This window comes from Malus sylvestris, chromosome 7, assembly GCF_916048215.2.
Source record: "Malus sylvestris chromosome 7, drMalSylv7.2, whole genome shotgun sequence".
Taxonomy (NCBI): domain Eukaryota; kingdom Viridiplantae; phylum Streptophyta; class Magnoliopsida; order Rosales; family Rosaceae; genus Malus; species Malus sylvestris.
The window spans coordinates 5,646,734-5,758,514 of NC_062266.1; the positions used below are offsets into that span (position 1 = coordinate 5,646,734).

General features: G+C 38.6%; 7 protein-coding genes, 1 long non-coding RNA gene and 2 pseudogenes across 12 annotated transcripts; 5 read left to right on the top strand and 5 right to left on the bottom strand.

Annotated features, from left to right (window-relative positions):
- The first annotated feature begins 3,804 nt into the window (after positions 1–3,804).
- Positions 3,805–17,015, top strand: LOC126628240 (uncharacterized). Its single transcript, XM_050297852.1, has 13 exons — positions 3,805–4,168; positions 5,642–5,790; positions 6,266–6,357; positions 7,145–7,258; positions 9,453–9,783; positions 9,999–10,178; positions 11,735–11,815; positions 12,118–12,336; positions 12,530–12,672; positions 13,574–13,740; positions 15,643–15,860; positions 16,009–16,101; positions 16,476–17,015. The coding sequence occupies exons 1-13, from the start codon at positions 3,964–3,966 to the stop codon at positions 16,671–16,673; spliced, it is 2,190 nt and encodes a 729-aa protein (XP_050153809.1). The 5' UTR covers positions 3,805–3,963; the 3' UTR covers positions 16,674–17,015.
- A 1,121-nt stretch (positions 17,016–18,136) lies between these two features.
- On the top strand, positions 18,137–19,222 carry LOC126628245 (50S ribosomal protein 5, chloroplastic-like). The gene is made up of 2 exons (XM_050297859.1): positions 18,137–18,304; positions 18,709–19,222. Exons 1-2 carry the CDS (start codon positions 18,193–18,195, stop codon positions 19,065–19,067), a joined length of 471 nt encoding a protein of 156 aa, XP_050153816.1. The 5' UTR covers positions 18,137–18,192; the 3' UTR covers positions 19,068–19,222.
- Positions 19,223–25,355: 6,133 nt separating this feature from the next.
- On the bottom strand, positions 25,356–31,568 carry LOC126628241 (uncharacterized; annotated as a pseudogene).
- A 2,223-nt stretch (positions 31,569–33,791) lies between these two features.
- Positions 33,792–35,521, top strand: LOC126629461 (protein RESTRICTED TEV MOVEMENT 2-like). The gene is made up of 2 exons (XM_050299506.1): positions 33,792–34,056; positions 34,454–35,521. Exons 1-2 carry the CDS (start codon positions 33,879–33,881, stop codon positions 35,410–35,412), a joined length of 1,137 nt encoding a protein of 378 aa, XP_050155463.1. The 5' UTR covers positions 33,792–33,878; the 3' UTR covers positions 35,413–35,521.
- Positions 35,522–50,558: 15,037 nt separating this feature from the next.
- LOC126629460 (inactive protein RESTRICTED TEV MOVEMENT 2-like) lies at positions 50,559–56,862 on the top strand. 4 transcript variants are annotated; one of them, XM_050299502.1, is made up of 3 exons: positions 50,559–50,829; positions 51,228–51,787; positions 56,178–56,862. In XM_050299502.1, exons 1-3 carry the CDS (start codon positions 50,655–50,657, stop codon positions 56,670–56,672), a joined length of 1,230 nt encoding a protein of 409 aa, XP_050155459.1. In that variant the 5' UTR covers positions 50,559–50,654; the 3' UTR covers positions 56,673–56,862. The 4 variants fall into 4 exon arrangements, with proteins under 4 accessions (XP_050155459.1, XP_050155460.1, XP_050155461.1 ...); XM_050299503.1 differs by having other exon boundaries at positions 51,228–51,608; positions 55,999–56,862; XM_050299504.1 differs by having other exon boundaries at positions 51,228–51,449; positions 55,840–56,862.
- A 170-nt stretch (positions 56,863–57,032) lies between these two features.
- On the bottom strand, positions 57,033–61,458 carry LOC126629459 (protein RBL-like). The gene is made up of 6 exons (XM_050299501.1): positions 61,250–61,458; positions 60,984–61,082; positions 59,187–60,274; positions 58,858–59,116; positions 58,207–58,280; positions 57,033–57,572 (listed from the first exon to the last, which is right to left on the bottom strand). Exons 1-5 carry the CDS (start codon positions 61,266–61,268, stop codon positions 58,210–58,212), a joined length of 1,536 nt encoding a protein of 511 aa, XP_050155458.1. The 5' UTR covers positions 61,269–61,458; the 3' UTR covers positions 57,033–57,572; positions 58,207–58,209.
- A 2,414-nt stretch (positions 61,459–63,872) lies between these two features.
- On the top strand, positions 63,873–66,528 carry LOC126627987 (uncharacterized; annotated as a pseudogene).
- Positions 66,529–67,503: 975 nt separating this feature from the next.
- Positions 67,504–69,623, bottom strand: LOC126628262 (transcription factor DIVARICATA). Its single transcript, XM_050297886.1, has 2 exons — positions 69,195–69,623; positions 67,504–68,075 (listed from the first exon to the last, which is right to left on the bottom strand). Exons 1-2 carry the CDS (start codon positions 69,551–69,553, stop codon positions 67,742–67,744), a joined length of 693 nt encoding a protein of 230 aa, XP_050153843.1. The 5' UTR covers positions 69,554–69,623; the 3' UTR covers positions 67,504–67,741.
- Positions 69,624–79,040: 9,417 nt separating this feature from the next.
- LOC126628263 (inactive poly [ADP-ribose] polymerase RCD1-like) lies at positions 79,041–86,838 on the bottom strand. Of its 2 annotated transcripts, none has more exons than XM_050297888.1 (8): positions 86,397–86,838; positions 86,211–86,256; positions 83,232–84,478; positions 82,335–82,576; positions 81,868–81,956; positions 80,659–80,886; positions 80,463–80,558; positions 79,041–79,453 (listed from the first exon to the last, which is right to left on the bottom strand). In XM_050297888.1, exons 3-8 carry the CDS (start codon positions 84,353–84,355, stop codon positions 79,430–79,432), a joined length of 1,803 nt encoding a protein of 600 aa, XP_050153845.1. In that variant the 5' UTR covers positions 84,356–84,478; positions 86,211–86,256; positions 86,397–86,838; the 3' UTR covers positions 79,041–79,429. The 2 variants fall into 2 exon arrangements, with proteins under 2 accessions (XP_050153845.1, XP_050153844.1); XM_050297887.1 differs by having other exon boundaries at positions 83,232–84,482.
- A 1,965-nt stretch (positions 86,839–88,803) lies between these two features.
- On the bottom strand, positions 88,804–93,358 carry LOC126628264 (uncharacterized). The gene is made up of 3 exons (XR_007625333.1): positions 93,125–93,358; positions 92,920–93,044; positions 88,804–88,952 (listed from the first exon to the last, which is right to left on the bottom strand). It is a non-coding gene; the product is annotated as an uncharacterized LOC126628264 (long non-coding RNA).
- Between the last annotated feature and the right edge of the window lie 18,423 nt (positions 93,359–111,781).

Here is a 111,781-nt window from a genome sequence, read left to right on the forward strand (position 1 = left end):
ATTCATGACCCTCAGCAGAAAACAGACGCAGTGCAGTCTATTGTATACGAGTCCGATATGCGCGCAAAGTTTCCTGTTACCGGCTGTTTGGGAATCATAAACCAATTAAATTTCCAGTTGCAAGAAGAAATGAAAGAGCTTTATCATGTTAGAACACATCTCGCCGCAGTTTGCAAGGATCAGTTGTTGCGAGATCATGCAAACCGGCGGATTGAAGACAATCTGCATTTTCAGGATGATGATCCGGACTATCGTAATTTGGTAAATCCAGCAGCTCTTAGGCCGGTTCAAGTTCAGCAGCCCTATAATTTTTTTCCACCGGCGCAAGCTTTTTCTATTCGTGCTGAGCAAGAAACGGATGCTCCGGCACCTCCGAATTATCAATGTTATCATGATCTGGATTCCAATGACAGATATTAATTCCATGTGATAAAGTTCATGAATGTCAAGAAGCCTGCAAAGTCGAATAAATTTGTTTAATTCGTTAAGACCGACCGATGCAGTGCTGATCGTTCAAGATGCGCGCGGCAGCATCATGCTTCGGGCTAGCTAGCTAACAAACAGCTCGATTCCTAACAACCTTGAAGTATCATTTAGAAGAAAATCAACAATTGAACGAAGAGGGTCATCCAACATAATACAGCTCAAGTCCAAAGAAAAACTCAACTTTGCCAAACCATCCACCAATATATTCCTTTCCCTATAAATATGATTTAAATCACATTAATCAAATTGAGAAATCTAAGTGATGACAACCATATAATAATGAAGCCAAGAGATGCAAATCATGCACAACACTTTTGAAAAGTGAACTAAAACAATAGAGTCAGATTTCACAAGTATCCTCCTAACACCCTTATCCAAAGCTATTTTCAAACTCAAAAACAGGCCCCACATCTCACCTTCAAAGACTTCTTTTATTCCCATATTAGCTAAAAATCAATGTAATATCTTAAAAGGTGGTTAAATACATCTCACAACTTTTAAATTAAAAATATATATCTCAACATGCAAGTGGTAGATAGCATTGTGGTTAAAGCTTTTATACTTACTCTAAGTGTCGAATTTGTTCATATTTTTCGGCAGGTAAATACTCAATTTAAGATTTGGCAAGAAGTTGTTACCATAACTGTATAATATTTCATTAGGAAAACTACCAAAAGTGTATAAATTTCAGCAAGTACCTACGGAAGTTGTGTGTATTTTCAGTAGGCTTAAAGCAAAGATTGGGCAACAAATGCAACTATTAAAATTTTCAGCAGGGACCCACTGAAATTAGGGCTGGGCACGGGCCGGGCCGGGCCTGATTTTGAAGGAACCTGGCCCTACCCGTTTTAAAATAAAACAGGCCGGGCCGGGCCGGGTAGAAGGCTTTTGAGTTTGGGAACCGGACTTAACCCGGCCCGTTTCAAACGGGCCGGTTCGGGACGGGTCCACGGGTCCAATTACTTTTTTTTTTTTTAACTCAGTTTTGGAACTGCCCCGATATGCTGAGCAGAAGCAGAAGCAGAACCAACAATTTAGACCCTCATTTGCACTACTCAGAACACAAAAAAACCAATCCTACAAACATTTATGTATACTCCGCACATGTTAACTTCCATGCATGTCCCGAAATAAGCAAACCCATTGAAATCCCAGATCCATAGTTTCAAACAGAACCCATTACTCTTACGCACAAAACTACATCAAATCAATCTCACAAATAATCAAATTGTTCAAATCGGCAAATCGAACCAGAGACGTCATCTTTCCACGAAATCAGAAACCCACATAAATCAAAAACCCTAAATTCCTAAATAAAAAACCCTAATTTCCTAAATCAGAAACCCTAATTTCCTAAATCAGAAACCCTAATTTATAAATTACCTAGGGATGCCACGATGGAGAGTTAGGAGAGGATGCCACGATGGTGATCGTACCTCTCCACCTGGTCCAACCCTTCGCACGCCACCAAGATTGCAGATTTGCTTCCCCAAATAAACCTCCAACGTCACCTTATCCTGCATGTTCGCCGACCCCTCCAGTGAGTCAAACAAGGTCGAGTCGGGCCAGCAGGTTGTGCAACTCGAAGACTGTTGACCGTCATAGGTCTCGTAGAAGTGCATCTGCAGCATGTCAGGAGAAGGAGTGGTCGAGATTGAGGTCTGAGATGGGAGCCTGGGCTTGAGAGAGGTCTGAGAAAGGAAAGAAGATGCTGTGAGGGGAGTCGGGAGTCGGGAGTCGGAGTCGGAGAGATCGAGGGATAGAAGGAGTCGGAGTCGGAGTCGGAGAGATCGAGGGATAGAAAGGGAGTCGGATGAGAGATCGAGGGAGGAGAGATCGAGGAAGGAGTCGGGATAGAAAGAGAAGGTGATGTGAGGGGAGAGACGGAGAGTGGAGTGAATTGGGCCAATTGGGTGGGGGTCTGAGACTCTGAGATGTATCTTTGACATATTAGAGGGGGTAGAGAACGGTCCGGGCCGGGGGCCCGTTTCTCAAATTTTTAAAACCGGCCCGCCCCGTTATTTACCAAGAACCGGCCCGCCCCGCCCCGTTTCATATTTATAATTTTTGGACCCGCCCTGTACCCGCCCCGAACCGCAAGGATCCGCCCCTACCCACGGGTCCAGGACCCGTTTGCCCACCCCTAACTGAAATTTCTAAGAGATTCGGTAGGTATCTACCGAATAATACACCATTTATTTTTCAATAGGCTTTTTAGCTAAAATAGTCCATGAGATTTGCATAACTCCTCACTTTGGTCCCTGAGATTTCAAATCAATAGAAGTGGTTCTTGAAATTATCCACTATCCATCATTTTGGTCATTCCGTTAAAAACTCTGTTAAGTGTCTTGGAGTTCTTACCCGAAAGTTTGGGCAATTTTCAAAGCTTTGTAACTCAATCGTCTCTTTCCCAAATTCGACCCATAATATATCAAAATGAAGATAGGAAAGTGTAGAATAAGATTATACCTATTTGGAAACCCAATGGTTGCCGGAGATGGTCGAAAAATAGCCTCAAAGTTGATTGGTCCGAGGGAAAAATGAAAACTCACCAGAAACTGGGTACACTTTAAACGTTCATAACTTCTTCAATACTCAATGAAATCAAGTGATTAAAAAACAAAAATCATACTTCTCAATGAGACGAAGAGAATGATATATTTTTCAGCAGCTAAATCGCCGTGGTTTGGCCGGAAAATGGCTATCTTGGTTTTGAGGTAACCACTTTTGAGCCGTTTTTCAGCCAAACCACAGCGAGTTAGCCATCAAAAAAGGTATCATTCTCTTCGTCTCGTTGAGAAATATGATTTTCATTTTTGAATCACTTGATTTCGTTAAGTATTGAAGAAGTTATGAACATTTAAAGTTTACCCAGTTTTCGGTGAGTTTTCCAGTTTTCCCTCGAACCAGTCAAGTTTGAGGCTATTTTCCGACCATCACCGGCAAGCATTGGGCTTCCAAATGGGTATAATCTTATTCTACACTTTCCTATCTTCATTTTGATATATTATGGGTCAAATTTGGTTAAGAAACGATTGAGTTACGAAGCTTTGTTTGTTTCATAATAATTTTAAGATCATTTTAATTCCGATCCCTAATCAACCTAATTGTTGGACTGAAACTTTGTTTGTTTAAATATTTTGACCGATGTCCTTAGCATTATTTAACTCATGCATATATGCATTTAATGTTCCACAAATTATGAAATGTAAACAAATTCAAATAATATTTTAAAATATAATCAATAATTAAAAATGAATATATATTTATGTCAAATTTTCAGCAGGTATACAATGAGATTTTGTCATATTTTCTGTAGATATCTGCCGAAGAATATTCAATTTTTCAATATGGACCAACCCAAAAACTGAATGGCGATTTTGTCTGCTTTGCTTGTTTCATAATTTTATCTGCTTCATCTCTCACAAGTCACAAATAAGAAAAAGCGAGAGTGAAGCAGCTCTCTAAAATTCAGCAATGGCGACCACGCCAGCACTGACGCTTCATCTCTCTCGCCTCGCCCGCCACTTCCCTTTCTCTTCTTCTCCTCTCCCGACTCCTTTTCACTTTCCTCGTGCTCGACTCCTTCTCAGGCTGCCTGACCTGCCCTTCCGCCGCACCCGTTCCTTCTCCACCTCCAACTTTTCCCGCCGATTCTCTGTTGCCGCCTCGACCGGCCCAGGTACGACTCCAATGAGTTTGTGCTTCTTTCTCTTTGTCAGTCAGTAATTTTGTCGAACATGTCCCGTGCCTCTCAGTAATTCACATTAATTTGCAAAAATAGTGTACTTTATGCAGTTAACGGTCTCTCTCTGCGTTGGTTGAGCATTATGTGATATGCAATCTCTATTTGTGTAGCAGAATAATCTGCGTCGAGCATCTCCAATGGGCTCCCTGCATGAGCTCCTAACTAAGATTTAGTCAGGATTTGGAAAAATTCGTCTTCAATCACACTCCTATCGTTCTCCTAGGATAGCAAAACCTCTCGGAGCTCATATATCTGGGATTCAAAATGAGCTCCTAAGGGCATTAATCACTACTGTTTTAATAACTTTTATTGGTTAATAGTCATTGTAACTATGTAGAGAGTATGGTTGGAGTAAAATTTCTATGGGAAAGTCCTAAGATGAGAGCATGGGAACATAAGCTTGATCGAGAATTGGATAGGAAAGGTGGAAGAAAAGGTGCCTTCATCCCATATTTGGGAAAATAGAATATCTTGCTAGAGTATATGAGCTTTTCTGCTCCCTTCGCTTACAAAGATGATTTCGTAGGGACAAGTTCTCTCTAAGCCAAAATTTGCTCACAAGCTTTTCAAACTCTCATACACTTTTTCACTCTGCCCTCACTCTTCTCTGAGGCAAATATAACTGCAACGAAACCATCAATGCTTACCAGCTTCGACTGCATAATCTAAGACAAGCTGGTGATGTCATATCAAAATCCCGCATTTACAGTACCTGTAAGCCTTTAAATTAAATTCAACAAACAACCAGTAGGATGCCTTGAACAAATAACATGAGGTGGTTTTGGAACAAATGATCTCCTGAATTTGTATCTGCATGAACAAATAGCATGAGGTGGTCTTTCTTTTGCCTGTTTTTTCTTCTTCTGGCCATGTAGAGGTATTGTATTTGTTTTGTGGACCTACAACTTTTATTTGGGACCCACTCAATTTGGAATATCATTATGGCTCATTTACTAATCCGTAATTGGAATCAGAATCGGAGCAAGGTAATTGAGAAAAAGGTTGAATGGCGTAGAGTCAATCGGAACGAAACCATTCTGTTTACTAAAATGCACTATTCTAAATAAATTATTGTACATGCTATATTGCTATTTAAGAGTAAATAAACCCAAAAAATTTAGAATTCTAATAATTACCCATATATTTTTAATAAAAGTGTCATTATTATTAGTATAGTTATTTTTAATAATAATGATAAATTGAAGAGGAGAGCTAGTCTAGTTGTTACTTAGCCTCTTATTTTTGTTCCAATCTCTTAACCTTAAACAAGTAGCATGAGATGGTCTTTTTTAACATGTGTGGGTTTTACATTGGCCTTGATTTTTTAAGTTTTGGCCTTTACCACTCACAAATTTAGGAATTATAAGTCTGAATACTAAAGGTGAAATTCAATCACTCTATTTACAGGTCTAAGTGATGATGGGATACATGATGAAAGATATGATGTCATTGTGGTCGGAGGAGGACATGCAGGCTGTGAAGCTGCCCTAGCATCTGCTCATTTAGGGGCGAAAACTCTTCTACTCACCCTAAATATTGATAGAATTGCTTGGCAGGTTTAATTCTGCTTTTTCTTGATAACCTCATATTTTTTCTGTTGTATTTAGAAGTTTTGTTGTATTTCTCAAAATTAGATATGTAAAATTAATTTTCATTTTGATTTTAACCTTATAATTCCTCTAAAGGAGCAGGAGAAATTTTTTATCCTTTACTCTAGAAAGTTCAGCAGGTTTTTTTTCTCAGTCTGATTGAAAGTTACCCAATGAGATGTAGTATCTAGAATACATATTGCCAAACACAAAAACTGGGAGTCAGCTTTCCACTAATTTATTCAATTATTCTCAATTCCTCACCTTTAGATTTGATATTGTATTCTCTCTCTCTCTCTCTCTCTCTCTCTCTCTCTCTCTCTCTCTCTCCACACACACAAATAGAGGTGTGATCATGTTACTGCATGCAAAATGGTTTAGGTGTTTAGAATCATGACACAGATCATTTACAGAGCTTCTTAATGAAAAATGTTTGATGCAGCCCTGCAACCCTGCAGTTGGTGGACCAGCAAAGTCTCAACTTGTACACGAAGTGGATGCCCTTGGTGGTCAAATTGGGAAGATTTCTGATCGGTAAAGTAATAAAATCTCCTATATTTGAATGTTCTTTTCTGAGAAGCTTGAGGATATACTTATGGCTTGCTATTGTTTTTGTTTTGGATGATGAAATTTAGAACTGACTTTTCAAGAACTTTGTATGTTTTGGTGCGGGTTTGGGGTATTTACATCGAAGAATTAGAGAGGGTCAAATGACACATGCATTGAGAAGGATTGCATAAAATGCTCGGGTACAAACGTAAAGTGATTGTGTTGTTGTAAGTAATTGTGTATTGCAAGCCCTTAATGTAGAAATGAAAAGACCAAAAAAAATCTGTTTTTTAGGTAACTGGGCCTATAATTTATGAATAAAGAAAAGAATTTTTTTTGAGATGGGATCATGGGAGTATGATCAGAAAAAGCTGTTCATCAGCAGTCTACAAATGGCTTGGAAAGTATTGCCTTTTTATTTTTGGGAAAGCCTTTTGGGATTTTTGTTTTTCTTTGTGGACAAAAAGAAGTTGTTTCAGGTACTGTGCCATTGCGTAAGCTTATTTAACCCTTAAGCTTCGATATACCCTAAATAGGGTCGTTAAATTGACAGAATATATTCTGATAATAGTAAAACATTTTCTTGTTATTTGTAAGGTTACTGCCAATTTTTTCCTGGTCCAGCATGTCAGATAATTTGTAACTCTTTCTGCTTATTCTTTGCTTTTTAAATGTTTTAGTTTTTGTTGGTTTTTACCATTTCATCTTTAAAGTCCCCCACTTTCACCTTCAGTCTTTGCAACTGTTGCTGATTTTCAATTTTTATGCTTAGATGCTATTTACAGAAGCGTGTACTCAATGCCTCAAGGGGCCCTGCTGTTCGGGCATTGCGTGCACAGACTGATAAACGGGAATATGCTATGGAAATGAGAAAAATAGTAGAGAGGCAAGTATTACTTTATTTTTCTTCATGATTCTTTTACTGTCCTTTTTAGTGATAATTGTGGGGTTTGGTTTATTTTCCTCTCTTTTTTTAAACTATTATTTCCACAGACGGTCATGAAATTCATATGTGGCTGATTTTATCCAGTCTTTATACTTTAATAACAAACACTTCACGGTCTGGTTCTTATGGTTTTGCAAATTCTGAATCATGATTGCTTGAATTGGAATATGGTTTTATTTTTTGAACTATTGTACTTTGAAATGTAATAGCTTTTCCCTGTAAATGCATGTTTTAGTATCAAATATATCTGCTTCTTTTTTGTTTTCAGGTTGAATTACGAAAATGTGCTATTATTTTGGCTGTGTGATCAAGCATTAGAAAGTATTTATGATTTAGTGATGCTGTCGTCAGCATTTGCTACAGAGTTACTTGCCCCAGTACTAGCAAAAACACATTTCTATCCTTCTGAGATGTCTTCTTCATTGCAGCCAACTGGTGCAGCCAAACAGTAGAAGCAACTAGATAAAAGTTGTAAAAGCAGCTGAATTGCTTACATTAAATTAACTTTTTTGGTATAAAGTGTATTCTTCAACTTTAGGCTATGGAAACGAATGAAATCCCAAAATGAAAAAGAAGCCATGATCCCAAAATGAAAAACAAGTAATGTGGTAAAAAAAAAAAAAAAAAAAAAAAACTAGATGGAAAATGTTCTAATGAGGACCTAAATTGGGGAGCTACGTTAAGGGCTTGCATCTCAAATGTGAGGTCAGATATAGTTGGCTGATATATGCATAATTACTGTGTGAGTGAGATGCATCTTAACTGTCCGTGTCTGATCTATGGGCTTAGATGGAAGCTTTTGTCTAAATCTATGTTAGATCATCTTTGTATGCATTTGATATATCTTTCATCTAAATCTTTGTTAGATTACCACTGGTTAAATGAGTATGCATCTTTGTATGCATTTGATATGTTTCTATATTTTTATGCATTTGGTATGGACATGACTTAGCTTTGAAAATGATGTAGCTAAGCATAATTCTTGACAGGTTAAAAGTTCAATTTGGTTCGATTTTGATGTTAAATTGTATTAAAAATTTCTGCTCCAATGCATTCCATGTGGCTGACTGAATGATATCATAGCCTAAGCAGCATTCCATATTTCTCATACTGAATTCTTTCATTTATAAAATGAAATAAAACTACACATTTGGACCCGGCATGTTAACATGATATCACTCATTAAGAAAGAAGAGAAATGAATACAACAACAACAAAGCCTTTTCTCACTAAGTGGGGTTGGCTATATGAATCCTAGAACGCATTGTGCTCGATTCTGTGTCATGTCTTCCGTTAGATCCAAGTACTCTTAAGTCTTTTCTTAGAGTCTCTTCCAAATTTTTCCTAGGTCTTCCTCTACCCCTTCGGCCTTGGACCTCTATCCCGTAGTCGCATCTTCTAACCGAAGCATCAGTAGGCCTTCTTTGCACATGTCCAAACCACCGTAACCGATTTTCTCTCATCTTTCCTTCAATTTCGGCTATTCCTACTTTACCTCGGATATCCTCATTCCTAATCTTATCCTTTCTTGTGTGCCCACACATCCAACGAAGCATCCTCATCTCCACTACACCCATTTTATGTACGTGTTGATGCTTCACTGCCCAATATTCCGTGCCATACAACATCGCCGGCCTTATTGCCGTCCTATAAAATTTTCCCTTAAGTTTCAAGTAATGATAATTGAGTTTTCATTTTCTTTTGTGAAGCTTGTAATCCAACCCTTCCTAGAAGGATATATATTCATGTGCTCTTGCAAATATTTAGAGTGTCTTTTTTAATTTATTGTACTGAAAATCACTAATAGGTTTTAATTTCAGATATTAGAGATCCTTGAGTTTAATATATTGAAATCAAGACTTGGAATCACTCTCATACAACTCATGAGTTTGGTTCCAATACAATAAATGGTCAACCATTCGAAAAAGAACTCACCTCCATCAGACTCACTCTACTATCGCATTATAGGAATCAAGCTTACCTGAATCACTGTAGAATGCTTTATTCTCCTTTCTTTTTGAGAAGAAACAGAATTTTATTAAACCAAAATATAGCACAATTATCACTTATTCTCATGTTGCAGATCTATGTTTTTGTGGCTATTTCATATATTTGATCTGCTTTTGTTCTGCAGCACACCAAACCTTTCAATTCGAGAGGCAATGGTGACAGATATCTTATTAGGAAAGAATGACAATGTTGAAGGTGTGCGGACATTCTTTGGGATGAACTTCTACTCTCCTTCAGTTATTCTCACGACAGGCACATTTATGAGTGGTAAAATTTGGGTTGGTAGAACTTCTATGCCTGCAGGAAGAGCTGGCGAATCAGCTTCACTTGGACTCACTGAAAACTTACAGCGCCTTGGATTTGAAACTGATCGGTTAAAGACTGGAACCCCAGCGCGTGTGGACTGTCGCACTGTTGATTTTTCTGGATTGGAACCACAACGTGGTGATGAAGAGGTCCATCTATTTAATCCCATAAGTAGGTTCTGTATATTGGTTGCGTGACACTTGTAATTTTAATTCATGCTTTGCACTCGTCATTCAAGTAGATGTTAAAAGTATTCAATGTCATAACAATAACATTTACCTTTTCTTTTCAGTGATTAATATTTAGAACTATCAGTTTTGTTGCTTTGAGAATTGTGTTCTAAATTTGAATTGATGGTTAACAGGTCGGCTGGTTTAGTTTTGATCTTGATGTCCATATTGAAAGGGAACAAATGTGCTGCTATCTCACACGTACCACAAAGAGCACTCACCAACTAATCAAAGATAACTTGCATGAAACTCCTACTTATGGAGGATGGGTTGAGGCGAAGGGGCCTAGGTATTGCCCTTCAATTGAAGATAAGGTAAGTTGAAATTGACCTAGTATCTGAGAGACTCTTTTTGCAGCACCATATACTATTAGTTTTCTAATTATTTTATATGACGTTGGGCCCTTTAAACTACGATTGCATCACCAAACGAAGTATAGTGTTCTAGTATCATGAAAAACAACATAGTTTTGAGTCTCGACACTTTCGTATCAATTTTGTTGTAATCTGGCTCTATGTGAGGATGTGAGGTCTCACAGTGAGACGTTCCCTTGTATTGTTTTTTTTTATTAATGAATGCATGATTATTATTTAGAGGTCGCACTTGGTGCGATGGCAAGTGCCTTCGCCCATGAGCGGTAGGTCTCGGGTTCGAGACTTGGGAGCAGCCTCTCCATAAATGGGGGTAAGGCTAGCCGACATTCACCTCTCCCAGACCCTGCGTAAAGCGGGAGCCTTGTGCACTGGGTACGACCTTTTTTAATGCATGATTATTATTTAAGAAACAGTCTCTATATGAGACTTACATCCACGGGAAGAAAAGTATGCTTCCTTTTACTATAATTGGAACGAATTTAAAAGACAAGTCTCTATGTGAGACTTACATCCACGGGAAGAAAAGTATGCTTCCTTTTACTATAATTGGAACGAATTTAAAAGATAATATTTCACTATCACACTAGCTAGATCTATAACTCTTAAGGAGAAAGTTAGAAATAAGGAGGTATTCTCCAAATGGTTCTCAAAGCATCCTTTTATAGGCTTAGGAAGTGAGGCCATAAATGAGTGAAATTATTCCTATGATAATGGCAATTGATGACCCTTTGCTATAGTTCCGTATGCAAGTAACATCCCTAATAATTTGCATCCAGATATTGTTATTCTATGGTTGCTCATGGTCTGTCCGTTACCTAAGATAATGGCAATTGATGATCCATTGCTATACTTCCGTATGCAAATAACATCCCTAATCATTTGCATCCAGGTGTCAATATTCTTTGGTTGCTCATGGTCTGTCCATTTTATTGCTAGATAAACAATGCTCCAACTTTCATAAAACACAGTAGTTATATACCTTTTAAATCCCAGATCTAGTCAAACCTCTGAGCCATATTGCCTCCACTGGTTCTGTGGTTGCAAGAATTCTGCCTCAGTGGGGCGACATACTCATATTTATTTAGCACATTGTGTCTGAAGCTGTTAGGACAAGCAAGGCTTGGGATGCACGCTATGGGGCATCCTTTCCATACATGAACATTTATGTATTATCATTATGGTTGCTGTGGAAACTGTTTAGTTTCTTCTTTAAAGGTGGGGAAAACACTATAGATGGAGAGTACCCCCAACACACTATATTAGAAGCATTTACAACAGTGTTACTAAAATACTCCTAAGGGTCTAACAGTAGTAAAATCAAATGAAGGGTGATGAGAAAGTAACAAACGTGCTAAACATGGTTTCCAACAACTGGTAACCCTTCACTTGTTTAATATACCTTGTGGAACATTGATAAAATAACATTCTTCCTATCTTTTTCTTTCCTATCAAGAGAAGCTTCCTGAAGTCATTTTGGCCTTATTTTTTGGCTTTAGATTGTTCGGTTTCAGGATAAAGAGTCTCATCAAATATTTCTTGAACCAGAGGGCCGAGATGTGCCAGAGCTTTATGTGCAGGTATATTAGCATTCACCTTTTGCCTTCTTTGCATAAATGAAAAGGAGAAAAATATAATTAAAATGACTTAACTTAATGGTTAGTGCCCATTTTTTATATCTCTTTTGATACCTTTGATATTGATATATATATATCGTCAATTTGTCTCTGATTGAATGCATATAGATACCCGAATTTTGTCAAGTTTTTAACAGATTAACTATAGCAGATGATACTTAGTATCAATATTTTATAATCTATGTATGGATATGCTTTTTATAAACATCATTTCCCTAAATTTCATCATTTCCTTCTCCACACAGGGATTCTCAACTGGTTTACCAGAGAGACTACAGTTACCACTCTTGAGGACTTTGCCTGGGCTTGAAAATTGTTCAATGCTGAGGCCTGCTTATGCTGTAGAGTATGACTTCTTGCCTGCTTATCAATGTTCTCGGTCTCTTATGACAAAGAAAATCGATGGGCTTTTCTTCTCTGGTCAAATAAATGGAACTACAGGCTATGAGGAGGCTGCAGCACAAGTAATTCTTTAGAGTATCTTTACTCAGTGAAATACAATCTATCTGTAGTTGTTGATGCAATGCTACATCTGAAAGAATAATGCATTAGGCTTTTACTTGTTTAAAAGGAACTTTGTGCCTTTGGGTTGTTATTTCTAAAACAATAATTTATTTGTTCTAATTATTTTTTATTCTTGTTTATGCTTTTCTGAAGGGCATTATTTCTGGTATCAATGCTGCCAGACATTCAGATGGCAAGTCCCTCATTGTTCTTGAGAGGGAAAGCAGTTATATAGGAACATTGATCGATGATCTGGTCACGAAGGACCTTCGAGAGCCTTACCGCATGCTAACCAGGTAATGAGCTCATGATATTATCCCAATATATATAAGATCATTGTTATTTCCAGTCATACCTTTAATTTTTGGAATCAGTAAGTGCTGAGTATTAGTGGGTGGTTGAGGTTGCATGTTTGATGGTTCGGCTTAATCACTTCGCAGTTCACATCATAAATGGTCACGTGAATGTTTTTGAAGATACAAGCAGAACTTGGAAGACTATTTAATTGCGTAATTTTAGATCATTTTAAACAGTCTTTCTAAATTCTAACATTTTCTACATGACTACATCATTGTTTTGGCGAATAGTTGGTTCTTTTTATTACACCAAGAGGTTCAGTAATAAAATTTAAGTGTAACGCTACTCACACCCATAATGGACCATATATTTTTTTCTCTATTGCAACAAATATCTCATTATTTTCTAGACAAACAAGCCAATCGATGTTACTATAACACAGCCAATTGGTGTCATAAAAAGAACCAACTATTCTCCTAAACAATGATGTAGCTATGTAGAAAACTTGAATGCAACACTACTCCCATCCGTAAAGGACCATCTCTTTTTCTCCATTGGGTATCACTGCCCTTGGTAGATCACTGGCCTCCCCATCAATTTTCAAGGTACAATGAGGATGAGCAACTATATGGCAGTAAGACTATGCTCAACTTTTGGAAGTTAAACGGTGGAAGTAGAAGTCATTGTGGCCTTCTAGGCTTCTACACAAAAGAACCTGTGAATGTTGAGGGGCACTGCTACCTCTAGATGCCATGGGCAGAATACCAATCGTAGATGGTTTGATTTATCTGCTTAGCGTCAGTTAATTCTTCATACCATAAAACAAGTTCATAATTCATCTGTAGATTTTCAAGTTGGTTTAACATTCCATAACATCCTATCCTTTATTTTCCAATATAGTCGATCAGAGCACCGGTTACTTCTCCGATCTGATAATGCTGATAGCCGTCTCACACCACTGGGGCGTGAAATTGGGTTAATAGATGATAGACGATGGAAACTCTACCAGGACAAACAAGCTCGAATTTCAGAAGAAAAGAAGCGATTGAAAAGTGTCAGAATTTCAGGTTCTCATCTCTTTATCTAATTCTTCTTATAATTTGTAGCCTCTTTACACTTTTGGCATTGTTGTGTACTGTTGTGTACTTTAGGTTGTTTAACTTGGCATATTTTAGTGAAACCATCAAGCTGAAGTTTTCCCTTCTAGTTTACCAGCATGTTTCAATTGGCCCTGATTTCAACTTGATGGGTTAACCTTGCAATTCCTTTAGTTCCTTTCTACGTCAGCTCAGTTCAAGAATAAGCCTGTGGAAAGTTACTTCTTCAAAAGCAAAAGTATCTCATATCATCTCTTCTCATTTTTCTTCTCTTTATCCTTCATGCTGCTGCAAGATGGGGAGAAGGTGAACAATCAATCGGAGCTCTGATTGCTTACCTTGTCTGTCACCTCTTTCAGCAGACCCCCTAGCTCGGCGACGTGGGGGACTCCTACTACATGGTTTGTATCGCGCTTGACCAAGCCTGAAACTACAAGTAAGCTTCAAGTGAAATTGATACATTACCTTGTGCATCTCCACCAGTTAAAGATACCACCCCTGGATGGAGGAAGAGTACTTCCAGAGAAGATGCCACATCTACCTATGAGACAGATAAGGCAAGTCAAGACGACACCACACTCCGATACTTAGAAGTTTTGTGATTACGAGATCATTCTCCCACAATATTTCCTAATGTCATTTGTACTAAATCATTCACTTGTACTCACTAAATGAGAGCTTGAACCTATGTACTTGTGTAAACCCTTCACAATTAATGAGAACTCTTCTATTCCGTGGACGTAGCCAATCTGGGTGAACCACGTACATCTTGTGTTTGCTTTCCTATCTCTATCCATTTATATACTTATCCACACTAATGACCGGAGCAATCTAGCGAAGATCACAAAAAGCGATCGTTTTCGCTACCTAGGATCTATCTTGCAAGAGAACGGAGAATTAGATGGAGATCTCAACCATAGAATACGAGCTGGATGGAAAGAGTGCATCCGGCGTGTTGTGTGACCGTCGTAGGCCACTGAAGCTCAAGGGAAAATTTTATAGGACGGCAATAAGGCTAGCGATGTTGTATGGCACAGAATGTTGGGTGGTGAAGCATCAACACGTACACAAAATGGGTGTAGCGGAGATGAGGATGCTTCATGGGATGTGTGGGCACACGAGAAAGGATAAGATTGGGAATGAGGATATCCGAGGTAAAGTAGGAGTAGCCGAAATTGTAGGAAATATGAGAGAAAATCGGCTCCGGTGATTTTGAACATGTGCAAAGAAGGCCGACTGACGCTCCGGTTCGAAGATGTGACTACGGGACAGAGGTTCAGGGCCGAAGGGGTAGAGGAAGACCTAGGACAACTTTGGAAGAGACTCTAAGAAAAGACTTAGAGTACTTGGATCTAACGGAGGACATGACACAAAACCGAGCGCAATGGCGTTCTAGGATTCATATAGCCGACCCCACTTAGTGGGAAAAGGCTTTGTTGTTGTTGTAATACCAATATTTGGCTTTTGTTTAATCTTGTTAACAAAAAGAATAAGCATTCATGAAATTTCAAATGGGATCTCAAGTCTAAGTAGCAAGGTAAGCATATAATTCACTCCCTGTTCATGCGAGCATCAGTTGTGCTCTATAACCCACCCTATAGTCTAGTATGGCCAGTGTTTAAAAAACGGGCATTGGGACGCATGTCACACACCTCATAGCTGTACGCTTTGGCTTACACTTTGTTCCTTAGGGTTAAGCTATATGGGCAAAACTGGGCATGGGTTGGTTGATTCAATACCATGTCTTCTTTTTTTCCTCTTGCTTTTTCCTTTTAAGTTGGTTTGAATATTAAAAAAGTCGAATAAACTGAGATCTGTGGGTTTGGAGATATATAACTGGAACTTATAGTTATTATTCTGTGCTTCTTTCAGGAGGGGAATTGGCAGCTGATGTTACTCATCTTTCTAGTCAGCCAGTGAAGGACTTTACAACTTTGGAGAGTCTTCTAAAGAAACCACACATAGAATATAAAGTTCTTGATAAGCATGGTTTTGGGAATGAACTGTTGTCTAGAATAGAAAAAGAATGTGTGGAGATTGACATCAAGTATGCCGGCTTCATTCTGCGCCAACAGAGCCAACTCCAACAAGTAAGGAACTATTATGTATTTCAATAGAACCTTTGCCATTACTTTAAATCATGCAACTCGCTGATTTATTTCCTATTTAGATGCTTAGCAACTTTTAATTTTTATTCATCCATAATCTCATATTGTCCAACTCTTCTTCTGTGTTTAGATGGTCCATCAACAGCACAGATTACTTCCAGAGGACTTGGATTACTATTCAATAACAACTTTATCTCTTGAATCACGCGAGAAGCTCTCCAAGGTGTGCACGATATATAATTTCATTATGTCATAACCTTTTACCAATATGTCCAGAACTCTGATGTGGCAGAAACTAATATGCTTTTCATATTGTCGACAAAATGTCTGTAGTACCAAACTCCTGTTCTCTTTTTTAACCTTTCATCTATATGTCATTTTATATGCATAGACGCCTAAATGTAATGACTTGATGAAAATTGGAAGCATGACACTGATTCTTTCACGTGATAGTAAATCTCTTTTGAAAGTGATAGTTTCCTCTTTTACCAAGCTGTCGCTGTATCATGCATCGTATAGTAATTGTATCATTGTATGCTACTGTTTTTCTGAATATGTTTCATTCAGTTTTAATGAAACAACAAATGATGTTTTCAGGTGAGGCCACAGACCGTTGGTCAAGCCAGTAGAGTTGGTGGGGTGAGCCCTGCCGATATCACTGCTCTCCTCATTATCCTTGAAGCTAATAGGAGGAGAGCACATGAACAGAAGAAGCTCGAACTGCTAAATTCTATCAAGACGGATACAGATCAGCATGTAGATGAATTGCCGTTGACTGGGACACTCAGTTCATGATGTTTCCATGCCTGTCGAAGTTAGCATTTGAGTTGGATTCAAGTGTATTAAGTGAATCCTAAAGTATCAATGTATAGAGAACGCATCATGGTATATCTGTCTGGGCAGATACCCGGGTCGGAATTGCATACGGATAGCTTGTTTTGCAACGGAACTATCTATGAGGATCTGCTGCTATTAGCTCCTGTGTACTCCGGGAACGCTTATCGATCCTCGTCCTAGCATAGTGTTAAATTCATGTCTGCAACAGAAGTGAAGATAGAAGTTAAAAGTACTAGTTGAAGTACAATGTCATTTTTTCAGGCAGCATCTGGTGAAGGAAGAACCCCTTTTCAAGCATTAGTTATTGAGATTTCCTATTCCGTTAAAAAAACAAACCGGATATAATTGAAGTTATGAAGTTGGTACTTGGGTGGTCATTCACATTTGAATTGGATCCCATCCGGATCCACTTTGTGGGATCTTAGGATCTAAGATCCCCACATCTTAATCATTCATCGTGTATCGTACGGTCAGAAATTATTTAACTTTTTTATTTAAAATTAAACACAAATAGTATTTGACGAAAATTGATCACACGATGTACGATGAACTGTTAAGATGTGAGAGTCCTTAGGATCCTCACAAAATGGATCCGGAGATGATCCTCTTCCATTCACATTTGATCAGGATCTCCACCGGGAGATGTAAAATATATAACATTTTTGAGTGACTGAAAAGCTATGCAATGGACAAAATATAAAATATTTATTTTGGCTGGAAAAATGTGATTAAAAATATGGGGTGTGATATCTACACACCTTATTTTACTTCTCACACCCTTCTAATTTTTGGCTGTCGGATCAGATGAATTGAATAAGGTCAACGGATAAAAATTAATAAGGGTGTGAGAGAAGTAATGTGTGGATAGCACATCCCAAAAATATAAAGCTACATCTTTTTTAGGTGGATCCCACCAGGTAGAAAATTCAAGATTTTAAATTTACATTTTTTTTTATTGGAGTAGAATTTATATTTTCATGACAATAGAAAAAAATATAAATTTAAAATTTTAAAGAATGAAGTGAGATTAAAATCGAATTTTAAGAGCGTAGCCAAAGGTAAAGCCTAAACTTAACCGTTATTTACACAGAAACAAAGGAAAACTAATGAAAAGGGTTTGAAAACTTTGAGTTTTAATGATAAGGACAAAATAAAGGGTAAAGTGAATAGTACCAGGATTGACTTTTTAGTGTAAAAATGTGGTTTTTCGTTAAAGTGAACAGTACCAGATGCTTTTCGTTAAAGTTCCCCAGAAACAAAGCCAAAATGGAGCATATATTGAGTTTCACATAGCTGAGCTAAAAATAGGTCAAATAAAAAAACCTGTTGAAGCTCTTTAGAATTTCAAGAATGGACGGATCAGATGGGTATTACCGAAAACTAACGGTCAGGATTATAATCTTCATCGGCTTATCCAAAGGAGCAAAAGCTAGAACATAACCAACCAAAACTCAATCTTGAGAGAGCGAGCACGAAAATGGGTCTTCTTCTCTACTCCAATCCTCTCCCTCTCACCACCGTTTCTTCCCGTTCTTCTTCTTCTTCTTCGCCGTCTCCAACTTCATCACCTACACCTTTCTCTGCAACTAGTAAGCTCTCTCTCTCTCTCTCTCTCCATTTATTTAGTATATCAGCTTTTGCATTTTTCAGTTGTGTATTGTTTAATTTACTTCAAATGCTCGCCTATTTTCTCCAAACCACGCAGCTCAATTGGGTGTTCTTGGTTGATTTCTGCTCGTTCAGGTCTTTTGTCAAACACTTGGCGTGCACGCATTCGTAGCTATGCATTCAGCCTTAACTAATCCAATTTTCACCTGCATTTTCGTTTTTTCTAATAATCCAATGCATAAATGTGCTAAATTTTTCCAAAATGGAAACATACAGTGTGATTCGAGGAGCGTTTTTGTAGTTAATTTGCCTGTTTATCTGCTTTCTTGTTTATTTTTCGGCTCGTATTCGTATGATAATTTTGTTTTGTGTCTCTGGTTTTCAGTTTCATGGATGCACATGAAACCAAATGGTCTGCGTCCGAAATTTTTCAGCGGAGTTCGACTTCGTATGCCCGTTGTGAAAAGGTCAGGTTCAGTAGTTGTTAAGGCCTCCTCTGACATTGATGGAACTGCTGCTGCAAATGACGGTAGTGAGCCCCTTCCAGATAGCAAGGAAGAGGTGGCGGTACCTGTCGACAAGCTTCCCTTGGAGTCAAAGCTGCAAGAGCGCCTAGAGCAGAAGGCGAAGATGCAACTGGCGAAGAAGATAAGGCTCCGTAGGAACCGACTTGTTCGCAAGCGAAAACTGAGAAAGAAAGGCAGATGGCCTCCATCAAAGATGAAGAAGCTAAAGAATGTCTGAGTTTTACCTCAAACTTTCTTGCAGGTTTAGTTCTGACCCTTTTTTGTTTCTGCGGTCTCTCATCGTTTTGTTATTGCAAGATCAAATGTCTCTTCGTATTGACGTAATTTCTTGGTTTGAATCTTGTTGATGTCAATGAAAATAGTATTGCCCAATATGATCTGAACTAGGAATTTATAGATGGCAGAAATGCATTAGCTTTTTCCGCGTCGAAGGATGTGAGAAATGTGGTTGATTTAGGCAATCCTTTCATCTAAAAAAATGTAGAAATTGTCTCAAGTTCTGCTCCAACATTTACATTAAACCAATAATGCAGGGTAGGCTGCTTGGAACCCCTAGAAATGTAGAAATTGTCTCCTAATGTTTTATGAACTCCCATAATGATCTCTCGAACATGATGAATCCGAAAATATTTTTTGCCACTTAAGCATGTGCAGATTGACATTCTGTCACGGTGGATTTGTAAGTATTCCATGACTGTGTCTCTATGTGTAGGCTCTTCAAACATCGACCCTATAGGTTGGAGTTCTATTCGGAGATTTGTTAAACAAAACTCTTTAAAACTTTTTAGGATCATAACCAAACCACCGTAAAACTGCTGAAGTTATCTGAGATTCTAGATGATATGGTTCCTTTATTCTAGGGTTTATTCCTGGACGTGCTAATAACCCTCCTACACTTGAGGGACAAGTTTGTTTGTTTTCTGTTTTGACTTAGTCGATTACCACGATTCTAGGGTTTGTTTATCGTGGGTTGTTATTTCACTTTCTGGTTGATGTAAAGCTATATAATAGCTAGTTGATGTCTTTCAGTTTAATAAGAATTCTCCCGAGTTTATCAGTGCAATATACTTTGTGTTCACAAAAGCTTTACGTTAACCTAGTTCAGTTCCAACATCTGGTATCAGAGCCCTATCACGGGGCCTGACCAAAAATCTGCAAACACAGTTGTGTGCGTAGAGAACAAGAACATGACGTCCGAGAATAGCTTTGTGCAACCTACCATCCCGAGGCTCGATGGGCACTATGATCACTGGAGTATGCTTATGGAAAACTTTCTGCGTTCCAAGGAGTATTGGAATCGGGTGGAAACAGGAATTACTACAGTCGCAGGAGGAGCTGACTCTAGTGATTTGTAGAAGAAGGCATTGGAGGAGCTGAAGTTAAAAGACTTGAAGGCCAAGAACTAACTGTTTCAAGTCATTGATCGTTCAATCCTGGAAACGATCTTGAAGAAGGACACGGCGAAGGACATATGGGATTCCTTAAAGTAGAAGTATCAAGGGACAATGCGTGTGAAACGTGCTCAGTTGCAGGCACTTCGAAAGGAGTTCGAAGTATTGCATATGAAGACTGGAGAAATTGTCAATGATTACTTTGGAAGAACACTCATTATAGCTAATAAGATGAGGGTGGATGGAGAAAGAATGGAAGATGTAGTGATCATTGAGAAAATTTTAAGGTCTATGACTTCAAAATTTGACTATGTTGTTTGTTCGATCGATGAGTCGAATGACTTGGATACTCTATCCATTGATGAACTTCAGAGCAGTCTTCTTGTGCATGAACAAAGGATGAGTCGGCATGTGGTGGATGAACAAGCTCTCCAAGTAACCACTGGAGTCCAACAAGGAGGAAGAAGTGGTGGTCGTGGCTTCTATCGTGGAAGAGGAAGAGGAAGGGGTAGATTTGGGTTCGACAAGTCTATCCTGGAATGCTACAATTGTCACGAGCTAGGGCATTTTCAGTGGGAATGCCCTAAGAAAGCTAAGGACTCTAAGGCTAATTTTGCAGAAACAAAGGAAGAAATGCTGCTAATGGCGCAGGTGGATGTTAAGGAAGCTGAGATGGAGCATGTTTGGTTTCTTGATTCTGGGTGTAGCAACCATATGTGTGGTAGCAATGAAGCATTTATTGAAATAGATGCCAATTTCCGAGAGTCAGTCAAGCTGGGAAACAACTTCAGTCTCAGTGTGCAAGGTAAGGGCAAAGTGCGAATGAATGTGATGGGACCATGCATGTGATTACAAAAGTCTTCTTTGTACCTGAATTAAAGAATAACTTGTTGAGTATCAGTCAACTACAAGAGAGGGGACTTGCAGTGCTAATGCAACATGGCAAGTGTAAGATCTTCCACCCTGAGAAAGGTCTCATACTTGAAACTGATATGACATACAATAGGATGTTTGCCTTGGTTGCTCGCTGCCCAGTAAAGACACAAAGTTGTCTCTCCCTGACAACTATAGATCAAGCAGATCGTTGGCATTGTCAATATGGACATTTAAGTTGGAGCGGACTGAAAGTGCTACAACAAAAGAATATGGTTGAAGGGCTGCCAAAGTTCAAAGCCTCTCAGAAAGTGTGTGAAGGCTGTCTTGTGGGGAAGCAGCATCGTGACTCTTTTCCTAGGGAAAGTGCGTGGAGAGCCTCGAAGATCTTTCAGTTGATACATGCTGACATTTGTGGTCCCATAAACCCAATCTCAAACAGTAAGAAGAGATATCTCATAACTTTTATTGATGATTATAGTAGAAGAACTTGGGTTTATTTTCTGGTGGAGAAATCAGAAGCTTTTGCAGTGTTCAAGATGTATAAAGCCAAAGTGGAGAAGGAAACAGGAGCATTCATAAGAAGTTTGAAGACGGATCGAGAAGGTGAGTTCACATCACATGAATTCACAGATTTTTGCAATGAGAATGGCATTCACAGACAGTTGACAGCTGCCTACACGCCTCAACAAAACGGCATTGCTAAGCGAAAGAATCGAACCATTATGAATATGGTTCGATGTATGTTATTAGAGAAGCATATTCCAAAGACTTTCTGGCTAGAAGCAGTGAATTGGGCAGTTCACATGTTGAATCGAAGTCCAACCCTTGGTGTGAAAAGCAAGACACCTGAGGAAGCATGGAGTGGGCGCAAACCATTGGTGGAGCATTTTAAGGTCTTTGGTTGCATCTCTCATGTGCACATACCTGATAGTAAAAGAGTGAAACTTGATGACAAAAGCATCAAATGCATATTGTTGGGGGTAAGTGAAGAATCCAAAGCTTATAGATTGTTTAACCCCATCTCAAACAAAATTATTATAAGTCGAGATGTGGTATTTGAGGAAGATCAACAATGGATTTGGGATGAAAGTCATGAGGAAGCTATCTTAGTTGATCTTGATGAAGAAACAGTTACAGAAGATGAAGGAAATGAAGAAGAAGATAAAGAAGAATCTGAAGCTCATGAGTCGGATGGTGATAACTCATTCGAATCAGAAGATGTCACAAATGAAGGCAGTGCACCTCAAGAGGGACGAGCTCGAAGGCCACCAATTTGGATGAGAGACTATGACACTGGTGAAGGTCTCTCTGATGAAGAAAGTATGAACCTGACTCATCTAGCCTTGTTTACTAACGGCGATCCCACTATTTATTGTGAAGCCATGAAGAGTGAGAAGTGGAAACAAGCAATGGATCGAGAAATAAAAGCAATAGAGAAGAATAATACATGGGAGTTGATTGACCTACCATCAGGAGGAAAAACTATTGGAGTAAAGTGGGTTTTCAAGATAAAATTGAATGAAAATGGAGAGGTGGACAAGTACAAGGCTCGGCTTGTTGCCAAGGGGTATAGCCAACAATATGGAGTAGATTTTTCTGAAGTGTTCGCACCAGTGGCACGATTGGATACAATTCGAGTGGTTATTTCCCTTGCTGCACAAAGGAGTTGGAAGATCTACCAACTCGATGTCAAATTAGCTTTCTTGCATTGAGAGATTAATGAAGAAGTCTTTGTTGAACAACCACCTGGATATGAACAGAAGGGAAGCGAAGCCAAGGTATATCGTCTCAAGAAGGCGCTATATGGGCTCAAGCAGGCTCCACGAGCATGGTACAGTCGAATAGAGGCGTATTTTATCAAGGAGGGCTTCAGCAAATGTCCCTTTGAGCACACATTGTTTATCAAGACAACCAATGAAGGTAAAATATTAACTGTATGCCTATATGTTGATGATCTTGTTTTCACTGGGAATGATGGAGTGTTGTTTGAGCAATTTAAGAAATCCATGATGATTAAGTTTGATATGACTGATCTCGGACAAATGAGGTACTTTCTTGGCATCGAAGTAATACAGACATCAAATGGTATTTTTATGAGTCAACGTAAGTATGCACATGAAGTGTTAGAAAGGTTTAACATGGGTCAGTGCAACTCAGTGCATAACCCTGCGGTTCCTGGTTTCAAACTCACTCGTGATGAAGGAGGAGCGAGAGTAGATAGCACATTTTATAAGCAGATGGTTGGAAGTCTTATGTACGTAACAGGTACACGACCTGATCTTATGTACATCGTAAGCCTAATCAGCAGGTACATGGAGTATCCTATTGAGACTCATTTGTTGGCAGCCAAAAGGATTTTAAGGTACATAAAGGGCACTGTTGAGTTTGGGGTATTCTACAAGAAGGGAGGAGATGAAGGGCTTATCGGCTATACGAACAGTGACTATGCTGGTGATCAAGATGACAGAAAGAGCACGTCAGGTTATATATTTATGATGAATTCAGGAGCAGTCTCATGTTCCTCGAATAAGCAACCAGTGGTCACTCTTTCCACCATTGAAGCAGAGTTCATTGCTGCAGCTTTAAGTGCGTGTCAAGTAGTGTGGTTAAGAAGGATTTTGAGTAGTTTGAATTTCAGGCAAACTGGTCCGACAATGGTTTATTGTGATAATGTCTCAACCATTAAGCTTTCAAAGAATCCAGTAATGCATGGTCATAGTAAACATATAGATGTAAGGTTTCATTTCCTTCGAGATCTTGTCAAAGATGAGGTAGTGGAGTTGCTGCAGTGTTCTACGCAGGAGCAAATAGCAGACATAATGACGAAGCCGCTGAAACTTGAAGTATTTCAGAAGCTGCGAGATTTAATGGGTGTTTGCAAATGCCCTAGAATAAACTGAATATCAATGGTATTCAGTTTAAGGGAGGATGTTGAAGTTATCCGAGATTCTAGATGATAGGGTTCCTTTATTCTAGGGTTTATTCCTAGACGTGCTAATAACCCTCCTACACTTGAGGGACAAGTTTGTTTGTTTTCTGTTTTGACTTAGTCGATTACCACGATTCTAGGGTTTGTTTATCGTGGGTTGTTATTTCACTTTCTGGTTGATGTAAAGCTATATAATAGCTAGTTGATGTCTTTCAGTTTAATAAGAATTCTCCCGAGTTTATCAGTGCAATATACTTTGTGTTCACAAAAGCTTTACGTTAACCTAGTTCAGTTCCAACAAAAACACCAAACAGCCACCTCGCTATTCTGATTCCGGGGGTTTTCTCCATTTTTCCACTAGAATCAATTTAGAAATATAAACTCGATCCTCCCTCCCGGACTCATGAGGAGGTCGGTCTCTCCTTGTGTTTTTGCAAGGTTTTGCTTCTCCTAGCCATTTCTGCATGTTTTTTTTATCATCCCTTTGGCTTGTTCGGGGTTGTTCTCCAGTTTTATGACTGGATCTTTCTCCCAAGTCATCTAGTGCGAACGCAAGCTTTCAACTAGTGCTAATTTATTGTTTGGTTGTTTTTGTTGCGTTGTGTTTCCATCTTTGCAGGGCAAAACCCTCTCTAAGAGCAGTTTTTCTTCGGTACGCCGTGTAGCATACAGGCATTTTTGTGACCGTCAGATTTCATCCTGCGGTTAAAACTGATTACCTTGTGACATCCTTAGAGTATAGAATATCGTGGGGGTTGGTTATGAATTGGAAGAAAAAAATACAACAAATTCCCCTTTTCACAAAACAAAATAACTCTTATTTTCAACTTCTATGCATACGCCCTTTCTAAAGGGTTACCATTTTTTGAAATAAAAAATGAGGATAACACGTGCAGCCGTCGGATCTTTTTTAATGAAATCGCGCAGCTAGAATCCCAAAAAACTCTTCACGTGGCAACCGTTCAATGGATGGATACTGTACTTCTTAACCACGTAACAAGCGTTTAATAAATGGTGATGCCTCAAAACTAAAACTTTATTGGATATGTGAATCTCTTCAGATCCCTATAGTCTGCACTATGATCCTAACATTCTTTTTCGACCAAGAGTCATACGTACACTATCACCAGAGATAATTATGCACTTTGTATTATATGAGTGCCTCGCTCATCACGTGACCAGATCGAGAGATGAGGGACACTTGTAATTTCCCCTAGCATAGAGGCACCCATGATTGTTTTTTGGTTGTGATTATCATGGATTGAAAGGCCATCATCACCAGCAATTCCAAAGCAAAAACAAAAAAAAATAAATTAAAAATTCAATGTATTAGCCAAAGCTTCTACATGTAATCGTTAAAATGGCTCGACAATGAATGCTTATAAATTTTCTAATTAACTCAAAAGTAGCGACATTGAAGTCAAACCTAATGTCAAATCCAGCAGAGGTTCCTCAAGCTTTTCCCTTCCTTCTTCTACCGTGGTCCATAAGCATAAGCTGTGTCCAAAACTACACCTCTAAACTATAAGCTCAGAATTAGAGCAACCACGACGACAAATATGCATGGCCTTGCAACAGCACCAGCTGAGGTTGACCTGCAGACATCAGATAGCTGTAATAAGTATCGTTCGTTACTAGTAACCAGTTCTTCCTTCTGTTTATATTACACCGGAATTCATGAATGATATAAAACAATAGGTAGTAACAGATATAGACTGAAACCTAGAAGCCACCACCGGCCTCAACTCCCTTGCATTATTTCATTTCTTTTTCTTTACCATTAAGTTTTATTGTATTAAAGACCGACCCACAAATAAACGTGCAAAGATGCTGTCCTATGTTCAAATGCAAGAAATAGCAAGGTGGACTGAAAGCAAACGCCATGAAAGAAATGCAACCGTACATGAGCCAACAATAACCGAATTCCTCTCTCTTCCCAGGAATGCATCAAACAGTAGTGAAAAGCATATAATTCAAATGGAAAAAAAGGGTAGAAGGATCACATAGAGGACTTCATGTGATCCCGTTTATAGCAAACGGGATGATATAGACCATTATTTACCGTATAGGACCCTCATGTTCTGGTGCAAAACAAGGGGAAAACAGTGAAATATATAAGAGGTCCTATATGGTGGAATACAAGGTCCCTACGATGGTCCTATACAGATGTACATGTATGAAATGTTACCTCGCTACAAGCTGCTTGACTGACTCAGTTGCAAGTCCATGCCCTAACGGGAAAAGTGGATCATAGTGTGAATCCCCAACATTCATTGGGAGTTGATCTACAGTTCTGAACCATGTCCTTGCAAGCTTTCCGCTGAATCCATGATCGCCAAAAAGGACATCAGTAATACCTTGGCCTTCAGAGCCTGGCAACCATGCTGCCACCAGAGCATCAATCGAGGAAATGTATGGTTCAATTACGATAGGTCTGCCAGTAATTAAGATAACAATGCACTTGACACTTTCACACACATTGCTGATGACACTAGGGCCAGGTTCCGCCATTGTTAGATTTGTGCTGTCTCCCAAAGTCTCAGCATAAGGGTGCTCACCAACCACAACAATAGCATATGCAAAGTTGTTGGACTTAACAAAATTGCCATCAGGATTTTCTCTGTAGACAACTTCTGTGCTTGAGTCAACTGTTGAGTTTATAGCACCAAGAATCGTAGTCCCTAATCATGAAAACAAAGTCTGTCAAGATCACTGCTCAAGTAGTTTCCTGGAATTAAACATTCTTTAAAAAAAAAAAAAGTGATTGAAATGTATTTGGACATATTCCAGTGCATGAAATAATACTTGAAGAGAAGTTTAGGAAATGTAATCTATTAATATAGCCATGAAAGCAGACTATACCGCTTGTATAGTTGTTGCCACTGAATCCTTGCCATGCCATTGTCCATCCACCGCATTGGTAACCCAGATTATCAGCATGACCGCCGGCAACTAGAATTTTGGACACCTTCTTGGGAAGAGGTATGACGGGATCTGTATTGTTCTTGCTTTTCCCATTCTTCAAAAGCACAAGGGATTTTCTGACAGCCTCCCTTGCCAAATCTCTATGAGCCTAGTAATGGCAAAAAATAAAATACAAAAAGGATGGATTCATATCAGTTAGTCACTAAATAAAAAACTTAACTCTTTAGTCTTTGCTAACATTGAAAATTGAGAAGGGAAGACCATGGAACTTGGACATCTTGGCCATTGAATGTAACACCAATTGCAAAAGGATAACTAGAAAAATTGGATTCAATAAGACTGTCCATTCTAACTTTATCGAACTATATACATCAATCAAATGACCAACATGAGAATTGCAATGCTGATATTTGATTATCTTTGATAAACTGACCTGGCTTCCAAGCTCATTGACTAGGCTGAGATCAGCCAAAGGGTTCTCAAAGAGACCCATGGTGAACTTGACAAGTAGAATCCTTCCCACAGCATCATCAATACGATCCATTGGAACCACGTTAGTCTTGACAAGGTTAATGAGATCATTAATGAACTCTTTATAATTGAAAGGGACCATGACCTTCAAAACACAGAGAACCATCTTCAGATTTTATAATTGCAAACCCAGAAAAAAAAATTATTACATATGCATTATTTTTCTCATTGTTTCACTGACTACAGTGTAGCAGAGACGCTATTATCTTCTTTCATTTCTGTAAGAGGTTTTTATATAAAATAAGACACGAACCATGTCAATTCCAGCTAGAACTGAAGCTTGGACAGAGTATGTGTAGTTTGAATGTGGTGGCGAGGTAATCCTGTCAATACCCTCCCAATCCGATATAACAAAACCCTGAATGTTCCACCAAAACACAATGTGCTGTTAGCATGAAACTGTGCAGAACACAGGTAAACGTACAATAGCCAAAATGAAGCACACCACACCTATTGTGAGACCAATAACAACCAGAATAGAAGATGAGTAATATTATCAATTTATATCTTAGTTTCGTATTAAATCTGAAATTTCATTTCATTAACACAGATGAAGCTTAAAGACACTAAAAATTGAGAACTGATGCAAATCAGGATAAATCATATAAGTGATACAATATTGATATATGCCCAGCTCATAAATTGTATCTAGAGTGATGAGCAAAAACTGCATCAGACGTTTGTTTGAATGTAGTAAGATGGATACAAAGACAACAATCTGTATTGACAACATCGTTGGGCACCGAGCAGTCAAGAAACAAGTTCGAAAAATGCAATGAAATGAAGATGATGTTAGACGGGAAATACAAGAATACGTAAATGCAATGAATCCATATATAGACAAAGTGTAAACATAGGAAAGTGAAGAATTATGCTAACCACTAGGCAATGTCCCCCAAAAAAAAAAAAAAAAAATCAATCACATTAATGTGTAATGTGGAAGTAATTTGAATTTGATTAAACATGCTGGGGCCAACATGTGGAAAATACCCAATGTTGAGGAAAAATAGATAAGACTGACAAGTATTTGAAGAATAAAAATAGACTGAGGGCAAGAACAGTTATAAAAAGCAGTCAACTAGTCACGATTACGAACATATACTTTGAAATCCTGTGATTCAAGCTATAAGATGTCGAGGAAGAGAATACCACACAAATAAAACTACCGATAATTGCAATATGCAAAATTTTGGTACCAGAAACCTTTCTTGTATTGATGGTAAGATGTTAAACACTGGGGTGTGTTTGTTTCATGATTACATCAAATCTTGGTAAACAAGCTTGGATATAAATAAAAGTAAATAAAATGCTACCTTAAATTTAAGGGTGCCCTTGAGGAAGTTCGTAATTAGATCACGGTTTGCATGCATCTTATCCCCATTCCAACTGGAGTAGGAAATCATCACGGTTGAGACGCCCTTGATGATCGAATCAGAATAGGCAGGCATGTGGATGCTAAGCAACTCGTGCCGGTCAGTCACAGTGTTGTTCTCATTAATGCCCCTGCTTGTCCCACCATCACCGACAAAGTGCTTTGCACAAGCTGCAACCTTTTTCCTACAACATAATAAATAAAAAATATACCAGGAATCACTAAAAGCTTGAGTATAGTAACAGAAGCAAACATGCAAACATGAGGTGAACTTCTAACATATAATTTCAGCAGTTGAAACTTGAAGCAGAGTTTTCACAAATAAATAATTGAAGTACAAGAATATTAATAAGGAAAATATTTTAGTAAACTGGCTATCTTTGTGGGATACGATATACATGGTTCACTTATGCATCATGTAAGGCAAACCATGAGATAGACCTGTGGAGAGATTTTTATCAATTGTGATTGTTAAGTTTATCATTGTTCTATAAAAGCTTAATAGCAGCAACAAACATCAACCAAAATTTAAAGAAAATAAAGGGGAAAATAAATAAAGGAATCAGTAAATTCATTTTATTTATTATTGAATTCATAACTAGAAAAACATGATATATGTTCCAAATTATCTTTCTTTTTTCCAGAGGAGTAAAATTATCTTTCTTACTCACAAAATCAAGTAAATTAAGATCAGGAACAATACTAAGGTATGACTGTATCTTTTAAATCAAACAAACGGAAAATTAAAATTAAAATGAACAGAGAAAAGACAAAGAAAAGATAGAAGTATGCTTATTTTCATAAATTCATACTTTCCACCAACATATGGCACTCCTTTACGAGAATTAGCAGGGATATCTCCCTGCAAACCTGGAATAATCTCTGTCATTTCCTCCACAATTTTGTGATCTTCACTGTAGCTTTCATAACATCGACCCCATCTTGGATCTCTACATACCTATATAGGAAGTTCCAGGTAATGCACAGAAGTCACCAGATGGAGAAAATAAGGACATCGTTATCCACGTAAAAGAAGAAAATGCAGAACACATAAATCCTTTTTGCAATATGTTATTTACCGCAATGCATGGAGCAAATACATAAGGAATCCCAGTAGCTCGGGCTTCAAGAGCAGTTGCAGAACCAATTCTTCGTACCAGATCAGGGTCCCTGTATACTGGAAATATTTAATAGGAAGAAGACACATTCAATGAACTAAATGGAAAACATCTCAAAGGATTTTGAAATGCGTGGTTAGTTATTTTAAAGCTTGCTGGAGTAGGACAGAAATTTACTTGTAGGGATTTGACTCTAACGGATCCTTGTTGTAGTTATACAGTTATAGAGTGCTTCTTTTAAAAGATAGTGATAGATCTCATCCTTTGTGTAAAAATACAACAATGCACTATCATGTTGTGAAACGAAGCAAATCGAATCTGAAATTTTTACTTGCCTGGTAGCTCCAAGCCCAACATTATGCGGAAATATTGTAGCATTATAGACATTATTGTGTCCATGAACAGCATCAATGCCATAGATCATTGGAATGCCCAAACGACTAGATAGAGCTCCCTTCTGAAATTCATTAATCATGTTAACCCAGTCTTCAGCACTAGCTTCTGGAAGTGGTGCACTGCCACCACCGCTCAATACACTACCTGCACAAACCAACAGACATCATCACTCAACTGTCTTATCAACTCATTGTGTTCAATATTTTTCTTTGTACAGAGAGTCTTACTCCCTCCAAGGCAACCAAGCATGGGGGGAAAAGGAGAACAATCTCAAGCCTTGCTAATTGAATAAAGAAGAACCAATCTCATAACCGGATACGTTTTTACTCCCTCCAAAGTCAAGTGATATTTTCCTGTTTAGTGAAATGCAATAAAGAGATGAAATGTGTGGTTTTTTTTTTTTTTTTTTTTTTGGTGTCAACAAAGCAGGAATCTTTACATATGTTTGGGAAAAGTTGCACAGTAAGTACAAATTCCTAATATTGACACCTCAAACATCCTATGCACAAACATCTATCGCTGCCGGACAACCCCAAATGGATTGCAGGGATTTTCTACCAACTGCACCCCTTCCTTTAGCCACTTCAACCGATACATTTGTATATATAAATTAAATTCACTAGAGAACACCCCATCTCATGCGTGAGCACCTTTTTATTAAGATAAAAGTCCACAAGAAAGATACACAAGAATGGAGTTGTGCCAAAAGTCACTTAACAGCTTGGTTTGAAGCTAAAGCAGGAAGGAAATGCGGAGACTATGCGACACAAAATGCAGTTACTTGAAGCTTGCACAGACACTAGAAATGAAACAATTTACGTTGATGTACATCAGACACAGTCGAAGGTAGTTGGCTTACCAATGGAGTAAGTTTTCATAGTATCAACAGAGGCAACACTCCTATCAATCTGCACCATCTGACCAATCTTTTCTTCAAGAGTCATTCTACTAAGAAGGTCTCCAACTCGAGCAGCCGGTGGTTGGGATGGATCTTTGTACTTGATGTAATCGGCTTTCACCGTTACAAAACCCATCCACCACCAAACCAACAACAAACCCACCAATGGTAACGAAACCCAAGCCATTGTAACACGGTCCCTTTCACTCTGGTAAACCAAACACGAAAGAGCGAAATTACAGAATGCCCATCATTTGTTCTAACCATTATATCTGTTTGGTGGCTGAGAAAATGCAAGACACGGAAAAAAGTATGCAAAGAGTTTTTGTTGAATGTGATTGTCCTTGTTGCACAAGGACATTATATTTTTAAAATCAATTAAATTACATACAATTATTTTGTATAATAATAATAATCTGAATGGACCCCAAAGCAATCATTTTCCAAATTTAAAATCCTAGTTGCTGATAGTAGCTTATTATATTTTCTCTTATCGGAGATCATGTGAAACACAATCTATATAATGAGGAACCAGCAAGATACAGCAACCATATAAATCCAAATATTTTCAACATAAAAAAATAAAAAAATTCACTGTCTTAATCTTCCTAAAATTCTCAGATGCTAAAACAAAAGCAAATACTCCAGCATTAACAATTAATATATATATATATATATATATATATATATATATATATAATCAAAGAAGAAAAAGAGCAGCATTGTGATTTACAGAGAGAGAGATCTTACAGTGAGAGTGTAAAAAGGAAAGAGAGAGAGAGTGTGTGAGAGAAGGAGAAAGAGAGAGAGAGATGAGGAATCAGTATTCAGCAGCGTTAATGCAACTGAAAGGAATGAATTTCAGTTTTATAGGCAGCTCGCTCAGGCAGCGAGTACAAAGAAGAAGAAGCCGATTTATAATTATTAATTAGAGAGAGAAAGAGGAAGGAAGAGTCTTGACTTGTGTCGTCATCTGAATTTTTTTATTTTTTTTTATTTTTTATCTTTGAAAATGGGAACAACAGTAGCAAGTCACGATTATTTTTTTTTTTTAATGGCCGAAAAGACTCATAGAAGTATTTCAATCTCTTCATGGCCACAAGTCTGGCTTCCACTGGTGGTTTTCTTTTCAAATATTTTGCTCTTTCATTCTGGTGTTCTTTTATTTATTAAAGTAAAAAGGGAAAAAAAGAACGTGGGTTTGAAATTTTAATCGGTTGGTTTGTGCAGTTGTAACTTTACCTTTGTGAGAGTAACGTGGGAATGTTGAGAATCTCCTGAACGTGGCTTTTCGTAAATCACCATTCTCATCTTAATCCTAATTAATTCCTACCTAATCATCCTAAAAGAACCTTTTTTACCCATAAAACTCTCCTCAACTAAAATAGACAAGTTAATGCAAACGTTATCAGAACTCGTTGTTACCTCATAGTTTAGCCCAATGTTTTATAATATTGACACGAGAATTGACATTAAACTACGACGTGACAGAAAATTCATTGTGAGTCTCACTCTTGATATTTTGGCTTAAATTATTTGACTCCACGATACTCAATTAAATCCTTTTTTTTAGGATTGAATGCAACCCTATGGTTCCATATTTAGTAATTCCCGAACTTTTTCTTCTGTATTGAAGATCATGTCAGGATGAAATCTTTACTAATTAACCATTTATCAATAATCACTTTTTGTTTTAGGTCAATAAAAATGTGACATGGTTTGAAGCCCACTTGGTTTGAATGGGCCACCTTATGTTGCCCGGCCACTTGAATTCTTGTTTGCACAATTGGTTCCTTCTCACCCTCCCACTACAGTCAGTACAAGGTCAAATCCAAAGCCCACCCCAGGTTTCAATTCGATTCCTTCATGCAGGCTTGCAGACTCTTCCCATCCAATACAAATTGGGGTTGTCCAGTCTACACATCCATTTTAATTTTTGACCGTCAAATCAAATAAATTGAAAAAGATTAACATACAAAAATTAACAAGGGTTGTGTGAGAAGTAAAAATAAATATTTGGATAGCACCATTAACACAAATTCATGCAAATGTGTTTAAGTATGACCTATGAAGCACAGATACAGCGGCATAATACAACAAATTTGTAAAATTGAGGATACGATACGATATAAATACAATTATTAAATTATATATTAATAATATAAATTTTATTGGAGGTTAACAAAATATCACTTGCCGAAAATTAGAGCAATTTACAATAACGTCTTTGTAAAAAGAAAATGAAAGAAGTGAGGAAGATAAAACCCTAATTGATGGGTAAGGGCAACCAACCAGCTTTAGTTTTAGTTTGCAGGTGAGGTTATACCTCGTACAACACCAAGGGACGCTTGAAATCGTAAAACACCACAAAACCAAAGCAACCAAAAAGGAATATTGGAAGAGGAATAGTCCCACTAATAAGAAACCTCTACTCCCCAATCCCCCCTCCCCCCATATAAATTGTCACGCAGGCCACCCAACATTCCTACAAGAAACCCAAAACCAAGCACCAATAATACAGTCTCTAACAAAAGGTAGGCAAACAGGAGAGAGAAAGAGAAGAGAGAGAGAGACGTTTGGGATGAACCGAAAATGGCATACCAAATCTCGAACCGAAAGTCTTCGGGACAAGAATCCAACGACCGATCCCGAACCTCTGGTGCTAATACCCGCCCAAGACAATCCCATCGTACCATTTATGAAGATTTCCAGCCCCACTTTGAATTGATGGAAGAGCAGGAAGCTCACATTGTACAAGTTCATCTGCCTGGTCTCTTCCTCTTCTTTTCCTACTTTCTTTCTTTACCGGACTCTTTAGTCAAGTTGGGCACTCATTTGGAATTGCTTCTTTACAAGACATTTTTGTTCATTAGCACCTTTAGTAAAAGCGCTTTTATTAGAAGCACGTCAAAATTTTTAATAAAATTGCAAGTGCTTTTTTGAACCCAAAAACACTTCTAACTTTTTTTTACCAAACATGATCATAAGCGCTTTTTATGATTTGAAAGCGGTTTTTAGTTATTTTAAAATTAATTAATTGTATCAAATTACGTTGGTATTATATTAACAATCTACATTATTTTATAGAGAGCTGGGAGAATTCTCGACTCACTAAACAACTGAACTGACCTAACTCACGTGTTGCAAAATATATGGTTTATCTTCAGGTTTTGTGAAGGAGCAGGCTAAAATTAAATTTATGCAAAACCCTAGTGTGATTAGGGTTTATGGACAAAGACCTCTCGGCGACAACAAATGGAGCCGTTTCAACCAAACATTTCCAGTTCAACAGAATTGCGACGCAAGTAAAATTCATGGCAAATTTAGCAATGGGATTCTTACCATTACAATACCAAAGAAAGTCATCACATGGACTGCAACAGCCAAACCTATCAAGGAGCCACCACCAAAAACTGCTGCAACCACGGCCGAGCCGAAGACACACAAAGTTCAAGATGACCTAATTCCTTCAAAGCCCAGTTTGACAACATCGGCAGGCCCTCCAAAAACTGCTATCATACCAAAAATTGCTGCTTCTGCTCAAGGTGAACAACAAGGGGGCAAGACAAGTGCTCAGGAAGTTTCTGTTGCTGCCGCGTCGAAGGCAGAAAAGGCTTCTTTCACTACCAGAGATGAAAAAGAAATGGTTAACAAGAATGGTCGTCCTCCATTAGCTCATCCGAAAGGCACTGCAGTTGAGACAGAAGCACGAAAGGATAAAGAGGATGACGCTCTTCCAAAACCAATTTCATCGATCCAGAAGGAAAAAGAAAGGGATGAGAAGAGGTTGATACCGTTGACTAGTCCGGAAACAAGCAAAGCCGAGACTAAGTCTGAAGAGGGTGGTCAGGATGGAAAGAGAGGAAAGGCTTCTGTCGAGAGTGTTTATCGAACGGGGGTTGAAAACAAGGATCAGAAAAAAGCAAAAGGGAAGGCTGAAGATGAGGGTTCTATTGCCGCACATGTGATGGCTGCTGCAAATGAGCGTATGAAACATCTCGGAAGCAGGATGAATGATGAAGAGAAGAAGATATTGATCAATATGGGCGCAACGATTCTAGTTTTTATCGCACTAGGGGCTTCTGCATCCTACAATATGTGGTCCTCTGGGAAAGGCAAAAACTAAGGCCGGCATATTTTCACATTCCATTACAAATCTTTTATTAGATACTACACAAACACATAAACAAGTATTACAGCTTTTACATTCATTTTACCACCTCAGGTTTGAGATCTATTACAACCTCATACAACATCTTCAAAAAATTTTACTTTCATATTTAACGTACTATTTTATTTCAATATAATACATCCGTTATGTGGAGCAAAAAATATTCACTAGGCGACACGTGGACTTTTGAACGAAAGAGGACAAAAATACCCTTGAGGCATACCGGGATTCCTACGCGCAAGTAGTGGGTAATCATCCACAACCAATTCAAAAATGCTCCAGAAGAGGTAAACAATTCTAAATTATCTTATTTTAGGTAATTATTTCCAAAACTTAATTTCCCTAATACATTATTTAGTTAATTAATTATCTAAATAATATATTCTTCCCATATCTCCTAAAATAATCCTTTAATTATCAATTTGAAACATCCACTCAAACCTAAAAAATAGTATAGGGCCGGCTATCCCATTCAAAACCTAATTCATCACCTTTTTTCTACCTTTTCCATCATTTCTTCCCTTTTATTAGCCAATCAATACCATAAAGTACTAAAACATTTCCTTTCATATTTAATTAGCCAATTAATTGGCTAATTAAACCTAAAATAAAACCTAAAACTCCCACCTAGTAGCCGGCCACATTCCCTCCCTTCTTTTCCCTACCTTTTCTGATTTCCTCCACTTTATTACCCAAATAAAGCTAGTCATTCAATTTGGTAACTTCCCATTTATTTCTATCATATTTTATTAGCCAATAAAGTGACTAATTAAACCACAAAAATTCACCAAAAACACACACAAAGGGGCCGGCCACTTTCTTGAAAAAGTGGACCAACTTAGTCCTATAAATAGTCACCCATTTTTACCAAACACTCATTCCAAACCTCTTGCAAAAAATCCCAAATACTCTAAACACTATTTCTCTCTAAAAATTCTAACTTTGGCATCGGAGGTTCTTCGGCCAAAGCCCCCCCATTCATCATGGGCGCGTGAGGCTTTTGGCCTTAACCTAAGGTGCTAGTTGTTTTGTAGGTGCAAAATCGTCCAAGATCGAGGAGGAGAAAATTTGCATCCACAAATTGGTGCTTTCATTGAGAGTTGAAATCCATACTCGTAGAAGACTCTCGCACAAAAAGGTTTTTTCTTTATTTTCTAGTCCATTTGAATATTTTTCATACGTTCTTATTATTAGAATTTTTTACTTGTAAAGGTTCTTTGATAAAACGTATAAGAAAAATATAATGGCTGGAAATTTAGAAAATTACGCAAGTAAAAATTCTAATATTCAAGAAAGGGAATTGCGGAGATCCGTGAAGCAAAATGCGACAATAAGGGGATCAGCATCATCACCACGAGCTTCCACCATGGGAACCACCGCGGTGGCTACTTCGGTAGCCGCTCGTGGCGAGGTCCATGGGGCCTTCACCACAGCCACCATGGGAACCACCACGGTGGCTACTTCGGTAGCCACTCGAGGCGAGGTCCATGGAGCCTTCACCACGGCCCGAGCCGTGCCATCCAAGTTTACGTGGATCCAAGCCCAAGCCTCGCATTCACGTGCACCGCGCATTGAGCAGCCTGCTCCCGTGATCCAGCCTGCTCCAACTATCCAGCCTGCCCCAGTGATCCAACCTGCCCCTGCAGCCCAACCTGCTCTCATGATTTCCCAAGTCGGCCCGAGACAATTTCAACCATCCGGACCAATCATCGAAGCTGAGGCATTTTCACCACATTTCTCTGCAGATTTGACATTCCCCAACTCAAATCTCGCACTTGGAGTCAACCACCATTTTATTGTTCAAGGAGGTGCATTCCATCCAAGTTCTTCCAATCCGAATGGCGAACAAAATTTGTCCCGACAAGTCATAGAATTGACGAGCGCCCTTGCACAACAAACTACCTTGGTGAATCAACTTTTACAACGCACTGAGATGCAACGCGCCCACGATGAAGTTTCCCGAAGTAGAACAAAGGTAGACAATGAGCCTTTTAAGCAGCGTCCTGGAAAACAGCCATTCAACCCATCACAAGTTGAGCATTCAGACAGTGCACACTCTCGATTGGGCCCCCGAAATAGCGTATACTCCCTTCTTAGCGCTCGGAGGAGCGTGCATTCTCGGTTAGGCCCACGGGCAAGTATACATTCACGGTTGGGGCCACGCTTTGATAATCAACATGGGCAGCCTTCCAGGCAGAGCATTCATTCGCGATTAAGCTCACAAGGAGTTTTCTCCACATCACATCGGAGCAGACAGCCTGACAAATGGAAGGAAACAATCATTCAATCCGGCTCTAGTTCAACCAGTAGCCTGCAAAGAAATCCCTCGCCTGCTAGGAATCTATCTCATCCATTGCAGCCACAGCGTAGACGAGCCGAGCGAGAAGAAGAGCAGCCTAGACCGGTAGAAAAAGACCAATGGCAGCCAAAGGTTCCGCTACCCTAACAAAAGCAAATCCAAGAAGAGGTAGAAAGGCTTTTCAATGAACGGATGCGTGATTTTCGGCGCAACGAAATGGTTGATGAGGCATTAAGGCGAGATATGACCAACATAAGCAAATCACCTTTCGCGGATGAGATCGAGCAGGCAAAGCCTCTGCGCAAGTTTAGCATGCCGCACTTCACATCTTTCAAAGGAGACGGGGATCCCGAAAGACACTTAAAGCATTACCGAAGTGCGATGGTCCTTTATTGGAATAATGACGCCCTTATGTGCAAAATATTAGCCACTACTTTACAAGGCGAGGCACAAAATTGGTTTCATACCTTGCCGGCACGATCTATCCAGAATATTGATGATCTTTCCTTGGTTTTCACCAAAGAATACTCATCTTATCGATCGATCAAGAAGAAGTCCGATCACCTGTTCAACGTAAAGAAAAACCCAAAAGAGTCGCTTCGCGATTACGTGAAGAGATTCAAAGCAGAGAAGGCGAAGATCGTCGGATGCGACAACTCGATAGCAAGTGCAGCCTTCCAAAAATGACTACCAGCAGACCACCCACTGTTTGGAGAAATGATCATGAAAAAAGACCTAACTCTAGCAGATTCCTTTGCTCTGGCAGAAAAGCATGCGCTTTGGGACGAGGCTCGACAAGCAGAAAAGGCTCCCAAACAGCCTCGAAAAGAGTTGGCAGCTGCTCAAAAGAAGGATGAAAAACAACCCAACAAGGGCAAGCAGGAGTTCAAGCGCAGGGACCGACCCACGACCAAAGAAGGCCCGATGACCAATAACTATTCTAAGTTCTCAATTCCGATTCATCAAATCCTTCGTGACATCAAGAATGAACCATGGTTCAAGTTGCCGAAACAGTCAAAATGAGATACTTCCAAGTTGGACCACACCAAGTATTGCGCATTCCACCGAGGTCCTGGTCACACAACCAACGACTGCTACACTTGGAAGAACTACCTAGAAAAACTCGTGAAAAAAGGCAAAGTCGATAGATATTTGGACAAGCCAGCTGAGCAGCCAAAAAAGAATGCAGACGGAGATGAGGAGCCACCAACTAAGATGATTCGAATCAATGGCATTTTCGCTGAATCCGAGCACTTGGGGGCCACTAATAATTCCAAAAAGAGGAAGATCCAGCAGGCTTTACTAATCTCACAAGTTCAAGCTGTCGATACCCAACCTGGACCTATCATTGGCTTCACGGAGCAGGATGCGGAAGGAGTCGACTTCCCACACGACGATGCATTAGTAGTATCTGTCCAACTAGCCCATGCTATAGTCGACAGGATGATGGTTGACAATGGAAGTGCGGTCAACCTACTTCAACTTTCAGTCATTCAGAAGATGGGCCTGGAAAGTACAATCATACGTCGGGCAGAGGTACTTACTGGATTCAACGGACACACCTCAACTGCCATTGGCCATATCACACTTGACGTAAAAACACCGCCAGTCGTTTCAAAGCAAACATTCATGATTGTAAGTGACCCGTCTCCCTACAATGGGATTCTTGGGATACCTTGGTTGATCAAGCTGGATGCTGTCACTTCCGTCAAGTATCAAAAAATCCGATTCCGCATCCCGGGAGGAGGAGTCGGAGAGATCAAGTCTGACCAGGTTTCATCCCGACGATGCACTGTGCAAATGTTGAAAGAAACAAAGAAGAAGACCTTTACCCCCGTAGAGGTTACCGGAGTCCAAAAGGGCAAAGAAATTGCCAAATAGCAATTACAGCAGGTAGATCGAGAAGATGGCGCCCAAGCAGACAAGATAGGATGGAAACCCGAAGAGGACGCCGAAGACATCATTCTTGATCCCCAACAGCCGGAAAAGATGGCTAAAATTGGCTCATGACTAAGCCCAGACGAGAAAGAAGAACTCACAATTTTCCTTAGGAAAAATCGAGATATCTTCGCATGGTCACCATCCGACATGCCCGGTATTGACCCCAAGGTGGCCTGCCACAAACTGCACGTCGATCCAACTGCCAAACCGGTAATTAAAAAAAGAAGACATTTCACTCCCGAACGAGTAGCGATCATCGAGGCAGAAATCGACAAACTATTGGAGGCCGGTTTCATAGAAGAGGTAGCACACTCGGCATGGCTTGCTAATGTCGTACTAGTCATGAAGAAAAAGAAGGGCAAATGGAGGGTTTGCGTAGACTACACCGACCTCAACAAAGCATGCCCAAAAGACCATTATCCTGTCTCCCGGATTGATCTATTAGTAGATTCAACTTCTGGAAACCAGTTGCTTAGTTTCTTAGATGCGTACTCCGGCTACAACCAGATAGCCATGCATGAGCCCGACAAGGAGAAAACTGCGTTCGTGATAGAGCGAGGCACTTACTGCTACAAGGTCATGCCCTTTGGCCTCAAGAACGCGGGAGCCACTTACCAAAGGCTAGTAAATATGATGTTCAAAAAGCAAATTGGGGTAACCATGGAGGTCTATGTCGACGATATCATGGTAAAGGGCAAGCAGCGATTAGATCATATTCGTAATTTAGCAGAAACTTTCAATATCCTTAGAAGGTACAAGATGAAGCTCAACCCCACCAAGTCCACGTTTGGAGTATCTTCAGGCCGATTCCTAGGGTACTTAGTAACCCAACGAGGAATTGAAGCACATCCCAAGCAAATCCAAGCAATCATAGAGATGAAATCTCCAACTACCTTGAAGGAGATCCAAAGCTTGACCGGACGAGCAGCCGCCCTTAATCGCTTCCTTTCACGATCCACCGATCGATGCAAACCCTTTTTCAAAGCTATCAAAAGGGCACAAAAAGACAAATGGGATGAAGAATGCGAAAAAGCTTTCCAAGACTTGAAGAATTATCTTACATCACCTCCCTTACTATCCAAGCCGGAAGCAGCGGAGGATTTGTACATTTATTTGGCAGTTTTCGAGGTAGCAGTGAGTTCTGCTCTTATACGAGAAGAGCTGGGGGCCCAACTGCCGGTATTCTACACTTCTAAAGCTCTTCTCGATACGGAAACAAGATATCCGAAGATTGAAAAATTAATTTTGGCGTTAGTTGTTGCGGCTCGGAAGCTCAGACCATACTTTCAAGCTCATACGGTCATTGTTATGACTCAATATCCCTTACGATCAATATTACATGGTCCGGACGCTTCTCAACGAGTGATGAAATGGGCATTGGAACTTGGCCAATATGGTTTAGTTTTTCAACCTCGCACAACGATAAAGGCCCAAGCCTTGGCAGACTTCGTGGTAGAATTCAAACCTAGCCTAGGCAACGCAACAGTGCGGCCCAACGACGCCCCAGAAGCAGCCGAGAGTACCTTAGCCACACTTACTCCATCCAATAAAGATTTCTGGAACTTGCATGTCGACGGTGCATCCAACTATAAAGGCTCGGGAGCAGGTGTAGTTCTTGTTACTCCAGATGGCTCAATGCTCGAGCAGGCGATCACTCTAGGTTTCAAAGCATCCAATAACAAAGCAGAGTACAAGGCTCTACTAGCAGGCCTCCGAATGGCAAAAGACTTGGCGGTGAAGAAACTCGCAATTCATTCTGATTCCCAACTAATCACCAGCCAGGCTACTGGGGAATACATGGCAAAACACCCAAGGATGGCACAATACCTAGAGAAAGTACGCCAGCAGCTTGAAGCATTTCAGACTTACACTCTCACTCAAGTTCCGCGGGCAGACAATGCACATGCAGATGCACTAGCTGGTTTAGGCTCCGCCCTTGACCACCAATTCAAACGCTCAATTCCGGTGGAATATCTAGACAAGCCAAGCATAGAGATGGAGTCGATAGCCGAAATGTCACAGGTTAGTGTAACTCCCACTTGGCAAAGTTCAATTATAGACTACTTGGTCAACGGCACATTACCCACAGAAAGATTGGAGTCAAGGAAGCTCCAAATTAAGTCGGCACGTTACTATATGTGGAATGGCATTCTCGTCCGAAGATCCTACACCGGACCACATCTCCGCTGCCTAGCACCTCCCGATGACTTGAAGGTTCTAAGCTCAATCCATGAAGGCGTTTGTGGGAATCACTCTGGAGGTCGATCCTTAGCCCAAAAGGCTCTTAACGTAGGCTATTACTGGCCTACCATGCACCAAGATGCTAAGGAGTTAGTGCAAAAGTGTGACCGCTGCCAACGCTACAAACCAGTACCAGCACTACCCGCCAGTGAGCTATACCCGTAAATGAGTCCTTGGCCATTCATGCAATGGGCAATCGACCTAGTAGGGCCTATGCCGCCTGCTACGGGGGGCAGATGCATGATGATCGTGGCAACCGACTATTTCACCAAATGGGTAGAAGCAGAACCCATGACAACCACGACTCAGATGGACATAGAACGCTTTATATGGAGGAACATCATTTGCCGATTTGGCATCCCTTAGTCCATCGTTACTGACAACGGTCCTCAATTCGTGGGAAAAGATTTGGCAAAGTTCTTCCAAAAATACGGCATTAAACAACACATGTCCACACCAAGATATCCTCAAGGCAATGGGCAGGCTGAAGCATCCAACAAGACGATCCTCGACTGCCTCAAGAAATCCCTCACCGACAAAAAGGGAAAATGGCCAGATGAGCTCCCAGAATGTTTATGGGCATATCGCACCACCAAAAGACGAGCAATCGGTGAAACTCCTTTCTATTTGGCGTTTGGTTCGGAAGCAATCATACCTCCCAACATCATCGTGCCAAGCATCAACACTCTATTGCCAAGCGTTGAGCAGAACAGTAAAGAGATGGCCACAGATTTAGATCTGGCAGAAGAGAGGCGCGAACAAACCATCACCCGCATCGCAGCCTACTAGCAGCAGCTCATTTCCAGCTACAACAAAAGGGCCAAGATCCGGCAGTTCCAACCCGGAGACCTAGTCCTAAGAAAAGCTTTCATCACTGCCCGCAGAGAAGGCTCGAAAAAAATGGACCCCATCTGGGAAGGTCCTTACAAGATCAGCAGAGTCGGCGGCAAATGCAGTTATACTCTTGCTACCATGAATGATAAAGAGATCGAGAAGCAATGGAACGCCTACAATTTAAGGAAATACCATGTGTGATTTCACACTATATCAAGACCCGAAGACTCGAGCAGCTCAATGGGCACCACCTCGTAAACCGAGGATTATCCAATCATCATGCAGTTTTGCAACCAAGTTATTTGCTCATTTTATTTTTCAATAAAAAATTCAAAAGTAATTTGTAACTTGGCTTTAATATATGTCTACAACTACTTATTTCTTTCTGCACTTCAAAAGAAGATTACACCCCCCAAGGGACCAACTGTGCTCTCCAAGGCGGGAGGATAAACTCAACACTCTGAATATCCAGACGTGGATGAGCTTGGCTGCCCTAGAATAACTAGGTGCATGATGGCTTGCGCCGGGATTCCTAGAAGTAGCCACAATGGTCTGTTTCAAGGCTTAGCTAGTTGAAGAATTATGGGTATATCGGCTTAATCCGCAGGGAACCGGGCCCTAGAGACGGAGGGGGCACATTATGCAGCACACCCAATGGGCGGCTGCCCTGGAAACCTAAAGCTGCTACCGAGTGCACTAAGGTAGCCTACGGATTTCCAGAAGACTGCCTACGGCTTGCCCTTCGAGCAGTAGAACCACGCTAGACTTATGCAACCGCACATTCTTGTGAAAGGTTAAACAAGTTAGCGTGCACACGCAAAGATTTTATCCACTACCGACATGCTACGTAGTCGATAAACTTCACCTCTGCCAAACGCAGAATAACCTACACCAAGTCCTAAAGTGTTGTGATACTTGCTACACAGCCTACGGAATTGGAAAGAGCCAAGGTTGAATAGCCAAGTGGTTACGCGGATTCGTCTGCTTCTGTAAGTAAGGCATCCGGCTGCCAACCCTATGGTTAACAACTTTGCAAAAGTTCTACATCAACACCTACGGCTGCATAGGCTATGTGGGCTTGTCTGCTTATAGAAAAGTAGCGCGCCTGCCACTGGCCTATAAGGACTAAAGGTTAAAAAAAAAAAATAAAAAAAAAATAAAAAAAAAAGAGCAAGGATGGGAAAAGCAAAAGAAGCAAGTTTATTAAATTTTATAGCAAAATTGATAAACAACAAGCAAATACCGAAGGAGTTCAAGCAAAAGCAACAAAGGAAAGAAAAGGAAATCCTAAAAGCTACTTAGAAGACTACTCTTCAGTAGTTTGGACATCTCCCAACTGCTCGGTCGTTACACCTTCATCAGCCTTGGTGTTTTCAGCAGCGGCATCCTCCGAATCTTTACCCTCGACTGCTCCAGCCTGGGTATCAACTCCTCCAACTATTTCACCGATAGAAGACTCAAAGGTAAAATCGAGCAAGTCTTCTGGAGAAATAGAGAAGGTCTCGAAGTCTTTACCAGAAAACTCAAAGTTAGATGGCCGCCCATAGAGATGATCTACATAGCCCAGCTTGTAGAAATTAGTTTGGTTCTGAATAAGCGAAGCCTCGAAACCATCTTTCTCACTCTTCAACTGCTCATTCTCCTCAAGCAGGCAAGCACGAACCCGCTGCAACTCTTCAATTTCTTTCTTTAGATTTTCGTTGGTCTTCAAAACACTTTGAAGTTCCGACACTTGAGGCTCAAGCCTGTCAACAACCTTTTTGAAGTGGATCGCTTGGTTGTAAGTAGCAATCAATTCTTCATCCTTTGCATAAGCAGCGGAGCGAAATTCAGATATGGAACGCTCAAGATCTTGAATCTGAGGTATGTAACGCTCAATTTCCTTCTCTGCACTTTCATTCTTTATTTGGATCGCATCAAGCCTAGTCTTCAAATCCATGATCTCCTAGTGAGCGGCCTCAAGCTGCAGAGAAGTGGAGGCAGAAGTATTAGATTCCTTTAAAGCAGCAAGCTCATATTCCAATTTCTTGATTTTTTCGGCCGAGGAATAAGCTTCGGCAGCCATAGTTCTTGCCATCTCTTTAGCAGCCTTGGTGTCCTCTTGGTCAAGGAACATAGACTCGGCTGCCAGAATTGTTGTTTTCTGCATCATGGCTAGCAGAGCAGTCTTCCTATACTCGGGTGTGTGCTTTGCAAAAAGACTCGGACCAACAATCTCTTTGACGCCATCAACAAACTGAGCACATACATCCATGTCTTCAAGAAGATCTGGTTTCAAAAGCGCACAAATCTTAGCAGCCTCCCCAGAAACGGACTTGGCGGATTCTTCAAGCCTGCTTGAGCGAGCAGCTTCATTCTTATCAGCAGACGATTTGGTTGCAGCAACGGAGGAAGCAGTTTTTGGCGCCACTTTAGCAGACAGGGGCACCTTATCACTCTTCATAGTAGCAAGCCTCTTCAAGGGTAAGCCAGGTTTAGTCTCGGACGGATGCTTCGGCACAAACTTCGGTACCAAAGGCACGAAAGAACTTTTACGCTGAGCAATTTTTTCAGCAATCGAGCTAGTAGCCTTCGAAGCAATAGGCGTTACCGGCACAAATGTAGCAGTTCGTTCTTTCTCGCCCTTAGAGGAAGTCAGGTCAATCACAATCTTGGGAGCAGCCGGAGAATCCCCATGAGCAGTCTTCGTTTTCTTCTCAGCAGGCATCTCTTGAGCAGGCGGGGAATGTTTCTTTTTCCCACCTTCATTGATAGTAGGCTCCATCACAGTGATAGGACGAGCTATCGCGTCTGCCTTGATCCATTTTATTTCTTCTTCTGGGGGCAATCCACCTTTTTCCTTACGAAGAGGACTAAGCAGCCAACGCCACTCACGATACTCGGAAGGGATACCCAGAGCGACATGTACTTTTTTCATGTCTGGAGAAACCCTAGGAGTTGAGCCAAATTCCGAATCTACAAAAAAAAAAAAAACGGAAGACAATAAAAAAATTGAAGAATAATTTGGCACTAAAGCAAAGCAGCCGAAAAGACTAGGCAGTCTGCTTACCAGATATGAAGACCGTTAATACACGCAGCTCGGGAGAAGAATCAGATTCCCATTCTCCACTTATTTCCAAAGTCTCTTTGGCCCAATCATGATCTCCTTTACTCGAATTATCAAAAAGCTTATGACGAATTCGCAGTTGTCCAATTCCATCAATACGACCTATGTCAAAGAAATACCAAAATTCGTTGGTGGTTAGTCCCAAGTCAAAGAATTGGTTCAAATTGTGGAACCCCACCATCACTTGGACCGCATTCGGGGAACATTGGGCAGGCGCACATTTCATAGAGCAAAGCACTTCTTGGAAGAAATGCGGCATAGGGAAAGTAAACTCTAACACAAAATAGTAATGATGGAACTTGATAGCTCTCCGAGTTCCACTGCATGGTTCCCGGCTGCTACCATCCTTAACTCGCCTCACACGCACTCCCGACGGAATGGCATGCCAATACGTTTCAAGAAAATCTCTAAACAAATTGTCGGAGCTAATCTTGAGATAAGCAGCTTTGAAGTAGCCAATCTTGCTCAAAGACCCGCCTTGATGATACAACGGGGGCGCACCATCATCATTCTTGCGGCTCGAGGAAGACATGCTTGAAAATTCTGCAAAAGTATAAGGAAGATTTGTTAGAGAGTTGTTTTCAAAAAAAAAAAAAAAAAAAAAAAGAGTTGAAAGCCGCAGGAACCAGCCAAATTGCCAAGCCCCATGGCTTGGCTAATCATCCATTCACCATCGCCCAGCAAGAAAAACCAAAATAAAAAATCAAGAAGACAAGAAAATCAATTTTTTCTTACCTGGAAGCAACGAAGAGCGATCCTTTACACGGGCAAGACGTAGAAGATTGCTAGAGGAGGGGGAACAAATATCCTCTAAGCTCTCTTTTTCTCTTGTAAGGATGAATAAGTTTCTCTCTAAAAGTTGATTTAACAATCCACTTAAGGTGGACTTAAATAAGCTTTGGGGAGATTTATTTCCTTTTCCTAGAAAGATTTAATTTCCTATTGAAAGAGAGAATCAACAACAAAATAGGAAGCAGTTCAGAGTTTCCTAAAGCAAGAAAATCTCTACACCTATTGCCCTTTTCTGCAAACAGCTCAACAGGTGTGGGGGCATTTGTGGAGCCAAAAATATTCACTAGGCGACACGTGGACTTTTGAACGAAATAGGACAAAAATACCCTTGAGGCATACCGGGATTCCTACGCGCAAGTAGTGGGTAATCATCCTCAACCAATTCAAAAATGCTCCAGAAGAGGTAACCAATTCCAAATTATCTTATTTTAGGTAATTATTTCCAAAACTTAATTTCCCTAATATATTATTTAGTTAATTAATTATCTAAATAATATATTCTTCCCATATCTCATAAAATCATCCTTTAATTATCAATTTGAAACATCCACTCAAACCTAAAAAATAGTATAGGGCCGGCTATCCCATTCAAAACCTAATTCATCACCTTTTTTCTACCTTTTCCATCATTTCTTCCCTTTTATTAGCCAATCAATACCATAAAGTACTAAAACATTTCCTTTCATATTTAATTAGCCAATTAATTGGCTAATTAAACCTAAAATAAAACCTAAAACTCCCACCTAGTAGCTGGCCACATTCCCTCCCTTCTTTTCCCTACCTTTTCTGATTTCCTCCACTTTATTACCCAAATAAAGCTAGTCATTCAATTTGGTAACTTCCCATTTATTTATATCATATTTTATTAGCCAATAAAGTGACTAATTAAACCACAAAAATTCACCAAAAAACACACAAAGGGGCCGGCCACTTTCTTGAAAAAGTGGACCAACTTAGTCCTATAAATAGTCACCCATTTTTACCAAACACTCATTCCAAACCTCTTGCAAAAAATCCCAAATACTCTAAACACTATTTCTCTCTAAAAATTATAACTTTGGCATCAGAGGTTCTTCGGCCAAAGCCCCACCCATTCATCGTGGGCGCGTGAGGCTTTTGGCCTTAACCTAAGGTGCTAGTTGTTTTGTAGGTGCAAAATCGTCCAAGATCGAGGAGGAGAAAATTTGCATCCACACGTTATATTTTCCTGTTAAAAACTGACGTGGCTGCCAAATTTGTGTAAAAATAATTATTTTTTATGCATTAAAAATATTATAATATTGATCCTATTATAAAAAATTAAAAACAAAAAACACCAACCTAGAAACCCATCCCCCGACCCTTCTCCCTCTCCTTCACTCTCTTCACCTTCCATCCCTTCTCTCTCCCCAGAGACCCACCAACTCATCCATCCTCGTTCGTCGTCTGTCCCATTTTCCCCTTCCATTTGTTCCCCTCCCCTCCCTTCCCAACCAAAACCACAACCCACTCCCCCACCGCCACCCCGATCCGACCCGTTTCAACTCATCTCGAAACTCTCCACCTTCACCTCTCTGGTCCTATTCGACCCGCCCACAACGAGGATAATCCTAATCTCGCGGCCAAACAACTGTTGCTCAACCTCTTCAGGCTGTCTGCGCCCATTGTTCTTGAATCTGGTTTATATTTTCCAGTTTTTTATTATTTTTTTGGTTGGGTTTCTACCGAATGGGGTTTTTTATTTGGGTTGTTTGATTTGGGGTTGTTTGAATTGGGGTTTTTGATATGGGTTTGATTTGGACTCTTACCTTCACCGGCCTCCATTTATTTTTTTATTTTTTTTTATTTTTTTTTCGGGATTAGGGTTGGGTGCATGTTGATATGGGGAGAGAGAAGGGAGGGGAGGTGAAGAGAGTGAAGGAGAGGGAGAATGTAAGACATAGGTGGGTGGGGGGCCTGCGATGGAGTTGAGGGGGATGAGGTGGGGTGGGGGCTTACGGGGGAGGTGGGAGTATGGGTTTCTGGGTTGTTTTTTTTTTAATTGGGTAAATTATTATCAAAATTATTTTTTGGGTAAATTACATAGTAGTCCCTGAGGTTTGAGGTTTATTACAACCCTATACAACATCTTTAAAACATTTCACTTTAACCGCAGAAAAAAGAACCGGCGAGGGTCGCTGACTGTGCGGGGAGGCCGGCGATGGTCCATTTAGGAATTTGCGGGTGTGGATTGAGGGTTTTGGGGGTGGGAAAAGTGGGTTTTAGGGTGCAGAGAGAAAAGTTCGGGGTTTTGGATTGTTAGATTTGATCGGCTAGAGAGGGAGAAGACGGGAAGCAGCAGAGAAATGCAGAGGGGAGGTTGCGGGTTTCTGGGTTTGTTGCGGGGTAGGGGGTTTCTGGGTTTGCTTGCGGGGTAGGGGGATGCGGTTTTAGTTTTTTTTTTTTTTTTTTTTTTTTTTAAAGAAAATTAAGGTTTAAAAAAAATTTACCACGTGGCACATATTTGGCAACCACGTAACATAAATGTGGTAGCCACGTAACATAAATGTGGTAGCCACGTCAGCACTTAACAGATCAATGGATGAAAAATGTAATAAAGATATTATTTTAAAATAAAATAATACTTGAGGTATGAAAGTGAAATGTTTTAAAGATGTTGTATGGGGTTGTAATAGATCTCAAACCTGATGGGCTACTATGTAATTTACCCCTTTTTTTGTCACGTGATACAAATTTGGCAGTCACATCAGAGTGGATCTTATATTTTTCATGTCATCACTTAACGGTTTACTTAATACATTTTCTAAAAATTGACCCTACACCTGATGTATGAAATTGAAATTGTCCCTACACATGAGGAAGTAAAATGTAATTTATCCAATTCACAAAGTTGTACAGTTGCCATTAATGAAATCTGACTTCTTCTCGACACCACTCTTTATACGTTATTGTAAATAAAATTGTACAGTACCAAGACACAACGCCGAAGCACCGCACGGACACTATTACCAGTCTTTACTAATTAATCATTTATCAATAATCAATTTTTGTTTTAGACCTAATCAATAAGATATTTTCTTTACTTTGATTTAGGTCAATGAAAATGTGACATGGTTTGAAGCCCACTTGGTTTGAATGGGCCACCTTATGTTGCCCGGCCCCATGAATTCTTCGTTTGCACAATTGGTTCCTTCTCACCCTCCCACTACAGTCAGTACAAGGTCAAATCCAAAGCCCACCCCAGGTTTCAATTCGATTCCTTCATGCAGGCTTGCAGACTCTTCCCATCCAATACAAATTAGGGTTGTCCAATCTACACATCATTTTCAATTTTCGGTAGTCGAATCGAAGAAATTAAAAAAGATTAACAGACAAAAATTAACAAGAACCTTGTGAGAAATAAAAATAAATATGTGAATAGCACCATTGAACACTATTAACACAGATTCATGCAAATGTGTTTAAGTATGACCTATGAAGCACATATACAGTGGCATAATACAATAAATTTGTAAAAAATAGGATATGATACGATATAAAATCGCTTATTAAATTATATATTAATAATATAAATTTTATTGGAGGTTAACAAAATATCACTTGCCGAAAATTAGAGCAGTTTACAATAACGTCTTTGTAAAAGGAAAATGAAAGAAGTGAGGAAGATAAAACCCTAATTGGTGGGTAAGGGCAACCAACCAACTTTAGTTTTAGTTTGCAGGTGAGGTTATACCTCGTACAACACCAAGGGACGCTTGAAATTGTAAAACACCACAAAGCCAAAGCAACCAAAAAGGAATATTGGAAGAGGAATAGTCCCACTAATAAGAAACCTCTACTCCCCAACCCCCCCCCCTCCCCCATATAAATTGTCACGCAGGCCACCCAACATTTCCTACAAGAAACCCAAAACCAAGCACCAATAATACGGTCTTTAACAAAAGGCAGGCAAACAGGAGAGAGAGAGAGAGAGAGAGAGAGAGAGAGAGAGAGAGAGAGAGAGAGATGTCTATGGGACATCGAGAGGGAGAGATGCCTATGGGACATCGTCCTCCTGGTGGAAGCTCTGATGCTAATACCCGCCCAAGACAATCCCATCGTCCCATTTATGAAGATTTCCAGCCCTACTTTGAATTGAAGGAAGAGCAGGAAGCTCACATTGTACAAGTTCATCTGCCTGGTCTCTGACTCTTCTCTTCCTACTTTCTTTCTTTACCTGACTCTCTACTCATGTTGGGCGCTCGTATGGAATTGCTTCTTTATAAGACATTTTTGCTCATTAGCACTTTCAGTAAAAGTGTTTTTATTAGAAGCACGTCAAATTTTTTTATTAAATTGCAAGTGCTTTTTTTGAATCCAAAAACACTTCTTAACTTTTTCTGCCAAACATGATCATAAGCGCTTTTGATGATTTGAAAGCAGTTTTTAGTTATTTTAAAATTAATTGATTGTACCAAATTACGTTGATATTATATTAACAATCTACATTATTTTATAGAGAGCGGGGAGAATTCTCGACTCACTGGACAACTGAACTGACCTAACTCATGTGTTGCAAAATATACGGTTTATTTTCAGGTTTTAAGAAGGAGCAGGCTAGGATTACTTATATGTATAACCATGGTGTGATTAGGGTTCATGGACAAAGACCTCTCGACAACAACACATGGAGCCGTTTCGACCAAACATTTCCGGTTCAACATAATTGCGACGCAACTAAAATTCATGCCAAATTTAGCAATGGGATTCTTACCATTACAATACCAAAGAAATTCATCACATGGACTGCAACAGCCGAACCTGTTGCAACCACGGTCAAGCCGAAGCCACACAAAGTTCAAGAGGACCCAATTCCTTCAAAGCCGAGTTTGACAACACCGGCAGGCCCTCCGACAGACACCTCTTCGGATACAAAGGGTCGGGAAGTTATTTCTCAAACAGCTGCTGATTCTGCTCAAGGTGAACAACAAAGGGGCAAGACAAGTGCTCAGGAAGCTGCTGCTGCTGCCGCGTTGAAGACAGAAAAGGCTACTTTCACTGCCAGAGATGAAAAAGAAATGGATGACAAGAATGGTCGTCCACCATTAGCTCCTCCGAAAGGCACTGCAGCTGAGACAAAAGCACAAGAGGATAAGGAGGTTGAGAAGAGGTTGATACCGTTGACTAGTCCGGAAACAAGCAAAGCCGAGACTAAGTCTGAAGAGGGTGGTCAGGATGGAAAGAGAGGAAAGGCTTCTGTCGAGAGTGTTTATCGAACGGGGGTTGAAAACAAGGATCAGAAAAAAGCAAAAGGGAAGGCTGAAGATGAAGGTTCTATTGCCGCACATGTGATGGCTGCTGCAAATGAGGGTATGAAAAATCTCGGAAGCAGGATGAATGATGAAGAGAAGAAGATGTTGATCAATATGGGTGCAGCGATTCTAGTTCTTATCGCACTAGGTGCTTCTGCATCCTACAGTCTGTAGTCCTCTGGGAAAGGCAAAAACTAAGGCCGTCATATTTTCACATTCCATTACAAATCTTTTATTAGATACTACACAAACACATAAACAAGTATTACAGCTTTTACATTCATTTTACCACCTCAGATTTGAGATCTATTACAATCTCATACAACATCTTCAAAAAAAAATTCTTTTATATTTCACGTACTATTTTATTTCAATATAATACATCCGTTATATTTTCCCGTTAAAAATTGATGTGGCTGCCAAATTTGTGCAAAAATAATAATTTTTTATGCATTAAAAATATTATAATATTGATCCTATTATAAAAAATTAAAAACAAAAAACACCAACCTAGAAACCCATCCCCCGACCCTTCTCCCTCTCCTTCACTCTCTTCACCTCCCATCCCTTCTCTCTCCCCAGAGACCCACCAACTCATCCATCCTCGTTCGTCGTCTGTCCCATTTTCCCCTTCCATTTGTTCCCCTCCTCTCCCTTCCCAACCAAAACCACAACCCACTCCCCACTGCCAACCCGATCCGACCCGTTTCAACTCATCCCGAACCTCTCCACCTTCACCTCTCTGGTCCTATTCGACCCGCCCACAACGAGGATAATCCTAATCTCGCGGCCAAACAACTGTTGCTCAACCTCTTCAGGTTGTCTGCGCCCATTATTCTTGAATCTGGTTTATATTTTCCAGTTTTTTTTTTTTTTTGTTGGGTTTCTACCGAATGGGGTTTTTTATTTGGGTTGTTTGATTTGGGGTTTTTGATATAGGTTTGATTTGGACTCTTACCTTCACCGGCCTCCATTTATTTTATTTTTTTAATTTTTTTTCGGGATTAGGGTTGGGTGCATGTTGATATGGGGAGAGACAAGGGAGGGGAGGTGAAGAGAGTGGAGGAGAGGGAGAAGGTAAGACATAGGTGGGTGGGCGGCCTGCGGTGGAGTTGAGGGGGAGGGGGGAGTTGCTGGGGAGGTGGGTATGGGGTGGGGTGGGGTGGTGGCTTACGGGGGAGTTGGGAGTGGATGGGTTTCTGGGTTGTTTTTTTTTTTTAATTGGGTAAATTATTATAAAAATTATTTTTTGGGTAAATTACATAGTAGTTCCTGAGGTTTGAGCTCTATTACAACCCTATACAACATCTTTAAAACATTTCACCTTAACCGCAGAAAAAAGAACCGGCGAGGGTCGCTGACTGTGCGGGGAGGCCGGCGATGGTCCATTTAGGAATTTGCGGGTGTGGATTGAGGGTTTTGGGGGTGGGAAATGTGGGTTTTAGGGTGCAGAGAGAAAAGTTGGGGGGTTTGGATTGTTGGACTTGATCAGCCAGGGAGGGAGAAGACGGGAAGCAGCAGAGAAATGCAGAGGGGGGGTTGCGGGTTTCTGGGTTTATTGCGGGGTAGGGGGTTTCTGGGTTTGCTTGCGGGGTGGGGGGTTGCGGTTTTAGTTTTTTTTTTTTTTTTTTTTTTTTTTTTTAGAAAATTAAGGTTTAAAAAAAAGTTAGCACGTGGCATCTATTTGGCAGCCACGTGACATAAATGTGGTAGCCACGTCAGCACTTAACAGATCAATGGATGAAAAATGTAATAGAAATATTATTTTAAAATAAAATAATACTCGAGGTATGAAAGTGAAATGTTTTAAAGATGTTGTATGGGGTTGTAATAGACCTCAAACCTGATAGGCTACTATGTAATTTATCCTTTTTTTTGTCACGTGATACAAATTTGGCAGTCACATCCGCGTGGATCTTATATTTGTCATGTCATCACTTAACGGTTTACTTAATACATTTTTTAAAAATTGACCCTACATCTAATGTATGAAATTGAAATTGACCCTACACCTGAGGAAGTAAAATGTAATTTATCCAATTCACAAAGTTGTACAGTTGCCATTAATGAAATCTCACTTCTTCTCGACACCACTCTTTATACATTATTGTAAATAAAATTGTACAGTACCAAGACACAACGCCGAAGCACCGCGCGAACACTATTACCAGTCTTTACTAATTAATCATTTATCAATGATCATTTTTTGTTTTAGACCTAAGCAATAAGATATTTTCTTTACTTTGATTTAGGTCAATGAAAATGTGACATGGTTTGAAGCCCACTTGGTTTGAATGGGCCACCTTATGTTGCCCGGCCCCATGAATTTTTCGTTTGCACAATTGGTTCCTTCTCACCCTCCCACTACAGTCAGTACAGGGTCAAATCCAAAGCCCACCCCAGGTTTCAATTCGATTCCTTCATGCAGGCTTGCAGACTCTTCCCATCCAATACAAATTGGGGTTGTCCAATCTACACATCATTTTCAATTTTCGGTAGTCGAATCGAATAAATTAAAAAAAATTAACAGACAAAAATTAACAAGAACCGTGTGAGAAGTAAAAATAAATATGTGAATAGCACCATTGAACACTATTAACACAGATTCATGCAAATGTGTTTAAGTATGACCTATGAAGCACATATACAGTGGCATAATACAATAAATTTGTAAAAAATAGGATATGATACGATATAAAATCGCTTATTAAATTATATATTAATAATATAAATTTTATTGGAGGTTAACAAAATATCACTTGCCGAAAATTAGAGCAGTTTACAATAACGTCTTTGTAAAAAGAAAATGAAAGAAGTGAGGAAGATAAAACCCTAATTGGTGGGTAAGGGCAACCAACCAACTTTAGTTTTAGTTTGCAGGTGAGGTTATACCTCGTACAACACCAAGGGACGCTTGAAATTGTAAAACACCACAAAGCCAAAGCAACCAAAAAGGAATATTGGAAGAGGAATAGTCCCACTAATAAGAAACCTCTACTCCCCAACCCCCCCCATATAAATTGTCACGCAGGCCACCCAACATTTCCTACAAGAAACCCAAAACCAAGCACCAATAATCCGGTCTTTAACAAAAGGCAGGCAAACAGGAGAGAGAAAGAGAAAGAGAGAGAGAGAGAGATGTCTATGGGACATCGAGAGGGAGAGATGCCTATGACCCGCCCAAGACAATCCCATCGTCCCATTTATGAAGATTTCCAGCCCCACTTTGAATTGAAGGAAGAGCAGCAAGCTCACATTGTACAAGTTCATCTGCCTGGTCTCTTACTTTTCTCTTCCTACTTTCTTTCCTTACCTGACTCTCTACTCATGTTGGGCGCTTGTATGGAATTGCTTCTTTATAAAACATTTTTGCTCATTAGCACTTTTAGTAAAAGCGTTTTTATTAGAAGCACGTCAAAATTTTTTATTAAATTGCAAGTGCTTTTTTGAATCCAAAAACACTTCTTAACTTTTTCTGCCAAACATGATCATAACCGCTTTTGATGATTTGAAAGCGGTTTTTAGTTATTTTAAAATTAATTGACTGTACCAAATTACGTTGGTATTATATTAACAATCTACATTATTTTATAGAGAGCGGGGAGAATTCTCGACTCATTGGACAACTGAACCGACCTAACTCACGCGTTGCAAAATATATGGTTTATTTTCAGGTTTTGTGAAGGAGCAGGCTAAGATTACATATATGCATAACCCTGGTGTGATTAGGGTTTATGGACAAAGACCTCTCGACAACAACAAATGGAGCCGTTTCGACCAAACATTTCCGGTTCAACATAATTGCGACGCAACTAAAATTCATGCCAAATTTAGCAATGGGATTCTTACCATTACAATACCAAAGAAAGTCATCATCACATGGACTGCAACAGCCGAACCTGCTGCAATCACGGTCAAGCCGAAGCCACACAAAGTTCAAGAGGACCCAATTCCTTCAAAGCCGAGTTTGACAACACCGGCAGGCCCTCCGACAGACACCTCTTCGGATACAAAGGGTCGGGAAGTTATTTCTCAAACAGCTGCTGCTTCTGCTCAAGGTGAACAACAAAGGGGCAAGACAAGCGCTCAGGAAGCTGCTGCTGCTGCCGCGTCGAAGGCAGAAAAGGCTACTTTCACTGCCAGAGATGAAAAAGAAATGGATGACAAGAATGGTCGTCCTCCATTAGCTCCTCCGAAAGGCACTGCAGCTGAGACAAAAGCACAAGAGGACAAGGAGGATGAGAAGAGGCTGATGCCGTTGACTAGTCCGGAAACAGGCATAGGCGAGCCCAAGTCTGAGGAGGGTGATCAGGATGGAAAGAGAGGAAAGGCTTCTGCCAAGAGTGTTTATCAAACGGGGGTTGAAAACAAGGATCAGAAAGAAGCAAAAGGGAAGGCTGATGCAGAACCGAAGAATGCTGAGAACGTTGTCAAAACTAATATACACAAGGAAAGGGAGACCGGTGAGAGAAGCAAAGAAGCAAGGGCCCTCCTTAAGATTTTAGAGAGGGAAGAGAACAAGAGCAGGGGTTTCAGTAAGCCTAAGGAGGAGGGTTCTATTGCTGCACATGTGATGGCTGCTGCAAAGGAGCGTATGAAAAATCTCGGCAACGGGATGAATGATGAAAAGAAGCAGATGTTGATCAATATGGGCGGAGCGGTTCTAGTTCTTATGGCGCTAGGGGCTTCTGCATCCTACATTTTGTGGTACTCTGGGAAAGGCAAAAACTAAGGCCAGCATCTTTTCACATTCCATTACAGATCTGTTATTACAAACTACACGAACACATACACAAGTATTGCAGCTTTTACATCCATTTGTATAGAAATTAACTACGACGCATAAATATACCTTACAGACAGGTGTAATATATATCCATCCTTGGATGACAGCAATACAAATGACTGGTTCAGTAGGGGTATATCATCTCGAAATTGATTCATACCCGAAACAAAAAATTGAGATGTTGATCTGCAGAGGACCCCAAAACTAGTACTCAAAACAAAATTACATGATCTGCCTTTATGTTTGTGAGATGTGCATAGGACGTTAAGACAGACCTGACTGGAAAGAAAACATATATACAGAGACTTGACTAAGAAATTTCCAACTAATTGACAAATTCTTTAATTTTGTCATCAATTGTAAACAAAAGATCATGCAAACATGATATAGACGGTTATAATTACACAGACCTAACTGAAGAGGCACCCAACGATGAGGATCAAACTGGTCATTTTGACTAAACTAAGATTACAAACTGCTTTGTCTAACATGCACATGATTTAATCATACAACATACCTAAAAATCATCCAAAGCTCCCCTCATCCTCCTAAATTTCTGCAGTGTCAACATAGCTCAAAATCTCAATCAAGTAATCCAAATAGGATTTTGTCTACGGAGTGCTACGCAGGTGAAGATACAGGCATTTATGACGTCTTTGGCAAAACAGTGATCATAAGCTTTGGGCAAACTAATCAATGTGCCATTGATATATGTCATACTTCTTCGGTTGTTAGTCGCCGCAGATATTTTGTCACTGCCACTATCATAAGCACCCAAATTTCAAGATGCAAGAGAATGGTCATACCTAGCAGCATCAACCGTTGTCATCGCTGCTGTATTTGAAACTGTGGAAAATTAAAAAAAAAGTGAGACATCAATAAATCAAAGCATTCTTTAGGGAGGATAAAGAAATAGTAAGTGCCACCTCTACACGAATATATCCCATAAGGCCGTCATTATCCCTCATTGGAAAACTTCCCCAAGCATTTTCTATGTTTCACTCGTCCTATATGTTGCTACGATTCACTCAGCATTTTACTTCAACTATATTCAAATTATTTTCAAGATACAAACAATTCAGAACAATCTTATAGAACCTCAAAGGCTTTACAGTTATGAGGGTACAAATGAAGACTAATCAAAGAAATACCCAATTACCATTCAGAAAACTCACAAAACCATTAACACAGATAATAGATCCATACAGCAAGCAAGGGAATTAATTTTATAATTCTTAAAAGACAGAAAGAAAAAGTGACAAGTGGAGCAACACTCTGCTGTGAATGTTAAATATGACAGACTTAGGAAAATCTAAGTAGCCTATATTTATGGAAATATAAGAAGAATGGAGAAAATTAATAAAAAGTGTTTCTTTTAAATATATATACATACACACACATGTGAAGCGAAATCCTAATTGACTACAGATTTATGTTTAAGTTACAATGTTCTACTAGAAGATTTCAAGGGTTTCTTAACCTTCTAAGCCTGAAACTCCAACCCCTTCTCGGAAGGCTTCCGTTTTCTTTTCAAGCGTGTTGCTCCAGCATCCTCTGTATTAGACATATATAAGTTTAGATACGAGCCAATTGTCCAACAAATATGTGCAAGAAAAAAGTTATTTACAATCTGAATACCAGCTCAATGTCTTATGGATCATCACTGTACCATTCTATGTTGGTTGCCAGAATAATATAAAAGAAAGCACCAAACCTCACAAATTAAGCTTACTAGTGGAGTTGTTAATATGATATTATCCAAAGGAAAAGGAGTAATGTTTTGTTATTACTCCATTGGTGTGTTGTGCACGAAAAGGAAAAAGAATATTGATCATCTATGATTTGAAGATGAAGTTTTAGTGCCTGTTTGGGGTTGCTTATTTGGGACAACTACTTTTTTTTTTTTTTAAATTTGCTTCATGTTTGTTATGGTATTGGCATATTAATTTATGCCTGATAAACTGCTAACCTTCATTGCACTGTTTTAAATTTTCAAAAAACAAATTTGCTCTTTTTTCTATCAAAATAGAAAATGGGAATGAGAGTTCTGGGGCTATTCCTCGTGAACTTGAAATTTAAGTGATAAAAACCAAGCAAAGGCACATAATACGCATCAAAGTAGTAATCTTACCTTCAAGTGGACTTGATGCATGATCAATTGCACATCCATTTGGTGTGCCCTCTTCTGAAATAGGGGAGCCAGAATTACTATCCACCAACTTTGATGAACTCTCTATGCACTTATCTTGTTGGTCCGGAACATCAGGAGAAGGAATTGCAGGTAAAAAGCAAAGCTCTTCCTGTGACATATCTGAATCACTGAAAGCTGAATCCTTCTCCACTGTCACAATATCAACTTCATCATCTTCATTAATATCAGATCCTTTTACCTGCATCAGTAACTTTAAATTAGACACCAGAAAATGAACAAAAAATAGCCCAGATTCAGACTCTTCTAACCTTCTCAGTTTCAGGGATTAGATCAAACTCATCCTCTCGTTCTATGTATTCCTCATTTTCCTCAAGCTCTTTGAAATCAGGAGCAAATGCACTCCAGTTCTCAGTGTAATCTTTAGCCCAGATATAAACCAAACCAGTCAGTGAAACAGAGACAACAATGGGGTGAACAGGATGCCACACCAAATCGATCAAGGCTTCCTTTGGCCCTTCAAGAATTTTCACAAGATGCCCAGCCCTATCCCATATGTAAATCTTGTGTTCTCCTTTGCTTGCAGAACCACCAATCACCCACTCACCATCACCACTGAAACAAGGTGCTTTCCAATGCATCTTTGTGATGGCATCTTGAAACTCACGGAAAAGCGTTAAGCATTTTGATCCAACAGCTTTCAACTTCTCAACACCATCAATTCCATCAAGGGTCTCATTTAGGTCATCCAAGGTTTTAAGTCCATCTTTCAGAGGCAGTAGGTTCTCGTAGATCCTGATTGTTCTATCATTTGAATTTGTAAGCAAATACTGTCCATTCCTGCTGAATACTATGTTCTTAATCACAGAACCTCCAGAAATGGGAACCACGGCACGCACTTGAACACTTTTATAATCTATTACAAGTATTTCACCTTTGGAGTTCCCCGCATATACTAGATCACCATGCTTATTAAAGCAAGCAGCAGTAGGAGAGAAAGGTGGAGTTCCCTCAGAGATTTTGTTCCGTGACAGAGGGGTAAGCCCTGGGTTAGAGTCAGGAATGGAAACTGGAAGAACAACTGTGCTTCCAGTATTCAAGTCAACAATGATGGGAGCAGAAGAGAGAGGGCATGCCAGGCAAAGAGATGGAGTAGGCGAACCAGGATGAAGCCGAGCTTGTAAAGGGGTTTGTTGCAGTACTGTTCGCGTTATCTTCTCTCCACTGACAACATCCCATAGTGTCAACGACTTGTCCGCAGCAGACACAAGAATGCAATGGCCATACTTTGACCAACATACACTAGTTATCGCCGCAACACAATCTTTATCACGAAGCTCCTTGGCAATGCCCCTGGTCTCAAAATCCCATATGATGCAATTTCCGTCAGAGCACCCCGCTGGTCAAGAATACCAAACAAGTATAGAATATAAGAAGAAGACCCTTCAGAATATCTCCAGTAACATAAGGACACATCAAATGTCAATGATGGTAAAAATCAAATTTAAACTAAACAATCAATATTTAATGTTACGGCTTGCTATAGACAACCTCACTTAATTCTTTGCAGATGCAACTTGACGATCAAGACAGTGGTTAAGACTTTTTATTAAATTTAATTTACATAAGAAACATAATCTTCATTGAAAATTTAAAAGCGAACAACATACAAGTGAACAAGGAGCCCACGTCTAGAAAACAAAAAACATAAAATCTGCAGCAACACCACTGTCGTAGGGGAAAGCATGAAGACAATAACAGAATTCCGACGAACTACAAAACAGAACCAATCTGAAAAAAAAAACAACAGAAAAAGATACCTCCCAAAATGTTGCAATCCCAACACACTCCTGTTAGCTCTTTCGGGCATAAATCGAAGGCAATTAATAAATGGCTACGCAGAGCATGAAATGGCTACGTTGAGCATGAAATGGGATAGCTAGCAATTCTACAAATGTTACAAATTGTGGACTCAAGTCCTTATTACTCAAAAGGAAAACTTAATGTGCACCAAATTTACAACTTTGCTTTTGTTTATCCTTTTGTAAATTTATTCAGAAAAGTAGAAAAAGGAAGTAATGGGGGCGGAAGTGGGTGGAAAAAAATACCAGCCAGAAGGGTACCGCGGCGGTTGAAGGCGATGCATTTCATAACGCCATGCTCCAAATACTCCTCTATCACTTCTGGGAAATCCCCTTGTAATGGGTCTTCACACAATTAAGTATTTAATTAATTGATTAATTGATTAATTATACACTTAATCATTCAGATTTTGGGTTTTGTTGCCCAAAACCATCAAATTAAAAGAAAAAGACAACAAAATTCTTCAATTAAAAGTGAACGATGAAGTGAAAGAGAAGAGAGAGGGGTTTACCGATAATTGGGGCGTTCATGGCTATGTGCTTATCAAAGAGAAACTCTGCAAAATGCTGCGTTTTGATGTGAAACCAGCAACAGAGCTGGAGGAGGAGGAGGAGAAATTGAAAGAAATTCGTTTGAAAATAAAACTTGAGCGCCCTCACTCCTCTCCCCCTCTCCCCTGAAAAAGGAGAGACGTTTCAACATCATCGGAACACGAGATGACACATTAGGTGTTATTTTATAAATACTAAGATATATGTGTTAAAAAATTAAGGGGCTTTTAGATCCAAGTAAAAAAACATGGAATGTTTTTATGAATGACTCTAGTTATCTAATTATATGTTTTTATTTCTTTTATATTCTTTTTATATTTTCTAAAAATATTAAAAATCAATTAAAATCTTTTAATATTATGCATTTTTCAACTCCAAAATATCTAATTAATATCTTATAAACAAAAAAAATTAATATACTAACATAAATCTATTTGCAAAACATTCTACCCTAACTCAAGTAGCAAATATATGAATGTATATTATACCTATAAGTGAGATATGAAACCTAACTAAAAGGTAGAAAAAAACATAATATACCTACAAGCAAGACACATTAATATGTGACAGGTTGACTATGAAAAAGAATATGTCATATAGGTAGATAAATACAATTAAGCTGTTATATAGGTTGATTATAAAAATTAAAAAAAAAATCTATAAATGGGTTAAAGCAGGAGGAAGAACAAGAAATAACAAAAATATATATAAAAAGAAATAATCAAAGAGATAATTAGGAAGAAATTTGATTTTTACAATAAGTTTTTTCTTTTAAGAGATAATTATTGATAATTAAATAATTAAATTTAAAGAATTAGACTTATTTTAATAAATTGGACCATTCCTACTATTGGTTTAAAAAATTGAAGTTATATCAATTTTCCCCAAAAATTAATAACCTAAAAAATACAATTTTTTCCTCATTTATATAAAAACACATGGTAAAAAATTTCTCATGAAAAGGAAGGAAGAAGCACCCTCTCTCTCTTCTGTGTTAGTGAAGAGGATTCTCTATTGAGCTCAGGATGGGATTCTCCTGATCATTCCATTTGGACTGTTCAAATTTAATCCAACGGCTTTAAACAGAGGCTCTCTAAAAATTATAATAATTACAACGGTTGAATTAAATTTGAACGGTCCAAATAGGCTGGTCAATAAAATTCTCATCCTGAACTCAGGAGAGGATCCTCACAGCTGTGTTAGTGTTGTCGTCTTCTGAAATCCCCAATGCTTACGTGGAAAAGCCCACGCGGGGCTTTTTACATCTATCCACACCCTATAATTTCCTCGTACCAGCCCTGATTAGAACGAGAGGGATTCCTATTTTTCTTGTTCAACGTTTTCAACTCATGAGTGTGATTTTTTATTTTTACAATAAATGATAAGATATGGAAAAGAGCTACCCAATCATATAATAAAGAAATTTAACAAGTAGGCACTAGACGGGTCCCATGTTTTTTTATATATAAAACTCACCATTATCGTACGACGATCGCTCGAGTGTTTGAATTAGTGACCACTTGAGTGATAGTTGTATATGATAATAAAGTCAATTTTTTTATTATTTTTTTTTCGTAATTTGCATTGGAATCTTGCATTGACACTATTGGAATATGCAATTATGAATTTGGCTTCTAAATGAGTAGCTTATATGCTTTATTTTCGTACACCATAACATCAACATATGATCCCAAATCTGCATCGCTTTAGCATCTAAAAATCTGCAATCGACATTAGTAATCTGAATTGATAATCTATACATCTGCATTTGCCTGAAAGTGAAATTACAAGTAAGAAAAATATTACTAAATTGTAGTAGTAGGTAATAAATGTATGTTTAATATAAAAACAATGCACCAAATATATCTAAAACTAACTAAAATACAAAAGTTGATTACAAATATATAATTTGAATAAATAACTATAAAAATCGAAAGTTTTTGAAAGTTTTTTTTATCAAAATACTTCAGAAAAAATTTGGATCAAAATTTTCATGTTCAAATTTAGAAATTTTATATTATCGAAATCAAAAACATCATTCTAACTTGCACTTCTATACTCAACAAATAAACTCACTCATTAGACCCTAAACCCTATAGGCATCATACTCAAAAGTGCAATTCTCCATGACTTTTTGCCACACAATATTTTTGACACAATTCTTGTGTCAACCATTATAAAATATTATGTTAAAAACGTGAGATGACGGAGAGTAAATAAATATCACACTTTTAAGTCTCCTTAGCATTTGTCTTATTTATAGGGTGAGAATTAATGACAAAATAATAATTATAAAAAATACAAATAACTCATGAATACTAAAGTCTAGTAATATCATTTTTACATATCATTTTTACTTGTATTTTTTTTTTTTTAGTGAAACAATAGCGTTAGTAAGTTAAATGTTAGATTAACCATCAACGGAATTCAAACTCACACCGTTATGTAAGAGCACAACGTCTTTCCACCACTGTAATAATTGAGAAATTTTATATGATCATCACAAATTTTAACTTAGTTATATAAAAAAGCGGTAAGGTTCGAAAACTCCCAACTTCCGACTGTTGAAATCCGCGGTAAGGCATGCTTCCGCTAGTAGGCAGAGGGTTTAAGTAAACACTTCCATTCGTCTTCCCCACCCGCCACCATCGCCTATACCTCCACCTCACTCGTTCCCTCATCGCCACCGTTACTCCACCTAAGCAAGTCGGGACCCACAATGGCAGCTTCCACTGCGACGAAGCCCTCGGCTGCTTCATGATTCGCCTCACCGACAAGTTCTCCAATGCCGAAATCGTCCGCACTCGAGACCCCCAGGTTTTCCATCCCCTTCCTATTCTGATTGGTTCCCGAGAAAATTTATGGTAAATGAAGAAATCGAAACGCTCTCACATCATCAAAAGCGCTTCTGAGTTTTCCAAACCAAAATAGTTTAACGTGCTTCGGAGTTTAATAGAGCAGTTGAAGTGCTTTTTGAAAAGGGCGCTTCCTTCAAGAAGCACTTTAAGTTCATTTTCTAGTAAGCACTTTCATTTTTCTTAAATGTTTCGATCTACTCCAAATAGAAACGCTTAAAGACGCTTCCAAATAATAGTGCTTTTTAAAGAAGCCAATCCAAAAGAGCTCGAAATTGGAAATGTTTGAGGCAATTTATGATTTCATATTGTTGTTATTGTTTGTTTGAGGTTTTAGGTTTTGGAGGGTCTGGATGCTGTGCTTGATGTTGGGGGTGTGTATGATCCTTGTAGGGATCGGTATGATCATCACCAGAAGGGATTTGAGGAGGTTTTCGGACACGGGTTTAAGACCAAGCTGAGTAGTGCTGGTGTGGTTTACAAGGCATTTGCTTCAGAAGGTCCTTTCTTTTTAAGGATTGCAGAAATGGGATTTCCAAGTGTTTAACTTTCCTTGTGTTGAATCTGTTTGTAGCATTTCGGGAAGGAAATAATAGCCAAGGAGCTTCAGGTTGATGAAGGCCACCTCGATGTGCATCGGTTGTTCTTAGCTGTTTACAAAAGCTTTATGGAGGTGACTACTAAATTCTGCATCTTTCTATTCTACGTAAATGCAACTTGCTTAAATTGATTCATTCTCTTCATTTGAACTCACATATGGATGCCCATTTTGCATATGTTTGATTTATCAAGTTTTCATTGAAATGGCGTTTGTAGTTTCGTTTTCTTTACCATTCAAAAGATTCTCTTTGACATGGATTCTTGTTAGTCCAACTGTAATTTTGAAAATTTTAATTACTTGCAACAGGCAATTGATGCTGTCCACAATGGGATCAAGATATGTGAATAACACACACTTGTCTTCACGGGTGAGCAGGTTGAATTTGGATTGGATAGATCCTGATCAATCATCTGACAAGGAGAGCGAAGCCTTTCAACGAGCAATGGAACTGGTAGGAAGTGAGTTTTTAAGTTTACGTCTTCCCTTCATTAAGACTTAACAGATATGTAGAATTTGCTCTTTGTTTTCATTTTGATAATTTTTCACTTTGCTTTCTTTCAAGTTCGAGGACAACCAAATAAACAGGGGCTGAATGATTTACTGAGGTTGTGTTTTAGTTGTAATTATTGCATCACATCCCTTTTCCATGACATTGTTTTTTTCAAATTTCAGAGTGACCGTTATCATGCAAAATCATGGTTACCAGCTCGGTCTATTGTGATGGAGTGTCTCTTAGCAAGATGGAGTGTTGATCCAAGTGGAGAAATCATGGTTTTGACTCGATCTTGCCCCGTAAGTATGCAGTGGCGTATTCGTCTTGCCAATTAAATACTCTTAGGTTTAAGCTTTGTCATAATTCTGATGCTATTAGCTTGATAATTTCTTCATTACCTTCAACTGTTTTTATGTCGTTAATATGTTTTTAATCCCCGCAGTGGAAGCTACATTTATTTGAGCTTGAAGAGGAGATGAAGATTGAGCCTCCCATCAAATATGTTGTCTATGAGGTACCTTTATCTCTCTGGTGGCTTGCTTGTGATTTTATTAAGCATGTGCAATGAACCTATGAAAATGCAAGTTCTTTCCATGCAAGTCGAAATATTTTTAGCTTCTTCACGGAGGAGTTACTGGAAATGTAAGTAGCTTTAAAACCATTTCTCTGGGATCATTTGGAAGCGTAGTGTATTCTTGGACAACTTTGTGGCCGCGTTTTAACAAAAAATGAACGCTTTTAGTGACCTTTACCCTTTCGTTTAGTTGTGTTGGTAATGTCTGGATGTTTTATCTTAGAAGAGTCCGTAATTTTACCATCACAATCAAACAATGTGCAGGATGATAGGAAACACTGGAAAGTTAAAGCGGTGACGGTTGGTCCTGATAGATTTGAGAGCCGGAAGGCTCTTGCATCACAGTGGCGAGGGCTTAGGGACGAGGAGCTCTCGAAGGCGGCTGGGATTCCCGGATGTGTTTTTGTCCACATGAGTGGATTTGTTGGTGGAAATCAAAGTTATGAAGGTGCTCTTGCCATGGCAAAAGCAAGTTTGAAGTTTGATTGAGAAGATTGACTTGCATTGGCGCGTTACTAATTCAACTAGGTCTTGGCTAATGACTCGGAAGATGCAATTATATCTTTCTGTTTACCCTTTTTGATGATTTATTCATTATACACAACGTTAAACCCAAATTTCCGTCACATGATGAGCGAAATAGAAAATAGGGGATAATTCCGACGAGAATGATTTGTATGAAAAGGAGATGGACTTGTATATATCATTTGGCTAGATGACATAGAGGCTACACTGCCAGAGATCCAAGAAGCCACCATGCACGTGCACACGGATTCACCCTAAACCGCACGGCCAAACCCTCCACCTTCTCAATCAAATCGACCGCCTCCTCCAACCACTCTACCCTCACAACCACCACCGCCAGCACCTCCATCTCCCCAAAAACCCTCAAGTCTCGCCTCAAAATTAACATCATAATGGTGTTACAAAATGACGTAATATTCATGTCTCAATTGCGAAACAGGTAAGGTTACACGATAATAGTTCAAATTTACTCAAAGTCACATAATTTTTGTAACGTTATGGTTAATTATGCAAAATGAAATAAGTATTACCATAACAAGGTTGTCATTTACGGTGTGGATGCCATACTATCTTAACTACATTGTTAAGGTGAGATTTTTATACTTAGAGGCGATTGCATTACAGTACTAACGTTCAAATTAAATGTTACTGGTTATCAAATGATAGCGCAAATTGATTCTCAAATTTAAACGCAATCATATACTAAATATTAAAAAAGATAGATTACATATACTAAAAAGTCTAAGAACATCAAAAACTTGGTAAAAACTATTTCATAATTATGTTGGGAAAATTCTATGAGATTCCAAACATTGTGAATCTGAAAATTCTGATCCCATCTGAAACTTTTGGAATGAAAACTGCAAACCGATTTATTCGTCCGAAAAGGGGTGAGCTATCCGCACCCTTTTTTTTTAACTTCTCACACACCCTGATTAATTTTTGTTCTTGATTTTCTATAATTCAGTTAATCCGACAGCCGCAAATTATGAAGGTGTGTATGAAGTTATAAAGAGTGGATAGCCCAAACCAAGGCTTTTGGTCAGCAACACTGCACAAGCAGAATCCATCGCAAAGTGCCCTGCAGCCAATTAGAAGTGGTGTGTGTTTGCCTTTACCATAGTAGGCCAACAACCAGTAAAGGAAAGAAAATTTGTACACAAAACTTAGTACCAAAGCCAATGTTTAAGCTACTTTTGAATCAACCAATAAGAGTATATCCTACATATCTGTTTCCCTTCACATAAGAAAAACAGAACCTAAACTGTCAATTTCACTATACAACTCTCCTAATCGTCTACCGGCTAAAAAGAACGAAAAAATATACGACTTTACAAACTGTACTGTTCATAGCAGGCAATTTCTCTATATACAGAGTGTGCAGCATGAGATCGTAATGCATCTTTACATCGGATAGCCAAAGTCTTGGTACCTCAACAAACCCCCCTGATCAGGCACATGACTCTGCGGGGTCAACTGTTGCAATGGAGACTGGTGAGTTAGATCTGCAGGTGGAGGAATCCAATTGCGATCAGCAGGCACTGGTACCGAGTTACTCTCTACAGTGGTTATGTCGTGAATGCTTGATCTTTTCCTTTCCTTTTTCACTGAGCTTTGGCGAAGGAAATACTTCTGGGCATGGCTTGCTACTTGGGTTGGTGTTCTTGTCACAACCACATTCCTTGAAATACTCCTCCAATCGCCCTTACCAAACTTTTTTAGTCCGATTAGAAATAACCTGTTAGAATACAGAAAAAACATCAGGCTCCTGAACAGCAGAATCGGGCTAAAAGGTAGAAATGTAATTTGGTATTATTAGTATTTCCTAACACAACCGTGTCGTATTTAAATCTGATGTAGGGTCGTAAAAACAACAAATGAAATACATCTCGTGATAACAAAACCACTTCATTATGCCTGACCTATCAATCAACTACATAAAATATTAGGAAACTCGAACGGAAACTTAACAAATTTCTACTCAATGCCATTTTGAGATGAAAAATTATATTGAAACGACATTCAAGAGCTTTAGCTTAGACATTGTACCACTACAACATACGTACATTTATATCTTGATGGAAAAATAGGACTAAGCTTAGACATTCTAAATAAGAATTTCATTTACTTAAAGCCCCGAATGAAGAAATTCACGGCCTCGTGCTCTTTTTATCTGTCCTTAGAAAAACCACAACCATGTTTTTAGACACAATAACAACTATTTCACCCTCTGTTCCAAATTTAGCAACAAACGCGCATTCTAATTTAGAAAATATGCAACATCCTGTTCAGCTGGCAAGAAAGTTTTCATGACATCGGTCAAACTCGGTAAACCTAAATATAGAATCTAGCACATTCCAACTAGCTCCGCTTGGTAGCAAAGAAAATGGAGGACAAAGTACCGAACCAACATTTGGAATATTAAGACCAATTCTCTAGTCTGTTTGACTTTAAAAAAAATCAATTTACAACCGAATATTTCCAAACAAAAAGACCAAAACGATGAATTCAAATTCCAATTGGCGAAATGTAAAGCATTTGATTGATATTGGTTAAATTTGGATGAGAAATTTGATCAAATACTGAACAGTAACCATTTCAGCCATTGGAATTTGAAAATTCATCGTTTCCGCCAATTTCCCCCAAAACAAACAGATGGGATAATAAAATCAGAAACAAAGAAACAAAAACAACCCAAATCGCATTCATTTTGTTCTCGAAAATCCAAATAATCAATATATATATATATATACATGTGTGTGACAATAATTATCTGCGTTAGAAACAAAGTTCAATTTCTTACCAGTTAGAAACAAAGTTTGATAATTTAAAGAAAAACGAGAGAAAAAGAAATTACTTGTGTTCTTGTGGAGTCCAAGGAGTTCCCTTCTTCCTCTCAGGCTCGCCATGCTTATTGACCTTGGACCCAAAAGTGATCTGACCGGCCGAGTCCCAGCACTCATCAGCATAACTCGGCACATTGACCCGGCCGGAATCGATCTCCAACACATCGTGCACCAAATCCTCGTAGTGCTCCAAAACCTCTTTAGGAGTCTTGCCCGGTACCTCTTCGGCGATCCTCTCCCACCGATCGGGCAAGTCGTCGGAGAACCTGACCAGCGCCTGCTCAAACAACTTGTCTTCAAACCGAGTCCACGGAGCCGACGCCGCCGACTGAGCCATGTCCGACCAACACGGCGCCGTTTCTTGGAACATTCGCGGGCTTGGGGTTTTTATTGTTTTTTGTTTGGTTTCTTGGACATTTCGCGTTGTTAGGTTTGGTGGGAGATTTGGAGAGTTTTTGTCGTTTTTATAGAGGATGGACGGACGGGATGGAGACAGGTTTTTTTTTTTTTTTTAGGAACTTTTTGGGTGCTGAGAGAGTCAAAATGCCAGCTCATACTTCAAAATCGACACGTTTTGTTAATTTTTGTTTCATGTCGTTTTCAGCTGTACAAGTCGAGTGCCAAATGTACGCGCCTATTTTCTGCCTTTTTTACTTTTCGAGTTTTTTTATGTTAACCTTTTTGTTTTTTGTTTTTGTAGTTTCTCGTATGGTTGGATATTTTCAATTGAGTCATTGAAAAAAAACTTTTTAGCTAAATTTTTTTTTGAGATTTGCATAACTCATCACTTTGGTCCATAAAATTTAAAATCAGTATAAGTGGTCTCTTAGTTTATCCACTATCAATCATTTTGGTCATTCAATAAAAATTTATATTAAATAATGACCAATATGACAAAAATACCCTCAATTTAATAAACAATGGGCCAATTGATTTGACAAAATTAAGGGTATTTTTATCATTTTAGCCTTATTTAATTTCATGGGATGACCAAAATGATTGATGGTGGACAAACTCATGAACTACTTCTATTGATTTCAAATCTCAGGGACCAAAATGAGGAGTTATGCAAATCTTAGGGATCATTTTGGCTAAAAAGCCTTAAAAAAAATTAGAAAAATTAAAATTGGATTCTCTCTCCTCTCTTTTTCTGATCTTAGTCAGTTTTCTCCTTTTTAATATAGAAGATGGATTGTTCATGGGTGATCCTCTTCGAGTTCTCTCTCTCTCTCTCTCTCTCTCTCTCTCTCTCTCTCTCTCTCTCTCTCTCTCTCTCTCTCTCTCTCTCACTCTTTCTTGTTTGGGAAAAATCTAGAAATGGTGTGATTTGGTGGTGGTGTGGGGTGTACATGGTCGTCCCAATTCAAACAGAAGTTTGAAGACAAAAGTGCAACGTGTTCATAACATAAGGCGGTACACCACGTGTCATATGAGGGATATTAAGAATACCTTAAAGTGGGACATATCAACTTAGTCGCCTATTTTTACGAGGTGTACCGCCTTGTGTTTCGAGTACACAAAAATTTCTCTTAGTTAACCAATTGGGCATTTAAAGTAAGGTTATGTTCTTTGAATTGATAAATGATTATGATCCACTCACTTTGTTTTCCGCCCCCTCAGGACCTAGCGAGAACAAGGTTTGAGTTATAGAAAGACGAGTGGGCTTAGTAGTAGTGTGGACTTCCTATAGTGGGTAGTTTCACTTTTGCTTTGTCACTGATGAGATGTAAGCAATTGTATAAACTTAATTTTAATTATATGGTACAACACGTACATTATGTTTTACTGTTGTACACACTACTGTTATGCATTAATTGATGTGATATAAAAATAGAATTTACTTCGAGAATGTGACCCCAAGTGGAGAGTGTTGGAACCAAATTCGCACACCTCCATGAGTGGTGGTTGAGCGCAAATCCGAGTAAATTCGAGCAACCTACAAAAGAGTGAAATAACCGTGAGGAAACCTAGGACCCGTGGGGGAGGGGAGTGTGCCGGCAAAGGCTATCCGACGGTCAAGTTAGTGAATAACTTTATACTCAAGCAGTAGACATGAGAATTCAAGTGTTTATATTGCGTGACCGTAGATAAACCCTAGGTGGGTGTATTTATATCGTGGGGAGAAACTTTTTTTTTATTATAGAATCCTCGTTTTAAGTTGGGAGAATCCTAGAGAATATGTAGAAGTAGATATTGCATCCTCTTAAGAGTTGTGATTATTTGGGGCGCATGCCAATCCCTATGTTGTAGGAACTTCAAAACTTATAGAATGTGATTATGTCCATATTTGGATCAGATCGCCTGTCTTGCTGAACAAGCATGGTCATCCAATGAAGTCTCAAGACTCTACCTAGTGCCTCGGAGTAAAGTGATGGTGGCACCACTACTCCATCTAATACAGCTCCGCTCGGAGTTGATCGTCATTCAACCTTTATATTTTCCCCTTCGCCTTACCGTGAAATTTTAAAAATTAAAGTAAGACTCTCTATTGATATTCTTGAGGGTGGAACCCCATATTAACAATGTTGTGGGTTTCACTACTATATTTTTCACTCATTTTCATAGTTTTTGGCTTAAATGTTATACTAAATATACATTCATTGCTCAATAACCATAAAACCACTTCCAAATGCTTTATAAAGCTTTTGTTAACGCTCACGGAAAATATTTCATGAAAATAAAAAAAAATTTATTTTTAACAAAAAAGAAGGTGGCCTTTATGTATGCAAAACAAGGAGAACTTCGCGAACGCAGAATGAGGCAAACCTATATGAATAGAAAGTGAGGAGGTATTCGCACACACAAAACGAGGCGGAATCTGCTCACTAAAAGGGCGGCGGGCTCTACACCTGAAAAATGAAGAACGCAAAACGAGGTAGGATTCGTCAGGCAAATTGAGGTCGACTCGATGCATGGAAAACAAGGATTTAAATCTAAATCTAGAGGTATTTCAGTCTAAATAAAGTAACGTAGGAAGAAAAAAAAAGCAATAAAAAAAAGAAAAAAAAGCAATAAATAAATAAATAAAATAGAAAATGATACGATCTGTACTTGCTATCAATTGTCCACAAGATCTATCGCTAATGTGGTAGCGACTGCTCTCATTACCAATCCCCCCCTTTTCAATTTTTTTTTTTTGTGTTTTTTTTTTTTTAGATTTTGCTAATGTTTCTTTTATTTCTCTTACCATACAACAAACTATCTATTTATGTTCTTCAAAATATATTTTCCATGCAAATCTATTAGAATTCATATTTAAACACTTGTAACCAACGATTTAAACCTAATTTTAAAAATATATGAATTTAATAGTGGTTACTCAAATAAAGTAACGTAGGAAAAAAAAAACTCAAAGGAAAAAAAACAAAAAAGCAGAAAATATATAAAAAAAAAAATTGGAGTAGGAAAACATCAGTACCACGCTACCGATCATCGCCCAGTCGTACTTAAGTCACCTTTCAATCTATTTATTTTCACTTTCGCCTCACTATGAAGTTTTGAAAATTAAGGTAAAACTTTATGTTGAGATTCTAAAGGGTAGAACCCCATTTGACAATGTTTTGGTCCTTACTACTATATTTTTCACTTATTTTTTGAGTTTTCGACTTAAATATTCTACTAAATATACATTTGTTGCTCAATAAATCGTAAGTCCATTTCCAAATGAATTATAAAGTTTTCCTTAATGCTCACGGAAAATATTTCGCGAAAATAAAAAATTTGCATTTTTGACAATAAAAACGTGAGTTACATATTCGGTTTTTAATCGATTTTGCAAATTCATACATTATCATCGTTCTTAGCTCATCTTGTTAGTCCAACAGCCATCCCAATTCACATTTTGGATTTTTTTAACTTTTAATATCAAGTAAAAAAGTTAACAGAGTCATATCTAAGTTAAGTTAGAGGATATGTATCAAAACATTAGCAAAGATACACAAAAGAGACACATAAAACAGGACAACAGAGCTAGAGCTGACATGCATAATCTTTCAAGCTCAAGTTTATCTCAGCTTAGCTCAAGCTCGTAAACATGTGTTTGGCTCGATTTATATTAAATTGAAACTTATGGCTCGTGTGGAAGTGTTTTTAGAATAACTAAAAGTTTTTTAGGTTCTAAAACACTTAAGGTGCCTCCTGCAAAAAGCATACCTCTCTCCTTCTAGGATTCAAGTACATTTTTATTAAGGATTGGTTTTAAAAATATTTTCAGTAAAATGTACAATCATTTAATATTAAGCATCGAAATCAGCAATAAGTTCTTTAAGATAATATCAATCTTTGATATTAACATTAAAAAGAGTGAAACCCAAATTAATCTTAAAAAATAAAATCTAATACTTTAAAATATTTACATAATCAACGCAAAAAATTACAAGTTACTCACAGGTTTTACGAGTCATCCCTGACTCTCTTGCAGTCTTGAGACTTTTGTTGAAATTCTTCAAGATCTCGTTACTATTTAACTGTATTAGGAAGAATGACAGGTCATCCAATACAATTACTGTTAAATAGTTTGTTAAAGCTAAATGTAATTAGTTCTGTTAGTAACTGTAATTAGTTAAGGTAGTTGAGGGTATTCTTGTAACTAGCCTAAGGTAGCTAAGGCTATATATATTCACATCTGTGTAACTGATTTATTCATTCAATACAATTGGAAAATTTACAGAGGAAGTTTTCTGTTTCTATATGGTATCTCGCCATTTTGCTTCACTGCACCGACATTTTCTTCCGCTCGTCAAATCAATCGATTCTTGCTTTCTTCTCTCTAATTCTTTGATTTTTCATCTCCGATCTCTCTTAAATGTTGATCTCTGCAAGATATGGCTGCTCAATTTGAATCGCCACCAACTAGATCGTCTTCTCTGATCATCTTCCCTTCAGTCCAAAACGCTAATTCTTTTTCAAATCCAAGTCTTCTGAATTCGTATACCTCTCTTACGATTTACAAAATCAGCAGTATGGTGCCGATCAAGCTGAAAAGATCCAACTATCTACCATGGTGAGCACTATTTACTTCAATTTTCAGGTGATAAAAACTTCTTGGTATCATTGATGGCACTGAGATTTGTCCTTTACCATTCTTACGTGATCGCTCGATGAACCCTGCCTTCGAGGATTGGTATGAAAAGGATTAAAATCTCTTGATATGGCTTAATTTTACCCTATCAGAAGAGATCATTTCATTCACGGTTGGGGATTCCTCTTCTCGTGAGCTCTAGGTGAAGCTTGGATAGTGCCTTGGTGGAGTTTTGGAGGCTCACATTCACCAATTACGATCACGACTTCAATCAATTCAAAAAGGATCACAGTCTATCTCTGAGTATCTTCAACAAATCAATGAAATTGCTAATTCCTTGCAAGCTGCTAGTGCTTCGGTGTCCGATCGTGACCTAATTGCTGCCACACTACATGGATTGCCTGATGAATTCGAGTCCTTTATTGATTCCATCATGTTGCGGTTACCTTCTACATCCTTTGATGAACTCCATGGTCTCTTACTCACCAAAAAGTTGTCTATGGCTTGCCGTAAGATTGTTATTTCATCTTTTGCAACTGAGCCCTTTCAAACCTTCTCAGTGCAATCTCAGCCTCCTCTGCTTCCTACTCCATTTGCTTTTGCTGCTCAAAACCAACCACTTCACTCTGTTTCTCGATTTAACTCAAATCGTGGTAAGCCACCTCGAGGTAATTTCTCCTCAAATTGCAGTTATCATAATAATCGTGGTACTTTCACTAACAATCATGGAAATCGAAATTATCAAGGCTCTCACAATTACCAAGGTTCTTCCACTTTCAAAGTTCCTTGTCAGATCTGTGGTTCTACCAGTCATGAGGCAATTGACTACTTTGATCGTATAAATCCGAACATCTGTGGTCGAATTCCTCCAGCCAAACTTGCTACTATGTGTGTGCATCATTCAGCCAAACCCTATCAGTCTTGGTTAATTGATTATGGCACCACTTCCCACATCACCAATGATGTAGCCAATATTTCTTATCCTACTCCCTACACTGGAAAAGACAAGGTGTACATTGGAGATGGTAAAGAATTATCTATCCATAATATTGGTTTATCATCTCTGCACACTCCTCATAATTCCTTTAAGTTGCGATATGTTTTACATGTTCCTTTCATGAAACATAATCTCTTGTCTGCTTATCAATTTCTTAAGGATAATAAATGTTCATTGACTCTTGACCTTTATGGATCCACTGTTGACTCTTGACCTTTAGCTTTTCTCAGCATCAAAGCTCCTGTCACAGTATGGCACAAGCGCTTAGGACATCCATTCTCCTCAATTTTTAGAATGGTCATATCTACCAATAATCTTGCACTGCAAGGCAAGAAGACTCTTAATTTTTTCTGCTCAGATTGTGCACTTGCTAAGAACCACAAGCTTTCTTTTGGAGTGGCTTCTTCATCAACAACTCAAAGTCTCCAACTTCTGCATTGTGATATGTGGGGACTTGCCTCTGTCACATCTAATAGTGGTTTCAAGTATTATCTACTTCTTGTTGATGACTTTAGCAAATATAGTTGGTTTTTTCCATTGAAGTCTAAGTTCGATGTATTTTCTACATTTGTTACTTTCAAAACCTATGTCGAAAACTTCAGTGGAAATAAAATCAAGATTCTGCGTTTAGATTCAGAGGGTGAATTCACTAGTCACTCTCTTACTTCATTTCTTAGTACACATGGTATATTACATCAGTTTAGTTGTCCACATACTCCTGAATAAAATGGTTGTGCAGAGAGAAAGCACATACATCTTGTTGAGACAACTCGAACATTACTTATTGCCTCTCATGTTCCTCATATTTTTTGGGTTGAAGCATTCTCCACTGCAATATATCTTATTAATATACTTCCTATTTCTGGTCTTACAAAGTCACCTTGGGAACTTCTCTTCATCCAACACCCATATTACTCTAAACTGAAGGTCTTTGGCTGTCAATGTTATCCATGGCTTAAACCTTACATTCATAGCAAATTGGATGCTAAAAGCAAAAGTTATGTGTTTTTGGGATATAATCTTCAACATAAAGGTTGTAGGTGTCGTGACAAATAGAATTTACATATCAAGACATGTTGTCTTTGATGAAAAATCTTATCCATTTAAGTCACTGCAGCTCCACAATTCCAATTCAAAGAATTCATCTTCAAAATATTCTTCATCTTTGGACCTTTACTTCAGCAAACACTTCTCAAGTTCTCTTATAGCTAGTAACTTTTCAAAACCACAGTGTACTTCTGTCCCTAATCTTATCACTCAGATCTCAACTTTAACTGAGAATCCTTCATGCAATCAGTCAGTGGATAATTCTCACAGTTCTTCCAGTTCTGTCTCTCTAAGAGAATCCTTTCTAGTGCCTATTTAGACAAGTCATCCACCTATTTCTGCGAATACACATCCTATGATTACAAGATCCAAGGCTGAAATATACAAGTCTAGAGCTTATGCAGCAACGAAACATCCACTTCCAGTTGATCTTGAATTTGTTCCCAGTACTTATTTGCAAACATCAAAGCATGCTCACTGGAGAGCTGCAATACAGGCTGAATATAATGCTTTAATAACCACAGGCACTTGGTCTCGTGTTCCATCTCATCATTCTCAAAATGTAGTTGGTTGTAAATGGGTGTTTCGAGTCAAGACAAATCATGATGGAACCATTGACAGACATAAAGCCCGCTTGGTGGCAAAGGGCTTTCATCGACAAGAAGAAGTTGATTTTCGAGAAACCCTCAGTCATGTTGCTAAACCAATTACCATTCGGATTCTCCTTACAGTTGATGTCCAATATAATTGGTTTTTGAACCAATTAGACATTAGCAATGCATTTCTTCATGGAGATTTAAAGGAGGATGTTTACATGCAACAACCTCCTGGTTTTATTGATCCTAACTCTCCCAGTTTTGTTTGTAAGCTGAAGAAATCCTTATATGGTCTTAAATAAGCTCCTCGAGCTTGGTTTGATAAATTGTTTCAGGCCCTTCGTACACTTGGGTTTCACCAATCCCAATCCGATGCTTCTTTGTTTGTTCTTAATGTACCTTAGTTGGTCATTGTCCTTCTTTATGTGGATGATATCTTAGTCACTGGACCCATCTCTCAACTCTGTCAACAGTTTATACAACAACTTAACACTCAGTTTCCAGTGAAAGATCTTGGTCATTTACACTATTTCTTGGGTTTGGAAGTACACATATCTAACAAAGGACTCTTTCTACATTAGACCAAGTACTTACTTTATCGCTTTAAGAAAACAAATATGGAGGGTGCAAAACCTTGTTGCACTTTTCTTAGTTCTAAGAAACTGGATCACAGTGGGCCTCTCTTATCAAATCCCACTGAATATCGCTCTATAGTTGGTGGGTTACAATATCTCACTTGGACTCGACCGGATCTTGCATTTGCTGTCAATCAGATATGTCAATTTACATGAGAATAACATCGTCAAGCAGCAAAAAGGGTCCTCAGATTTCTTAAGGGTTCTATTTCCCATGGTTTATGGTTCACTAAAGGTCCTATCAATCTTTCAGCATACTCTGATGTTGATTGGGTTGGCTGCACATTTGATGGGCGGTCCACCGGTGGACTGTGTATTTCTTGGCTCTAATCTCATCAGTTAGAGTGCAAAGAAACAAAGCACTATTGCTCGTTCCTCTACAGAAGCTGAATATTGTTCTTTAGCACATATTGCTGCAGAACTCACTTGGGTCTGCAAAATTCTCAAGGATCTTCATTTCCCTCTACCTACATTGCCTACACTATGGTGTGATAATATCTCAGCAATCTTTTTAGCATCTAATCCTATTTTTCATGCTCGAACCAAGCATGTTGAGATTGACTATCACTACATCCGGGAGTTGGTACTAGCAAATCTCATAAAAGTCCACTATGTTTGCAGTGAAGACCAATTAGCTGATCTCCACACCAAATCTTTGTCTAAAAGCAGATTCTCTTATATATGTTCTAAGCTTCCAATTGGAATCCTCTCTGATTCCTCCCTTAGCTTGAGGGGGTGTATTAGGGAGAATGACAAGTCATCCAATACAGTTACTGTTAAATAGTTTGTTAAAGCTAAATGTAATTAGTTATGTTAGTAACTGTAATTAGTTAAGGTAGTTGAGGGTATTCTTGTAACTAGCCTAAGGCAGCTAAGGCTATATATATTCACATCTGTGTAATTGATTTATTCATTCAATACAATTGAAAGATACAGAGGAAGTTTTCTGTTTCTATAAACTGTACTAGTCCACCTAATTTTGTTGTCAATCATCACCAGAAGTTGTTTTAGAGGGAGCCTAGTAATCATTTTCAATCACAACAAGAGAAATGGCCACTGCACATTCCCTACCATAGTTAACCCTTTTAAGCACCGACCTTTTAAGCCTCTGACAAACTCCTATTTAATTATAGCCGTTGATTCAGTTTGATCCATTCAACCTTAATAGTAAGCTATAAACATAGTGCGTAAGACGCCAAAAATGATTTATGAAAATCACTTTTCAATGATGAATCCCTGTGTGAGTTCTGCAAGAACATTAAAGCCAAGTAGTCAAATTTGGAGTTTCAAACGATAGCCTCAGCTACTAGTACCTGTCAATCATTCGGATTTTGATCCACATCCAATCCGAATCCTATGTAATTAATAGGATAAGGATGGAGACTTCCAGTCCAATTATTCAAAACAAATCCGAATCCAATAATCCAAAATGGATCCAGATATGGGTCAAGGCTGATCCGATCAGTTTTTGAAATGCAAGGAAAGTGCAAGGGTTAGTCAAGAGTATGAAAGTCCGATTCAAGATACAGCCTTGGACCAAAGTTACTGAAAAGTGCAGAGGCTTCAGAGGAGAAAAACACCACCATCTTCATGCTATGAGTCCCAAAATATACACAAGAAACGTAGCAGCAGAAAAACACGTTAAAATCGTCAAGACTCAAATCTAGACTTCTTTACAGAGCATAAACTTAAAGCACTACTACACCAAGGTATAAGTAAAATGTTTGGATAAAATTTCACCAAAAAGAACAAAAGCTAAGAATTCCGATATTCCTAAATTACAAACCTTGAATAGGTCCACGGTAACATTTACTTCATGTCGACACATTACTACCACGCCAGCTTCAAACCATCATTGTCTTGAGATATCTGAAACTTTTATGGACAGGCTACTCGAGACAGGACCACACACTACTTGAGGCAGCGTAAACCCGTCTTTGGAACTTCCAATTTACTCATTGCTTTTATGAGGTATCTGCAAGCAAAAACAAAATAATGAATAAATTTATACCACAGGATCTGATCTAACAATTTTAACCGGATGAGCCAATGCGACTGGGTTCACTTGGAACCAACCAACCATCGAGTCTGGTTTACCCAAAGGCTATGTTTGGGTAAGGAATTTCCAAGTCCCAAGGGAATGACCCCAAGTTATTAAGAAATGGACCACAAATTGTCTGATGCCGGTGATTAGGACTACATTTCAACTAAACTGGTCAATCGGAAACAGTTCTTCTGGAATTTACACCATTTACTGAAATCCATATTTTTGGTATTCTGACCTCTTTATTTCATGTTTTCAACTAATAAAAAGGACTTGTCCAATCAAGTAACTTCTTTGATAATAAAACATGCCAAGATCGTCTTGTAACTCAAGGACGCTTTGCAGTTGAGTTCTGTGCTAAAAAAACCGTCATTATATAACACACTAAAATAAAATGTGCATAACAATGTGCAGAGCCTAAGTTTGTGCCAAATCTTGATTGGTAATTTATGCTTCATTTAAGATTAAAAAGACAAAATATACCTCAATAATCATTTAACTTTCATTTGTATATATTGTCAATTCAACATCACGTATTTTCATAATCATACTTTATAATATAATTTAATACAAAAGAAAACACTTGCAAAACTTTGTAAAACTGTATATAAAGACTTGTTTCCAACCTACAATTTTGGATAAAGAATATAATAGCTAAATAGCAAACTACAAGTTAAATTACTCGATTGCTTACGTCAGATTATCAAGAAATATTTGAGAGGATTAATGAAAGACTTTCATTCAAACTATCCGTTCAATACAAGCAAGGGAGAAGTTAGCATAAAGAGACCTTCAAACTCAAATGAAATCAAGTGTAACCCCATAGCACTATGCATTATCGTTCTTTATTAAATGAATTTCATCCTTTTAATGTACTATATAAATCCATGTTGAAGCTGATGAAGGTCAATGTGACACCAATTAATCTAACAAGTTGTACCTTACACTGAAGTTCTGTAATCGTAGACCTCAACAAAGTATCTCCAACAACCAACCTCAACTTTTTCACAAATTCATCACGAGTTATCTTTCTTTCCTGAAAAGATATCATAATCACACACTAAGTGTCAACATATTTCAACACAAAAAAGTTCAAACAAAATAGGAAAAAGGGAAAATAACAATATTAATCATACCCTGAACAAGTCATAATGAACATTAACTTGTTTCATATCTTCAGGAGGAACCTTATTTTCAATAGCAGAAAACAACATGGGGAAAGGCATCCAGGGTGATTTAGGGGTTCTTTGAGGAGCAGAACCAGTATTAGTGGTTTCCCCCTGAAATCTTCCAGGCTTTGAAATCATTTGACTATTGTTTCCATGAGATTTCCCAGAATCAGAAAGTGGCTGAGTCTCGCTCCCCTATTAGTTAAAAAAAAAATGCTAATTGCTGAGTACCATGGTCTACTAGTACTCCACAGTCAATAAAGGAAAGTAAAAAAAGTATAGCAAGAAAACTTATGTTGCAATACAAACTATTCTCAAGTAAAAATGTGATACTAAGACCCAAAAAACGTAGTTCATTCTAGCATGAATGCAACTCATAACAAACAAGTCATACAATGCACTTGCAGTGAACAGATAATTATTCGTAAGTCCAGAAGCACCCGATGAACTTTCGTAGGTGTTCAATACAAAAGCCAATATAAGACTTCAAATATTCCATAGCACCTCTCCTATCTAACTAATGCAAGTTCCACATGTGTTCGATTAAAGAGAATGAATGTCTAGTGACCCAGAATGCTCAAACCATCATTATTGCTTTCAGGGCCAGCATGCACACATTATCTAAGCCAATGAATTCTATTACCCAAGTTAATTTCCATAACCATATTGCACGGTCGACATACGATACATGGCTATATTAAAGAGAAACTGTCTTCGAAACTAGCAAAATAATGCAAGCTATACTACTATTCACTGAAGTGGAATTTTACTTTCAGTGGACAAAATAATGTAAGCTATACTATTCACTGAAGTGGAATTTTACTTTCAGTGCAAGGCAAAATAATGCAAGCTATACTATTCACTGAAGTGGAATTTTACTTTCAGTGCAAGACCTAGAAAGCCTACAAACTTCTTGGGGACTTCAGTTCAATAAATCAAACAGCTTGAAAATAAGATCTAAGCCTCAACATAGATGTGAAATTATATGTCAAACGAAGCTCATTAAAATAAAACTTTCAGGAGGCAGCCACTTGGATTGGATGAACATGCAACTCATGTCAAGCATGCTACTACGAGGAATAGATGTAATAAAGCACACAAGTAATCAGGTCAAATTACAAGCGTCCATATTAAAGCCAAGAAGAATCATAAAAAAAATATATGAACGGCACGCACTGTATCAACTGCAGACGAGCCCTGTGGTCCTTGGCAGGATGTCCCAACCCCGGAAGCACCAAGTTTATTCTCAGTTCCAATTAGATGTCCTGTAAAAACGTCATGTGCCAGTTTTCAAGTAATAAAAGAAGTTTCAAATAATGAAATCATATTATTGATACAGCGTTTTCTGAGGATACAGCCAGCTATCTCTCTGAATCAGAAGTTGGCGAGGTGATTGCTCATTCATCTCTTGGATTTAGTGAAACATCCCAACCATTGATGGTCTATGACCAATGGATGAAGCCTGTTTGCTTAAACTAACTTCTAAACATTTTCCATCCAAGTTGTAACAGAAATTGAACTGTGTATTTCAGAGCCATAAAACTATTAAAATATAAAAAGTATGGACACATAGGCTCTTATTACAGGCTAGCAAAAAGAAAAAAACTGAAACAAACAGAAAGATTTAAGGATTAGAGTATCACCTTCAGTATTGGATGTGATCTTGAAACTAACAACAAATTCTGGATATATGTGTGTATTCATGTTCATATTCCAGACAATATAATGTTTTGGATCCTGAAGACCATCCACCCCACTATCAAAGTCTTTGCTACTGGGATGGAATTGCTTACTTCCAGGGTGAAGTAACTCCATATTTCCCATTATGACACGACATAATATCATGTGTCGTGCCCCATTTTCGTCAACATCACAAGAACTTGCACTGTGAACAAATGAAAAGTTCAATCCACCTCGAATAAGCATACTATAAAAAATAACCATACATCAAACAACTGTAAGGGATAAGTCAAATTATCAGAAAAGATACCCTTAATAAACAATACCAATAACTTCTCATGACAAAGGAAGCGAGCAGTAACATATAACCATAATAATAAAATAGAAGCAATCAACAATGACCTTAGTACATTTATAACAATGAAGGTAGTGAACACAAACAAATGATGAATGCCTGCTATAGCATTGTCACTCAAAATAGCCACTTTACAGGGTAATGGCTAATAAACAGCCGCATGTCACTGAGGGACATGCCATACGGAGTAACTAGGCCTACCAAGACACTAGATGCAGGACAAAAACATTAATAGCGGCAGACAGACAATACACCTCCGTACTTCACAGTAATCATGTCTAGCCCTTAATATCATCCGTCACTGTGCAGACAATGCTGCTCAGGGAACCCTAAACCATTACTTCATCCTTTCCCCATGCAAGAAACCATTTTTATCTATGGCTGAAGTAGCAACCCCAACCCAGGAAGACTAACTATTTTCAAGCATCTCATCATTCATATCAACAGTATGAACATAATTCACACACAAAAAACATAAATAGTAAACAAACAAACAAACACTAACCAGGTGTTAGAGAAGCTAGCTTCTGTGAGATGAACACCAGTGCCATATATGGACTTGTTCGTGGCTAGCCCAGAATGACCAAGCCCATACATCATTATAGTTGCCAGCTCTCCTTTAGAAGAAGCAAGCCAAGCGTATCGTATATTTGCATCACCACGAAACGTTTTCGTAATTTCTACCTGCTTCTGAAAAAGTTCCAATCGAGCTTGCATCAGAGTACTTGAGCATTTGTATATATCAAGTACATCTACACTATCAAAGTTGCTCATTCCTTTAAGGAATATCTTACGCACAGTATCACAATCCAACTTTTCCTTTTCAATCTCAGTTGCTCTAGCTAAATTCTTTGTCATTGCTTCATTGTCATCAGAATATGCATCATCGTTTAGACCAGGTTTCCTGTTGCAACTATTCTCAACTTCTATACCATCACGATTGCTGGCAGGTATTTGATCAACCTGAATTTTCTTTACAAAGCCATTCGACTCCCCACTACATTCATTCAACCCAGATTGACCCATACCATTTATTTCAATTTCCAGGTGCAGTCTTATCTCATGTGATTCACACTGATCTTCAGCCCAGGGTTCCAAACCTTTGCCACCTTCAGGTGGGCAGTACCAGTTTGGTTCATCATCGTCCTCAGCATAAATTTCTGGAAAGAAACAACTACCAGCTTCATCAATCCAAGCAATAGGTTGCTGTAGACCAGTTTTCAAGTCCAATCGGAACATATGCAAAAAATCTAGCACATAATGTTGACCATGTGATTTGATGTTCACAGTTTCCTTCTTGACCTGCAGGTCTTTCCTAACCAAGTCAACAAGATCCTGAGGAAAATCAGTCCATTCACCACTTTGATAAAACATTAGACGCTGTGGCACACCACTCCTTGAAAAATTTGAATAAGATACAAGTAAGGATCGTTGAGATCCACGGCTCATAAGCTTACTTTTGCATCCATATAATTTCCTTCGCTTGGCAAGCTTATCCAAGCTCGGCCTCTGTGACACTCTGTGTGTAGCTCCAGGAAAATATGTTGCATACCGAGTTGCCCGCTTTCTCTTTAAGTCAAGCATAACTCTTCGACCACTATCCAATACCTTTGCGACCTTTGCTTCCATTTCTGTCTACTAGACCAATATCTATCAGCAAGTTTGAATCCAAAAGTTTGAATGCAAAATTAAGATAGAAGTCTAGCCCCGATCATTCTCAGAAGATGATCCATTGAAGATATTTTTCAAATACTTCCTGGGTGGAAGAAAATATTAATCAGGGGAGAAAATTCAGACAGAAAGATAAGCAAACTTAAATGACTGCAAACCAAAGCATGCATCATTATGCAACTAATAAATTCAACACTATACAACTTTTTGTTTGTATGTTCAAGCTTTTGCTTGGATTTTGTTTCGTATTTGTTCCATAATGGAATTTGTTGGAGAAGGCGTTGGAGGAAATTTCAAGTTTAAAGACTTTTGGATTTTTTGAGTCTAGGAGGAGATCAATTTCGAAAGAATTTGGTGCACTTTTGTGTTTGTATTTTGGTATCCCAAATTTGGAAGTCTGCTAATTTCTCGCCAAGGTGAAGATTGTTGGGTTTTTGGCTCAAAATTAGGATGATGCAATAAATTAGGTTTGTGTTACCTATTTGGTTTTGGTGTCAGTATTTGGGTTTGGTTTTGACTTCTTAGTTAGTTTCCTTGGTGGAGAGATTTTGTTAATTACCTATTTCATTAGGATTTGGATTTATTTCCTATTAGGATTCTTATTGTAACTTAAGTCCTATGCATTATAAATAGGACCTTAGGGTTAGTGTATTTGGTGTGGCTCATTCGTGTGACAATTTGGTGAGAGTCAATTTGTGAGTTTGTGAGTTAGAGAGCAATTTGGGAGAATCTTCTCCATTAGTTTTGAGTTCTCTACTCGTTTGGTTTAAGGTTTGTAATTTGTGGGATTTGGGTTGTGAGAGTTTAAACACTCTTTTGTAATCTCCTTTTGTTTAGTGAAATTCCTCTCAGTGCTTCGCTCATGGACATAGGCTTTATGCCAAACCACGTAAATCTCTTGTGCTAGTTTGAGATTGTTTGTTTTAGCCTTCACCTACGACGTTGATATTGGTACTTTGTTAGAATTCGCTTCCGTTTACGCATATAAGTACAACAAAATTATTGTGATCAAGTTCAAAGGCGAAGGCCTTTTATTTGTATTTCTCCCCATTGGTGCAGCTTGTGTAAATCTGAGGAGAGTGTTATTCATGTTTTTCTCCATTGTTCTTACTCAATACAGTTGTGGTGGAAATTGTTTCAGGAAGTTAGAGCTAGTTGGGTCATTCCAAAGGGTTGTTTCATGCTTCTATGCACCAAGTTTGATGCTTTAGGAAAGGAGAGGAAAGCTAAAGCTTTGTGTGGCTGTTTGGTGTTGGCAGTTTTTTGGAACATTTGGTTGGAGCATAATAGAAGAGTTTTTGAAGATTATAATGGAGTGGGGGTAGCAGAACTATGGGGTAGAGTAAGATACTGGGCAGCCATATGGGCATCAGTTTTGAATGAGTTCATGGATTATTCTCTTTCTCATATAGTGTGGGATATGTTAGCTGCCGTAAAATGAGGTTATATTACTTGTAAATTGATCTACTCGAGAGGTCTTATCTAGTTTTGCTAGATGGTGGATTTCTTATCCACTATTTTGTAATTCATGCTATTTTTTAATAAAGTGTTATCGTTTCTTCTCAAAAAATAAAAAATAAAAATTACTGAACGAAATCTGAAATCTAATTTTGTAAAATGTCCCGAATTATCAACAGTCCATATACATAGATACAATTTCAAACAGATCAAAGCCGATTCAACATAGATTCAAATGTAATTTACAATCAAAACTGAAAGTTCAACCACATAAGCAGAATAAAATAACTATTCAAAAATATTTAATCATCTAAACAGTAGCAGTATCAATCAACCAAAATAAAGCAACAGTCACCTCAATCCTCAGAGCATCAACCCAGTAAACCACGGTGCAATCAAGGCTGACCAAAAAAAAACAATACAATTGATTAGATACTAACATCAAAACAAAATATAATTGAAATTAAAAAAAAAAAGTATTATTTGTAAATTAAATAAATAATTAAAAATTAAAAAAATGGTTTTCCCCGTTAACACTCACAGATCGGCTTCCTGATGGCTTCAATTGCATGCATGGCTTCGGTTGAAAATTGTGAGACAGAAATTGGGAGGGAAATTGAGAAAACCCGATCGGGATCAAATTTTGGAAATTTGGCATTTAAAACGGGAAGAAGGCTTCTGAGATGGCAAGAGAAACCGTAACCTAATTAGAGACTTGAAACCCTGAAAGCTGAAGGGAGAAAGATGAAAAGGAACGACAGACTCTGAGTAATTCTGAAGCAGTCGGTGAAAGGGAACGGCGCCGTTGTGGAGGGGCAGTCGGAGTCGTGTTGATTACTGCGGCGGTGCTAGGGTTTCGGATTGGCCAAGGGTTTGACAGAGCAGGCGCTGCTTTGACAAGTAATTGCGGATGCGAGGGTTGCGTGGTGAGGATGAAGACCTAGAAGGTTGTGATCCTGTGGTGTCTTGCCTACAATACTAGTCAACCAACACGGTCACACGTGCCGACAAAGATAAATTAATACTTGTCTAGCACGCGCTCTTATAAAGGCGGTGTTTTTTGCACACGGCGTTTGATTTAAGCAAAAGAGATTGCACTCAGCCCAGTTGGGCGGGCATCTTTCTGTCACGCACCGACCTTGAGATACCAGATCAACATGTGATGTCAGGTCGTAGTTGTACAGCAATATAAAAAAACAAAAACTAAAGAAAAAGATTTGAAAACTTAAAGTTTGTTTGATACTCTATTTAAATTCAACTTTTTAAACTCAAAAATAATTTTCAAGTTTAAGGCCTTAAAAACTTGTTTGGTATGACTATTTTCAAAAACTGAACTCAAAACTAACTTAAAAATATAGTTTATTCTCTAAAAATATAAAAAAAATGAGTTTTTAGAGAGTTTTTAAACTTAAACTCACTCATTTATTTTCTCTTCCTTTTTTTTTTTTTACTTTTTTCGTCTCCTTCAACCCATTTTCTTCATTCATTCGGTTCTTTCTCTCTATTTCATCTGATCATCTCTCTTCTTTCTCTTTTCTTCAATCATCTTTTACTTTCTTTCCTTCTCTCTCCTTTTTCTCCCTATCATGCGACTCCCCCTTTTTAGATCTCTTTATCTAGTTTAAGTCGTAAGATTTAAAAATGTTAAATTGTAAACCAATCAAGTTTTTTGAAGCTTAAAGAAAATTGTTTTTAAGAAATGTTCTTAAGAAATGTTTTGAGAAATGATAAAAAAATTTAAAATAGAATACCAAACAGGTCCTTATATTTAATCAAAAAGACAAAATAAATATGTAAGTGAATAGTAATAGAAGTGACTTTTTAGGCTAAAAATGTCATTAATGTTAAAAGTGAATAATACCAAGAGTGTTTCATTAAAACTCAAAAAAAAAAATGGTTTTTAACTTTAATTCTTTAAGAAGATTGAAATTTAAAATAAAATTGGTGTTAGATTACATATTGATTATAATCCCCTGATGTGTCCTTAATTCAAAATAATTAATGTACATTTTATTTAATGTCTCCCATTAAATATTTAAATTTATTAATATACAAATTTTAATTTATTTTTTGACCAAAACAGAGTTTTTAAATTTATAAATTTTATTTTATATTCTTCCAACTTGAAAGACTCAATTAATGTACCTAAATGGTAGTACCAAAATGTGTTATATTGAACCAATGTATTTAAATGTTAGTACCAAAATATATGTACTGAAATATATGCACCGAAATGTATTATATTAAATTAATGTACCGAAATGTATACACCGAAATATTAGTACCGAAATGTATTATATTGAATTAATGTACCTAAATGTTTGTATCGAAATGTATCTACGGAAATGTGCGTACCTAAATGTATGTACCTAAATATATTATAATGAATTTAATGTACCTAAATGAAGAACACAAAGTACATCAAAATATATTGTATAACAAAAATTAATTAATCTAAATGTTTACAACAAAATATATTACGATAAATGAAATGAAAATGAAAATTATAATGAAATAAAATTAATACATCAAAAATTAGGAAGAAAAAAAATTAATAAATCAAAATATAATTAATAAATGAGGTTATTAATGTATCGATGGGCTAAAATTAGATTTTGATCTTACTAATGCTTTTAATCTAAAAGTCATCTTTGTCAAGGATTAAAATGAAGTTTTCTTTATAAAAAAAATCAACTAGATTCAATATTTCAACAAGGTATATAAACTAAGTGAAGGGAAATAATGAGATTTCTATGGGATTTCTAGTGATTAGCATGCATATACAATTATAAATTTATATACATAAGCAACGGAAGCATATTATCACATATGATCAAAATTATAGTTATGCAAATCCCCTTCAAGAAGCATAGGTTCATATATGATGCATCAAAAAAATATTGAAGAACAAAGTGAAGGTTGAGTTTTATATCTCTTGATCTAGACTTTAGACCAAGGATGGACCACCTCCAAGCTCTTTGTTCTTGGAACTCCTTGAGTCTAGCCTCCCTCCTTGTTTCCTCCACCTTGATAGATTTGGAACTCCTTTATTCTCCTCTAGTCTCCAAAGTAGAAGACCTTTAAAGATCATCACCCACTAGTGTAGTGAGATAGATGTTGGAATAACCAAAAGGAGAAGAGATGATTAGCTATTTCCCTTCTTGTTGGCCGGCTACGTGTGTGTAGAGAGAGACTTGTTTTTCTCTAGTTGAAAAGAACACACAAAAGCCCTAATAAAACGTTTTCATTCAATTGTCTTTATAAAGGTAAAAGAAGTAAGTTAACTAATTGACTCTGTCTCTCTCTTCTTTCCTCATCTTTGGGCGGCCCCTTAGTGTAGGTTTGGACTTTGGGGTTTTATCATTTCAAGTCATCATATGCTTGAATAAAAAGGTCAAAGGGTTTGGGCCCGAATGAACCCAAACTTTTCTTTAAGCCCGAAACGATCTTTCATCACTTCTAGGATTTCTTTGGACTTTCTAATTAATCATAGCACTTAATTAATACAATTAATTAATTTCATCATCCTTTAGTTGTCTCACCACAAGAGTGTATCGGTGTACAATTGTTTTAAGTTCTAATTAGCAAGATAGTGAGGTGATTGGTACCAATCCAATTGATTAGTATTTACCCAATCACTCAGTGATTTAAAACTTACTTTTAATTATCCTTCTTCTTTGATGACCACTTATTTAATCATCTAGAAGAATCCACAAGCCATGAGTGACATCTAATCATATATCATGGTTACCCAAGCTAATGTAGAATTTAGTCGGAGAACCTATTCAGTTGGAATTACAATGTAATTCGGTCATTCTCTAATACAATACTCACAATAATATTACTAGGGTATGTATACTTAATGCCAAACCCCTAATGTGATTATACCAAGTTATATGATTCAATTGAGTCGTATAAGAACGCCTTCTATCATTACACTAGATACTTCAGCCGATTATTCCCAAATCATATCTAAGAGTATTCTTCCTTTCATAATAAGGATTAGAGATCCTTTGTTGATTATTTACATGCCTCTGAGAATAAATCACTGACCCCAACAATGCATAGAAGACATCCAAGATGAGATGTGGTCATATCTCATTATCAAATGATCAACAACGTATCCCTAAGACAACTATAATGTCTCATGTCAAAGGATTACTTACATTATTCCAACCAGTAGAGTTGTTTGCTTGACATGTGAGTAGACCTTAATGCAAGTATTCTCGTTTGATTGTGTTTAGTGAACTTATTCCCTTAATGAGCACCTACATACTTGTCTTAGTGTCACTACAAGAACGGCTTGAGACTTTCCATCCTTCCCATTTAAAGGGGACATAATATGTACTGGTCTATGTATTGTCAGTGTCCCTCTGACAATCCTATGACTAGGAATCTTTTGGACATTATGGTTATGTGAAGAGGGTCTCTGCAGTCTAATATCATTAGATTACTTCTTCCATCGATCCATTGTCCATGGATTCACTATTTTGGACATATATCGTTTATTGAGATAATCCTAATGAGTGACTTTTCCCTTTTACTGTATTAGAGTTATCTACACATACAAACATTGTCCTGAAAGGTTTCTTCCAAAGATTGACTTTCAAGGCATATCTCCAACAATCTCCCACTTACACTAAAGTCAATCACTAATACATCTTATAGATGCTAGTCGAGTGAACTTGAGCTCGTAGGTTAATCAGGTTATGTATTAATCCTTTTAACTTAGAAAAAGATTTACTTCTTAAATGTCTCGAAAACATTTAACGTTGTCTCTTCCTTGTGTTCAAATACTTTGATGATACCTTGATTCCATGACTTGAGTTATCGCTCCATTACGTTGCAATATCCTACTAACGACTTTATGGTTTGGATTCAATCATTGGTTCAAAATGAACTCCGTCTATTTGAAACACCTTTTGAAGCAGTTTCTAAAACTTTAATATATATTGACACATATTTCGTTTGTATACTTTATACAAACTTTGCTCCAACCTTGAGACCATTGTAGTATCATACTAACAATACATTCTTATGATTAGTACTTCATCCACCATTAAGTTCCATTTGTTAAAATTGGTTATTATCACTTTGATTTATTTACCTAAGTGAATGCATGTTTCCAGAGTCTCACTATGACATTCCTTTCTCAAAGGCAATACTATATCAGTTGCTACGGTTCTGACCCTGGGTTTTAGCAATATCTGAAAGTGACAACTCTTATGGTTATTCACCTTTGGATATCATCTTACAAGTCCATACATGTGTCCCTTTTGTGATTTTGTGACATATTTTTTATAAGGGTCATGTGACACACCCCAACTCGAAATGTCCACTTGGACTCCGAATCGAGTTGTGTTGGCCAACATCTGGAGGGTGACGAAGCCATAAAGTGTAATGTAGTGGGAAAAATGATGTGAGTAAATATAAACCTAAAAGTGTAATCAAAAGAGTGCGCGAGTGAGTGTAATTGAACCCATTTTACACGTGATGTCGGAGTATAAGAAAGTATAGTAAGTAGGATGAGGGTTATACCACTGAAGATAACCATCTCCTGAGATTTGCCAAAATCATCGTTTACACATAAGCATAACTACTAAACTTGGAGGGGTGAAAAATAAAGTTGAGTGAGTCAGCAAAACAACGTTTGTAAGAAAACCTTTATTTTCGAACATACTAACCCCTCGCTGTAAAACAAGTCTACTTTCCTTAAAATATACTACGTAAGTATGTAAACAATAATACAACAACAATATAACCTATGCCAAGTCATGATATATCAATACCACAGTAATATAATCATGTAATAATCAAGTATAACTAAGTGCTCATCCATCTAAGCTAACACACGAGTTCGAACAGATAATCTCTTACACGAACAGGACTGGGTGTAATCAATACGCTATAATACTACAATCACATGAAGGCTAGTGCAAAAGCACGATCACATACAAGTCGCAAATGCCTAATGCAAACTATACGACAAGACTAGCACCTAACTTGGATCCAAGGCGAGCGAACGGTGCAATGTGAACATACACGTGAAGGACTGGCCCTGGCCCTGGGGCGAGTATTAACACCGGTGCAGCAAGATGAGCATGTACAGATATGTATAAATGTCATGACAATAATATCCCAACCATATAACAACATTTATCACAATTAATATCACAATAACAATACTTTGCAATATAAGCGTAGAATGAAGTAAATACGCATTTATGGAAACTATAACTATATATAGATATAAAAATAAAATGCCCACTCACAGATACGCAGTCAAATGAAGTCTTTGAGCCTTACTTGACTCCGTACTTCCTCGGGATACGTTTCCCCTTATAAGTGAAATTACTAATTAACTTAGTTTAATAACACATAAACGGAAACTTAAATAAAACCTCTGTAGATTGCTCAAACATTTGGTTTGAATATACGAAATCGATCTACTCGACATCATGGACCTACACAAACTAACCGCACGGTGACCGGAGGCCGGACGCGCTCTCACGCGCCGCCTAGCCCACGGCCACACGTGCGCCCTCATCATCAGCTTTCCAAATTTTTCATGTTTTTCTTCTAACTTTAGGTGCTCATTTCGAGCTCAATTCCTCACCATAAACAACATAATTTATAAGGGAATGAAGCCCAACACGAGAGGAACAAATCCATCCCAAGATTTGGCCGAGACGCAGTCGGCGTTGGCCGGAAAAATAACCTAAAGGTGGCCTGACGGCCATGGTCCAAAATTTCCAGAAATCTAGAAATTTCTTCCCAACTTTCATAGTTAATTTCTAATTCGATACTTAACCAAACTTGATGATTCAAAAGCTCTTTTGAAGTTAGGAATGTAGAGAATAAGTCTATACCTATTGAAAGTTCATTTGTGGTCCGTGTTGTCTAGGAATTTGGCCTAAAAGTGGCCAAATGGCCACAGTTAAAAATTTCCAGAAACCAAGATTTTTCTTCCCAACTTTGAAGGTTGATTTCTAGCTCAAAACTTAACCAAACTCAGTGATTCAAAAGCCATTTTGAAGTTAGGAATGTAGGGAAGAGATCCATACCATTGGAAGGCTCAACGGAACACGAGGTTGGCTGGAAAAATGGCTAGAAGGTGGCCAAACGACCACAATTTTGAAGCTTCCATATTTCTGGAAAATGTCCCTCGAGTTGTTTTTCGTGCTAACACCTTCACCAAAGCCATTTCTAATCACTCACCAAGTAATGTAGACTACAGGGAAGGAAAATCAAATGAGTCTTGAAGCTTACCTTCGCCAGAGAAGGCAATATGTCGTCGAAAATAGATGCACAGTTACTGTGCCGTGCAAGAGAATGGAGAGGGTGAGTGTTCTTGTCTCAGCCCATGGTTTGTGAGGGATGCTACTTGAAGGTGATAATAAATTTGTGTTGCTACACCTTGTGTGTAATGAGGGAGAGTTGAGAGAAAGAAGAGAGAGAGTGAGGGAAGGATGAACCGGATAGGTGACAAAGGAGAGGGGAAAAGAGTTAGAGAGATTGTTTGAAAATGAGGTGCATGATTGACAAATGAGAAGTGACCCAAGAAGGAGGGAAAGTGGACAAGATCCGGGGAAATGGGAAGAAAATGAATGAGGGAGTGGTGGAGGTATAAGGCATGGGCCTCACATGTCTCACAAAGCAACATATTAAAATACCTTTAACACGAAATTACCCCTTTTACCTTTGGTAATCGATGCTTCGTAAAATTTTAACCGTAGCTCCAAATTCGATTTTGCCTATGCCTACGCGTTCGTAACGTTGAATGCTTCGAGAATATGGTAAAAGAATGTTTTATACGTCTCCCAAAACGCGGGTCAACGAAAGTCAACACCCTCATCTCTAGGGCATTTATGTTAAAATAGGGACGGGCTGTCACATCATGAAAGTAGTTTTTCTATCATATGTAATACTTTCTCAACTCTTCAACGTTTGAGACTCAATTTCTCTATATAACATTCTTGAGACAGCATTGCTGCATCATTAAGTCCATTCTCAATTGACTTCATTTATGTCTAGTCCATTTTTAACTCTGTACTTCAAAATTGATCATGTCACATTTTGTCATTTTGAGTAACATATGTTTTTCATTAAGTCTATCAAATTGACTTTATTCATAACATGTTGCTCAAAAGTATGACATCACTCCCATTGACCTTGTTATAACTAAGCATTCATTCGAAACTTAAGAAAAACTTAACATTTATATTTTTTGATTTGAATGCATAAAGCTCCCACTAACTTGTCTTGGATCTATTGCCAATCTTTTAGATCCATTAGCTTATTGTTGATGACTTAATTGATTTGAGATAGTCAACAATTCTAGCTAATACAAGTTGTTTAAATGAACATACACAAAGAATTCCTTCTTAAGTAATCCATCAATATTTGATTAAAATTGAATTTAGATCTAATATCAAATGAGTGACTTGTTTTGTCAAGTCCTTTCATTTAAAAACATATGGTGTCAAACACCATACTTCAAGTTTTAGTCATACTAAGACTTTTAAAGTAGTCATATAAGAATTATTCAAATCTTTAGTGGAAGCATGGATCCAACTAAGGATATAGAAATTCAACCATACCTCCTAGGTGGTTGATTTAATTCTTTATCAAACTACATAGAGCATTATAGTTACATGAGGTGCCGAAATCAGATTGTCTTGTTGTTTAAATAATATGTTGTGACTCATTTTGAAACTATTTCCTTTTGTTTCATCAACTTGTCCATTTGCTTTGTTCTTAGCTTGTTCTCATAAAAGAGAATGATGGACAACTCCCAACATATAAAATTTTTATGCTAGGTTGGTGAAACCAACATTCATAGGTTATCCTTAGAACGTTACACAACATAGAATTTTAACGCTTTGAAGAGCTTGAGACTTTTAACAATTAAAATTACAAGCTCAATAAGAATAGTACCGTACTATTAATTTTAGACAACTATAAACAAATCATATTCAAGTTTATATCCTTTTCTCACCTCCCACTATTTCTCATGACTTTACTGAGAAATCGCATTATACATCCAAAGTGTATAATTCTGAAGTATACGGGTATAGGACATTGTGTAGTAGCTTAAAACCTTTTAAGCTTATTGTTCCAACTCCACTAAGTTGATGTCTTGTTATTAAGTGACTAAGGTCTTTAAACCTTTTACAGATTTAGACACTTCATTCTTGGTTTGATTACTAACACATTTGACATTTCTTAAAACAATTTAAGAGTGTCCAATTAGTTGTTCAAAACTACTAGTTGAACCAAGAGTGATCTTGGTTATTTGTGGTTATGTAAGTGATAACCATATAAGAAACATTTTTCTTATGTATTATTCGCTTCATTATAATATGATTTGCTTTTCTTCAAGAAAGGAATCTCTAGACTTTCTCAATTCATATAAGACTCATATGTAGCCAATTGGAACCAAATCTAAAGATTCATTGTATCCATCTACGGCCAACAAGTGAGATTTATCCTTGATGGATCTAAAGTTTGGATATCGCATTATATAAGTGATACATTTCTTGTATCTCAACTAGAATACAACAAGACAATATTCAATTCATAACCCTACTTTGAGGGACAAATATAGTAGAAGGCATTCATCACATTACATTAATATGATAAGTTAAACATTCATAATGTTTAATACAAAAGAATTAGCTCTTACATTATAGACTAATTATATACCTTCATATAGGCACCAAAAGTGGGTCTTCCATCATATGAAGCCACATAATAAGTTCTTAGCAAAATAAGAAAGTTTAAAGACTGTCTTTAAGTGCCTAACAAACTTCCTAAGTAGTTAGCAAAAAAATATGGGCTGAACTCTTCACTTTATCCTTTCTTTGCTTGTCCATCTTCTACTTGGCTCATTCACCTACATACAATTGCATAAGTGATTAGCATTTTATATCAAATATAAATATTAGAAGATCTAATAATTAGAATTGAAGATAAGAGTAAAAACCATACTTTGTGGCTTGTCCTTCAAAGATGCAAGGTATAGCCTGCAATTCATCTTCCAAAGCCCATCATTTCCACAGTGGTGGCAGATCCCCTTGTGCTCATTTGCCTTCTTCTTCTTCACTCCTCCTTGGGCATTAGGAGCCGATGACTTCTTCTCATTTCCTTTGGATTTGCCTTTCGGCTTAGCCTTAGAAGTGGATGACTTGTTGTAGGCTACTGCTGCAGTCCCCACAACATTCTCTTTCTTCATAGTCTTCTCAGCAATTACTAACATGTTTAGTAACTCAGAGAGGATGTTATCCATCTTGTTCATGTTGTAGTTCATAACGAATTGTGAGAACGAATTAGAAAGAAAAGCCAAGATGAAGTCCTGGGTCAATTCCTCGTCAAGCGGAGTACCTAGGTTCTTCAATTGTTCAATGAGTCCAATCATCTTTAGTACATGTTGATGCACTGGAGCTCCCTTGACCATTTTGGTCTTCATAAGTTCACTGACAGTGCTGAAGCAATGATTGCGTGTTTTTTCACCATATAACTTCGTAAGATGGAGTATGATGGAGGATGCACTGTCCATACCCTCGTGCTGTCTCTGCAGCTCCTCATTCATGGAAGCCAACATATAGCACTTAGCTTGTGTATCATCCTCAACATGCTTGTCATACGTAGCACGCTCATCCTTAGTGGCATCAAGGCCAAGAGGTATGTGAGGTGGAGCCTTGTTTAGTACGTAAACAATTTTCTCCAAGGTTAGGATAATCTTGACATTACAGTACCATGATGGGAAATTATGCCCCTCAAGGCAATGCTTGTCGAGTATCTTTGATAGTGTGCTTCCAACCATATCAAAATACATAACAATAAAATAAATTAGTTTGATTGTTGATTAAGTCAAACGATTTGAGTCTTTAAACCGAATGACACCACCCACTATTTTTGGCAAATCCCATATCCCTCAAGATGGAATCTGGGAGATTTCAAAGAAAGCTCCTAGCGGGTTATGGGAGGCTTACTATTACCAAGCCCACCTCACAATGATATGATGTTGGCTAGCAAAAATAATAATGAGAGGGTAGAGCTACCTATTCACAACAACCTCTTGTGATTACCCATCTAGTTGGCCTCTAGAGAATAATGCTTCGCAATGATATGATGTTGGCACCATTTCTCTTAGTTAAGTTTTAACCCACCATGCCGGTTCGGATAGGGGTCCAAGTATGACCTCACAATGATATGATGTCGGCCATACTTATTGCCTACCTTCACCACATCAAATGTTGAAATAGACTCCTCCTGAGTATAAGCACATACTTTAAACTCCCCCATGATAGGGTGAAGTCGGTGTATAAGTCATAAACGATTGAAGCCTACCATGGTGGAAGGCCACGAAGAATTGTTCAAAGCACATCTCCGCTTTCAACTTAATATTGGATGTTGGTTGAGGGATTTTAAGGTCTCATCATTTTATTTATTTAATCATATTATAATAAATTGTGTCCTATTACAACAACTAGTCCAAAGTAAATGAAATTAGTAGCATATGATATCTCCACTATTCATTTTCGCAAAACAAATCAATATCAAGACAATTTTCAAAATATTGGAGATATATATTACTACTAATTGAGTTCATTTTAGTTTGGTAGCGTATGATACTCCCACTATTTGTTTTGAGAAAAACAAATCAATATCAAAAACAAAATTTTCAAATATTGGAAGTAACTACTACTACCAAAGTTTTTGCATTCCTTTGAATTTGGACTTTATAGTTATCTTAAGTCTTTGGATGACTATGGACTTATTAGGTTGATTCAACAATGAGCCAACATTGTTGAATAAGACGTAGGGAAGATTGTATCGTTTTAATTACGTACTTTCAATCCAATTAAAACATTTTTCATTGAGCCATTAGAAACGAAAGACAATCATTCATTACTAATTAAGGCGTTGGACCCAACAAATCTTTAATTTCAAGAAAAACCCCTTTTAATATGTCTCCTTACCAATAGTTAAAGAAACTCTAGTCTAGTACTAGAGGAAATCAACTAATTGAAAGAGATAAAGAAGTAATAAGAATTACAAACCGATTTGTACAAATTCCTACAAATTACATATACTAAGAGGGAGAGAAAGATTAACGTCCAACGTGTTGTGGTCCAATTGAATTGATAATTAAAACACATTCCCAAGGTTCAAACAATTTGAATTTAGCGGCCTAACTCGTAGCTCAATTATTGTTTAAGGCACAAGTCCATAGTCAACCATTTATCTAACTACTTAATCACATTAAATAATTAAATTTGAATGCAACACAATCAATTAGATTTAGTACATATGGTCATAATTGTATGATGAGTTTAAACTACAAAAAAAAATTAAAAAATCAAAATATTTTGTCCTCTAGAGAGGTGGGGCCGAAATAAATGAAGAACAAAATAAATGAAGAACAATAAGAATAAAAAATATGAAAACCAAGAACAAAACCATGAATACAATTTCAAGATTTTAGCTTTCTTGGTGGTTTTTCAAACCAAAAAATAAAAGTGACAAGGACTTGGCTTTCTAGCTTAAAAGTGTGTGTGTGTGTGACTAAAAAAGAAACACAAACACAAGCCAAAAAACTCCCCAAAACTGTGCCCTCCCCATGGAAGAAAAAACCTCAAATTTTGTTCAAAACTCACTCTTCATTCATGCATCCAAAACACTTTTTGCCCTCCCCATGGAAGAAAAAACCTCAAATTTTGTTCAAAACTCACTCTTCATTCATGCATCCAAAACACTTTTTGCATACATATCATTTTCAACTCTTGAAACACATTTTTCAACACTTGAAAAAACCAAAGATAAACATATCTAGAATGAAGAAATAATATGTCAAACATAAAATCAAAACCCATATGCATAAAATCCAAAAGGACACATCAAATATAAACCTTTGGCTCTGATACCACTTAAAGGGAAATAATGAGATTTCTATGGGATTTCTAGTGACTAGCATGCATATACAATTATAAATGGGTAAATTACATAGTAGCCCATTAGGTTTGAGGTCTATTACAACCTCATACAACATCTTTAAAACATTTTACTTTCATATCTCACGTACTATTTTATTTCAAAATAATACATCAGTTACATTTTCCTTCCATTGATCTGTTAATCGCTAACGTGGCAATTTTTTTTTTTAATTTAAAAAAAAAAAAACCTAAATCTTCTAAATAAAAAATAAATAAAAAAGATAAAAAACCAAAACAAAAGTTGAAACCCGCAACCCAGCAAACCCACTTCCCCGTTTTCCCAGGACCTCTCTTCCCCACCCCTACCTTTCCCAGCACCTCCCTTCCCCACACCCTCCCCACATCTCACTAGAAACCTTTCCCCCCACCTCCTGCGGCAAACCCACACCCACGACTCCATTACGCTCCCCTGCCATCCAAAACCCAATGCTATCGCCTCTCCTTTCCCATTCTTCGCCAAATCTCTCATTCCTTTCCGATTGCAGCAGCCTGATCGGGGACTCATCATCGGCCTTCCAAATGTTCCTCCTCGCAGCCTCAAGATCCTATTCGTTCGTGAATCCAAAGGTGTTTTCTGATCGCCCTCATTTGTTAGATCTAATCCATTTTTCTTTTGCTTGTCACTTCTTGTTTGGTCCGCCATTGATTGATTAATTGATTTGTGTATTTGAAAGTTAATTTTATGGATGCAAAATGTTTTGGTTTTGTGGGAATAATAAGGTTATGGAATGTCCCACAATTTCACCACCCTCGCACTCGTACCCGACCTACCCTCCCTTTCGCACCCACCATCTTCCGTCATCTACACACCCCACTCCTTAAATCCACACCCATTCCTCCCATTTTCACCTCACGAACCCGGCGACGGTGGCGTAGATGAGATCTGAGTTTTGTTTTTTTTTCCTGGGTTGCAGGTACGGGGGTCGGGGGAAGAAGATGAAGATGGGGGGGAGATTAAAAGGGAGGAGAAGGGGGGAAGACAAACTAAAGGGGTTTTTTTGTTTTGTTTTTTTTTTCTAGGTTGCAGGGGGAAGAAGATGAAGATGGAGGAAGAGGAGGAGGTGGAGGTGGGGGGGGGAAGACGAACATAAGGTTTAGGTTTTTTTTTTTATAATTTTTATTTAGAAGATTTAGGTTTTTAAAAAAAAATTAAAAAATTATTTTTTTTGCCACGTGGCACACATTTGGCAGCTACGTGGCAAAAATGTGTCAGCCACATCAACGCTTAACAGATCAATGGATGGAAAATGTAACGGAGGTATTATTTTGAAATAAAATAGTACGTGAGGTATGAAAGTGAAATGTTTTAAAGATGTTGTATGAGGTTGTAATAGATCTCAAACCTGAAGGGCTACTATGTAATTTACCCATTATAAATTTATATACATAAGCAACAAAAGCATATTATCACATATTATCAAAACTATAGTCATACAAATCCCCTTCAAAAAGCACATGTTCGTATATGATGCATCAAACAAAATATTGAAGAACAAAGTGAAGGTTGAGTTTCATACCTCTTGATCTAGACTTTAGACCAAGGATGGACCACCTCCAAGCTCTTTGTTCTTGGAACTCCTTGAGTCTAGCCTCACTCCTTGTTTCCTCTACCTTGATAGATTTGGAACTCTTTTGATTCTCCTCTAGTCTCCAAAGTAGAAGACCTCTAAAGATTTACACCCACTAGTGTAGTGAGATGGATGTTGGAATAACCAAAAGGAGAAGAGATAATTAGATATTTCCCCTCTTGGTGGCTGGTTATGTGTGTGTAAAGAGAGAGAGAGACTTGTTTTTCTCTAGTTGAAAAGAACACACAAAAGCCCTAATAAAACTTGTTCATTCAACTGTTTTTATAAAGGTAAAAGAAGTAAGTCAAACTAATTAACTATTTCTCTGTCTTCTTTCCTCATCTTTGGCCGACCCCTTAGTGTAGGTTTGGACTTTGGGTTTTTATCATTTCAAGTCATCCTATGCTTGAATAAAAAGCCCAATGGGTTTGGGCTCGATGGGCCCAAATGAACCTGAACTTTTCTTTAAGCCTGAAACGATCTTTCATCGCTTCTATGATTTATTTAGACTTTCTAATTAATCATAGCACTGAATTAATCCAATTAATTAATTTCATCATCCTTTAGTTGTCTCACCACAAGAGTGTATTGGTGTACAATCGCTTTAGGTTCTAAGTAGCAAAGCAGTGAGGTGATTGGTACCAATCCAATTGATTAGTATTTATCCAATCACTTAGTTAATTAAAACTTACTTTTAATTATCCTTCTTCTTTGATGACTACTTATTTAATTATTTAGAAGAACCCACAAGCCATGAATGACATCTAACTATATATCATGGCTACCCAAGCTAATGTAGAATTTGGTCGGAGAACCTATTTAGTTGGAATTACAATGTAATTCGATCATTCTCTAATACAATACTCACAATCACATTACTAGGGTATGAATACTTAATGTCAAACCCCTAATGTGATTATACCAAGTTATATGATTCAATTGAGTGGTATAGGAACGCCTTCCATCATTACGCTTGATACTTCGACCGAAGATTCCCGAATCATATCTAAGAGTTTTCTTCCTCTCATAACGAGGATTAGAGATCCCTTGTTGATTATTCACATGCTTCTGAGAATAAATCATTGACCCCAACAATGCATAGAACACATCCAAGATGAGATGTGGTTATGTCTCATTATCAAATGATCAGCAACATATCCCCAAGACAACTATAATGTCTCAGGTCAAATGAGTACTTACATTATTCCAACCAGTAGAGTTACTTGCTTGACATGTGAGCAGGCCTCCATGCAAATACTCTCGTTTGATTGTGTTCAGCGAACTCATTCCCTTAATGAGCACATACATACTTGTCTTAGTGTCACTACACGAATGGCTTGAGACTTTCCATCATTCCCATTTGAAGGGGACATAGTATGTACTGGTCTATGTATTGTCAGTGTCCCTCTGATAATCCTATGACCATGAACATTTTAGACATTATGGTTATGTAAAGAAGGTCTCTGTAGTCTAACATCATTAAATTACTTCTTCCATCGATCCATTGTCCATGGATTCACTATTTTGGATGTATATCGTTTATTGAGATAGTCTTAATGAATGACTTTGCCCTTTTGATGTATTAGAGTTATCTACACATACAGATATTGTCCTAAAAGGTTTCTTCCAAAGATTGACTTTCAGGGCATATCTCCAACACAAAGTACTTAATAATCAACGTCTGGAGGCTCGCAAAAGGAAGTACCGAAATGAAAAATGCAAGAACATAACAATATAACTGAACCACTCTAAAGGCTCAATCCCAACACAGCACACTTGAGGTCCCTCAAATCTAACGGTACCTATCAACCTGCAAAACTAGTACTGCATTGTGAGAATGGTGCATATGACAAAATAAAACCCAATAAGTTGTGTAGCTTGTGTGGGTAGTAAATAAACTATGATTCACTAAGCATGCCATGTTATAAAGCCATAAGTACGGATTATCGTCATCTAATCTTTATGATAAGTATTCTTACAATGCTATACATCCTAAATCATCTCTCTATGGTCACACTTGTCATCTTGTGTTCTCCTAGATCATTAATCTTCTCTTCCATACATAAAACAAGTTTTAGAGCTAGGATGACACAATTGCCCCAAGCCTACACTTCATAGGATTTCCAAACTTCTCATAGAACTACCATGCAGGAAAACATAGAGTCCAAAAACCACTCAATGGAACTCGACAAGCATGAATCATTAGTTTTCATAACTACTCAATGAACCCATAAGAAGTAGGATTCTAGATCAACTCAATGGAATATATAGAATATAAGATTTCAAACCAGCTCAACGGAACAACTTGACGGAATCATATAAAGAGTAGGATTTCATACCAGCTTAATGGAATCCATAGTAGTTCCGGACCAATTCAACGAAACCATATAAGGAGTAGTATTCTAGACCAACTCCACATAATACCTAGAATGTGTATGGCCCCCCAATGCGGATTAACTGCACAGAACCATAGGTACATAATATAATATAGTCCACCAATGCGGATTAATCAAGCAAAACCATACCATACAACAATAGGTAGTGATCATCCATCACAGATTTCCCATGACACACCTTGATCCCCAATGGTCATCAAACTAAGGTAGAGATGTGCAGGTCATCACCAAAACGGTAACAAACCCATTGGTAATAATTAAAAGATCTTATAAAATTTGGACTAAAAAACTTAATTTATTGAGTTAACTAAAATTATCTTGCAAGTCAACTACAACAACCATCCCACTTGGGGACACAGTAGGGTTCATCCCGATTGTTGCAATCGAATCCGCAAATCACTGTGTGTGGAGCAGATGCACAAACTTGCTTAACATGCAAGATAGTAAATAACTGTAAGTAGCCAAGGATGAGAGGTGTTGGCCAAAGCTCTCTAACGATCAAGTTAGTAAGCAAAAACATGAGACTCAAGTAGCAGGCATGAGAATACGTGTACCATAATTCCATTACCAGAGATGAACCCTAAAAAGGTATATTTATACCAGTCCAGATAGAGTCGTTTTAGGATATGAAATTCGTATTAAATGGGGAGAATCCTAAAGAATATCTAGGAGTAGATATTACATCATCTTAGGAGTATGTTTGCTTGCAATGCACGCTGTGAAGCAAAAAATAATCACAAGACGACACGTGGATTTTTGGGTAGAAGAGGACAAAAATACCCTTGAGGCATACTGGGATTCCTATGCGCGAGCAGCAGGCAATCATCACTCAACCAAGTCAAAAGTGCCCAAAATAGGTAATAATTCAAAACCTATTTCATCCATCATCATCCAATCTTCTCCATAAGGTAAACTCCCAAATCTTCCTTTTTGTATTATATTGATTAGCTAATCAATTGGGTAATTATTCTATTAATTAGCTAATTGATTAGGTGATTATTCCATAACTCCCAATTTAACACAAATCAAGAACCTAGCCCACAAAGGGAGCTAGATGGCCGATCTTCTTTTATCCAAGGAGGCCAGCCACGCTCCTATTTAAACCCCATCATTCTCTTCAAAGTTCAATCTCAATTCTCTTGCTAAACTCTCTAAATTCTCCAAATACTTTTCCCTTAAAATTCTAACTTTGGCATCGGAGGTTCTTCAACAAAAGCCTCCCTCATTCATCATGTGCGAGTGAGGCTCTTGGCCTTGACTTAAGGTGTTATTTGTTTTGTAAATGCAATTTTGTCCAAGAGCAAGGAGGAAGAAATTTGCATCCACAAATTGGTGCTTTCATTGAGAGTTGAGTCCCACACTCGTAGAAGATTCTCGCATCCAAGGTTTTTCTATTTTTTTGTCCATTTGTAGATTTTTCTTACGTTTTTATTATCAGAATTTTTATTTGCAAAAATTCTTTGATAAAACATGAAAGAGAAGTACAATGGCTAGAAATTTAGAAAACTCAACAAGTGAAAATTTCACTATTTAAGAGATGGGACCGCGACGAACCACGAGGCTAAATGTGACAATAAGCGGAGCGGTATCACCACCACGAGTTTCCACCATGGGAACCACCGTGGTTGCCACCCGCGGCGAGGTCTATGGTGTCACCACCACGACCCGAGCTATGCCATCTAAGCAAGCCCAAGCCATGCCATCAAAAGCCCATGACACCAAAGCCATGACCCAAGCCAAGTTACTTTAAGCCCAACGCGAATCCAACGCGTTGCCAAGCCAAGCCCTAGCCTCGCACCCACGTGCGCTACACACCGAGCAGCCCACTTTCGTGGCCTAGCTTACTCCCGCTGCGCAACCTGTTCCCGTGGCCTTCCAAGCAGCCCAAATCGATCCAAGATTAATTCAACCATCCCAGCTCTAAATTTTTGGACCGACGATCGAACTAGGAGCATTTTCACCATAGTTTTCTGCTGATTTAACATTTCCCAACTCAAATCTCGTGCCCAGAGTCTACCACACTTCCACTACTCAAGGAGACGCATTCCTTCCAAGCTATTCCAACCCAAATGGAGAACAACACTTATCTCAATAAGTCATAGAGTTCACGAGCGCCCTCACATAGCAGACGACCCTAGTGAACCAGTTTTTGCAGTGCACCAAGATGCAACCTGCCCCAGACGAGGTGTCCTGAAGTAGGACAAGGGTAGACAAAGAACCTCTCCAGTAGCGTCCCAGCAAGCAGCCACTCGACCAACCATGAACCAAGCGTTCGGGCAGTGTACACTCCCGATTGGGCCCCCGAGATAACGTATACTCTCATCTTAGTGCATGGATGAGCGTGCATTCTCGACTAGGCCCATAGACGAGCATATATTCACGGTTAGGGTCACATTTCGATGGTCAACATGAGCAACCTTCCAGGCGAAGTGTTCATTCACGGCTAAGCCCACAAGGAGCATCCTCCACCTCACATCGGAGTAGGCAACACGACTGACGGATAGAAGCAGTCACTCAATCTAGCTCAAGTTCAACTGGTAGCATACAAATAACTAACTCGCCTGCTAGGAACGCACCGCATTCGCGGCATAGACGGGCCAAACACATGGAAGAGCAGCCTAGACCAGCAAGTCACGGCTAAGGACATGCAACAACTCCGCTACCCCAACAAAGGTAAATTCAGGAAGAAGTATAGAGACTATTGACTAAGCGATTGCATAATTTCCAATGCAACGAGGTCAACAACAGAACATGACCAATATAAGTAGGTCACCATTCACAGACGAAATCGAGCAGGCAAAGCCTCCAGGCGAGTTTAGCATGCCACATTTCACATCTTTCAAAGGGGATGAAGATCTGAAGTGACACTTAAAACACTACCGAAGTGCAATGATCCTCTATCGAAACAACAATGATCTCATGTGCAAGATATTCGCCGCCACTCTACAAGGCAAGGTGTAAGATTGGTTCTACACCCTGCCGCCATAATTCATTTGGAGTTTTGACTAACTTTATTTGGTTTTCACCAAAGAATATTCATCTTATCGCTCAATAAAAAAGACGTCCGACCATTTGTTCAACATCAAGAAGAACCCAAAGGAGTTGCTTCGCGACTATGTGAAGAGGTTCAAAGCAGAGAAGGTAAGGATAGTCGGATGCAACGACTCGATAGCTAGAGCAACCTTCCAAAAAGGACTTCTAGCAGACCACCCGTTATTCGAAAAATTGATCATGAAATAAGATCTACCTCTGGCAGACTTTTTCGCTCTGGCAGAAAAACATGCACTTTGGGACGAGGCTCGCCAAGGTATATTCAAGGACTTGAAGAAGTACCCGACATCACCTCTCTACTATCCAAACCGGAAGCAGCGGATGACTTATTCACATGTTTGCCGGTATCTAAAGTAGCAATGAGCTCTACTATCATGCGAGAAAAGCTGGTGGCCCGACTACCTGTATTCCACAGTTCATAAGCTCTCATCGATGTTATTAGAAATTCAAAAGCTAACTTTACCGATAGTTATTGCAACCCGAAAGCTCAAGTTTTACCATCAAATGCACGCAGTCATCCTCATGACGCACTATTCCGCCCAATCTAGATACGCGAGATAAAGGCGTAGACCATGGCAGATGCAAAGTTTTCTGAGGAACGCAACAACTCAGCCCAAAAGACACGCCAAGGGCAGACGAACACGGGAAAGACACACTCGGAAGTAAGTTTTGTCCTCGTCGCCCCAAAAAATTTTACATAGGAGCAACATGCATCGGTAGTTAAGCACCACTTCCTGCTACGTGTCACATGGCCCTAGCTGACCCTTGCTCCATAATTCAACTCTAGAGTGGCCCAATACCGGCAGTTGAGCATTTCTTGCTGCGTATAACATGGCCCTAGCTCCATGGCTCCCTATCACGCATTCACGACGTAACAGAATGGCCCAAAGACGTCCCGGAGGTAGTCGAGCACGCCCTAGCCGAGCATGCTTCACCCGATAGAGACTTTTGACATTTGCATGTCCACGGCGCATCTAACTACAAAGGTTTGAGAGCAGGCGCAATCCTTGTAACCCAGACAGTTCGATGCCTGAGCATGCAATCACTCTAGGCTTCAAAGTATCCAACAACAAAGCAGAGTACGAGACCCTACTAGTAGGCCTCTGAATGGCAAAAGACTTGGTGGTGAAAAAGCTCGTAATTCATTCTGATTCTCAGCTAATCATTAGCCAGGCTACTTGAGGCATTTCAGACTTGCACCCTCACTCAAGTTCCACAGGCAGACAATGCTCACATGGACGCACTAGCCAGCCTAGGCTTCGCCATCGACCATCAACTCAAACGCTCTATTTCGGTAGAGTATCTAGATGAGCCAAGCATAGAGGCGAAGCCAGTAGCCGAAGTGTCACAAGTTAGTACAATTCCAAAGTGGCAAAGTTTTATTATAGACTACTTGGTCAATGACACATTCCTCACGGAAAGGTTGGAGTATAGAAAGCTCTAAGTAAAAGCAGCACGCTACTATATGTGGAACGACATTCTCGTCCAAAGATCCTACACTAGACCACATCTCCGCTGCCAAGCGCCTCCTGACGACCTAAGGGTTCTAAGCTTAATCTACAAATGCGTTTGTGGAAATCACTTCGGAAGTCGATCCTTAGCACATAAGGCTTTTAACGTAGGCTATTGTTGGCCAACCATGCACCGAGATTCTAAGAAGTTAGTATAAAAGTGCGATCATTACCAACATTACAAGTCGGTATCATCACTGCATGCTAGCGAGCTACACCCGCAGACGAATCCTTAGCCGTTTATGCAGTTGACAATCGACTTGGTAGGACCTATGTCGCCTACTACTAAGGGCAGATGCATGATAATCGTGGCAACCGACTACTTCACCAAATTGGTAGAAGTAGGGCCCAAGACGACCACGACTCAAACGGATATAGAACACTTCATATGGAAGAACATCATTTGCCGATTTGGCATCCTTCAGTTCATCATCACCGACAATATCCCGTAATTCATGGGCAAAGTTGTGGCGAAGTTCTTCAAAAAATATGACATCAAGCAACACATGTCCACGCCGAGATATCCTCAAGGTAATAGGTGGGTCGAAGCATCCAACAAGATGATCCTCGATTACCTCAAGAAATCCCTCACCAACAAGAAGGGAAAATGGCCAAACGAACTCCTCAGATATTTATGGGCATATCGCACCACCCAAAGACGAGCAACCGGTGAAACTCATTTCTCTTTGACATTTGGCTAAGAAGCAATCATTCATCCCAATGTCATCAAGACAAGTATTACCGCTCTATTGCTAAGCATTGAGCATAACAGTAAGGAGATGGCCACAAGCTTAGATCTGCCAGAAGAGAAGCATGAACAGACCATCACCTACATCGCAGCCTACCAGCACCAGCTCCTCTTCAACTACAACAAAATGGCCAACATCCGGCAGTTCCAGCTTGAAAATCTAGTCATAAGAAAAGCCTTTATCACTGCCTGCAGAGAAGGTACCAAAAAAGATGGATCCCATATGGGAAGGTCCGTACAAGATCAGCAGAGTAGGCAGCAATGGTAATTACACCATCGTCGCCATGAAATAACAAAAAGATCGGAAAGCAGTGGAACGCCTATAATCTGAGGAAGTACCATGTGTAACCTCCTGCTACATTAAAGCCTGAAAACTCAAGCAGCTCGACGGGCACCACCTCACAAGCCGATGACTATCCAGTTGTTATGTAGTTCCTACCTTACAGCTAAGTTCTCGTTCGTTTCACTCGTTTTTCAATGAGGAATTCAAAAGTAATCACAACTTGGCTCGGCTACATGTTTACAACAACTGATCACTCCTGCATTTCAAAAGAAGATGTTGCCATTCTTAGGGACTCATCGCAGGAATTGCGCCCCCCGAATAACCAATTATGCTCTTCAGTGCGAAAGGGTAAACTAATTGCTCTCCAATGCGAGAAGGTAAACCAATTCCCCGACACCTACATAGGTCAACTCTCCAAGACAGGAGGATAAACTCTACACTTCGAATATCCAGACGTGGATGAGCCTTGCTGCCATAGTATAACTAGATACACGATGACTTGCGCTGGGATTCTTAGAAATAACCACGATGGTCTTTTTCAAGGCTTAGCTAATTGAAGGATTTTGGGTCTCTTGGCCCAATCCACAGAGAACCGGGCCCTAGAGACGGATGGGGCACATTACGCAGTACATCCGATGAACAGCTGCCCTGGAACCCTAAAGCTGCTACCAAGTGCACTAAGGTAACCTATGGCTTCCAAAATATTGCTTAGGGCTTGCCCTTTAAGTAGTAAAGCCATGCTAGACTTATCTTATAAAATCGCACATTCTTGTGAAAGGTTAAACAAGCTAGCGTGTATATACGAAGCTTTATCCACTGCCGACATGCTACATAGTCGATAAGATTTACCTCTGCCAAGCACAGAACAACCTACACCAAGTTCTAAAGTGTTGTGATACTTGCTACGCAACCTACGAAATTGGAGAAAGCCAAAGTTAACAACCTAGTGGTTACACGGACTTGTCTGCTTCTGTAAGTAAGGCATCCGGTTGCTATCCCTATGACTAACAACTTTGCAAAGTTCTAAATGTTAGGGCATAAGAAAAAGAAGCGAAGATGAAGAAAAGCGAAGAAAACATGTTTATAAACAACTAGCAAAGGTTGAAGGAGTTCAAGCAAAACAAGAGCTACAAGGAAAAACAAAGAAAATCCTAAAGACTACCTAGAATACTACACTTCAACAGCTCGGATATCCCACGACTACTTGGTCGCCACACCTTTAGTAGCCGCGACGCTCTTAGCAGTGACATCATCTAACGCTTCACCCCTAGCCGCCTCAGCCTGGGCACCAACTTCTCAAACTACTTTACCAATGGGAGCCTTAAAAGTAAAAGCAAGCAAGTCTTCCGAGAAATAGAGAAAGTCTCGAAACCTCGAGCCCGTCATTCTCACCCTTCAACTGCTCATCCTCTTCGAGCAGACCAATATGGATGTGCTGCAGTTCATCTACTTCATTCTTCAGACTTTTGTTGATCTTCAGTACACCTTGAAGTTCTTACACTTTGGGTTCAAGCCTATCGATGATTCTCTTGAAGTGGATCACTTAATTATAAGCAGCAATCAACTCTTTATCCTTTGCATAAGCAGCAAAACAAAGTTCAAAAACTGCAAACTCAAGATCTTGGATATGAGGTATATAACATCCAATCTCATTCTCTACACTTTCATACTTAACTTGGATCACATCAAACCTAGTCTTCAAGTCAACGATCTCTTGGCAAGTGGTCTTAAGCTGCAGAGAAGTGAAGGCAGAAGTATTAAACCCATTCATAATCCAACCTTTTAATCTCATCGGCCGAGGAATAAGCTTCAGCTGCCATAGTCTTCACCACCTCCTTGGCAGCCTTGCTATATCTGCATCTTAGCAAGCAGACTAGTCCTTTTATATTGGGTCGTATGCTTCGTAAAGGAACTTGGGCAAACAAACCTTTCTAATGCCATCAACAAACTTGACACAAACGTCTATGTCTTCAAGCATATCTGGTTTAAAGAGCATACAGATCTCAGCAGCCTCCCTAGAAGCAAGCTTAGTGGATTTCTCACAACTGCCCATGCGAGCAGTTTCCTCCTTCCCAGCAGGCGAATCAATTTTAACAGCAAAATGAGTGGGCCTTAGCTCCACTTTAACAGCAGAGTCCACCTTATCGCTTTTCATAATAGCAAGCCTCTCCAAAGGTGAACCAAACTTAGCTCCCAACAGACATCTTGGTACAAGCTTCGACATTGAGGGCATGATAGGACCTCTACGCTGAGCAATCCTATTAGCAATCGCACTAGCCATTCTCAACATGGCAGACGCTACAAGCTTAGATCTGGCACCCTCATTTTTTTCCCATTAGAAGAAGTCATGTCAATCACAGGCCTTTCAGCAGCAGACGGACCCTCACGAACAGCGGAGGAAGTCTTCAGTTTTTTCTCAACCGGTATCTCTTGAGTAGGCAGGGAATATTTCTTCTTTCCACCTTCATTCATAGTAGACTCCACGACAGCGATCAGATGAGCCAATGCATCCGCCTTGATCCTCTTTATCTCATTTCTCGGGAGCAGCCCACTTTTCTCCCGCGAAGATAACTAAACAGCCAATGCCATTCACGGTATTCAGTAGGGAAGCTCAACCTATACTGGCTTTTCCCTCATTTTTTCTCTCAGACCAGCAGGCAGAAGGCTTGCATGCCCAACATTCTAGTAGCCCATAAGGCCCGCAACCTTTTCATTTCTCTCAATCGCTAGCCTTGTTTGCGTCAGGACCAAGAGCCCAAAGGACATGAACCATTTGACTCGCCTAGCATTTCACCCCAGCACCTCAATCTGCGGCTTTAGCTGCGCAAGCTGCCCTTGGCTCTAGCTAAGCTAAGCAGCCCAAGCAGTGGTCTCTGCCACAAAACCTCCTTAGCGCATGCTGAGTCGACTCTTGGCCCCTGCTAGCCGACGTGACGCACCACCCCGACGGCTGCCCCACGACAGCACTATCCAAGAAGAAGAAGATGAAGAAAGCAATGAAAGACGGTCATTTGCACGGGTTAAATGTAGAAGATTGCTAGAGGAAGGGGAACAAATATCCTCTAAGCTCTCTTTCTTGTAGGGTAGAATAAATTGCTTTCCAAAATTGATTTAATAATCCACTTAAGGTGGACTTAAATAGGCTTTGAGAAAATTTATTTCCCTTTCCTAGAAGGATCTAATTTCCAATTAAAGAGGGAATCAACATCAAAATAGGAAACAATCTTATGTTTCCAAAAGCAAGAAAATCTCTAACCCATTGCCCTTTCTTGTGAGCAGCCCAACACATGTGGGGGTATTTGTGGAGCAAAAAATAATCACAAGACGACACGTGGATTTTTGGGTAGAAGAGGACAAAAATGCTCTTGAGG

What these genes read in the sequence shown, in the direction of transcription:
- LOC126628240 (XM_050297852.1), top strand. Translation starts at nt 3,964, where the DNA reads ATGGCGACCACGCCAGCACTGACGCTTCATCTCTCTCGCCTCGCCCGC. An exon ending in TGCCGCCTCGACCGGCCCAG is followed by an intron (nt 4,169 to 5,641) that starts GTACGACTCCAA and finishes CTCTATTTACAG; the next exon opens with GTCTAAGTGATGATGGGATA. An exon ending in AACAGAGCCAACTCCAACAA is followed by an intron (nt 15,861 to 16,008) that starts GTAAGGAACTAT and finishes TTCTGTGTTTAG; the next exon opens with ATGGTCCATCAACAGCACAG.
- LOC126628245 (XM_050297859.1), top strand. Translation starts at nt 18,193, where the DNA reads ATGGGTCTTCTTCTCTACTCCAATCCTCTCCCTCTCACCACCGTTTCT. An exon ending in TACACCTTTCTCTGCAACTA is followed by an intron (nt 18,305 to 18,708) that starts GTAAGCTCTCTC and finishes TCTGGTTTTCAG; the next exon opens with TTTCATGGATGCACATGAAA.
- LOC126629461 (XM_050299506.1), top strand. Translation starts at nt 33,879, where the DNA reads ATGGCATACCAAATCTCGAACCGAAAGTCTTCGGGACAAGAATCCAAC. An exon ending in TGTACAAGTTCATCTGCCTG is followed by an intron (nt 34,057 to 34,453) that starts GTCTCTTCCTCT and finishes GTTTATCTTCAG; the next exon opens with GTTTTGTGAAGGAGCAGGCT.
- LOC126629460 (XM_050299502.1), top strand. Translation starts at nt 50,655, where the DNA reads ATGTCTATGGGACATCGAGAGGGAGAGATGCCTATGGGACATCGTCCT. An exon ending in TGTACAAGTTCATCTGCCTG is followed by an intron (nt 50,830 to 51,227) that starts GTCTCTGACTCT and finishes GTTTATTTTCAG; the next exon opens with GTTTTAAGAAGGAGCAGGCT. An exon ending in AAGCACAAGAGGATAAGGAG is followed by an intron (nt 51,788 to 56,177) that starts GTTGAGAAGAGG and finishes GAGGACAAGGAG; the next exon opens with GATGAGAAGAGGCTGATGCC.
- LOC126629459 (XM_050299501.1), bottom strand. An exon ending in TAATCCCTGAAACTGAGAAG is followed by an intron (nt 59,117 to 59,186) that starts GTTAGAAGAGTC and finishes TTACTGATGCAG; the next exon opens with GTAAAAGGATCTGATATTAA. An exon ending in TGCATCAAGTCCACTTGAAG is followed by an intron (nt 58,281 to 58,857) that starts GTAAGATTACTA and finishes TGTCTAATACAG; the next exon opens with AGGATGCTGGAGCAACACGC.
- LOC126628262 (XM_050297886.1), bottom strand. Translation starts at nt 69,553, where the DNA reads ATGTTCCAAGAAACGGCGCCGTGTTGGTCGGACATGGCTCAGTCGGCG. An exon ending in TGGACTCCACAAGAACACAA is followed by an intron (nt 68,076 to 69,194) that starts GTAATTTCTTTT and finishes GTATTCTAACAG; the next exon opens with GTTATTTCTAATCGGACTAA.
- LOC126628263 (XM_050297888.1), bottom strand. Translation starts at nt 84,355, where the DNA reads ATGGAAGCAAAGGTCGCAAAGGTATTGGATAGTGGTCGAAGAGTTATG. An exon ending in GCTAGCTTCTCTAACACCTG is followed by an intron (nt 82,577 to 83,231) that starts GTTAGTGTTTGT and finishes ATTTGTTCACAG; the next exon opens with TGCAAGTTCTTGTGATGTTG. An exon ending in GATCACATCCAATACTGAAG is followed by an intron (nt 81,957 to 82,334) that starts GTGATACTCTAA and finishes ACGTTTTTACAG; the next exon opens with GACATCTAATTGGAACTGAG.